The 136797-nt window shown below is 44.3% G+C and overlaps 1 protein-coding gene across 1 annotated transcript; it reads left to right on the forward strand.

Annotated features, from left to right (window-relative positions):
• Positions 1 to 65711: 65711 nt before the first annotated feature.
• On the forward strand, positions 65712 to 121458 carry LOC149434892 (NXPE family member 3-like). Its single transcript, XM_089663231.1, has 6 exons — positions 65712 to 65842; positions 74740 to 75249; positions 82391 to 82611; positions 107036 to 107106; positions 114084 to 114299; positions 120580 to 121458. The coding sequence occupies exons 1-6, from the start codon at positions 65780 to 65782 to the stop codon at positions 121110 to 121112; spliced, it is 1614 nt and encodes a 537-aa protein (XP_089519357.1). The 5' UTR covers positions 65712 to 65779; the 3' UTR covers positions 121113 to 121458.
• The last annotated feature ends 15339 nt before the right edge of the window (positions 121459 to 136797 follow it).

Consider the following 136797-nt stretch of genomic DNA (forward strand, 5'->3'; position numbering starts at 1 on the left):
ATGGTGGGGTATGAGTGCCTGTGATCAGTCCATTAGTAACTGGTAGGCAGGTGATCTGCAGAGCAGGCTAAAGGCAGGGAGCAGGATCCGGATGCAGCCGTGCTAAATAGATGGATCACTGAGGAGCAGGGGCGGACTGACAACTCATGGGGCCCCCGGGCAATAGGGGATCATGGGGCCCCTGCGCCCTCACCCACACTGAAACCACACCCAAAAAAGCCTATGAAAGGTACCAGGGGCAACTCATGGGGCCCCTCACTGACCCTGCCCGAGAGCCCAAATGGTCAGTCCGCCCCTGCTGAGGAGTGCATTTTGAGGATGCAGTTGTAAGCCGTGTACCGGGTTGGGCTCCCCAGGATACAGTGAAGTCACAAACGAGGAAAGCAGCCCCAACACCAGCTTTTGCCACAACAGAATTTTACTTAGATGTGGCAAATAAACACAACCACAAATGCTGGAAACATACAATAAATTTACATACACCCAGCCCAAAGGCTGAGACCCTTGTGCTGCACAGCACGGCGCCTCCTGATGGATGAAGGTAGAAAGTGAAGTAATTTACCTACTGGCGGGCACAAATAAGCTGCCACACCTTACCTGTTATTACCCTAAAAGAGCAGGAATCAGTGTATGGGTGTACGGTATGGGCTAGCCTGCGGTGCAGCACAACAGCTTACAATCTTACACAAATCTACAGTATTCCCCCTCCCATAACTGGTCCTGTAGCACGTGCCTGAGTATTCCTTCTGAGCAAAATGCCAGTCTGGCTTGAGTTTGTAGGATTTTATCAGCTCTCCAATGTGAAATGTCGCTTTAAGTTATGAAGTCCTTCCAATGATCAGTAATAACACTTGTGGCCTGACACAAACAGAGACCCTAACTAACTAACTATAGGCCTGGACTCAGTCTCAAGGCGCCAACACTGAAATGAGGTGCGTGCACGATCTTACCGACCCAGGTCTGCTTTTCATCCGCTGGTGACTCTGAACAGAACAAATGTCTCTCCAACAAGCATGCGTTCTTGCCGTATATGTTTCTTAGTTCCTCTGCTCTTATCAGTTTCCTGGCAGCAATCTCATCAGGATTCCTGGCAGCAATCTCATCAGCTTCCTGGGAGTAATCTCATCAGCTCACACGGCCCCTTCATTCAGCATCGTCCGAAACATGGCTGCAGTCTCCTCTTCCTATTCACTAAACTCCAACTCTGAGTGCAAAACCCCACCTCTTCATGAATATACAGATATCTATGCAGTCTGAGCCTGTGTTAGAAAAACAGTGACATCTTGTGGCTAAACCGCAGAATGTCAGTCAAAACATTAATTTACTTCCACACAAACAGTGTTCAAACAATGAGAGCTGTTTCCCTGTCTCACACAGGGTCAGACGAGGTTCGGTAGCGGTCAGGTAGATCAGGCATAAATGGCAGGAGGAAGAGTAGTTGGGTCACAGGCCAGGTCAGCAGTGGAAGATCAATCAGACAGGAGTGGGAAACAGAAGGGTAATCCAAGACAAGCCAGAGGTCAGGGCAGGTAGCGGTCAAGCGGAGGTCAGGAACACACTGGTTCGGTATCAGGGGTCAGTCACAGGAATCAGGGAACACAAGCAGGGATAAGACCAAACGGCAATGAGACATTTACTGCAGCCAGTTTAAATAGCCCCTTTGGCACCAGCATTAATGACAGGAGCACGCCCGGATGCAAGAGTGCGCATGTGTGCGCCTATGCCCAAGCACCTGCCCATCTGCCCGGTTCGCTATAACTCTGCGCATGCGCATATTTGTGCTCCGTGGATCTTTGCCTGCACTGTGAGCAGGCCTTTCCTGACAGTTTCATTCAGATGACGACATGTGATGCGATAGGATTTCGGGAAACTAATTTAATTTTCAAATTCATTTGATATTTCAGATGAGAAAAGTCAGGGCCTGGACTGAGCAAAGCTGAAAGGGAGGGCCAGCATGTTTGTTGCGCAATCTGACCTTATTGGAGCTTTTCCCGATCGTTTTGGCCCTTTCTTTGTGGGATGCCGTTTTTTCGGAATAAACGGATTCATTTTCGTTGTGGTAATTTGAGTGTGGTCCATGCCATTAACAGTGTTTTGGCCTCCTCTAGGCCTGTGGTTCGTTTGCTTCAGCATTTGGTTCTGGACTGTTTACGTCTTAATTGTTTTGCTACGGCTGTTCCGGGTGTGGATAACTCAGTTGCCGATGCTCTGTCTCGTTTTCAGTGGGACAGATTCCGTTGGCTGGCACTGGACACGCAAAGGGGTACCGCAAAGGCCGTTCAATTCCTGATTCTAGGCGGCCAGTTTCTTTTGAGGTTCTCCATGCGGTGGTGGGCCAGTTGGATGGTCTTTGTTCCTCGTTGTATGAGGCGACTTTGTTCCGGGCGGCATTTGTGCTAGCATTTTTTTGGTGCTTTTCGAGTTGGGGAGTTGGTTAGTCGGAACAAGTGGGGTGAAGGTGGTTTGGCAGTGGATAAGGTGGTCTTGCGGGGTGGTGGGTTTGCTTATTTTTCTGCGCAGGACAAAAACGGATCGCTTGGGTCAGGGCACCTGGGTTGAGGTGTCCGAGATTCCACTGTCCCGGATTTGTCCTGTTCAGGCTGTTGAGGAATTTCTCGACTTGAGACCTGATCTTCCTGGGGTTTTCTTTATGCATGCGAATGGGACGGCACTGTCTCGTTTCCAATTTGGGGTGGTGTTTAAACGGTGTTTGCAGTCTGCAGGGTTGGGTGCGGAGCAATACTCGTCCCATTCTTTCGCATTGGGGCGGCTACGGGGGCCGCCCGGTGGGGTTTGGGTGATCACGTCATTCGACGTATTGATCGTTGGGATTCGGCTAGGTTCCGGTTATCATCTCTTATGAAGGGTGGGGTGCTCTTTTGGTGGTGTTGTTTTTGTCTTGAAGGTACTTGTTACTGTCCATTCTTGTGTTTTGTTTTGTGTTGTGGGGGCATTGTTGAGGGTGTTCTACCTCCTCCATCCCTTCTTTGTTTTTCTTTGTTGGTTCTGATGTCTGTTTGGTGTGATCCTGGGCCATTCTTATGTATTTTGGGGGGCTAAGCAGGTGGATGTTCGGCCAGAGGGTCGGCAATTGGGTTTTGATAGGGGGGAGGCCAGGCTTCGTTGGCTTGGTGTGCCGGGGATGTTGTGGCCCAGGGTAGTACCTGAGATTAATCGTTATTCCCGCTTAGACCGACCTCCGGACGTTTTGATGTTACATGTGGGCTGCAATGACCTCGGGTTACGCTCTATGCGGGAGTTGATCCGAGACATTAAATTTGATTTTTTTGCGCCTTCGGTCCTTTTTCCCACAGACTGTTATGGTCTGGTCTGACATGGTGGCCCGTGCTTCTTGGCGCCTGGCCCGTTCGGTCGATAAACTTAACCGGGCCTGGATAAGGTGAATAGGGAGGTGGCGTGGTTTTTTTGTGCGGAATGATGGCCTAGCAGTCCGTATTCGTGAGTTGGAGGTGGAGTCCTGGCAGTATTTGCATGCCGATGGTGTGCATCTCAATGCTGTTGGCATTGACTTGTGGTCATTAGGCCTCCAGATGGTATACAGTGGGTGTTACGGGTTTGGCGGGCTACACGAGTGTAAGGATTCACACTCGTGTGCTGTGGCAGGGGTCGCTGGGTCTTTGAAGGCGGTGCTGGAGTGACAATTTGGTGGATTATGGGTTGGGCCCATCGTAGGTATGGGTGTCCCTTCCCAATTATAAGGTCATGTTGGTAATGTGGGAGTTCATTGGCTGTGTCTGGGAGTACGTAACTGTAGTATTGTCCACGAGGCGGTGTAGTAGCTGCTGGGGGCCTTTTCATTGGGTGTCAGATACAGCAGAGTTTTTGATGTGAGTAATGGTGCCTTCGAAGACCTTGGACCTGGTTGGGATCATTACTGTCAGTTAATTTTTTGAGTGTACTGTAAGAAGTGTTATGTTAGAGTTAAGTTAAATAAATGGCTGCTATGGCCGGTTTTACACCAAGAAAATCGCATGGTTATTTAGTTGGGGAAGGTTGAAGGGTGATGGTGGTTTTTTTGGATTAGGGGTAAGTATTAACCTCGATATTCTGCTTGTCCATCAGTCATGGATCTGAATTCACTAATTCAGATGTACAGTACATGATGCCAGTTGATATTGTCCAATGAGCTCCTGCCATTGCTCTTGGTGGGTTTGACTAGCGTATGATAATATAGAATTCTTCCCATTTGAATCTATCTGGTTATTTAGTTGGGGAAGGTTGAAAGGTGGTGGTTTTTATGGATTAGGGGTAAGTGTTAGCATCAATATTCTGCAAGTCCATCAGTCAAGTCAAGGCCTGGACTGAGCAAAGCTGAAAGTGAGGGCCAGCATGACTGGGGCGTGCAGACGAGGCGGAGCGTGTATTTGGGTGGGAGTATATGCAGGAGGTAAGGGGGTGGTTACTCACCTGATTGGTGTACGCAACCTTGAGGGGTGGTCTTGCCAGGATTAGGAGGGGGCAGGGGCGGACTGACCATTCAAGCACTCGGGCACTGCCCGAGGGCCTGGGGTCAGTAGAGGGCCCCATGAAATGCCCCTGGTACCTTTTATAGGATTTTTTGGGTGTGCTTTGAGTGTGGGCAAGGACACAGGGGCCCCATGATCCCCTATTGCCCCCTATGAAATGCCCCTGGTACCTTTTATAGGCTTTTTTGGGTGTGCTTTGAGTGTGGGCAAGGACACAGGGGCCCCATGATCCCCTATTGCCCGGGGGCCCCATGAGTTGTCAGTCCGCCCCTGGGAGGGGGGTTGGGTTTTGTCGGAGGTCAGTCGGAGCTTGTGCCAGCACGGGGGTGAATATTGAATATATAGCAATCTCACAGAAAAACTGCAATATTTTTCAAATCCACCCAAACCAATGAATACACAAAATTAATTGTTTCAAGATAACGAATATGATGAAACAAATTCTTCAATTAACAAATGCATCCAAAACTAAATTAAAATTTCTGGAGTACACATTTCTAATTGTAACCAGCTGAGCTAAACAGCCAAGAGTTGCTTCAATTCCTGTGAATGTCTAAAATGTCTTTATCTGAGAGCATCTGTTCCAGGAGCCCTGTGAAAAAAATAATTTCAGGTGTGGAGCTACTGAGGTTCAAGTCAATGACCCTCTTTTACAATGGTGGAGAAAACCCCCTGGTTGCTGTCACTTAGGGGATATTGGTGGTTGGGGGTCCGCATGGCACCATGTCTAGACTAAGGACCAAAAAGGTAGAGTAAGCCTTTAAAACAAACTTAGAACTCCCCACACTCACACAGACTCCATTAGGTTCGTCCCCTGCCGAGAACAGAAGTGATGTAATACGCGTCACTTCTAAGTTCTTACTAGGTAGAGAAGGTTAACAAATATATGATTCCTGGTCTCCCTCCCATCTACCCACCAACACCAGACATGCAGGTCAAGGACCATAGGAGGGACAGTATAGCCCAGGATGCATTGCAGAAGGAATCACGATGGAGGCAGACTTCCAGGGGTCCATGAAAGCGATCAGGTGGCAGTAGAGCCACCAGATTGCTTTAATATGACAGCCAACAGTCAGTTTGTGACCAGGGGCGGACTGACAACTCATGGGGCCCCCGGGCAATAGGGGATCATGGGGCCCCTGTGTCCTTGCCCAAACTCACAAAAGCCTATGAAAAAGGTACCAGGGGCATCTCATGGGGCCTCCTACTGACCCCGGGCCCTCTGGCAGTGCCCGAGTTTCCAAATGGTCAGTCCACCCCTGTTTGTGACATGCAATATATGCACACTATGGGGTTGATTTACTAAAGTAAAAATAGGTTGTGCACTGCAAGTGCAGTTGCTCTAGATCTAAGGGATACCTGCAAGCAAAAATAAATACATAAAAAATATCAAAACATCACTTGCAGTGCACAGTATATTTACCTTTAGTAAATCAACCCCACTGTGTAAGTGTGTATACCTCCCCCCACAGCCACCAATGTATGCCATATGTCAGTGGCAGTAAAAGGCATGAGACAGGGTGACAACGTAGAAGTAATTGGGAGTACAGTACAGAGCAGTGACACTCCACAGGGCAGAATTATCAGGCATTATCCAATGAGATTTGCAGAGATTAAAAATTGACTTGAAATTACAATACCTTGGTAAAGCTTATACTGTATATGATTTAGATTTCCTGTTGCTCATACTGGCAGTGGCGTCCCGAGGCAGGTGGGGGGTGCGCGCCGCATAAGGTGACACCAACCGCACGAGGTGACACCGGATGCGCTCCACGAAAAGGTAAGTTTTTAAGCAAGCCGAGGATCCCGATCCATCCTGCGGGGATCGTCGACTTTCTTTACAACTTACCTTTTTCGTGGAGCTGGTCCGGTGTCACCCCGTATAGGTTGCATGCCGACGATCCCCGCAGGATTGATCGGATCTACGGATTGGGGAGCAGAATGGTTCGGAATACGATCCATCATACTCAATCCGCAGATCCGAACCATCCTGCGGGGATCGCATGCAACCTATACGGGGTGACACCTGACCAGCACCACGAAAAGGTAAGTTGTAAAGAAAGCCGACGATCCCCGCAGGATGGATCGGATCTACGGATTGGGGAGCAGAATGGTTCGGAGTCTGATCCATTATGCTCAATCCGCAGATCCGAACCATCCTGCGGGGATCGCATGCAACCTATGTGGGGTGACACCTGACCCGCTCCACGAAAAGGTAAGTTGTAAAGAAAGCCGACGATCCCCGCAGGATGGATCGGATCTACGGATTGGGGAGCAGAATGGTTCGGAATACGATCCATTATGCTCAATCCGCAGATCCGAACCATCCTGTGGGGATCGCATGCAACCTATACGGGGTGACACCGGACCCGCTCCACGAAAAGGTAAGTTGTAAAGAAAGTCGACGATCCACGCAGGATGGATCGGATCCATCCTGCGGGGATCCTCGGCTTGCTTAAAAACTTACCTTTTCGTGGAGCGGGTCCGGTGTCACCTCATGCGGTAGGTGTTACCCGATGCGGCGCGCACCCCCCACACCTGCTTCGGGATGCCACTGCCAGTATGAGCAACAGGATATCTAAATCATATACAGTAAGGTAAGTTGTAAAGAAAGCCGATGATCCCCGCAGGATGGATCGGATCTGCGGATTGGGGAGCATAATGGATCGGAGTCCGATCCATTATGCTCAATCCGCATATCCGATCCATTCTGCGGGGATCGTCGGAGGGGGTGTCACCAAGTGTTATCGCCCCGGGTGACACCAACCCTAGGGAAGCCCTTGCATACAGGTAAACTAACATTTCCAGGAGTGTTGATCTCCTCTTTTCAGGTAAGAATTTCCTTTTATTTTGCAGGTATTCTTGATTTGTAAAATGTATAATATGACAGGGTCACTTTACGGCCATTTACATATGTGTTAACATGTTATGACATCACACAACAACCAAACATCCCAAAATGTTCTGCCGCAACCCAACACAACACACTATGCTGCATTGCCATGCATTGCTATTTAAAAAATTAAAATGCAGTTCCTCCCTCAGAGTCATTTCTTATGTAATTTGCATAATTTCCATGCTTGCTCAGAGAAAAAATAGACTTGTTAGACTTGCGAAGTGATAGAACAAGTATCAAAGTTGTTTTGTCTTATTAAAGCTCTGTTTCTTATATAGACATCACATGGACAGGAAATGGTGGAAAATCTCCCTGTTGGGGTCACAGACACAAATACAATATTCAGTTGGAATTATTTGCTACTTTTTCAGAACGAAAAATAAAACCCATGGTGTGCACGGTACCGTGTGTATTGCATTGTTTTAACATGACCTTACAATGGCACCCTAAAACACTTGTACCGTCGGTGTTTGCGGACCCGCACTGCAGTGTACCACAATGCACATCCACTTAGAATGGTACCCAATGCACTAGTACAGTAGGTGCTAACAGACCTGCAGCACAACTCAGTGCACATGCTGTGTGTTGTAGAGCTGACCTTCCATAGCTGTGTGCTCACATCTCATTTTAAATGGATGGATTGCTTTAACACAATGCATGTTCACATGCCAAATACCACAATGGAATGACGAGGTTAGAGGAGGTCCTAAAGCCCAACTCCAGTTTATGCAGAAATACCATATTTTTCGCTCCATAAGACGCACCTAGATTTTAGAGGAGGAAAACAAGAAAAAAAAATATTCTGAACCAATGGACTGCAGACATAGTACAGGAGATGACCAGAGACTGCAGACACAGTACAGGGGATGACCAGAGACTGCGGACACAGTACAGGAGATGACCAGAGACTGCGGACACAGTACAGGGGATGACCAGAGACTGAGGACACAGTACAGGGGATGACCAGAGACTGAGGACACAGTACAGGGGATGACCAGAGACTGAGGACACAGTACAGGGGATGACCAGAGACTGAGGACACAGTACAGGGGATGACCAGAGACTGCGGACACAGTACAGGGGATGACCAGAGACTGCGGACACAGTACAGGGGATGACCAGAGACTGCGGACACAGTACAGGGGATGACCAGAGACTGCGGACACAGTACAGGGGATGACCAGAGACTGCGGACACAGTACAGGGGATGACCAGAGACTGCGGACACAGTAGAGGAGATGACCAGAGACCGCGGACACAGTACAGGAGATGACCAGAGACCGCGGACACAGTACAGGAGATGACCAGAGACTGCGGACACAGTACAGGAGATGACCGGAGACCGCGGACACAGTACAGGAGATGACCAGAGACTGCGGACAGTACAGGAGATGACCAGAGATTGTGGACACAGTACAGGAGATGACCAGAGACTGCGGACATAGTACAGGAGATGACCAGAGACTGCGGACAGTACAGGAGATGACCAGAGACTGCGGACAGTACAGGAGATGACCAGAGACTGCGGACAGTACAGGAGATGACCAGAGACTGCGGACAGTACAGGAGATGACCAGAGACTGCGGACACAGTACAGGAGATGACCAGAGACTGCGGACAGTACAGGAGATGACCAGAGACTGCGGACAGTACAGGAGATGACCAGAGACTGCGGACACAGTACAGGAGATGACCAGAGACTGCGGACACAGTACAGGAGATGACCAGAGACTGCGGACACAGTACAGGGGATGACCAGAGACTGCGGACACAGTACAGGGGATGACCAGAGACTGCGGACACAGTACAGGAGATGACCAGAGACTGCGGACACAGTACAGGAGATGACCAGAGACTGCTGACATAGTACAGCGGATGACCAGAGACTGCGGACACAGTACAGGGGATGACCAGAGACTGCGGACACAGTACAGGGGATGACCAGAGACTGCGGACACAGTACAGGGGATGACCAGAGACTGCGGACATAGTACAGGAGATGACCAGAGACTGCGGACACAGTACAGGAGATGACCAGAGACTGCAGACATAGTACAGGGGATGACCAGAGACTGCGGACACAGTACAGGAGATGACCAGAGACTGCTGACATAGTACAGGGGATGACCAGAGACTGCGGACACAGTACAGGGGATGACCAGAGACTGCGGACACAGTACAGGGGATGACCAGAGACTGCGGACATAGTACAGGAGATGACCAGAGACTGCGGACACAGTACAGGAGATGACCAGAGACTGTGGACATAGTACAGGGGATGACCAGAGACTGCAGACATAGTAGAGGAGATGACCAGAGACTGCGGACACAGTACAGGGGATGACCAGAGACTGCGGACACAGTGCAGGAGATGACCAGAGACTGCGGACATAGTAGAGGAGATGACCAGAGACTGCGGACACAGTACAGGGGATGACCAGAGACTGCGGACATAGTACAGGAGATGACCAGAGACTGCGGACACAGTACAGGAGATGACCAGAGACTGCGGACATAGTACAGGAGATGACCAGAGACTGCGGATATAGTACAGGGGATGACCAGAGACTGCAGACATAGTAGAGGAGATGACCAGAGACTGCGGACACAGTACAGGGGATGACCAGAGACTGCGGACACAGTGCAGGAGATGACCAGAGACTGCAGACATAGTAGAGGAGATGACCAGAGACTGCGGACACAGTACAGGAGATGACCAGGGACTGCGGACACAGTACAGGAGATGACCAGAGACTGCAGACATAGTAGAGGAGATGACCAGAGACTGCGGACACAGTACAGGAGATGACCAGAGACTGCGGACACAGTACAGGAGATGACCAGAGACTGCGGACACAGTACAGGGGATGACCAGAGACTGCGGACACAGTACAGGAGATGACCAGGGACTGCGGACACAGTACAGGAGATGACCAGAGACTGCAGACATAGTAGAGGAGATGACCAGAGACTGCGGACACAGTACAGGAGATGACCAGAGACTGCGGACACAGTACAGGAGATGACCAGAGACTGCGGACACAGTACAGGGGATGACCAGAGACTGCGGACACAGTACAGGGGATGACCAGAGACTGCGGACATGGTACATAACAATTCAAATAACATTAAATTAGAATGTCAGTACAGTAAGGAAGAAACACGTTTTTTGGATTTGAATATTTTCAGATGAGGTGATGCTTTACTTACTAAAACATTCTTTAAACCTACCCGTCACAGTAGTTATTTTCCATGGTACAGTGGACATCACCCCTCTTGACTCAAAAATATTCCTAAGGGCCAACTAATGAGAGTTAGGCTACGTTCACACTAGGTTTGTCAGCCGGCATCAGACAGGCTTGGGGAAGCATTTTTAACGCTTCTCAAATGCAAATGAAAATTCTGCACATGGCAGCACACAGTGCTGTTCACACTGAAGCGTTAGATTCGCGTCGCATTGTGTCACGGCAAAACTGACGTCTCATGTAGAGTCAGGAGGAGTTGAAGTCTCCCATTCCAGTCTATAGTGCCGCTCCTCAAACGCCTGGCAGGCATTTGCGAGGTGGTTGTGAGGCGTTTGGGGAGCGTTAATACCATGCTGCCATGACTGTGATTTTTTTGGCCCAACCTAAATGGAAGAAAAATATATTTTAAATACTACAATTTTGGCCATATTCAATATAAAAGAGTTTTCAATGAGGCCAGTAACAATCTACAATGGGGATTCATATTGTATGTCCACACCCAGCATAAGGAGCAGGGGCGAACTGACCATTTGGAAACTCAAGCACTGCCCGAGGGCCCGGGGTCAGTAAGGGGCCCCATGAGATGCCCCTGGTACCTTTTTCATAGGCTTTTTTGAGTTTGGGCAAGGACACAGGGGCTCCATGATCCCCTATTGCCCGGGGGCCCCATGAGTTGTCAGTCCACCCCTGATAAAGAGGTAGAGAAAATATTTGCTAGGCACTGGAACATATTACAAATGGATAGATTATTGGGACCAGTACTACCTGCTAAACCGGTATTTATTTAACCCCTTCCAGTCCGGACACTTTCCCCCCCTTCCAGTCCGGACACTTTCCCCCCCTTCCAGTCCGGACACTTTCACCCCCTTCCAGTCCGGACACTTTCACCCCCTTCCAGTCCGGACACTTTCACCCCCTTCCAGTCCAGGCCAATTTTCAGCTTTCAGCGCTGTCACACTTTGAATGACAATTGCGCGGTCATGCAACACTGTACCCATATGAATTTTTTAGCATTTTTTTGAGACAGATAAAGCTTTATTTTGGTGGTATTTATTCACCGCTGGGATTTTTATTTTTTTTTGCTATATAAATGAAAAAGTTCATAAATTTTGCAAAAAAGTGTTTTTCTTATAAAATTTAGCAAATAAATAATATATCATCATAAATCTTGGACAAAATTTATTCCGTTATCTTTTTAGTAAAAAAAAAAATGACCCAAATTAGTTTATAACCAAAAATTATAAGTTTAAAAAAATTTTTTTACATTTTTATTTTTTTTTTATATTATTATTTATATATATTTTTTTTAACATACTGTTTCCCTAGCAGTACAGTGTCACCATGGTGACAGCTACATCCCACTAAATAGCTGCCACCACCCAAATTGGCTAGAAAACATTCCAAAAGGCCAATTTATACAAATAAGACGCAACTGTACTGAACTTGAAACATATTTGTCTCAGGCTAATATATTGAAAGGCAGATTCCTTGAAAAAGGCTACAATGTAACCAGATTGGACAACACCATACATGAAGTGGCCGAATTAGACAGAAATGAAATACTCGCATACAAACCCAAAGGATTACAAACGAAAGTATGTCCTTTCGTAACCACCTTTTCTGTACAATATAGACAAGTGGGAAGAATAATTAACCACCTCCCGTCCGGCCGTTGTATATAAACGGCCGGACGGTGGCACTGCAGGATCGGGTGGCTGTCTATAAACGGCCTCCCCGCACCCTGCTTGTGCGCGCTCCCTGGGAGCGCGCGGCAACGCGATCCGGTGCCCGCTGTGTCCTCCGGACACAGTGAAACACCGATCGTCGGACGGGACCTCTGTACGAGGTCCCGATCATGTGATCACTGATTGGCCAATCAGTGATCACATGCAAAGTAGTAAGCAAGATGTCACTTCTGACATCATTGCTTACTACGTGTGAAATCTGTGAATGATCACAGAGGTCACATGGTACAAGGCTATTCACAACATGTGACAAGCTGTGACCAATCACAGCTCACTCAGTACTTCTCAATGAGTGCAAGAATGCAGACAGAGAGAAAGAGAAATGATTGCTTTTATATCCTATATGGGTGTAAAAGCATTCAGTGTAAAAAAAAAAAAATCTTCATCACCCCCCACAAGTAGTACAGTGTCACCATGGTGACACTGTACTGCTAGGGTGACAGTATGTAAAAAAAAAAATAATAAAATAATAATAATTATTATTATTATTATCTGGGCTCCCTCTTCAGCCCTCCTTTTTAATTCTTCGATTGTGCCAAGCAGCGCCATGACGTCAATACACACCTCATCATCAAACCATTCCTGTCTCACAGGAGGACACTGCAAGGATCAGAGTAATTACATTAGTGATGCTGTCGTCATCATTCTGGGTAAGGTGTCAGAGAACTTGGCTTCTATCAGCAAGTCTTTAATTATTATATTATCTACAGTAAGCCAATCTAGTTCATGTGTTTAATGAAACATTCAACAGATGATACAGTAAATTCCTTTTAATTACTCATTTGGAGGTTGCTACAGCTGGCAGTGAGATGCAGTACACAGGTGGAGCTGAGGTGTGCACCATATACAGAGATATTCAACAGAGAGCAGCAGGTGACATTGACTACAAGGATGGTGATTTGGAGACAACGCTCGCTCCTCTTCTGCTGTCTTCTCTGCATTGTTGGGGTGAGTACAATTGCTATGGATGTTAAAGAGGTCTTTCCAATGGCTGTGCATTGAAGGGAAATACTGTAGGTCGGCAAAGACACAGTAGAAGAATTTTCTTTAACCTCCCTGGCGGTCTGATTATTTCAGATTTTTGGTGCTGAAAGCGGTACCATTATTTTGCATGGAAATATGTAGTTTTTTATTGTAGGCTGTAATTTTTAGGAATAACTCACTGAAATCTGTCCGAACAAGAGTCTAGTAAACATCCCGGGTATGATAAAATTTGAAACACGAAATCATAAATTATAATTTAATAATCATAAAAAATAATATAATAATAATACATTTAATTCAATAATATAATCAAACCGAAAACACTGAAATTTGAAATATAGCGCCAAGTTCGCACATTGCTGAGCAAAGTCGCAGAATCGTTTTCAGTGTCTGATGATGAATTTCCCCCACGAATCATTATCACTCAATTCTGCAAGTGGTTCTGATTTACTATCGCTGTTCTCTAGCCGGTCTAAAACCGCTTTTGACCTAAAGGGACGCTTTTTGGACGCCATGGACGTTTCTCAGTTTCCAGGCAGAAAGAACAGTCAAAATGCAGGCAGGGCGCCGGACAAAGCACTCGGGACAAAATGTATGTGAAATGGTTTGAAACAGCAATGTTTTACTATGAAAAATGTGTTTTGAAAAAATGACATTTTTTAAAATTTTCAAATTTCCCATCGCCAGCGGCGGCGGCGGCGCCCGTACGTCCCAACGTCACAGGGACTGGAACACAGGAGCCGGATGCCGGCATCGGCCGGAGGAGATGGCCGGGGATGCTGCAGGGGACACATCGCGGGAGCGAAGGACAAGGTAAGCTCTGCAGGGAATCCCTATGCAGCGCCGCATGGTAAGCCCGAGTGTAGCTCGGGGTTACCGCTTTTGGCACTGACATTTTACCCCGAGCTACACTCGGGAATACCACTAGGGAGGTTAAAGCAAAAATTCAGGGGAAGTGACACTTGCTTCTGGGTTCAGTCTAAACCTAAATTTTGACCAAAACCCATGCTCATCCCTAATTGTCATCACCTGATTTTTACATATACTGTTTTTCAAAGTATTTCAAAGTACTAGCTTTCCAAAAGACGTCAGAAGAGTGGAATGCGTACTTGTTTTGCCTCAAAACAAAGTGTTTTTAACACTACTACAATCGCTCACTAATACACGGATTAGGCTTAATAAATATTAAAGCAAAACATGATTTATTGAATAAGTTCTGTTAATATAATAACATAAGAATTGTCAGAATTGCAAATCATATTTAGATCATATTATAGCAAGAATAAAGCATCAATACATCACCGGATTTTGTAGCATCACTCGTTGCTCAACGACTGGGGGACTCCAACAATCAACAAGGGGGAATCCGGGAAATCACCTCAAGACACGTCTGCCGCATATTTAATGAGTCCCAAATTCCCCTAGAATCCCCCGTCTTTTATATACACAATTTGCAGTGTCCTTGTTTACTGCCATGCAGTAGACTCTGTTTGTGTAACTATTGTGACTATTAACCTTGACTTGTTTGACTATAGATCTTGTAACTGTAAATCCTTGACTGATTGCAACTGTACATCTGGTAACTATGAATCATAGATCTAGCCTTGATAGATCTTAACAATGTCCTTGTCTTATTATTCTAAACCAGGGGTGGGCAAACTTTTTGACTTGAGGGCCGCAATGGGTTCATATATTGGACCCGGGGGCCGGACCAAGAGTAGATGAATGATGTGTATGTGTCATCCATAGTAAGTATAGTAATATTCCCCCATAGTAAGCATAGTAATTAATCCCCCATATAGTAATTCATCCCCCATAGTAATTCATCCCCCATAGTAATTCATCCCCCATATAGTAATTCATCCCCCATAGTAATTAATCCCCCATATAGTAATTCATCCCCCATAGTAATTAATCCCCCATATAGTAATTCATCCCCCATAGTAATTCATCCCCCATAGTAATTAATCCCCCATATAGTAATTCATCCCCCATAGTAATTCATCCCCCATAGTAATTAATCCCCCATATAGTAATTCATCTCCCATAGTAATTCATCCCCCATAGTAATTCATCCCCCATATAGTAATTCATCCTCCATAGTAATTCATCTCCCATAGTAATTCATCCCCCATAGTAATTCATCCCCCATATAGTAATTCATCCCCCCTATAGTAATTCATTCCCCATATTAATTCATCCCCCATATTAAGTCCCCAAGTCCCCCCTGTGTCAATTTACTTACCTTTGCTCCGCGCGTTCCTCTCGCCGTGTTCCCGCACCGTTCCGGTCTTCAGGGCGGACTGTGAGAGGAGCCTAGCTCCCCTCACGTTCATCACGCTGCCCCGCCTACACACATCCTGACAGCCATCCTGACAGTTTCACGCTCTGCGGGCCGTAGTTTGCCCATTGCTGTTCTAAACTCTAGTTACCCCTCCACTGATATATCCTACTAAAATTATGGCAATTGAGTGTCAATCATCCTTCACACATGCATTCTATACACCCATGTCACATATGTATCACAGTACTTCAGTAGAAAAAGAAAAAACAGTTTTTATTTGCAATTTTTCCTGAAATCCTGAGTCCTGAATAGATTTGTTTGACATGACCATCTTTACTGTCTGAAGGCCTTCCCTTCTAAGGACCACTGTCCAAAATTTACGAGCATGTCAGATAAGTCATGTCAGCCAAGGTTATCCTCTGCAATCATTTGTGGATCTGAAGCTGGCTATACACTAGTAGATTTCTGAATGAACAGAAACTTATATGTACAGTTGTACTCAAAAGTTTGCATACCCTGGCAGAAATTGTGAAATTTTGGCATTGATATTGAAAATATGACTGATCATGCCATAAAATGCTCTTTTATTGAAAGATGATGATCATATGAAGCCATTTATTATCAAAGAGTTGTTTAAATCATAATGATAACAGAAATCACCCAAATGGCCCAAATCAAAAGTTTCCCTCCCCCGGAATGTTTGGCCTTGGTACAGACACACAAGGTGACACACACGGGTTACAATGCCAATTACAGGTTAATGTCCCACATCTGTGGCTCTTTAAATTACAATTAGTGTCAGTGTATAAATAATCAATGAGTTTGTTAGTGTTGGAGATACAACAGCATGTACTATATAGTATTGTGTGTTAATATCACTTGACCAGCAGATGGCACTGTACACTAAGGTTTCCAGTTGTGCATATGTGTAAAACTTGTTGGTTCTCTCTCTTTTTTTCTCTCTTCTCTCTCTTCAAAAGCAAGATGTCTGCTGAAATGTGTTCTGTATGTTTGCAACTTAAGCCACACAAGTAAAACAGTGTTCTGCCTCATCACAACCTACCGGTATCTTCTCTAACACATAACCAACAGGTTATGGGCCCAGCTCCAGACACTGGAAAAAGGAGAACTACAAGCAAGTGCTGTATTTACAATCCTACCAAATCCTGTGTGGGGAAACAAGAGCTGTATCCAATTCACTGAAAGATGGCAAGTGCTTCACATATGAAGTTTACAATAGCAAAGCTCAACAATACCAACTACCAGCTATGGAAGTTTAAGCTTGAAATGCTGTTATCCAAAGATGACTTGTGGCAGGTACTAGATACACACAGACCCAATGGGACAGGAAAAACAGGCAAGCAAAAGCAGTCATAAGCCTGTTAGTGGAGGACGATCAACTCATTCATATAAGGAAATAAAGCACAGTTAAAGGTATATGGACTGCATTACAAAAACTGCATGAACGTGCAAACCTAAACAGTAAACTATATCTGCTGCGCAAACTGTATAAGATGAGGCTGGAAAAAGGGCAGGAAATGGGTGAACATGTAAATGCTATGCTAGAAATTGTGGACCAGCTGGGTGCAATAGGTGAAGAAATGAAAGACAATCATGTAGTAGCACTACTGCTATGCAGCCTTCCAGAATCATACAGTGCCCTTATAAATGCTCTAGAAACTAGACCGGAAACTGAACTGACGCTAGAATATGTTAAGGGAAAATTAATTGAATACAGCAGAAGAAAGGAAAATTTGCATAGTGAAGAGAACGAGAGACCAGAGGCAGCTCTGAAGGTGCATGAAGGCATAAGACAAAGCAAAGAAACCAGGGTATGTTTTTGCTGCAAAAGGGATGGTCACCTGAAAAAGAACTGTTCAATCTGGAAAGCTGAGCAGCAAAAGCGGGAGCTACCCACAAGAGAAAGAGGTCATGAAAGAAAATGAAAGTGCATCATGGAGTGGTACTTTTAAAATGACTCAGAATAGTACTCCACACGGATGGTACATTGATTCAGGGGCAACACGTCACATGACTAGTGCACCCGAGATAGGTTCATCCAGACCCCACTACACCACCGTTACCCTTTACCCTTCCATACCAATCCCCTTTACTTACTATACTTACAGAAAACACAACACCAATTTTGGAGTAAAATGGCCAGCACGGCCTTTTATTAACAAATCAAGTTTAAACACATCAACCATTCCTTATAACAGAAAACATAAAGAGTTGTCGTTGGTTTTTGAAGGCACCCCCAAAACGATCCGAAATGCACCTGCGGACAACCATATTCTACTAGGCCTCCAGCCGCAACCAACCAGCTCGGAGACAACCATACCGTCCGCAGTGCAGCACCACCACCTTCCAGTTAAACCTCGGTTAACTGGGAATATTCCCTGGCATCCCATACCACCGATGGGTCCCACACCATTTTGTACCTCCAAGATAAGAACCGCCTCCAAAGACCAACCACCGCCCAGGAACCAAATTAACCCCCTCCCCCCCAGGAGGAACACAACATTCACCAAACAGGGCGGGCGGGAAGCTCTCTCTCCCACGTCCAGCTCCCAACTGACGCCCCTCCCCAGAACACCCACCCTAAAGTGCAGGAGACCCCACCTACACTCTCCTCTACCAACCAGATCCCCCAGCTATCCTTTACCATCTCTAAACAATCATTAACCCTCACACGTCTTCCTTCCCACTCTGGGCCTAGTCATGCCTGCCCTTTGCTAATTCTTTTCTTCTTTTATCGCTGCGGGCATTTCTTGACAAGCGACGAGACATTCTTCACAGAAATTGATTTTAGTGTAAAAGATAAAGTCTTCCTAGCAAATGGGAAAAGTATTACAGCGGAAGGTAATGGTCACAGATTTCTGAACTGCAAAACGCCATCAGGGGGCAAGCAGAGCATCCTTGTAAAGAATGTTCTATATGTTTCAAGCCTAGAAGGAAGCCTCCTATCAGTTAAAACCCTTGCAAGCAATGGACTCACTGTCCAGTTCAGAGGTAATGAATGCACAATTCAAAATGGAAAGCAAATTTTAGCAAGAGGAAGGTTAAATGAACATCTGTACAAAATCATCACTGAAAGTGAGAAGGCTAATGCGACAACTCATAACCCACATGACAAGTGCATCCACCTGTGGCATAGAAGATTGGGGCATCGAAACCCAGAAGCTATAAAGGACTTTGCAAAGAGAGGTCTATCAGAAGACATGAAAATATTGCCTTGCCACACACTCAGCAAGTGCACGTGTTGCATCAAAGCAAAGGCCACCCGAACCCCTCTTCCACAGACCAGTCAGAGTAAAACCATTAAACCCATGGAACTGATACACAGTGATGTGTGCGGACCAATGAAAACCATCACACCTGGCGGGAACAGATATTTACTGACTTTCATCGACAATTATTCCAGGTACACAATAACGTATCTAATGAAGCACAAAAGTGAGACATTAGAAAAACTTCAAGAGTTTGTAGCTATGACAAGCAACAAGTTTCAAAGGAAACCCGATATAATATGCACTGACAATGGAGGGTAATATATGAATAAAGAGATGGAATCATACTTAAAGAAACAAGGTATTATACACCAAACAACCGTACCATACACTCCTGAGCAAAACGGTGTAGCGGAAAGAAAGAATCGCACTCTTGTAGCAATGACCAGATGTATGATTTCGGACGCTGCCTTACCTAACAAATACTGGGGAGAAGCAATAATGACTGCAACATACCTACAAAACAGGCTCCCATCAAAAGCTATTGAGAGTACACCATATGAAATGTGGAATGGATCAAAACCTAACGTAGGACACATCAGAGTGTTTGGCTGTAAAGCATATGTCCACATTCCAAGTCAGAAACGCTCCAAGTTGGAGAACAAAGCCACAGAAGGCATTCTGGTGGGCTACAGTGAGCAGAGTAAGGGATATAGAATCCTTTGTCCAAAGACCAACAAGGTCACAGTAAGCCGCAGTGTTTATTTTGATGAAAGTGAAGCACCAGATAATACAATTCTTGAAAAATGTGGAGAGGATTTACATGCTGAATCGGCAAGAGACACTGACCCATGCGAAGCAGGACAAGAGCCAGAACAAGAAGTGGAACTTACAATGAATGAGCCAATAGAACCCACTGAACAACAAGAAATCAGAAGATCCTCTCGAATGACAAAAGGGATACCACCCCGCAGGTTATCATACGCTGCTAAAACACATCAAACACAGGAGCCAACATCCTGGGAAGACATAGAAACTTTGCCGAGAAGGGAAGCCGATCAGTGGAGAAATGCAGCTGAAGAAGAAATAAAATCACTTAAAGAAAATAAAACTTGGTCACTAACAGAACTCCCTCCTGGTCGCAAAACCATCGGAAGCAGATGGACTTTTAAAGTGAAATATGATACAGAAGGAAACATCTATAGATACAAAGCAAGATTAGTTGCCAAGGGATACTCCCAGAAATTTGGAGAAGATTACGATGAGACATTTGCTCCAGTTGTGAAACATTCCACCATAAGGACACTCGTTAGTATTGCTGCCGGAAAGGGAATGCAAGTAAAGCACCTAGATGTCAAAATTGCCTTTTTGTATGGAGACATCAAGGAGGATCTGTACATGGAAGAGCCACCAGGATTTGAGAAAGAAAAGAACCTTGTATGCAAACTGCAAAAGAGCATCTATGGGCTGAAGCAAGCAGCGAGGGCATGGAGTGAAAAAGTGAACGAAATACTCAGAAAGGAAGGGTTCTCAAAAAGTAAAGCAGATCCATGTCTGTATTCAAAGAATCAAGAGAACAAGTGGACATACATCCTAATATACGTCGATGACATCTTGACGTGTTTTGAACAAGAAGGGGACTATGACCAAATAGTTCACAAACTGAAACAAAATTTTGAAATTAAAGAGTTGGGGAACATTACTCACTACCTAGGAATTCAAATAGAGCGGGAAGAGGATGGAAGCTATCTTCTTAACCAAAGTCAGAAAATTACAGAAATGTTAGAACAGTTTCACATGCAAGATGCAAAGGAAGCGAAAACACCAATGGAACCAGATTATCCAAAAAACAATGGAACAGAAAACTTGTTACCTAACAATGATTATTACCGCAGGGCAATCGGAAAATTGCTATACATCGCCACCGTGACAAGACCAGACATCGCCCTAGCAGTGGGAATACTTTGCAGGAAAGTCGCAACACCGTGTCAACGCGACTGGAATGCAGTAAAGAGGGTAATGCAGTACCTAAAGGGAACAAATCAGATGAAGCTGCAACTTCCAGCATTGTCAAACCCAAAACTGATTGGATATGTGGACGCCGATTGGGCTGGAGACACCACTGACCGCAAATCTACAAGTGGTTACATCTTACAGTATGGACAAGGAACCATAAGCTGGTCTAGTCGGAAACAAGTGACTGTTGCACTCTCTTCAACTGAAGCGGAATACATAGCAGCAGCACATGCATGTCAAGAAGCCATTTGGATTCGTCAACTTCTACTAGACATAAGACTGAATATATCACAACCCACACCCATCTTTGAAGACAATCAGGGATGCATAAAGCTTACACACTCTGAGAAGATTAACCCAAGAACCAAGCACATTGATGTAAGATATCATCTGCTCAGAGACATGCAAGAACAAGGGGTTATTGACATCCAGTACTGCCCATCAGATGAGATGACTGCAGACGCACTCACCAAACCTTTGCCAAGGGAACGTCATTGTTTTCTACAAAAGAGACTAAATGTCATATAATTATGCACATGCCATTGAGAAGGGGTGTTGGGGATGCAACAGCATGTACTATATACAGTATTGTGTGTTAATATCACTTGACCAGTAGATGGCACTGTACACTAAGGTTACCAGTTGTGCATATCTGTAAAACTTGTTGGTTCTTTACTTTTCTCTCTCTCTTTATAACCAAGATGTCTGCCGTTACAGTTTGCTGAAATGTTTTGTATGTTTGCAACTTAAGACACACAAGTAAACCATGTTCTGCCTCATCACAAGCTACTAGTGTCTTCTCTAACACGTAACCAACACTACCCACCGCCATACACTCTGCACTTCTCTCCTGTACATACTACCCACCGCCATACACTCCGCACTTCTCTCCTGTACATACTACCCACCACCATACACTCCACACTCCTCTGCTACACATACTACCCACCGCCATACACTCCGCACTTCTCTCCTGTACATACTACCCACCGCCATACACTCCACACTTCTCTCCTGTACATACTACCCACCGCCATACACTCCGCACTTCTCTCCTGTACATACTACCCACCGCCATACACTCCGCACTTCTCTCCTGTACATACTACCCACCACCATACACTCCGCACTCCTCTGCTACACATACTACCCACCGCCATACACTCCGCACTTCTCTCCTGTACATACTACCCACCGCCATACACTCCACACTTCTCTCCTGTACATACTACCCACCGCCATACACTCCGCACTTCTCTCCTGTACATACTACCCACCGCCATACACTCCGCACTTCTCTCCTGTACATACTACCCACCGCCATACACTCCGCACTTCTCTCCTGTACATACTACCCACCGCCATACACTCCGCACTTCTCTCCTGTACATACTACCCACCCCCATACACTCCGCACTCCTCTGCTACACATACTACCCACCACCATACACTCCGCACTCCTCTCCTGTACATACTACCCACCACCATACACTCCTCACTCCTCTGCTACACATACTACCCACCGCCATACACTCCGCACTCCTCTCCTGTACATACTACCCACCGCCATACACTCCGCACTCCTCTCCTGTACATACTACCCACCATCATACACTCCGCACTCCTCTCCTGTACATACTACCCACCGCCATACACTCCGCACTCCTCTCCTGTACATACTACCCACCGCCATACACTCCGCACTTCTCTGCTACACATACTACCCACCGCCATACACTCCGCACTCCTCTCCTGTACATACTACCCACCACCATACACTCCGCACTCCTCTCCTGTACATACTACCCACCACCATACACTCCGCACTCCTCTCCTGTACATACTACCCACCGCCATACACTCCGCACTCCTCTCCTGTACATACTACCCACCACCATACACTCCGCACTCCTCTCCTGTACATACTACCCACCACCATACACTCCGCACTCCTCTGCTACACATACTACTTACTGCCGTACACTCTGTACCCCTCTCCTGCACATACTACCCACCGCCGTACACTATGCACTATACATTCCCTATTTAAGATTACCACATTCTGCACTATGTAAGTCATCTCAGACTCTATTAAACCACACCCCTTTTAAAGCATAACTTCACTCTTTCAAACAACATGAAATATTTGTAATCCTTTTATATTAGTTAATAGATAGAAAAGTATATCATATTTTCCTATTTTAAACTTTTTTTTTTACATTTCTTCAGTTACTTCCTGGTTTCCATGCCTAGCCAAATGCTGTCATAATTCCCAGCAGTCTTCAGGAGGGGAGGGAGGGCTCTCAGCTCAGCCTATGCCTAAGTTAAGGGCAGATGGATTTCAGGAAGTTAACGCTACATAAATCATCTTCCCTTACTCAAGATGGCCACTGCCAGACAGGCCAGGCTGTGTTTTTCAAAATGATTTCTCACAAAATAAAGCTTGGAGACATGGCTGGATGAGTGAGTTTGCTTTGAATGCTAAAAATAAATAGAATTTTTGTTTGCGGTACTCAGATGTAGCGCAGTTCCACTTTGAGCCACGCCCAAAATTTTACGCAATTTAAACCACACATGCATTGGACCACTGGACATAAACCATTCTTTTTGATGTTCGGACTCAGTGGCTGGCTACCAGTGGATTTACTGTTGGACTCCACGTGCGCCACGTCCCGCACACCCAATGAGTGGGTACAGGAACAATAGGATAGATTGAGGAAAGCCAAACAGATAGTACTGGAAAGGCATCAGGACTTGGCAGAGGATGCCACTATAAAAATGCTATTGCTGTGACTGGGGTATAGAGTGTTGGTGAAAAACTCAAAGTGTGAAAGAGATAGTAAGCCGGAGCCCAAGTACTGGGTGGAGAAACAACCATTCACCCTGTACTGGGTGGAGAAACAACCATTCCCACCAACCCTGATATAAGAGATGTTAAGACTTAACCGCTTAAGCTCCACCCCATAGCAGAAATACTGCTACAGGGCGACAGCTGTGTGCAAAAGTTTGTATATATATACGTGATTTTGCACTTTGAGGTAGGGGGCGCACACGAGCCCTACCCGCTCCGCAATTACTCGCCGGTGTCCGGTGATTGCTGAGGAATTCCGACGGGGAGGAGAACTGTTAGTAAACAAAACAGTTCTCCTCCCTGTCAGCTCCTGCAGCACAGCCATGCAAAGCAGTGTGCTTACAGTGAAGCACAAACACAGAACATGATGTAAAATGGCACACAGTTAACCCTTTGATCGCCCCAGATTTTAACCCCTTCCTGCCCAGTGCCATTAGTACAGTGTCAGTGCTTTTTATTAGCATTGATCACTGTATTGGTGTCACTGGGGATGTCAGTGACACCAAGTCAGTTCCCCCCCCCCAGTGTCAGAATGCCCGCTGCAGTCCCACTATAAGTCACTGATCTCCACCGGTAAAAAAAAAAAGCCCAGTGCATATACCGCCATTTGTAAATGCTATAACTTTCATGTAAACCAATTAATTTACGCGTATTGGGATTTTTTTTTTTTTGTAGCAAAGACATGCAGCAGAATACATTTTGGCCTAAATTTATGATGAAATTTGATTTTGACATTTTTTTACTGGATATGTTTAATAGCAAAAATATTGTTTTTTTCTCAAAATTGTTGGTCTTTTTTTTATAGCAAAAAAAATTAAAAAGCGCACAGGCGATCAAATACCACTGAAATAATGCTCTACTCACAGGAAAAAAATGACCTAAATTTCATTTGGGTGCAGCATTGCATGTCCGCGCAATTGTCAGTTAAATTAACACAACGCCGTAACGCAAAAAATGGCCTGGTTATGAAGGGGGGTAAATCCTCAGGAGGGCAAGTGGTTTGTTACTGTTTATGATGCACAAAGACCATCACATCTCTCTTTTGCTCTTTTCACAACTACTTCTATCCCACCATACAAGGTGTTTAAAAACCTGCATATACAAGGATTTAAATGATACACAGAGGTCTATGTACAGAAGGTACAACGAATCTTCACCGTACTTTGTAAGGGTAATACTACCATATTTTTCGCTCCATAAGACGCACCTAGGTTTTAGAGGAGAAAAACAAGAAAAAAAATATTCTGAACCAATGGACTGCAGACACATGTAGCAATATGTTATATGCTGTGTATGGCCTCTAGGGGTCTCACTACTTAGATACTGGTACAACTGTGTTATTGCCTCTCTTTGGTTGTAGTTCTAGGCAGACACATGTTTAATGGCAGCTATGAGCACCTAATAAAAATGACTGCTACTAACTACAGTGTGTGAGCATCTGAGCAGGATCGACTAACAGAACATGGTGGCAGCTGGGCACTGGACCTCTGAATAGCAAGTCTTCTGTCTACAAATACAGATTGTGTGACACTAGAACTGTACAGAGAATCAGCAACTGTAAGTACAGAGTCCCTATCAGACTGCACTATGGAGAGTGGCCTGAAACCCCCTCAGGGACAGTGTGGACAGATATGTGACAGAGCTGAGGAGACTGGCTGCAACCTGTGGATTTGGGGACATCAGGGACTCCCTTATCCGAGAAAGGATAGTGTGTGGCATCAGAGACTCTCGCCTCAGAGAAAGATTACTGAGGGAGGAAGAGCTGGCTTTGGAGAAATGTATACAAATCTGCAGGGCTGCTGAGCTGACTAAAGACAGGCTGAAGATGATGGAGGGCACCAGTGAGGCCTCAGTACATGCAGTATCTGTGAAAGGCAGAGCAAGGTCCAGGCTCCCTGTGAGCTCAGTCCAGTGTAAATACTGTGGCAAAAGACATGAAAGAGACAAAGAGAAATGTCCAGCGTATGGGGAGTCCTGCAGGACTTGTGGCAAGATGAACCACTTTTCAGCTGTGTGCAGATTCAAAACCAGCAAACAGTACAGACAAGTCCACACAGTGACCCAGGACACAGACGAGGACAGCACAGAGGGCATCACATGGCTGCAGCTGCAGTCTGCAACAGAGAACGTCAATGTAGTCAAACAGCCAGTAGCCAATGATGCAAAGCAGCTCTTTGCCATATTTATGGTGGATGAACAGCCCATAAGATTTCAGCTGGATTGTGGAGCAAGTTGCAATGTCATTCCATTTACTCTGCTTAACAAACAGGTTCCCATTGAGCCCATTGATAAGGTACTGGTCATGTACAACAAAAGTGTTCTGAAACCCATGGGAACATGCAAGCTAAAATTAAGAAATCCACGTAACAGAAAGAGCTACAGAGTGGAGTTTACTGTGTTCCAGGAGGACGATTACATTCCTTTGCTGGGAGTTAAAGCAGTTCAGGCTATGGACTTAATAAAGGTGCAGTCCCATAACATCATGGCTCTGGAAGTTTCTGACAATACTCAAAATCCTAAACAACAGGCAGAATACATTTTGGATTTTCACCACATAAAAACAGAGTATGCTGATTTATTTGAAGGTGATGGGTGCCTGGAAGGTAAATACAAACTAGAAATTGATCACACAATACAGCCTACCAGACGGCCTACAAGAAGAGTACCTGTAGCCTTAATGCAACCGCTTAAAGAGGAACTGCAGGATTTGCACAGCAGAGGTATGATAGCACCAGTACAGGAAAGCACAGACTGGATAAGCAGTTTGGTGATAGTGAAAAAACCATCAGGCAAGTTAAGAATATGCATTGATCCTAAGCCACTGAACAAGGCCCTGAAAAGAAATCACTATCCAATGCCAATAATAGAAGATATTCTACCAGATCTATCAAAGGCTAAAATATTTTCGGTATGTGATGTGAAAAATGGGTTCTGGCACGTGGAACTGGATAAAGAATCAAGTTTATTAACAGCATTTTCTTCCCCATTTGGACGCTATAAGTGGCTGAGAATACCAATGGGATTAAGCCCGGCTCCAGAAGTGTTCCAACAAAAATTGATGCAAGCTTTGGAAGGACTGTCTGGAGTAAAAATAATAGCAGACGATATACTAATAGTTGGGGAAGGTGATGATCTAGAATCCGCAACAAAGGATCACGATAAAAAGATGATACAATTCTTAGACAGATGCAGAAATAAACAAATCAAACTGAACCTGGCAAAATTCAAACTAAAAGTGACAGAAGTACCATATATTGGACATCTTCTTACCTCAAATGGTGTTAAAGTCGATCCAGAGAAGGTGAGGGCAATACAGGACATGCCGACACCTACAGATATACGTGGAGTACAACGATTCCTGGGCATGGTGAATTATCTTTCCAAATTTTGCAAGCATTTATCAGACATGTGTGAGCCACTGAGACAGCTAACTCACAAAGACGTACTCTGGGAATGGGCAGAAAGCCATGAAACTGCTTTTCAGTCAATGAAAAATGCTATTGCAGACGCAGCAACGCTAAAATATTTTGATCCAGATCAAGCAGTGGTAGTACAATGTGATGCCTCAGAAACCAGCCTTGGAGCCACACTAATGCAGGATAAACAGCCAATCACATATGCAAGCAGAGCGTTAACTCTAACAGAGCAAGGATATGCTCAAATCGAGAAGGAACAACTAGCGGTAGTATTTGGGTTAGAGAAATTTCACCAGTACACCTACGGTCCACAAGTGGTGGTGCATTCAGATCACAAGCCTTTAGAAAGTATTACAAAGAAGCCACTACTGAATGCCCCGAAAAGACTGCAGCGTATGCTGTTAAGGCTTCAGAAATATGATTTTAACATTTGTTACTGTCCAGGGAAGGATTTACTGATTGCAGATGCCCTAAGCAGAGCTTACTTACCCATCACAAATGAAGAAGAAAAAGACATTGAAAGCATCAATATGTGTGAATATCTGTCTGTCTCAAAAGACAGACTGAAACAAATGCAGACCTGCACAGCGGAAGATAAAACTCTACAGATCCTATCGACTGTCATCTTGAAGGGATGGCCAAAACACAAGCAGCATGCTCCAATGGAGGTTTCTCCATTTTTTCACATAAGAGATGAACTCTCTGTGCAGCATGGAATCATCTTTAAAGGAGAAAGAGCTGTCATACCAACATCCCTTAGAAGAGACATTATAGAAAGATTGCACTCGACTCACTTAGGTGTAGAAGGATGTCTACGTCGTGCACGAGAATATGTTTATTGGCCTGGAATGAATGACCACATAAAAAACTTTATAGTACAGTGTGAAATATGTGCATCGTGCAATGATAAGCAACCGAAAGAGACATTGCAACCACATACAATTCCAAACAGACCATGGTCAAAAGTAGGAACAGATCTGTTCACATGGAACGACAAGGAATATCTGGTAACTGTGGACTATTTTTCCAACTTCTGGGAGATAGACTACTTACAGGACACAAGGGCCAAAACAGTAATTAAAAAACTCAAGGCCCATTTTGCCAGATATGGCATTCCGGATATTGTGCTCTCTGACAACGCTGCTCAATTTACATCAGAAGAATTCAAAAAATTCAGGGAGAGGTGGGAATTTGAGCACCAGACATCATCTCCTGGATATCCACAGAGTAATGGTAAAGCGGAGTCAGCAGTAAAAACAGCCAAAAGACTCATGCAAAAGGCAAAACAGGCAGGTACAGAGATATACCTGTCTATACTGGACCACAGAAACACACCCACACAAGGCCTAGACACCAGTCCAGCACAGCGGCTTATGAGTAGACGTACAAGGACTCTCCTACCAACTGCAGGTCAACTACTAAAGCCAAAGCTTGTGGGCAATGTTAAAGCCAAACTAACGAAGAAACAAGATAGGCAAGCTTTCTTTTATAATAAATCTGCAAAAGATCTACCTGTTCTCCAGAGCAATGAAAATGTACGGATTCAGCCAATAGGCAAATATGACAAACACTGGAAAAAAGCAAAGGTTGTACAGAAATTGGGACCACGGTCCTATGAAATTATAACAGAGGAAGGAAGAAGATGGAGGAGAAATCGGAGACATCTGAGAAAAACACAAGAAGGAGATGATACAGGGCCCTGGGAACAGTATATGGACACTCAAAGCGATGAGACTATGAATACCAGCAACAAAGAAACAGGGACTGCTGAGGAGCATAGGGAGGTCTCTAGGCAGAGAGAGACAGTCCCAGAAAATAGACTGCCAGAATCAGAAGAACACCAAGATTTCTGTGAAGAAACCTCATATGTTACGTGAGCTGGCAGAACAATCAGAAAGCCGGCTCACCTCAAGGATTATATCTAACTTATAGCTATGTTCTACTTCACCATGTTGTGTTTGTTATATTTCATTGTTCTTTTATTTAAAAGAGAAAGGATGTAGCAATATGTTATATGCTGTGTATGGCCTCTAGGGGTCTCACTACTTAGATACTGGTACAACTGTGTTATTGCCTCTCTTTGGTTGTAGTTCTAGGCAGACACATGTATAATGGCAGCTATGAGCGCCTAATAAAAATAACTGCTACTAACTACAGTGTGTGAGCATCTGAGCAGGATCGACTAACAGAACAACACAGTACAGGGGATGACCAGAGACTGCGGACACAGTACAGGAGATGACCAGAGACTGCGGACACAGTACAGGAGATGACCAGAAACTGCAGACACAGTACAGGAGATGACCAGAGACTGCAGACAGTACAGGAGATGACCAGAGACTGCGGACACAGTACAGGAGATGACCAGAGACTGCGGACATAGTACAGGGAATGACCAGAGACTGCAGACAGTACAGGAGATGACCAGAGACTGCGGACACAGTACAGGAGATGACCAGAGACTGCGGACACAGTACAGGAGATGACCAGAGACTGCGGATACAGTACAGGAGATGATCAGAGACTGCGGACATAGTATAGGAGATGACCAGAGACTGCAGACAGTACAGGAGATGACCAGAGACTGCAGACATAGTACAGGAGATGACCAGAGACTGCAGACACAGTACAGGAGATGAACAGAGACTGCGGACATAGTACAGGAGATGACCAGAGACTGCGGACATACTATAGGAGATGGACTAGAGATGCGGACACAGTACAGGAAGTGACCAGACACTACGGACATAGTATAGGAGATGACCAGAGACTGCGGACACAGTACAGGGGATGACCAGAGACTGCGGACACAGTACAGGAGATGACCAGAGACTGCGGACACAGTACAGGAGATGACCAGAGACTGCGGACATAGTACAGGAGATGACCAGAGACTGCGGACACAGTACAGGAGATGACCAGAGACTGCGGATATAGTACAGGAAATGACCAGAGACTGCGGACACAGTACAGGAGATGACCAGAGACTGCGGACATAGTACAGGAGATGACCAGAGACTGCAGACAGTACAAGAGATGACCAGAGACTGCGGACACAGTACAGGAGATGGACCAGAGACTGCGGACACAGTACAGGAGATGACCAGAGACTGCAGGCAGTACAGGAGATGACCAGAGACTGCAGACAGTACAGGAGATGACCAGAGACTGCGGACAGTACAGGAGATGACCAGAGACTGCGGACAGTACAGATGACCAGAGACTGCGGACACAGTACAGATGACCAGAGACTGTGGACAGTACAGATGACCAGAGACTGCAGACAGTCCAGGGTATGACCAGAGACTGCAGACAGTACAGGGCATGACCAGAGACTGCGGACAGTACAGGAGATGACCAGAGACTGAGGACACAGTACAGGAGATGACCAGAGACTGCGGACAGTACAGATGACCAGAGACTGCGGACAGTACAGGGGATGACCAGAGATTGCAGACAGTACAGGGCATGACCAGACACTGCAGACCTTTAGGGGGGGATGGGGAGCGGGTACCTGAATTTAACACTTCCACTTCCGTGGAGCTCTCATTCCTATGCTTCCCACTGCACATGCACGAGAAGCGCTGCGCTTTGTGAATTGCCCCATCGTCTCCTGGGACCTGTCATGTGTCCCAGAAGATGCCGGACCATTCACAAAGTGCAGCGCTTCTCGTGCATGTGCAGTGGGCACCCAGCTGTCACAGATGTCGGGGCGGGAAGAAGCCGGCGCGGGAAGACTACAACGCTGGACCAAGGAACAGGTGAGTTCCTGCCGCAGAGAACAGCTGAGCGGCCGGCCTGGTATTCTGACATGGTGGCGGCGGAAATACCGGACCGGCCGCTTTATATTCGCTCCATAAGACGCACTGACATTTTCCCCCCTTTTTTTGGGGGAAAAAAGTGCGTCTTATGGAGCGTAAAATACGGTACTTTTGTGGGGGTAAAAACTAGCAAATAAAAAATAAAACATATATCATATACAATAGCTACATAAGTCATATTGTAAAGAAAAATTAGTAAGACCGCGCTACCTATTACCGATAGATAGTTACAGCATGTGCATCAAATATAATTCATAAATTATAAAGTACATCAATAAAATGAACTAGTAACAATTCCAAAATGTGTTTTTGTAATCAATAACTAATGCAAAAGAAGCAATTCTGAGAAGTAGTAGTCAGGGTGCCATTGTCTAGCCTGTAGAAGTCCATTTGTCTCTCCATGGATATGCCTCCCCAGACCATCACTGACCCACCACCAAACAGGTCGTGCTGAACGATATTACAGGCAGCAGAATGTTCTCCACGGCTTCTCCAGACCCTTTTACGTCTGTCACATGTGCTCAGGGTGAACCTGCACTCACCTGTGAAAAGCACAGGGCGCCAGTGGTGGACCTGTCAGTTCTGGTGTTCAATGGCAAATGCCAATTGAGCTCTGTGGTGCCGGGCAGTGAGCACAGGGCCCACTAGAGGACATCAGGCCCTCAGGCCACCCTCATGAAGTCTGTTGTTGATTGTTTGCTTTTTTTGTAGGGCTCTGGCAGGGCTCATCCCGTTCCTCCTTGCACAAAGGAGCAGATATGGGTCCTGCTGATGGGTTAAGGACCTTCTATAGCCCTCTCTAGCTGTCCTAGAGTAACTGCTTGTCTCCTGGAATCTCCTCCATGCTCTTGAGACTATACTGGGAGACACAGAAAACCTTCTGGCAATGGCACATATTGATTTGCCATACTGGAGGACTTGGATTGCCTGTGCAACCTCTGTAGGGTCCAGGTATGGCCTCATGCTACCAATAGTGACACTGACCTTAGCCAAATGCAAAACTAGTGAAAAACAGAAAAGATGAGTAAGGAAAAAAAGGTCAGTGGCCTCCACCTGGAAAAATATTCCTGTTTTGGGTGTCGTCTCATTGTTGCCCCTCTAGTGCACCTGTTGTTAATTTCATTAACGCCAAAGCAGCTGAAACTGATTAACAACCCCCTCTGCTACTTACCTGACCAGATCAATATCCCAGGAGTTTCATTGACTTGTTGCTATACTCTGATTAAAAAGTGTTCCTATAATTTTTTTGAGCCGTGTATAATAGCCCACAGAAACAAGTGAATCAATAAACCACAAAGCTCCGAAATGCATTGCACATTTCCTCATTGGCAGTGGTGTATTTAGGTTTTGTGCTGACCTAGGCAACACAAAAATTGGCGCCACCCCCCCGCCAAAGAAAGAGCCTGACATTGACCAAGAACACCCCTGCCCTCTACCCAAGCCTTCCACTACCACTGCCCCCCATACACCAACCACCAGCCACCATGGCGAGAGAGAGAAAGACACTCACCTTCACAGCTCCGGACATCCCCGGGAACGAGAGTCGGGCTGTGCATACACCGTCATGAAACCCACAGCATCTCTCGGAACCCACCAGGTCCCCATGCCACGTGTGTCCCTTCTTCCGTCCCAAGAGGCAGTGCTCCCCGCCCCAGGCAAATGCCTTGTTTGCCTTGTGGTAAATACACCCCTGCTCATTGGTGACGTCATCCTAGAACTGAGTGGATGGCTTTCCCTTCTTAGGCACCTTCCAGAGTTGATGTAGCGGATTCCAAGCATGGTTCCCTTAGGATATTTACAACACTGATGAGCCGGACTAAATTGTAACAATGTGATTGGCCCATTCGGATTATTAATAAACCATTATTTTATTATTATACTTAGAGGTGCATTGCCCTTTTGCCTTTGTGGGGAAGAGGCCCCGTGTCCCCATCAACATGCAAAAGCACCCCCCCATGTTGAGGGCATGTGACTTGGTATGGTTCAGGATGGGGGCAGCTCGCTCGTACCCTGGCTACATGCTCAGGTAAGGGTCTAGTATGGATTTTGGTGGGGACTCCACGGCATGGGGTTCCTCTCAAAATTCATACCAGGCCCGAATTCCTGATATGGATGGAGGGGGAGGGGGGGCACGCTGTTTAAATATTTTTTTTATAAATGCCGGCAATTATTTTGTTTGCTTTGTGCTGACAGCAGATGAGTCATGGATACGGCGGCCAACCGCTCCTTAACAACCATGATGTTTACTGTTTGTTAAGGATGTCGGCTATCACAGGCTTTACAATACCGCTAGCTTTCACTACTAAAATACCGCATCACTTCAGAAAATAGTTCATGCTTTATTTTAGTAGTGTTTTTTTTAGGGAATTGCAGAAAAAGTGTGAAAAACGCTAAGCAGTTCTTAAAGCAGTATATACCGCTTTGTGAATCGAGCCCGTAAATGCTAATGCTCATAAACTTTATTACAATTTATAAAACTCAATAAAAAGACAAAGAAGAAAGAATATGTAAAACCATATATTACAGTATGCATGGACAGCACAGTGGCTAAATGGTTAGCACTTCCGCCTGGCAGTACTAGGGTCGTTGGTTTGAATCCCAAACACGGCACCACCTGCCTGGAGTTTGCATGTTTTCCCTGTGCCTGTGTGTGTTTCCTCTGGGTACTCCGGTTTCTTCCCACACTCCAAGGACATGCAGGTAGGTAAATTGGATCCTGTCTAAATTGTCCCTAGTATGTGTATGTATGAATGTGAGTTAGGGACCTTAGATTGTACACCCCTTGAGGGTTAGGGACTGATGTGAATGTACAATATATATGTAATGCGCTGCATAAATTGATGGCACTATATAAGTACCTGAAATAAATAAATAAGTATGCTTACTGTTGTGGCAGCCCATAATGAGACCTGCACAGCCCCCTAGTAGATGCTAATAACAAGACCCTTATTTTTCTAAAACCAGATGGGGACTATAATTTAAATAAACCAGTACTAGAAATGGGAAATAAAACTATCTATTTCACTATTTAAACCTTTTTGGGTTAGTGTCCCCAGTTGATAAATCCACTTTGTTTTGTTTCGTAAAACAGCCTTTCAAGTCGTCCATCTCCAATGCCTTTCTATCATGTCTGTGCCACAGAACATTAGAAAGGCTAACATATTTATTATTTTTATTTATTTCAGGCACTTATATAGCACCATCAATTTACGCAGCACTTTACATATATATTGTACATTCACATCAGTCCCTAACCCTCAAGGGGCGTACAATCTAAGGTCCCTAACTCACATTCATACATACACATACTAGGGACAATTTAGACAGGATCCATTTAACCTATCAGCATGTCTTTGGAATGTGGGAGGAAACCACCTCCCACGGCACCACCTGCCTGGAGTTTGCATGTTCTCCCTGTGTCTGTGTGGGTTTTCTCCAGGTCCTCCAGTTTCCTCCCACACTCCAAAGACATGCTGGTAGGTAAATTGGCTCCTGTCTAAATTGTCCCTAGTATGTGTATATATGAATGTGAGTTAGAGACCTTAGATTGTACGCCCCTTGAGGGTTAGGGACTGATGTGAATGTACAATATATATGTAAAGCGCTGCGTAAATTGATGGAGCTATATAAGTACCTGAAATAAATAAATACATTTTTGTGACAGTTATTGGAGAATCAAAATAGCTAAAAGTAGAGCTCCATATATATATATTTTTTTCATACTGTCACCAGTCAGTGTCCCTGATCACCGCCATGCCAGTTATATGATGACGATGTACTGCACTGGTGACAGTATGTAAAAAAAAAGTGAAACTAATTTTTTTAATTTTTTAATTTTCCGAAAAATGATGACAAAAAAAATACAACTTCAAAAAACTCGCCATGACTCTTATGAAGTACGTCGGACTGTCTACTTTGCAAAAAGGGGTCATTTGGGGGATATCTGTACTGTTCTGACATTTGGGGGATATCTGTACTGTTCTGACATTTGGGGGATATCTGTCCTGTCCTGACATTTGGGGGATATCTGTACTGTTCTGACATTTGGGGGATATCTGTACTGTTCTGACATTTGGGGGATATCTGTACTGTTCTGACATTTGGGAGATATCTGTACTGTTCTGACATTGGGGAGATATCTGTACTGTTCTGACATTTGGGGGATATCTGTACTGTTCTGACATTTGGGAGATATCTGTACTGTTCTGACATTTGGGGGATATCTGTACTGTTCTGACATTTGGGGGATATCTGTACTGTCCTGACATTTGGGGGATATCTGTACTGTCCTGACATTTGGGGGATATCTGTACTGTCCTGACATTTGGGGGATATCTGTCCTGTTCTGACATTTGGGGGATATCTGTACTGTCCTGACATTTGGGGGATATCTGTACTGTTCTGATATTTGGGGGATATCTGTACCGTTCTGACATTTGGGGGATATCTGTCGTGTCCTGATATTTGGGGGATATCTGTACTGTTCTGACATTTGGGGGATATCTGTACTGTCCTGACATTTGGGGGATATCTGTACTGTTCTGACTAGAGATGAGCGAATCGAACATGACGTAGTGGAATTCGTTCCGAAGATTTGGAAAAATTCTATTCGCGACGAATCCGAAGATTAGCAAACTTCGGATGCACGAATCTAATTTTCCCAAAAATGGCGGCGACATGTGTGGCGACGGAGAAAATGGACAGAGAAGATGGGGCGGGGATCTCTGGGAAGGCGCGCAGACAAGGCGCGCTGACCCATAATGCATTCATGACATGTGATCGCATTAGCCAATCAGCAGCCAGCCAGCACTGTGTAATGGTGGAGCTATAAATCGCGGCCATCTTAGAATTCTCCATTAGGCTCCGGTCATTCAAGAGAGACAGACCTGTGTGTATTAAGGGACAGAGTTAGGGCCACAGAGACTTTAGGGCCACAGAATCGTTACTCAGGGACACAGAATCGTTACTCAGGGACACAGAATCATTACTCAGGGACACAGAATCGTTACTTAGGGCAACAGCTATCAAAGAATCGAAAATTTTAAGTGACATACACCCTTTTTTTTTTTGGTGGCTGTCGTGCACAGTTGGTGCTGCAGTTTGCCGATTGTGCAAAATAAACTGACTTTCTGCTTCACAACCACTATTGTACGTTCAAATAGTTAAATCCATTTACACGCCGGCTGGCGGTAATATTTTTTGGGTGATTAGTGCATTCCAGTGACAGAAACGTACAGTTTCCAGCCAACGGCAAGCTGCAATTGACCGATTGTGTACAATAAACTGACTTTCTGCTTCACAACCACTATTGTACGTTCAAAGAGTTAGATCCATTTACACGCCGGGTGGCGGTAATATTTTTTGGGTGATTAGTGCATTCCAGTGACATAAACGTACAGTTTCCAGCCAACGGCAAGCTGCAATTGACCGATTGTGCTAAATAAACTGACTTTCTGCTTCACAACCACTATTGTACGTTCAAAGAGTTAAATCCATATACACGCCGGGTGGCGGTAATATTTTTTGGGTGATTAGTGCATTCCAGTGACATAAACGTACAGTTTCCAGCCAACGGCAAGCTGCAATTGACCGATTGTGCTAAATAAACTGACTTTCTGCTTCACAACCACTATTGTACGTTCAAAGAGTTAGATCCATTTACACGCCGGGTGGTGGTAATATTTTTTGGGTGATTAGTGCATTCCAGTGACATAAACGTACAGTTTCCAGCCAACGGCAAGCTGCAATTGACCGATTGTGCTAAATAAACTGACTTTCTGCTTCACAACCACTATTGTACGTTCAAAGAGTTAAATCCATTTACACGCCGGCTGGCGGTAATATTTTTTGGGTGATTAGTGCATTCCAGTGACAGAAACGTACAGTTTCCAGCCAACGGCAAGCTGCAATTGACCGATTGTGTACAATAAACTGACTTTCTGCTTCACAACCACTATTGTACGTTCAAAGAGTTAAATCCATTTACACGCCGGCTGGCGGTAATATTTTTTGGGTGATTAGTGCATTCCAGTGACCTAAACGTACAGTTTCCAGCCAACGGCAAGCTGCAATTGACCGATTGTGTACAATAAACTGACTTTCTGCTTCACAACCACTATTGTACGTTCAAAGAGTTAAATCCATATACACGCCGGGTGGCGGTAATATTTTTTGGGTGATTAGTGCATTCCAGTGACATAAACGTACAGATTACAGCCAACGGCAAGCTGCAATTGACCGATTGTGCTAAATAAACTGACTTTCTGCTTCACAACCACTATTGTACGTTCAAAGAGTTAAATCCGGTTTTATTTTTGGGGTGCTTATTGAATTAAAGAGTATGTCAGACAACACGCAGAGGAGTGGCAGAGGAGGCAATGTTTCAGGAGCGAGCAGACGTGGCAGCAGAGGAAGGGGTCGAGGCAGCACTAGTCGCAGCCAGAGGCCAGTGCTCCCGGTGTCATCCAGCGGTCGTGTCTCCACCGACAACCCTGCCGTCATCGATTGGTTGACTCGGTCGTCTTCCTCTTCCCAGGTCACCTCTGACACCTACAGCCAACGGTCGGTGGGTACGTCAGACACAACCGTTAGTTGGCATGGCCTGGGAGCAAGCCCACTGAAATCACGTGTCCTCGACCTGCCCCTGTCCTTTGGTGTTCCCTCACCAAGCGAAGTATCGCATGCTGTGGGCTCAGCCCCACTGTACAGTGAGGAAGAGTTAACAGAGGGCGGTCAGGAACGGGGGGAGACATCCGCCTCTTCAGCAGCCAGGCGAAGAAGTACTGGCGAGGAGAGTGGCTCGGTAGCCGGTCTAGAGACAGGTCTGTCTCCTGACCCACACGCAGCCGAGGGGGCTAGTAGTGACGCGGAGACCCTAATTGATGATGATGAGGCTGATCGCACTTGGCAGCCTCGTCGTCATCAGGCTATTGCTTCCGCATCATCAGGAGAAGAGGGTGCCAGCTTGCCAGCGAGCAAAACAGTCGGTGGGTTGCCCAGGAGGCAGCAGGGTCGCAGCAGTGTCAGTGGAGCCAAACGGCCACGGAGTAGAGCACCAGCTCCACTGCAGCCTACCACCACGGCCAGTAGTGGTGCCGGTGTGCACGGAGGAAGTAGCAGTCAGCCAGTGAGGAGTAGCGGGGGCAAAGTTTCCTACTCGGCGGTGTGGCAATTTTTCGTCAAGCCGCCCGAGGAAGTAAACGTAGCCGTATGTCGACTATGTGGCCAGAAAGTCAAGCGTGGCCAGGGGGCCAATGTTGGGACTACAGCGTTGCGGCAGCATATGCAGCGTCGCCATTCGGTGGCCTGGGAAAACCGTGATAAAGATACGGCGGTTCTGCCTGCCCCAGCCCCCACTCCATCACCCGCTCCGTTACTTGCTCCGTCACCCGACGTCAATCGCCCTCTATCAGCCAGTCAAGGCTCCAACACCTCTGCTGAGGGGAGTTGTCGCTCGTTGGCATCTTCCGCTCGTTCAGATGCTCCTTCTCCTGCTACTCCTCTTCACGGATTCCGTCAGCAGTCTTTCTTGGAATCCGTTTCCAAGAGACAACAGTTTGCAAGCACGCACCCGACGGTGCAGAAGCTGAACGTCCTCCTGTCCAAGTTGCTGGTGCTGCAGTCCCTCCCTTTCCAAGTGGTGGACTCAGCACCTTTCCGAGAAATGATGGCTTGTGCCGAGCCGCGGTGGAGAGTGCCAAGCCGGCATTTCTTCGCCAAAAAGGCAGTGCCAGCCCTGCATTCACATGTAGAAGAGAGGGTGGGCCAGTCTTTGAGCATGTCGGTCTCTGCCAAAGTGCACGGCAGCGCCGACGTGTGGAGCTGTAACTACGGTCAGGGACAGTACATGTCATTTACGGCCCACTGGGTGAACGTGGTGCCGGCACAGCCGCACCAGCAACTTGGACAGGTCACGCCGCTTTTGCCTCCACGTTTGCACGTCCTTGGTCCAGCAAAGATGTCCGCCTCTACCACCTCTTCTTCCGCCGTGTCCTCAGCCGCCACCCCCGTGCCAAGTCCCATTACCCGACCGGCATATCACATGTGCAGGGCGCAACGGTGTCACGCTGTGCTGCACCTGGTATGCCTTGGCGAACGTAGTCACACAGGGGAGGAACTTCTGAGTGTAATGAACAGAGAAATCGACAGATGGCTGTCTCCGCGCAAACTGAAAATCGGAACCATGTTGACCGACAACGGAAAGAACATGGTGTCTGCTCTGCGTCAAGGAAGGTTGTGCCATGCGCCATGCATGGCTCACGTGTTCAATCTGGTTGTCAAGCGGTTCCTAAAATCCACCATCCCACTGCAAGACATCCTTAAAATGTCACGTAAACTTTGCATGCATTTCAGCCATTCCTACACCGCAAAGCACACCCTCCTTGAGCTGCAGCGGCAGAACGGAATTCCACAGCATCGCCTGATCTGCGACGTTGCAACAAGGTGGAATTCAACCCTACATATGTTAGACCGCCTTTACGAACAGCAAAAGGCCATCACCGATTTCCTGATGTTACAAGCGGATAAAGGTACTCCCCTGTGTAACTTAGATGTCAGCCATTGGCAGCTCATGCGTGACACCTGCTGCTTGCTCAGGCCCTTTGAGGAGGCCACGCTATTCGTGAGTCGGCAGGACTATGGGATGAACGACGTCATTCCTCTGTTGCACGTCCTGGAACAAATGCTGTTAACAATGGCTGGTCAGGGTGCGGTAGACGTGGCGCACAGATCTCAACGCCACATGACCCCTGTGGGGGCAGGACAGGAAGAAGAGGAGGAGGTAGAGGAGGACATTGGTGCTCAGGAATTATTGAGTGAAAATGGGTGGTTTTTCCACTCAGCGGACAGGAGTGGAGGAGCAGGAGCATCTGGTAGAGGAGGAGGAGGAGACAGAGGACCCAGACGCACCGTGACAGTATGCTGTGGAGATGGAGGCAGGGAGTCCCTCGCATTCCTTGGCACAAATGGCCCATAGCATGCTCGGTTGCTTGCGTAGCGACATCCGAATAATAACCATCAGACAGAGGGATGACTTTTGGCTGTCCACCTTGTTGGACCCTCGCTACCGTTCAAAAATGGTGGCCTTTTTCACACCTGCTGAGAGGGAGGCCAAAATAAAGTACTATAAAAACCACCTATGTAGTCAGTTGGTCTCTGCCTTTCTGCGCCAACGTCCATCCTCAGACACTGTGGGCCCTGTGCGCTCGCGTTCCGCTGCCATGGCAGCAGGGGAGGGGTGGGGTGGTAGGAGCAGTGGCAGCTCCACCAGCAGCGTCTGCCACAGTCTGCAGTCGATGATGAGTAGCTTTCTTCACCAGCGCAGTGAGGAAACTACTAACCAGCCGCAGCAGCAGCAGCATCAGGTGGACCTGGAGCAGGACCTCAAACAACAGGCTTGGGCCTACTTGGACAGCACCCTGCCAACCGAGGTAGACAATCCCCTTGACTACTGGGCAACGAAACTTGACCTTTGGCCCCAACTAGCTGAATTTGCCCTTGAAAGGCTGTCATGCCCGGCCAGTAGCGTGGCATCGGAGCGCGTGTTTAGTGCGGCAGGAGGTATTGTAACTCCGCGGAGGACACGACTGTCCACCCAAAGTGTGGAGAGACTCATGTTTGTGAAAATGAATCAGGCGTGGATTAGTCTGGATTTCAAACCACCAGTTCCTGACACAACTGACTAAATCCGCCATGAATCATGCCCCAAACATGTTATTAGGGACAAATGGAAGACCTCCACCTGATCCGTACATTTGTATATATATTTTATTGAGAGGCTGCTGGTCGGCCGACTCATGTTTTGCACATTTTTAATGACTTATACTCTGCAGGTCGGGCCCCTCATGAATTGGGGTTTTTAAATTATTTATTCTTCGCTGGACGACCGTCACATGAATTGAACCTTTTTAATGACTTATACTCTGCTGGTCGGGCCCCTCATGAATTGGTGTTTTTAAATTATTTATACGTCGCTGGACGACTGTCACATGAATTTAAACTTTTTAATTATTTATAGTCGACCAGTTCCAGACCGATGGAATAGCAATTTTTTAAAATATTTATTTGACACGTGTTGTCCATCTCATCAATGAGGTGGACTGTTTATTTATTAGCCACGGTTTGGCCCCCTCCTGTTTCTTACATTGTTAACTTGTTGTATCGGTCACGGTTTGGCCACATGTTTGGTTGTCTTGTTAAGATTTTCTGTAATGTACACAGTTACGCTTGACTTGTCGACTTTCCACAATCTACTAAGGTATAGCATCGCATCAAAGTTTTTTTTTTTTTTTTTGGTCTAAACCATTTCTTATAATGTCAATTTGTAGGATACGCCGCTGTAAGGCGACCTACTTTTTTGTCACTGTGTAGACATCTATTTATAGGCCGATGTTTGGCCAGAAAGATATATTTAGTAATAACCTAGCCGTTCAAGCCGCTCACTGAACACCTCGGGAATTGCTTTGTATATCTGTCGCCTTAGGGGCCGCTGTCTGGCGACATAATTTTTTGTCACTGTGTAGACATCTATTTATAGGCCGATGTTTGGCCACAAAAATATATTTAGTAATAACCTAGCCGTTCAGGCCGCTCCCTGAACACCTCGGGAATTGCTTTGTATATCTGTCGCCTTAGAGGCCGCTGTCTGAACAGCTCATGAATTGCTTTCTATATGTGTCGCCTTTGAGGCCGCTGGCTGGACAGCTGATGAATTGATTTGTATATATGTACTTATTGTCCGCTGTCCGGACAGCTCATGAATTACTTTTTGTATATAGCCTTCCAAACCACTCTCAGAATAAGTCATGATATTCATGCTGTGTATAGCCTTATAGGCCAATGGTCAATCAAGTCATGATTGTTATAGTGTGTATAGCCTTATAGGCCGCTGTCTTTACAACTTTATAATTCCATGCAGTATATAGCCCTATCGGCCACTTTCTGGCATCCAGTTGCTGTAGCCCCCATCACCACACTGTGCCACGGGCCCCTGTACCGCCTTCTCATACTGCTGCCAGATCCATCCTCTGCCATGTGCGTCTTTGTCGTCTGCTCACGCTGCTGGGTTCCAGTTTTAAACCTAGGCCTGTGTATGGCTTCCGAATACTGCTGCCTCCACCGCCACCCTGCGCCATGTGCCTCTGTCGTCTGCTCACGCTGCTGACGGCTTCCGCTTTTTAAACTAGTCCTGTGTATGTCTTCCGAATACTTCTGCCTCCACCGCCACCCTGCGCCATGTGCCACTTTTGGGTCTCCTCACACTGCTGCCAGGTCCATACTGATTCATGGCCCCCTGTACCGGCTCCTCATGAACGTGGTTCAGCGGGTTTGCATCACTTAACGGCAAATCGTTGACAAACGCTGGGACGTCCAGTGTTGTGCGCATTAAGCCAGACACCAAAGGGCAGCACAGACCTGTTATTACTCGCTCAAGCATGGCTGAACAAAACCAGTCTCTACCACAAATTGGACCCAGACCTGCCCAGGGTCTCGTAACTAGATTGCACGGAGGAGTAGAGTCCGTTATCGGAATTAAATAGACAAAACGCCACACCAAAAAGAGTGGCCATTTCCAACACTTATTCCAGAAAGAGGAACAACCCGTTTCATATACGGCCCGTAGACGTTTCACGTCTGCCACATTCAGTCGATTTAAGACGCAAGCTCCACTTCCTGTGGTCTCTGACCGTCGATATACCTTTAAGTGTCAGCTTTGAAGCTATATTCCCTCCGGAGCACTGACACTGGTGCCCTTCCGTCAACATGCCTTTAAGTTTCAGTTTTTAGCCATATTCCCCACAGAAGCCAAACTCTTGGGTATCCCAGAAGCTGCTCAGCGGGTCAGGGCAATAAAGCTCCCGGTTCACAGGTTGTTCCGTCTTATGGATGGAAGTACGACGGTATATGATCTTCTTCGCACCCACGGCATTACCTCATAGAATCTCTGCATTGCATCTGCAATCATATTGCTGACTTCCCGGATCGCCACTCAGCCATTGGACTCTTGATAGTCGTCTCCCCACACTGCTGCTGGGGGGACTTTTTAACCTAGGCCTGTGTATGGCCTTCAATTGAAGCTGCTTCTGCTCCGCCACTCTGCCATTGGACTCTTGATAGTCGTCTCCCCACGCTGCTGCTGGGGGGACTTTTTAACATAGGCCTCTGTATGGCCTTTAATTGAAGCTGCTTACACTCCGCCACTCTGCCATGGGCCTCTTGGGTATCCCAGAAGCTGCTCAGCGGGTCAGGGCAATAAAGCTCCCGGTTCGCAGGTTGTTCCGTCTTATGGATGGAAGTACGACGGTATATGATCTTCTTCGCACCCACGGCATTACTTCGTAGAATTTCTGCATTGCATCTGCAATCACAACGCTGACTTCCCGGATCGCCACTCAGCCATTGGACTCTTGATAGTCGTCTCCCCACACTGCTGCTGGGGGGACTTTTTAACCTAGGCCTGTGTATGGCCTTCAATTGAAGCTGCTTCCGCTCCGCCACTCTGCCATTGGACTCTTGATAGTCATCTCCCCACGCTGCTGCTGGGGGGACTTTTTAACCTAGGCCTGTGTATGGCCTTCAATTGAAGCTGCTTCTGCTCCGCCACTCTGCCATTGGACTCTTGATAGTCGTCTCCCCACACTGCTGCTGGGGGGACTTTTTAACATAGGCCTCTGTATGGCCTTCAATTTAAGCTGCTTACGCTTCGCCACTCTGCCATGGGCCCCTGTACCGCCTCCTCTTGCTGCTGCCAGGTCCAGAGTGTGTCATGGGTCCCTGTACGGCCTCCCATTGCTGCTGACTTCATCGCCAGACTCTGCCATGTGCCACTTTCAGGTCTCCTTACACTGTTGGTGGGTTACATTTTGTGATAGGGTGCTGTATGGCCTTCCATTGCTGCTGCCTCCACCGCCACCCTGCGCCATGTGCCTCTGTCGTCTGCTCACGCTGCTGACGGCTTCCGCTTTTTAACCGAGGCCTGTGTTTGGCTTCCGAATACTGCTGCATCCACCGCCACCCTGCGCCATGTGCCTCTGTCGTCTGCTCACGCTGCTGACGGCTTCCGCTTTTTAACCTAGGCCTGTGTATGGCTTCAGAATAATGCTGCCTACACCGCCACCCTGCGCCATGTGCCTCTGTCGTCTGCTCACGCTGCTGCCAGGTCCATACTGATTCATGGCCCCCTGTACCGGCTCATCATGAACGTGGTTCAGCGGGTTTGCATCACTTAACGGCAAATCGTTGACAAACGCTGGGACGTTCAGTGTTGTGCGCATTAAGCCAGACACCAAAGGGCAGCACAGACCTGTTATTACTCGCTCAAGCATGGCTGAACAAAACCAGTCTCTACCACAAATTGGACCCAGACCTGCCCAGGGTCTCGTAAGTAGATTGCACGGAGGAGTAGAGTTCGTTATTGGAATTAACTGTGAGGGACTTTTAAACCTAGGCCTGTGTATGGCCTTCAATTGAAGCTGCTTCTGCTCCGCCACTCTGCCATTGGACTCTTGATAGTCGTCTCCCCACGCTGCTGCTGGGGGGACTTTTTAACATAGGCCTCTGTATGGCCTTCAATTTTAGCTGCTTACGCTCCGCCACTCTGCCATGGGCCCCTGTACCGCCTCCTCATGCTGCTGCCAGGCCCGTAATCTGCCATGGGCCCCCGTACCGACTCCTCATGCTGCTGCCAGGCCCGTAATCTGTCATGGGCCCCTGTACCGCCTCCTCATGCTGCTGCCAGGTCCAGAGTGTGTCATGGGTCCCTGTACGGCCTCCCATTGCTGCTGTCTCCATCGCCACACTCTGCCATGTGCCACTTTCAGGTCTCCTCACACTGCTGGTGGGTTCCATTTTCTCATAGGGTGCTGTATGGCCTCCCATTGCTGCTGCCTCCACCGCCACACTGTGGCTCCACACTCTGGTTTTGGCCCCGTGACTGCCCAAATGAGTGAAGTGTGCGGTGATTCTAAGATCGACGGCACTCATCTGCATGTCATACTGACTGACAGTATTATTTCTCTTCCCCAGCAGACTCCAAGGGCATTTAAATTAAAGGTATAGTGTTCTGCACTAATATAAAGGCTCTCTGAAGCCTAGAAACACCCTTTTTATAAGTTAAATTCGCAGCGAATATATTCGGCTCGAAGCGAATTTATTCGGCGAATTCGGCGAATCAGCCGAACCGAATTTTTGAATAATTCGCTCATCTCTAGTTCTGACATTTGGGGGATATCTGTACTGTCCTGACATTTGGGGGATATCTGTACTGTGCTGACATTCTTGGACCTCAAGAAATTAGATTGGCTGTTAGTACTTCAGGACTGATCAATATTCAGATCTATACCATAGTTTGTGAACTCTATAACTTTCCTACAAACTAAAAAATACATCCTAATTTGGGTTATTCTCACCAAAGACATGTAGCAGAATACATCTTGGTCTAAATTTATGAAGAACAATTATTTATTTGTAAACTTTTATAACAGAAACAAAGAAAAACTTTTTTTTTTTTTCCAAATTTTTGGTCTTTTTTTGTTAATTTAGCAAAACATAAAACCCCCAGCAGTGATTAAATACCACCAAAAGAAAGCTCTAGTTGTGTGAAGAAAATGATAAAAGTTTAGTTTGGGTACAATGTTGTATGACCGCGCAATTGTCATTCAAAGTGTGAGAGCGCTGAAACCTGAAAAATGGCCTGGGCAGGAAGGGGGAAAATTGCCCGGTATTGAAATGGTTAAATGAGGAAGTAGATGTTAGTATTCCTCACATATAACCTCTTTGTCCTTAGCATTGACGTATTAAGGTTAATCACTGTATAGCGCTGTGCACTGAACATTTATCACAGTAATATATTATCCCTTAAAGTTTACAATGCTTACTTTCATAACTGAGTAACTGCATTTTAGTGTGCAGAATTGTCTACCATAAAGTATTCCTTGGAGCAATTGCTGTGTGCTGATAAGCCTGACTATTTGTTCTATGTATTCATTTTTTTTTAAGTTTTATTTCCTGTTTATTTTTTACTGTTACATATTGTACTGTGTGGTGTTTTCATGATGTATCTACACAAAGTCTTTCTAGTTACCGATTTACACTTTGCCTCCCCTTCTTTTTATTGCTGACTTTTGAATATATCTTTTTACATATTCTTACATTTTATTGCGGCCACATACAGTGGTTATAAAAAGTCTACAAAGCTGTTAAAATGTCAGGATTCTGTGATGTATAAAAATGAGACAACGATGAACCATTTCAGAACTTTTTCCACCTTTAATGTGACCTATAAACTGTACAACTCAATTGAAAAACAAACAAACGTTTTTTCACTTGTTCTGTACTTGGGGGCTAAGAATATGCATGCATCATACATACTGGGGGAGGGGGTACAACTGGGGGAATCAATGATGGAGAAGGATTTGGGGGAATCAATGGTGGAGAAGGATCTGGGGGAATCAATGGTGGAGAAGGATCTGGGGGTTCTGGTAGATCACAAGCTTAATAATGGCATGCAATGCCAAGCTGCAGGTTCTAAAGTGACCAAAATCCTCTCTTGTATTAAAAGAGGTATAGACTCCAGAGAGAGAGATATCATATTCCCCGGTACAAATCATTAGTAACACCTCATCTGGAATATGCAGTTCAGTTTTGGGCACCAATTCACAAAAAGAACATTGGGAAACTGGAGAAAGTACAGAGAAGGGCAACCAAACTGATAAGAGGAATGGAGGAGCTCAGCTATGAGGAAAGATTAGAGGAACTGAATGTATTCTTTACTGAGAAGAGGAGATTAAGGGGGATATGATCTCCATGTATAATACATAAGGGGGGATATGATCTCCATGTATAATACATAAGGGGGGTATATGATCTCCATGTATAATACATAAGGGGGGATATGATCTCCATGTATAATACATAAGGGGGGATATGATCTCCGTGTATAATACATAAGGGGGATATGATCTCCATGTATAATATATAAGGGGGGATATGATCACCATGTATAATACATAAGGGGGATATGATCTCCATGTATAACACATAAGGGGGGATATGATCACCATGTATAATACATAAGGGGGATATGATCTCCATGTATAATACATAAGGGGGGATATGATCTCCATGTATAATACATAAGGGGGATATGATCTCCATGTATAATACATAAGGGGGGATATGATCTCCATGTATAATACATAAGGGGGGATATGATCACCATGTATAATACATAAGGGGGGATATGATCTCCATGTATAATACATAAGGGGGGATATGATATCCATGTATAATACATAAGGGGGGATATTATCTCCATGTATAATACATAAGGGGGGATATGATCTCCATGTATAATAAATAAGGGGGGGATATGATCTCCATGTATAATACATAAGGGGGGATATGATCACCATGTATAATACATAAGGAGGGATATGATCTCCATGTATAATACATAAGGGGGGATATGATCTCCATGTATAATACATAAGGGGGGATATGATCTCCATGTATAATACATAAGGGGGGATATGATCTCCATGTATAATACATAAGGGGGGGATATGATCTCCATGTATAATACATAAGGGGGGATATGATCTCCATGTATAATACATATGGGGGGATATGATCTCCATGTATAATACATATGGGGGGATATGATCTCCATGTATAATACATAAGGGGGGATATGATCACCATGTATAATACATAAGGGGGATATGATCTCCATGTATAATACATAAGGGGGGTGTGATCTCCATGTATAATACATAAGGGGGATATGATCTCCATGTATAATACATAAGGGGGGATATGATCTCCATGTATAATACATAAGGGGGTTATGATCTCCATGTATAATACATAAGGGGGGATATGATCTCCATGTATAATACATAAGGGGGGATATGATCTCCATGTATAATACATAAGGGGGATATGATCTCCATGTATAATACATAAGGGGGGATATGATCACCATGTATAATACATAAGGGGGGATATGATCACCATGTATAATACATAAGGGGGGGGATATGATCTCCATGTATAATACATAAGGGGGGATATGATCACCATGTATAATACATAAGGGGGGATATGATCTCCATGTATAATACATAAGGGGGGATATGATCTCCATGTATAATACATAAGGGGGGATATGATCTCCATGTATAATACATAAGGGGGGATATGATCTCCATGTATAATACATAAGGGGGATATGATCTCCATGTATAATACATAAGGGGGGATATGATCACCATGTATAATACATAAGGGGGGGGGATATGATCTCCATGTATAATACATAAGGGGGGATATGATCACCATGTATAATACATAAGGGGGGGATATGATCTCCATGTATAATACATAAGGGGGGATATGATCTCCATGTGTAATACATAAGGGGGGATATGATCTCCATGTATAATACATAAGGGGGATATGATCTCCATGTATAATACATAAGGGGGGATATGATCTCCATGTATAATACATAAGGGGGGATATGATCTCCATGTATAATACATAAGGGGGGATATGATCTCCATGTATAAATACATCAGTGGTTCATATAGTGAACTCAGTGTAGAGCTATTCCCCCTGAGGTCATCACAGAGGACAAGGGGGCTTTTTACGTCTGGAGGAAAAGAGATTGAATCTCCAAACACAGAAAGGTTTCTTCACAGTAAGAGCTGTGAGAATGTGGAATAGACTCCTTCAAGAGTTGGTTCTGGCCAGCTCAGTGGATTGCTTTAAAAAAAGTCCTGGATTCTTTCTTGGATACACAGAATATAACTGGATATAACATTTATAGGTAACGTTGATCCAGGGAATATCCGATTGCCTCTCGGGGGATCAGGAAGGATTTTTTCCCCCTGCAGGAGCAAATTGGATCATCCTTTGCTGTTTTTTTTGCCTTCCTCTGGATCAACTGTGGCTATGGGATTATAACTTTTTTTTATGGTTGAACTTTTGTCTTTTTTCAGCCAGACTAACTATGTAACTACTGTATTTTCCGGCGTATAAGATGACTTTTTGACCCTTGAAAATCTTCTCAAAAGTCGGGGGTCGTCTTATACGCCGGTATACGTCAGGGCGGCACTTTCTAGGGGGGCGGCACGGTGCCGCCGCCATCCCCTCCGACGGAAGGGACACTAAGTACAGGGGTTGGCAGAGGGCTGCTGTCTCTTACCTGGCTCCGACGAGTCCAGGAAGCGCTGCTCCTTCAGTCACTCCGGCCACTCCCTCACTCCTGCCGCTCGGCTCCGTCTCCTCACCGGTGATTGGATGCCAGAATTGTAGCTCAGGAAAGGCACACAGGCGGCCAATCATGGGCGAGGAGGCGGAGCCGAGTGGACCCGCGAAAATCGAGTGAGGGAGAAGCCGGTAAATGTGCAGTGCAGAGGTGCTGCTGCAACCACATATGCTGGCTGCAGCAGCAGCACCATACTGGAACAGGAGTCAGCAAGTGTAATTGGTGTCAGTGGGAGGAATAGTGCCCCATCATTGGTGTCACTGATACTAATGATGGGGCATTATTCCTCCCACTGACACCAATGATGGGGCACTATTCCTCCCACTGATACCAATGATGGGGCACTATTCCTCCCACTGATACCAATGATGGGGCACTATTCCTCCCACTGATACCAATGATGGGGCACTATTCCTCTCCCTGACACCAATGATGGGGTACTATTCCTTCCACTGATACCAATGATGGGGAACTATTCCTCCTCCTGATACCAATGATGGGGCACTATTCCTCCCACTGACACCAATGATGGGGCACTATTCCTCCCACTGACACCAATGATGGGACACTATTCCTCCCACTGACACTAATGATGGGACACTATTCCTCCCAGTGACACCAATGATGGGGCACTATTCCTCCCACTGATACCAATGATGGGGCACTATTCCTCCCACTGACACCAATGATGGGGCACTATTCCTCCCACTGACACCAATGATGGGGCACTATTCCTCCCACTGATACCAATGATGGGGCACTATTCCTCCCCCTGACACCAATGATGGGGTACTATTCCTTCCACTGATACCAATGATGGGGAACTATTTCTCCCCCTGATACCAATGATGGGGCACTATTCCTCCCCCTGACACCAATGATGGGGTACTATTTCTTCCACTGATACCAATGATGGGGAACTATTCCTCTCCCTGATACCAATGATGGGGCACTATTCCTCCCACTGACACCAATGATGGAGCACTATTCCTCACACTGACACCAATGATGGGACACTATTCCTCCCCCTGATACCAATGATGGGGCACTATTCCTCCCACTGATACCAATGATGGGGCACTATTCCTCCCACTGATACCAATGATGGGGCACTATTCCTCCCACTGATACCAATGATGGGGCACTATTCCTCCCACTGATACCAATGATGGGGCACTATTCCTCCCACTGACACTAATGATGGGACACTATTCCTCACACTGACACTAATGATGGGACACTATTCCTCCCACTGACACCAATGATGGGACACTATTCCTCCCACTGACACTAATGATGGGACACTATTCCTCACACTGACACTAATGATGGGACACTATTCCTCACTATTCCTCACACTGACACCAATGTTGGTGCTATATAAATCCTGAATAATAATAATTTGTTTATTAAAATGAACACAGCCTCACCTTACTCATTTATCTCTTTCCGCCTAGTCCTGGCAAGCTCTTGGCACAAAAATCTTGGGATCTTATGGATACATATGTGCTACATGTGGACGTTAAAAACCGACCTTCTTTGCATAGACGTGTTACATGGGTGGCAAGAAGCTTCATTAACAGCAAAGTGTGCAGCCTCTATTCCTTTAGTAAATCATTGTATTACACATCTGGCTTAATGTATTAAAGGAATACAAACTTCCCTTCTCTGTTCTTTTTAAAGAGTAAGTTTACCTTTACACACATTTCCCAAAAAGATCCCCATACACTATAGTGTCCCCAATATTTTAATAAACGTTGTGCTCTGTTCCCCAAATGTCCACCTTTTTATTTGCTTCCACCATTGTCCTCCCCAATCTGTCCTGCAGATGACAAGGCACACTTGTAGCCACAGTTTATCCTCTATTCTGAAGGTGACGATGTGTTGCTGTGCTGCTGTGCAGATGGAGTGGAAGCTCGGAGAAAGTTTGTTCCTTTGCAGACTCCGTAGGGGTCACCAGGAAAGCAGTGGTCCAATGGGACACTGCAACACACTGAGTGACCTTTGTTGGCCATCTTTAGCATGGGCAGCAGCAATATATACCAATGCCCTGCTGAGTTTGGCAAGTGGCTAGGGTAGGGGAAGGAACCATGCTTGCTGGTGTAGCACTCTCTAATGTGTTGCTAGAATAGTGTAGGCAAATCTATTGTGTAGGACTCATGGTAAATGTGTGTGTCTGTGATTAAGGTCAGGTTACTGTAAGTCAAGTTGGCTGGATTAACAAGTTGGAACTCTATAGCCTCCTCCTGGTTCTGGAGGACCATTGGAACTTTCTAGAAGCCAACGGGTGGAAGAGGTGGAGACTTAATCTGCATGTTTTAATGAGAGCCTATACAATCCCAGGTTTGGAGGCCCTGGTAGAGTGGTGAGACCAGCCCATAAATATGAGATAGACTGGCATGGGAGTTGGTTGGAAGATGCAGTGTTGAGAAGACTGTCAGTGACTTGGGAACGGTCCCCTAAGTCTAGGGGGGGCAGGCAGGCTCCTAGCTCAGGAGGGTCCATTCAGCAGTATGGCATGAACAAGATCAAGGTCTGGCAGCAGTGGGAGCAAGGAGGACAGAATGAGTACATCAGCACACCCAGGGAGAGACTGCCACATGTATCAAGCTTTCAAAGGACATTGTTGTGCTTAATCCATTATCCTTGTCCTGGGAGATCTTAATAGCAGCCAGGAGGGCTGGTAGTGTCTGCAGGCTGTGGAGATGGGAGAAGTTCTACAAGGGAGAGGAGACATTTCATGTAGTTGCAACAAGCTAAGATAACTTTCAGGGGGCTGCAAGTCCCTAGACCATAAGGAGCAGTTGCCACAAGTTAGCCTGCAGTTTCTTGTTTGCGTTCTTACCTCCTTGCTGCAGTGCTGTTCTTGATCCCTTCATATGTGTGTCTGTGCTCACCTATGGGCGTTGTCTGCTGTTCTCTGGGTTTTATTTCCTTCCCTACCATCACTTCCTGGCCCGCCTCCTTGTTTGCCTGCCTATATAAGACATGCTCAGACTAGGCCACTTTGCCTGAGCAACTTCCTAGTTGTCGGAGCTCCTTTGTGTTGCTATTACCTGTATCCTGCATTGACTACTTGTGTACCGACCCCAGCTTCGTTCTCTGACTGTGCTTGTTTTCTACCTGTCCTGACCTCGGCTAGTCTATTGGATTTCCGTTTGTCTCCTCCCATTGTACTCTGCTCCCGCGAGCGGTCTCCTCATCCTCAGCTGAGCCTACCTGGCGGCCGCGACCTGGTCCCAGCTTGCTGCAAGTCCATCCCCACCATCAGGGGCTCTGGTGAAGAAGCAGGCTGGGGTTTAGACTTTGCACCCTGGGGAACCCCAAGTTGAGTATCTACAAGGGCTCACTACCGCAGGTGCTGACAGCAGTTGCTACTGATTGACAAAGACTAACTGCTTTCAAGGAGAACAGTCCAGGATGTTTTTCTGTAAATAGGAAGAAAGTTGTCCCTGTGCATTGATTCAGTAAAATTGGGCATCCTATAATCCCTATTACGCTATCCAAGTTATTTCCCCAAATAAAAGTGTGGAAAATGCGTGTTGCCAGGCTGTGCGGAGCTTGGGACCTTAAAACACAACAGCCCTCACAAGGGACAGTGAATTATCTTTAGGGAAAACTTCCTATTTGAGGAGGGACAGATTGAGGACACCGCTCTTCTATTCTCCAGACATCTGTACCTCACCATAGGACTTGCACCTCTCTTCTCAGTGCCACTTGTGCCGCCACTCTGCCTGTCAGCCACCCCTACATAGATGCTGCTTCAGTAATGTAGGCTGATAACCGTAATGCTGAAAATATCCCACTGTACTGCTAGTATAGCTAGGATCACCCCTACAGGCATTACTGCATTTGTTTGGTAATATAGTCATGCCTGGAATTGTTAAATAAAAGTGATACTAAATATATTTTTTTTAAAATAACAAACATGTCTATACTTACCTGCTGTGTGCGGGTTTTGTACAGAGCAGCCCGGATCCTCCTTTTATCGGGTCCCCCGTCAACGCTCCTGGCCCCTCCCTCCTGTTGGATGCCCCCACAGCAAACAGCTTGCTATGGGGGCACCCGAGCAGGCACGTTCCCAACTGCTGCTCCTTGTGTCCATTCACAGACAAAGCTACTTCTCAGCCCTGTCCCCTCTCTCTTTTCATTTGCTCACTGGATGTGAATGATAGCAGCAGGCCAATGGCTCCCGTTGCTGTCTCAGCCAATGAGGAGAGGGAGTCCCAAGATAGCCAAAACTCAAGTGCAGATCACTGGATAGAGAGGGGGTTTAGGTGAGTATTTTGGGGACTGGGGGGATGTTGCACAGAAGACGTTTTTTATCTTCATGCATAGAATGCATGAAGAGAAAAAACCTTGAGCCTTTACAACCACTTTAAGCCAAGTATTCTGCCCCAGCCCCTTCCAAGTGCTAACGATTGCGATTGTGTGCAATTTGTTATCTGTTATACTTACTACTTAACCCAATAATAATTGTTCAGTCTTTCTCTGGACTCTGTGTGCAATTCTTCCAAATTGGGTATGTGAGATGGGGAAAACAGCTCTCATTGTTTAAATACTGTTTGTGTGCAGTAAATTATGGTGTGGAGTAAATTGATGTTTTGACTGACATTCTGCGGTTTAGCCACAAGATGTCACTGTTTTTCTTACACAGGCTCAGACTGCATAGATATTTGTATATTCATGAAGAGGTGGGGTTTTCACACAGAGTTGGGGTTTTTAGTGAACAAGAAGAGGAGACTGCAGCCATGTTTTGGACAATGTTGAATGCAGGAGCCATGTTTTGGACAATGCTGAATGCAGGGGCCGTGTGAGCTGAGAATCCGATGACATCCAGGTGTGAAAGCGTCCCTCACTAACCAGAGATTGCTGCCAGGAAGGCTGATGAGAAGCAACATTTGTTCTGTTCAGAGTCACCAGCGGATGCAAAGCAGACCCGGGTCGGTAAGATCGTGCACACACCTCATTTCAGTGTTGGCGCCCAGAGACTGAGTCCAGGCCTATAGTTAGTTAGTTAGGGTCTCTGTTTGTCAGGCCACAAGTGTTGTTACTGATCATTGGAAGGACTCCACCACTTAAAGTGACATTTCACATTCGAGAGCTGATAAAATCCTACAAACTCAAGCCAGACTGGCTTTTTGCTCAGAAGGAATACTCAGGCACGTGCTACAGGACCAGTTATGGGAGGGGGAATACTGTAGATTTGTGTAAGATTGTAAGCTGTTGTGCTGCACCGCAGGCTAGCCCATACCGTACACCCATACACTGATTCCTGCTCTTTTAGGGTAATAACAGGTAAGGTGTGGCAGCTTAGTTGTGCCCCCCAGTAGGTAAATGACTTCACTTTCTACCTTCATCCATCAGAAGGCGCCATGCTGTGCAGCACAAGGGTCTCAGCCATTGGGCTGGGTGTATGTGAATTTATTGTATGTTCCCAGTATTTGTGGTTGTGTTTATTTGTCACATCTAAGTAAAATTCTGTTGTGACAAAAGCTGGTGTTGGGGTTGCTTTCCTCGTTTGTGACTTCACTGTATCCTGGGGAGCCCACCCCGGTACACGGCTTACAGGTACCAACCACCTGGCCTCATCCACACACTCAGCTGCAGATGTGCAGCCCCAGAAATCTACAACTGAGTGCTCCCAACCTCTTCCCCCCCACCTCCACTTGCACAGTTTGCTAAGCTGCGAGAGAGAGCAGACACTAGACAGACTCCCTGAGTGGCATAATATGCCCATGCTATGAGCGTCAGCATACCTGCTCATAGCCTCCACTTGAAATGCATAAAAGAGGCTGACAACACAGGAGAGTAATTAGGACAAAGCAGATGGTGTTGTCCAGGAACGGACTGAAAACTCATGGGACCCCCGGCCAATAGGGGATCATGGGGCCCCTGTGTCCTTGCCCAAACTCAAAAAAGCCTATGAAAAAGGTACCAGGGGCATCTCTCTCATGGGGCCCCTACTGACCCCAGGCCCTCGGGCAGTGCCCAAGTTTCTAAATGGTCAGCCTGCCCCTGCTGTTGTCACTTCATAACCAGAAGTACTTGAACCTGGACTTGCATGAAAGGACTACCAGGTATTATTGTATTGGACCTTATAGACTTGTAAAAAGTACTGTAAATTTAAAAGTCAATTAAAATTACAGTACAATAAAAATCCTCCTGTGATATCTACAGGGTAACTGTCCCTTCCAGAAGTGTCCATCTCCTGGGGAAATGTAAGGGCTCATGTACACAAGGCATTTGGAAAACTCTTCTGAACGATGGAAACTGCTGGAAAATGTAGATTAAAAAAAACATCAGTTTAGCCGCGTTTTCATACTGCATTTATATGTGTTTGCAATTAGAAGCGTTTTTAAAAGATAACTTCAGGAGACCCTCCAAAATGCCCAGAATGCACTGAAAAATAGTAAATAATTAACTTTCAGTTATTTTGAGAGAAATAGAGAGCAAAAGCAGAGAGAGCAGTATGTGTGGAGATGACCTGTCTTTTCTGGTTGTATTCACTATGGATCCCATCATGAGCGTAATGCGGCACATTCTACTGTAGCCCTGTTTTGGGGGGGGGGTTATGTGAAATGGCCCACACCTAACAAGCTATGGCGCTAACCTGTATATGAGTAGGCAATCCTGAGCCTTCGCTATATGGAAGAGGGGGTTGTGATAATACAAATGGCAGTGCCTCCACCTAGAATAGGGATCCTGCAATTGAGGAGACTCCCCCCTTTCTAGGAATGTAACAGGTAGACAACTTAAAGTAACTATACATAGCAGTATTAATGCACCCAGCTTATATTTCTAACATGAAAACATGTCACCACACCTGTATGAGATTAATGCAAAGTTTATATAAAGCAGCCACATAAAACAGGATGCATAAGAATAATATTCAGGAATTACAATTTAGCATAAATTGGGAGGTTGCAATTATACCCGGGTATATGTGCATGTAGTATACAGAATACCTCCAACCATGGGTTATAGCGCTGTCCGGTTGCAGGGGCCCCTGGAGAGGTGAGAGTCAATAAGATGCACGCTTCCACTTTAGATGCTGTGATGGCGTCCAAGTAACATGCGGATGATTGCACGGCTTGTCTGAAGATCAGCGATGCATCACCTAAAAGGATAAAATGCTCTATCTATCCTCACTCTTAGTCCCTATCCCTAAACTGGGCTGTCACTGCAACCGGGCCTCTATCTGTCTAAGTGGCCGTCGGATGCCTAACCTACTTCTAGCCTAATCTATCCAACGCTCCCTATGCTAATCCTAGCTAAAGAGAGATCCAGACCAATAAGGCTCTTCAAGCAAAGAGGCTGCAAAGATACACTGCAATTAACAGAAAGTTCACCTGACAGTCTTATGCAGGTGAAAACACTGATCTATATATATAGATAGACAACTATAAGGATTCTGCAGTGTAAATAGAATAATGATAATGAACCACAACTCTCTCTCTTACAGAGATATTAGGGTTCCTATACAGAAGTTGAAATATAACAGAGGCAGACCTAATCTGCTTCAGTAACAACTACATAGATAGCAGCCTTGTTAATCTGGATCATTACTCACAGAATGCCCATACAGTTCTCCCCAGATACACAGCACATGGCAGGCTGGCACCCTCTGCCTGATACTTTCTGGAAAACAAAACTATATAACATCCTGAGGTTTCTTGACCTCCTTGTAGGGGCAGGAAGCACACCTAGGGACTTGTCTGTAATGGGACCTCTATGGTAGTGGCTGTATATGGATGTAAACAAACCACAACTAGTGTATAAAATAACAGTTCCCTACACTACCATTTTATCCTTCACGCCAAACCAGGAACTGACTGCACTGGTGTACCGGGTCCATTTGAATACATGGAAAACGCTTTGCATGCATTTCTGATGATGAAAAAAGTCTCTGGACAGCATCTGGATATGGAACAGTTAAAAAACGCTTCTAAACGCAAACGCTTATAAACGCGGTTAACCACATGTACAAGCGTTTGGCGTTTGAAACGCCGGTAAAATCTACTCCTGAACGCAAGTTTGGTGCATTAAAAAACGACTGTAAACTCAACTGCCTGTAAAGGACGATGTGTACATGGACACATAGGAAAACATTAGGGAGAGTTCAGGGGCTGCTGAAAAAACGCTGAACAGCTCCTAAACGTGAGATTATCAGCTGCAGTGTACATGAGATCTAAGAATTCCCTCTCTTACAGTATTTTGAAAGTATGTTATGTTATGACAGGGTCACTTTAGGGCTCATTAACATTTATGTGGTGTGTTATTGCACAATAATGTGTGCAGCAATAAATTGCCAATAAACCCAAATCATTATCAATTGTCAATGCATGCTAAAATTAATTTTCTTTCTTTTATTATATCTTTTATTAAATTTTCTTTTAGACAACAGATAAAAAGAATAAATAATTTGCAAAACCATCATAAATTCATATTATTCATACACATTTACACAATCCCTGTCCCTCCCCCAAACCCCCCCCCCCACACACACACACTAAAATTACCGTCCAATTTCATCATTAACCTCACTTTCCCTTCCTATTGATCTGGTCTTATAACTACTGTATTTTTCGCTCCATAAGACGCACCTAGGTTTTAGAGGAGAAAAACAAGGAAAAAAATATTCTGAACCAATGGACTGCAGACATAGTACAGGAGATGACCAGAGACTGCGGACATAGTACAGGAGATGAACAGAGACTGCGGACATAGTACAGGAGATGACCAGAGACTGCGGACACAGTACAGGAGATGACCAGAGACTGCAGACAGTACAGGAGATGACCAGAGACTGCGGACATAGTACAGGAGATGACCAGAGACTGCGGACATAGTACAGGGGATGACCAGAGACTGCAGACATAGTACAGAAGATGACCAGAGACTGCGGACACAGTACAGGGGATGACCAGAGACTGCGGACACAGTACAGAAGATGACCAGAGACTGCGGACATAGTACAGGAGATGACCAGAGACTGTGGACACAGTACAGGGGATGACCAGAGACTGCTGACATAGTACAGGGGATGACCAGAGACTGCAGACACAGTACAGGGGATGACCAGAGACTGCTGACATAGTACAGGGGATGACCAGAGACTGCAGACACAGTACAGGAGATGACCAGAGACTGCGGACATAGTACAGGGGATGACCAGAGACTGCGGACACAGTACAGGAGATGACCAGAGACTGCGGACATAGTACAGGGGATGACCAGAGACTGCGGACACAGTACAGGGGATGACCAGAGACTGCGGACATAGTACAGGGGATGACCAGAGACTGCGGACACAGGGGTGTGATACATCCTGTGACTGGCAGAACCTCCTCCAGATATCTTTAAAGTTTGAACAAAGTGAAAACTATTGTCATTCAACTCCTCCTAAACCGTGTTATTGCAGAAAAATAGTAAACATTTGCTTGGAAATATAGATTTTTATACAGCTTTAAAACACTTTACTGTTATTAAATATTAATTTTGATTCGTTTTTCTGAAAGCTTTTCTTTTTTCTGACTGCAGTGCACCACAGTTCACTTCACTTAGAATGGCACCTAAATGCAGTAGCACAGCAGGTGTCAATGGACGTGAACTGCAGCACACCACAATGCACATTCACTTAAAATAGAACATTACTACACTAGTAACGTAGATACTAACTGACCAGCACTGCAGCGCACCATAACACATATTAATTGAGAATGGTACCCCAATGCACTAGTATAGAAGGTGCCAATTGACCAGCACTGCAGCGCACCATAACACATATTAATTGAGAATGGTACCCCAATGCACTAGTATAGTAGGCGCCAATTGATCAGTACTGCAGCGTACCATAACACATATTAATTGAGAATGGTACCCCAATGCACTAGTATAGTAGGTGCCAATTGACCAGCACTGCAGCGCACCATAACACACATTGAGAATGGTACCCCAATGCACTAGTATAGAAGGTGCCAATTGACCAGCACTGCAGCGTACCATAACACATATTAATTGAGAATGGTACCCCAATGCACTAGTATAGTAGGTGCCAATTGACCAGCACTGCAGCGCACCACAATACATATTCACTTAGAATGGCAACTCAATACAATGGTACAATAAATGCTAATGGATCCATACTGATTGAAGCACAACACACACATTCACTTGGAATGGTATCCAAAAGCACTAGTACTGTAGGTGTTAACAGACCTGAACTGCAGCACACCACATTGCACATACACTTAGAATGGTACCCCAATGGAACAGTACAATAAGTGCTAACAGACCCGCACTACAGTGATCCAACAACACACATTCACTAGAAATAGCACCTAAATGTGCTAGTACAGTAGGTTCTAATGAACCTTCACTTCAGCACATCACAATGCACATTCACTTGGAATGGTACCCAAATACATTGGTACAGCAGGTGCTAACGGACCCAGGATGCATTACACCACAGCTCGCAGTCACTTAGATTGGCATCCCAATGCACTAGTACATTAGGTGCTAACAGACCAGCATTGCAGCACACTAAAAACACATTGGTACACACATGGTACTCTAGTGCACTAGTAAAGTTGTAGTTGCGTATTGACCCACACTGCAGTGCACCACAATACATACACAAAAATTGGTGCAGCGCTGAAAAAATTAATATATAAAAGTTCACTATTAAAGATATTATTGCTATAAAAAAAATATAAAAATATTAAACACAAGTGATAACATGGGAGTGAATGAAGCGCTACAATGAGCGCAAACAAACAAGTGTGGCTGTGAAAGTCATAAAACAAAGAAAGTGTTCATATGATGGTGAGGGTCTGACAAACACCAGTCAGAAAACTGTGCCGCATACAGATCCTGTTGCACAGGTGGTATCAAGATATTCCATGTGACTTTAATCCGTACAGGGAATTTGATAAAAATGCGCACTCACCAGATGCACATAGTAAAAGCGCAATGTGTTGAATCATATAATGACCAAAGATCTGCAGGAAGCCCCCTTTAGGTGCACCAGACAGACATCATAGGAAGAGACTCCCTCCTCTGGATCTGAGACTGCTCTGCAACTGTTCTCCGGCTGGAGTCCTGGAAATGGTTTAGCTCAATTCAGAGCCAAAAAAGAAGGTGCTCATAGTGTAGTAATTTTATCAGATTTATTTCGGTATAAAAGTAGTACATCATCCATGTGGAAATAACGCCAAAAACACAGTTTAAAAGTAGTGAAACTGACCAGCCACTCTCTAAGATGGCCACCGGACCTTTGTGAGGCTCTGGCGGCGTGACGTCACGGCGTGCGGCTCCTCCTTGACGCGTTTCGTGCACACACATGTTATCAAAAGGGGTGTGCCTGGAATGCCGGACATCAGTAGAGGGTCTTAAATAGCCGGAGAGGCGCGCGCACAGATGCGGGCACCATTTTGTTGAAGGTAAAATGTAGAGGACTAATCATATCTTCACACTCAATGGATCTACCTCGTTGACCGTCCCGAAAGCATGTCTCTCCACCAGAACAAGACAGGAGAGAAACAGTGTATTAAGGGGAAAAAAATGGCAAAAAAGGGATAAGAAAAATTAGTAATAATAACCAAACAACTACCGGTGTTTTGACCATTAGTAATGTCACAAGTTCCAACATAACATGGCAGTCCCCAAGGTGATATAAAAATACAACAGATATAAAGAATTACCATGTCTACAAATTAGTAATCTTAAGAAAAATGACTTAAAACTACGTTCAGAGGCCATTCATAATATATAAATCTAAAGCCCCATATGAATCGATGTCATAAAACTGACCTCACAAAAATTTAAATTTAAAGAGGGAGAGCAGAAAAAAGAGAGAAAGCGTCTCCCAATAATTAATGCCCTATAGATCCAAAAAGGAAAAATAACGTTTGACGGTCAATGATGGTGGTCCATCTCTACAGAATAAGAAAATAAGAAAAAATACACTATTCTACATACATAAATCATATTGTTGATATTCAGTTAAAATACCGAAATTGAATGATTCATGTCAAAATATACCATAATAAAAGTGGCAACAATATATAAAAGTTGTTTCAAGAAATATATGCAAATAAAATTAAAATAAGAAAAAAGGAAAATATAAAATAGGATAATCATGAATATAGACCACAAAAACCATGTCTATTCAAAATACAGGGAAGGATCACCTTATACACTATAAAAATAATTGAGTATTAATCCTACCAGGAGATAAAAAATATGAATATAGAGAATATAATAGATATCAATGCAAACCCTAGTATATGGAAAAAAAGACAATATACAGGATAGGATCATCCCATACAGCTTTAAAATAATAACTGAGCAGGAACAGAAACAGGACTAACTATTGTAAATAAAACAGTTTACATCAATATCTATATTATGTCCCAAAGGGGCCAATGTGCGCAGTTCAAAAACCCACTTGGTTTCCAATTGAGAAACCATTCTACGCTTGTTGCTTCCCCTCCAATGAGGGTGGATTATATCAATGCCCATACATTTCAAAGATGAAGGATCCCTACTATGATGAAACCTATAGTGTTTGGAGAGGGAGTGTTCCTTAAGACCTTTTCTAATATTATAGACATGCTCCCTGGGCCTATCTCTAAGTCTCCTAGTAGTGCGACCTATGTACTGTTTATGATATGGACATTCTAACAGATAAACAACAAAATGACTGTTGCATGATATGACGGTGGGAATGTCATATTGATTGCCTGTAGAGGATGACGTAAAAGAATCAGATTTCCTCCTTTATGGTCCATTACACTGGCAGATAACACACATATTACAGGGGAAGAAACCTTTCATGTTGGAAAAAAAGGATGCAGCAACAGGAGGGTCCAAGATATTGGGGGCTATTCTCTTCCTAAGTGAAGTGGCTCTCTGAAAGGTGATTTCCGGTTTCTCTGGAAGTAGTTTGGATATAACAGGATCAGTCAATTAAAACTCCCCAATTTTTGTTTATAATCTTACCTCTCTATGTTGTATCGAAAAATTTGTAATAAAAAAGGGCAGAATCTAGTTGGTTTATCATTCTTGGATTCATTCAACATCAACTCCCTATCCATATTTGCAACTTGCTCCATAGTACGATTAGGCACCGTATTGTCATAACCCTTTTCTAGAATTCTACATTTTAAAACTGTGGCCTGAGTATAAAATTTATTCAAATCAGCACAATTTCTCTATAATATTAGAAAAGGTCTTAAGGAACACTCCCTCTCCAAACACTATAGGTATCATCATAGTAGGGATCCTTCATCTTTGAAATGTATGGGCATTGATATAATCCACCCTCATTGGAGGGGAACCAACAAGCGTAGAATGGTTTCTCAATAGGAAAGCAAGTGGATTTTTAAAATGCAAACATTGGCCCCTTTGGGACATAATATAGACATTGATGTAAACTGTTTTATTGACAATAGTTAGTGCGGTTTCTGTTCCTGCTCAGTTATTATTTTAAAGCTGTATGGGATGATCCTATCCTGTATATTGTCTATACAAGGGTTTTTTTCCATTTACTGGGGATTGCATTCATATCTATTCTATTCTATTCTATTCTATATATACACATATTTTTTATCTCCTGGTAGGAATAATACTTAATTATTTTTATAATGTATAAGGTGATCCTTTCCTGTATTTTGATTAGACATAGTTTTTTTTACCCATACATTGTGGTCTATATTCATGGTTATTCTATTCTATATTTTCCTTTTTCTTATTTTAATTTTAAGTGCATGTAATTCTTGAAACATATTTATATATTGTTGCCACTTTTATTATAGTATCTTTTGACATGAATCATTCAATTTTGGTATTTTAACTGAATAACAACAATATGATTTATGTATGCAGAATAGTGTATTTTTTATTATTTTCTTATTCTGTAGAGATGGACCACCATCCTTGACCGTCATAAGTTATTTTTCCTTTTTGGATCTATAGGGCATTAATTATTGGGAGACACTTTCTCTCTTTTTTTCTGCTCTGCCTCTTTAAATTAAACTTCTTTGTGAGGTCAGGTTTATGACATCGATTCATATGGGGCTTTAGATTAATATATTATGAACGGCCTCTGAACGTAGTTTTAAGTCATTTTTCTTAAGATTACTAATTTGTAGACATGGTAATTCTTTATATCTGTTGTATTTTTATATCACCTTGGGGACTGCCATGTTATGTTGGAACTTGTGACATTACTAATGGTCAAAACACCGGTAGTTGTTTGGTTATTATTATTAATTTTTCTTATCCCTTTTTTGGCATTTTTTTCCCCTTAATACATTATTTTCCCCTTAATACACTGTTTCTCCCGTCTTGTTCTGGTGCAAAGACATGCTTTTGGGACGGTCAACGATGTAGATCCATTGAGTGTGAAGATATGATTAGTCCTCTACATTTTACCTTCAACAAAATGGCACGCGCACCTCATTTAAGGCCCTCTACTGACGTCCGGCATTACAGGCACACCCCTTTTGATAATGTGCGTGCGCACAAAACGCGTTGAGGAGCCGTACGCCGTGACGTCACGCAGCCGCAGCCTCACGAAGGTCTGGCGGTCATCTTAGAGAGTGGCTGGTCAGTTTCACTACTTTTAAACTGTGTTTTTGGCGCTATTTCCACGTGGATGATGTATTACTTTTATACCGAAATAAATCTGATAAAATTGCTACACTATGAGCACCTTCTTTTTTGGCTCTGAATTGAGCTAAACCAGATCCAGAGGAGGGAGTCTCTTCCTATGCTGTCTGTCTGGTCCACCTAAAGGGGGCTTCCTGCAGATCTTTGGTCATTATATAATTCAACACATTGCGCTTTTACTATGCGCATCTGGTGAGTGCGCATTTTATCGAATTCCCTGCACGGTTTAAAGTCACATGGAATGTCTTGACACCACATGTGCAACAGGATCTATATGCGGCACAATTTTCTGACCGGTGTTTGTCAGACCCTCACCATCATATGAACACTTTCTTTGTTTTATGACTTTCACAGCCGCACTTGTTTATTTGCGCTCATTGTAGCGCTTTATTCACTCCCATGTTATCACTTGTGTTTAAGATATTTATATTTTTTTTATATCAATAATATCTTTAATAGTGCACTTTTATATATTCATTTCTTCAGCACTGCACCAATTTTTGTGTATGTTTTATATAAGGTTTTGGGTTCCTTTTTAGTGCATTTGCTGCTGATCTTATCAGAGTCTTGAGCGCTCACTGATCTTGTATCCAACATTTAATGCACCACAATAAACTGCTGTATTTAGCACCTACTGTACTAGTGCTTTTCAGTACCAATCCAAGTGCACCCCCCTCCTGAACCATACCAGATCATATGCCTTCAACATCGGGGGTTTCCCCATGTTAAAGGAAGACAAGGGCCTCTTTCCCAAAACTCTGGCCCAATGGATATGGGTTCTCAGGGTGGGGTTCTTATTGGAATCTGGAATTCCATTTTAACACTACAGGGGCACCCAGATATTGCCCCCATCATGTGAATGAGTACCCCTACTCATTTACAAAATATATGTACAGTAAAAAAGAATGCAAATGTAGCAGCGACGTAGATCAATTCAAATCATGATGCTTGATGCCTTGTGGCACACCAAGAGAATGAGAAATGATACAAACAGATCCCCTATTGCCCGGGGGCCCCATGAGTTGTCAGTCCGCCCCTGGCTCTGTCCTATGGTGGTCAGTAGATGCTTTGCTTATTCTTCACTCCAATGGTGTGCTGGTGATACCTGTGTCTGATCAAGCCACCATGGGCTAACAAGAGAGTGCTGCAGATCGGTAATATGTTATGTATTCTCAGCATTGTTCTGAACCTTCCCACCACCAGAAAAGACCAAGAGAAAGAAGATCTGAGATATCATATTAAAGGCTAGAAGACAACCCAGAATGGCATGTGTATGTTAAAAAGGTGGATGGGCTGAGCGAGGAAAAGGGTGTCAGAGAACTAGGGAGTCCTAGTGCTGAGCCTGCCTGGGAAAAGGGTCCTTAGTGGCCCTGAAACATCGCTCTGTCCTATGGTGGTCAGTAGATGTTTTGCTTAATCTTCACTCCAATGGTGTGCTGGTGATACCTGTGTCTGACCAAGCCACCATGGGCTCACAAGAGAGTGCTGCAGATCGGTAATATGTTATTATGCATTCTCAGCATTGTTCTGAACCTTCCCACCACCAGAAAAGACCAAGAGAAAGAAGATCTGAGATATCATAATAAAGGCTAGAAGACAACCCAAAAGGTGGATGGGCTGAGCGAGGAAAAGGTGCCAGAGAACTGGGGAGTCCTTGGTGAGCCTTTATTGATAATATAGATTACATTATGCAAATCTCACATCTTTATCTAGTAAAACCTTCAACAGAACATCCATTCCCTTTAAGCACTCAGTGGGAGTTTGTTACATGTTAACAAGAGCTGGGAGTGAGAAGCAGTACACAGGTGAAGCTCATGGTGCAATGTACAATCCAACAGAGAGCAGCAGTTGACAATAACCATGAGGATGATCACTTGGAGACAGTACTCCTTCTTCTTCTGCTGTCTTGTCTGCATTGCTGGGGTGAGTACAATCGTTTGATTGGGCACCTTAAGAAGGACTCTTTTCAATGGCTGTGTATTGGTGGGGTAAAGGTGGGCAAAGGGAAATGTATTTTTACTATATGCTGTAATGAAACTGTTAGCAATGTACAGTATGTTACATGTCTGTCATATAACCTTAACCTCCTTAGCGGTATTCCCGAGTGTAGCTCGGGGTAAAATTTCTATACCAAAAGCGGTAACCCCGAGCTACACTCGGGCTTACCATGCGGCGCTGCTCTGGGGGTCCCTGCAGCACTTACCTTGTCCTTTGCTCCCACGATGTATCCCCTGCAGCGTCCCCAGCCATCTCCTCCGGCCGATGCCGGCATCCGGCTTCTGTGTTCCGGTCTCTGTGACGGCGGGAAATTTAAATTTTTAAAAAAATTTCATTTTTGCTGTCATTGCTATTTCAATGCATTTCACATATATTTTGTCCCTACTGCTTTGTCTTGTGCCCTGCCTGCATTTTGACTGTTCTGTCTGCCTGGAAACTTAGAAAAGTCCATGGCATTCAAAAAGCGTCCCTTTAGGTCAAAAGCGGTTTTAGACCGGCTAGAGAACAGCGATAGTAAATCAGAACCACTTGCAGAATTGAGTGATAATGATTCGTGGGGGAAATTCCTCATCAGACACTGAAAACGATTTTGCGACTTTTCTCAGCGATGTGCGAATTTGCCTCTGTATTTCAAATTTCAGTGTTTTTGGTTTGATTATATTATTGAATTAAATTTATTATATTATTATTTTTTATGATTATTTATTAAATTATAATTTTTGATTTCGTGTTTCAAATTTTATCATACCCAGGATGTTTACTAGACTCTTGTTCAGACAGATTTCAGTGAGTTATTCCTAAAAATTACAGCCTACAATAAAAAGACGACATATTTCCATGCATAAAAATGGTACCGCTTTCAGCACAAAAAATCGGAAAGACTCATACCGCCAAGGAGGTTAATGCATACAATCTGTACTGTCTTTGTCTCTTGAATAAAGACTTTATAAATGCAGTGCTAACTTGGTGAGGGCCACTGTTTAGTGGGTACCCATAAGCTTCTCTCAGCACAGCCAGGCGACAGGTATTTCTCACACAAAGACTTTCATCCAAGTGACAATGACCAGTCCGTGGCTTGCTTTTGATGTTTTATTAAGGGAAACCAACTTACCAACTTGGATAGGGAAATAGGAATTATGGGATGCCCAGTTGGCTTGAATCAATGAAACGGGGACACTTCCATCCTATGTACAAAGACATATCCTGGACTGTTCTTTTCTTGAAAACCACCAGTCGTAGCTAATCAGCAGCAACAGCCCTTTATGGGTGAGGAACTAGCAGCTCCTCAAAAATCGGTTTCACTTCTCTTGACTCCATGCAAGGATGTCTCTCCTCCCCTGTAGAGCTACTCCCAGCTCTACGTATGCAGAAACTACCAGTCTTCCTGGTTTCTCGGAATTCCCAGAAGATCTCTCAGGGCAAGGGTAAAGGATTAAGCCCAGCGTTGTCCTTAGAAAGCTTGCTACATGTGGCAGTCTCCTTGTGAATCCCAGGGTTTTCTTTGTTTCTATTTTAAAATTTTGCAAATAAGTAATTTTTCTTCATAAATTTAGGCAAAAATGTATACAGCTACATAACTTTGGTGAAAATAACCCAAATCAGTGTATATTATTTAGTCTGTGTGAAAGTTATAGAGTCTACAAGCTATGGCACCTATCATTGAAAATTAATCACACCTCATCACACCTGAAGCACTGAGGGCCTATTTCATCTCTTGAGGCCCTAACATGCTAGGAAAGTACAAATAGCCCCCAAAGCAGGGGCAGACTGACAACTCATGGGGCCCCTGGGCAATAGGGGATCATGGGGCCCCTGTGTCCTTGCCCAAACTCAAAAAAAGCCTATGAAAAAGGTACCGGGGCATCTCATGGGGCCCTCTACTGACCCCGGCCCTCAGGCAGTGCCCGAATTTCCAAATGGTCAGTCCACCCCTGCTCAAAAGGACCCCTTTTTGGAAAATAGACAGTCCAAGGTATTTAGTAAAAGACATAGTGAGTTTTTTGAAGTTGTATTTTTTTCCCACAATTCTTTGGAAAATGAAGAAATAATTTTTTTCACACATCTTTGTCAAAGTAAGCTATTTCTCACACCTGGCATACACATACATACCCCAAAACACATTCTGCTACACCTCCTGAGTATTGTTATACCACCAGGGGCAGACTGACAACTCATGGGGCCCCCGGGCAATAGGGGATCATGGGGCCCCTGTGTCCTTGCCCAAACTCAAAAAAGCCTATGAAAAAGGTACCAGGGGCATCTCATGGGGCCCCCTACTGACCCCAGGCCCTCGGGTAGTGCCTGAGTTTTCAAATGGTCAGTCCGCCCCTGGATACCACATATGTGAGACATTTCCACAACCTGGCCACATACAGAGACCTAACTTCCAAGTAGCACCTAGCACGTTCTAGGAGCATAAATTACACATTTAAGTTCCTGACTACGTATCACATTTTTGAAGGCCCTGGAGCACCAGGATGGTGGAAGCACTCATAAAATGACCCCATTTTGGAAAGCAAACATCCCAAGGTATATTTTATCAGGCATAATGAGTCTTTTGAACATGTTATTTTTTTCCAAAAGTTTAGAAAATGTGGAAAAATGAAAATTTGTTTTTACACAAAGTTGTCAATTTATAAGATATTTCTAACACAGCATGTACATACCAATAATTATGCCCCAAAATACATTCTGCTCCTGAGTATGGCAATACCACATGTGTGAGACTTTTCCACAGCCTGGCCACATACAGAGACCCAACATCCAAGTAGAACCTTCACACATTCTAGGAGCATAAAAGGTTCATAAATTACACATCTAATTTCCTGGCTACCTATCACAGTTTTGAAGGTCCCAGGCACCAGGACAATGGAAAAGCAAACAAAATTACCACATTTTGGAAAGAAAACACTCCAACGTATATTCTATGAGGCATAATGAGTCTTTTGAACATGTTATTTTTTTCCACAAGTTTTTGGAAAATGTGGAGAGAAAATGAAAAAGTATTTTTTTTTTTTACACAAAGTTGTCAATTTATAGGATATTTCTTTTATACTCAAAAATACATTTTGCTACTCCTACTGAACATAACAATACCACACGTGAGACTTTTTCACAGCGTAGCTGAAGAAAGGATAAACAAAAGATTACCTGTGGTTTTAGGAGAGCATTGGACCAGGAAGAAGGCAACAGCCACAGGAATCGCCCAGGCAGCAGGCAGGAATTTGGTGGATAAACAAGCCAGGGTCAGAACAGGCAGCAGGCTGAGATCCAGGCAGAAGGCAGAAACATGGTCCATAAAAAGTCCTGGGGCAGTACAGGCAGCAAGCAGAGATATGGTCAGCACAGCCAAAGTACTGGACCAGGCAGCAGGCTGGATCATGGTCCAAAAAAGTCTTGGGCAAGTACAGCCAGCAGGCATAGATATGGTCAGCACAGCCAAAGTATTGGTCCAGGCAACAGACAGGAACATGGTCCATAAAAAGTCCTGGGTCAGTACAGGCAGAAGGTAGAGATATGATTAGCATAGCCAAAGTATTGGTCCAGGCAGCAAGCAGGAACAACAGGCTTAGGGCCTTGGTCAGGTAGGACTGGGGCACAGGGGTAGAGGCTTCATCCTACCCAATCTCTTTCAAAGCCTCCAGACAAACAGACCCTGTTCCGTGAATTACAAAACCTGGAGAAAAACCAAAAACAGTTTTTTCTCTGCTTTGAATCCCCTCACATATGTGAGACCCCTGTGTTATCTTGAATCCCACTACTGCAGTAGCAGGGCAAAAGATCAATCCAAGCAGCAGGAAAAAAACATTGTCGATTTAACAGGCCGAGGTCAGTAAAGGAAGAAGGCATAAACGTGGTTGATAATCCAGACAGCAGGCAGAAGCATAGTCAATAAACAGGCCACAGTCAGTTCCGGTGGAAGGCAGAAATGTGGTTTAGAAACAATTCAGATGGCAAGCAGAGGCAATGTCGGTAAACAGGCCAGGGTCAGTTAAGGTGGAAAGCAGAGGCATGGTCAATCAATGCAGCAGGCAAAAGATCAGCACAGACAATAAAAACAGGGAAATTGCAGGCTGTTAAAATTATGGGGAACTAATATTTTACTAACGTGTGATAACGTCAGAAATAGCCTCTGACGCATAGGCCTGGTTGGGACGAACATTGGGGACAATGAAAACTGGTGTCTCTCCTAACTCCCCCTCTGTTGCATACCCTACATTTTTTTCGGCGTCTTCTTCCTGTTTCTGATGGTGGAATGTTCTCAGGGAAATGACGTTCATGAGGTCTGCTGACACAATCGGAGCGAATGCTTTGTGATGGAGATCCTTGCTGATAGATTAGGGCAGTGAGGACATCTTCTATACATTTAAGGAAGGTGGTAGGTCTTTTTATTTACTTTTGATAGGTGATGTATGCATTAAAAATGACATGTGTGGAAAAAGTATATCGCAACTTTTTTGCACGAGAAGAGGGACTTCTTTGTTGATAAATAGGGATGCAACATCTGATCGTTTAAATACCCCCCCCCCATGAATTGATAAAAATTGTGGATACACTCCGGCTTTCGGATGGGACCTCATCTTCCATGAATTTCCACCATGGTGTCATTAAGGATGGTGAACAGGGCATAAACATCTCTCCTATCACTCCACTTCACGGCCAACACATCCTCATTCCTCAGACTTGCAGATTCCCCCTTTGTAGCCTTGTGTTCACTAAATTTTGTGGGAAGCCCGTTTTTCTTGTTGGGGTGGTGCCGCAGGCCATTGTTTTCTCAAGCTACAGGTGGCAGATAAAGGGAAGACTTGTGTAATAATTGTCTAGGTAGATGCGATACCCCTTTTGGAGAAGTGGAAAGGCCAGGTCCCAGACAATTTTTCCACTTGTGCCAATATAGGTTGGGCGCCCAGGGGGCTGGAGCTGGGAGTCTTTGAATTCATACATGTGGAAGGCATGCACATATCCTATGGCACTTTCACAGAGCTTGTTGAGCTTCAGTTCATACCCGGCCCTTTTACTGGGAATGTATTGCTTGATTCCCAGATGGTCAGTAAAGTGGACAAGAGATTCGTCCACAGATATTTTGGTCAGGGACATGAAGTTCAGAAAATATTTTAGAAAAAAAAGTAATTAGCGGGCGAATTTTATATGTGTTCCAGTGCATTTTTTATGCATTCCAGTTAATTTTTTCCCCACTCTTTTTCTTCAATTTAATTAGGGACATTCCAGGGCGTTTTACCGCGTTCCATTACAGTTCTATGCATAAACAATGCAGCCTGTTCGACTTTTTTGGCAGCACCTGCAACGCACTGGAACTGCAAGCGCTGATGTGAACTATGACATTGACAACCATATAACCTTCTTTCTGTGCGTTTTGGATGCAGAAAAAGCTACTGAAACACATGTAGTGTGAACTGGCCCTAAAGGTTATTATAGGTAAGGGAACGGGACTGACCAGGAATTGTGAATTCAATTAGATTAGTGGTGAGATACAATCAGGAATCATATAATAATGCGAGATCTGAGCTGGAGGTGACAGGAAATGAGACACATTAACTTGGTCAGTAAATAAATAGTTAAATAAAAAGAATGGGGCGGGGATACACAGATTTGCAGATGGAACAGATGATGACAGGGGGGGGTGGGAGTCAAGTTGTATAAGGAGAGAGATTTAAGGGCTCGTTCACACTTGACTTTATTTCTCACTCTTGCCAAACGGCCCTATAGTGTTTGACAGGCATTTGGGAAGCGTTTTTAATGCTCCTCAAATGCTCCCCAAATGCCCTATGCGCGGTTTTGAGGCATTTGCTAGGCGTTTGCCAAGCGTTAAAACTGCACCACAAATGCCTATAATGAAGTTAAATGGTATTAACAATCCGCAAACCAGGCATTTGAGGAGCGGCACCATAGACTTGAATGGGAGGCTTCAACTCCTCCTGACTCAACATGAGGAGCCAGTTTTGCCACGACGCAGCACTAACGCTTCAGTGTAAACAGCACTGTGTGCTGCCATGTGCAGAATTTTCATAGGCATTTGAGAAGCATTAAAAATGCTTCCCAAACGCCTGTCTGTCGCCTGCTGACAAAGCTAGTGTGAACGTAGAGAAGAGAAACAAAGTTGTAATGAAATATAAACAGAAGGAAAATTGAAAGTTTCAAACTTGTCAGAAGAACAGTACACAGGTAAGATTCACTCCCTTTCCACTTTCTAGTCAGTAGCCAAAATCTTAATTGATTTATCAATATTCCTGGCACTGACAGAACCCTGGAAATTGACCTCCATATTTTGGGCCTTCACAATAGTCTGTAATGTCAAGGAGCTTACAATCTAAGGCCAGAAACTCAGACATATACTAGGCCCAATGAACCTAACAGCATGCCTTTGGAATGTTAGCAGAAACACACCCAAATAGAGAAAGCATGCAAACTCCAGACAGGTGCAGGCATGACTGGGATTAGAACCCATGACCCATGTGCTGTAAGTTCTGAGTACTACTAATCACTAAGCCACTGTAACAGACAAAGTTTGAGCTGCAATGTAGAATAGTTACATGATTAAAGAGAATGAAGATATATCATTATACTGGCACATAAAACCACTAACGGGACAAAGCTCGTGCTTGTGCGCCACCTAGCGACCATATCCAGCATTGCTCCTAGAAATGTGTCTAACCTGACTGTGTATTTACTAAGGGGATTGTGCCTAGAAAGTAGACTCTTTTCCATTCAGCTTGCTAGACTCTTTTCTGAAGACTGACAGGTCTTAATTGATTGAATTGAATCTGCCTGAATGTTCAGCGTCTGCCGGTAGACTCGATTCTTAGTAAATCAGGGCCATAGTGTCAGTGACAGCAGAATTGAGAGGGAGAAGCCATGGAAAGTTTTGACTGCTTGCTCCCAAAGGAGAGCACGCTTATTAATGATTCCTGCTATCATTAGTTTACAGACTGCGTGTGGAAAGGGCTTCATAATTGCATATAATAAGCCTGCACCCCTAGTGATAAATGTATCATGCAGATAGTATTCTATTTGTCAAGTGTATTCTGAATATAATGTTTAGATACTTTCAGATAAGCAGGTGAGGACTGAATCGATAAATAATCAAAATGCAGCGTTCCAATAGATATTATAGTGAAATTGTGATATAGATTGCGCAAAATTATGCGTGGCAAGTGAAACATATGTGGTGTCTTAATGAAGACGGTAATTAATAAAAAGTGACATCAATAATCATCTCATAATAACACTTTAAAACACATAAAATGAATGTATAAATATATAAAAGTCCATAAATAACCAAAAGGTGCGTCAATTTTCCCAAGTTTGGAAGTTATCAATCATTCCCATTAAACTTGCATCAGTGGTAATAAAGTGCTCGTGACTTCTGTGATATGGAAAAAGAGGAGTGCTTGCACTCACCAGACGTATAATAATATTACGCATGTAATATAAAGGGCGCTAGTAGACGGGTTCCAGATGACTACTAGTGCCCTTTATATGTGTAATATTATTATACTTTAAAACTGAATGGTACTAAAAATTTTGTTTCTTAATCACTCCAAATTACAGATCTCTGGAGTTTCATTATCAACCCTCTCAATTATTACTCCCCCACCCTTATGTGCTGGCCCAATTACTACATTCTTCTGTCCTAATTGTTTTATCTCTTTTATGTATAAACTATTTTCAGTTTTAACCTCCCTGGCGGTATTCCCGAGTGTAGCTCGGGGTAAACTTTCAGTACCGGAAGCGGTAACCCCGAGCTACACTCGGGAATACACTGCAGCGTTGTTCTGGGATCCCTTCTGCACTTACCTTGTCCTGCGCTCCCGCGATGTCCCCCCTGCAGTGTCCCCGGCCATCTCCTCCGGCCGATGCCAGCATCTGTCTTCCGGGTTCCATTCCCTGCAACGTCGGGACGTACGGGGGACGGAACCGGCGGGAAATTCAAAAATGTGAAAAAGAGACATTCACTAAATACACTAAAATCTGATAGTATTCCATTACTGTATCAAACCATTTCACATACATTTTGTCCCGAGTGCTTTGTCCGGCGCCCTGCCTGCATTTTTACTGTTCTTTCTGCCTGGAAACTGAGAAACGTCCATGGCGTCCAAAAAGCGTCCCTTTAGGTCAAAAGCGGTTTTAGACCGGCTAGAGAACAGCGATAGTAAATCAGAACCACTTGCAGAATTGAGTGATAATGATTCGTGGGGGAAATTTGTCAGACACTGAAAACGTTTCTGCGACTTTGCTTAGTGACATGCGAACTTGGCGCTATATTTCAAATTTCAGCATTTTTGGTTTGATTATATTATTTAATTACATTTTGTATTATTATATTATTTTTTATGATTATTTATTAAATTATAATTTATGATTTCGTGTTTCAAATTTTATCCTACCCGGGATGTTTACTAGACTCTTGTTCGGACAGATTTCAGTAAGTTATTCCTAAAAATTACAGCCTACAATAAAAAAAATACATATTTCTATGCAAAAAAAAGTACCGCTTTGAGCACAGAAATACTGACATAATCAAACCGCTAGGGAGGTTAATTTATTTTGGATAATCGAATACAGAAAGAATGTCCAATAAAAATTAGGAAGCCATCCTAAGGATGACTAAAAATAATCAAAGGTCAAGAACAAATCACAGGTTTACTGTAAAGGCAAAAGTCCCATCCTATCAATAGCACCTCCTAATACAATATTCTGAATTCCACTAATTTTGTACTCTGCAATTTCTTTTTAAAATATTTGCTTTACTGTCTTTTACGCAATTGCCTTGCCTTATGTTCTAAAGTTCATCTTTATTTTAGTTCTTCTATAGATTTCTATCAAAGGATACTTTGGATGAGCTCATACTTCCCACCCTCAATACATCCAGACTTCCTGCTGACATTAGCCAACCAACTTCGGTTCCTCCCATGGAACCAAAACTGATGGATCTTTTAAAATATATCAGTTGGCCAGAACCTCCACTGACTTTGCAGAATTTTACATTGTCGACGAGTGCCCAGAATTGTGACTACCAGCTGTGGAATCCACGGGACACTTACAGGATTAAAGAGACTTTGGAGGTGGTCATCACGGCTCGTGATCACAATGGCAGACTAAAGGAATATGGCGGAGACTTTTTTCAGGCCAAGCTGCACTCCAAAGAATTAAAGGCTGGAGTCACTGGTCATGTAAAGGACTATGGCAATGGCAGCTATCTAGCCACCTTCCTGCTCCCTTGGCCAGGGAAAGTCGAGGTCCACATCCGACTCATCCACTCTAGTGAGGCTGTAGATGTCCTGAAGAAGAAAAGGGAAAGCAACCCGGGAAAGGTAATTCTATTCCTCTCACAGAGCATTTTTTTGCTAGAAAAGGTCTTAAAATCCTCAAACAATTATATATTTTCTGAAAACGGGCCCTGTAGAAAAAAAACTAAATTTATGTTGGTGGTCGCAATTTTTTATGTTGCCCCATATTTGCACAACTATAGAAAAAAAATTATGGTGTCGCTTGCAATTTTTTATGTTGCACCATATTGGCACAACTGTAGAAAAAAAAAAATGATGGTGGTGGTTGCAATTTTTTATGTTGCCCCATATTTGCACAACTATAGAAAAAAAAATTGGTGGTGCTTGCAATTTTTTATGTTGCACCATATTGGCACAACTGTAGAAAAAAAAAAATGATGGTGGTGGTTGCAATTTTTTATGTTGCACCATATTTGCACAACTGTTTATCAAATCTATATTTTTTTAGATTCAAAAATACTTTAAAATTATTTTTATAATAAACAAACAATATAATACCAATTTTCCCACCCATGGATTACTTTTCATAGGGATGGTAATAATATATGTAATAATAATAATAATAATAAAAAACAATATAATAATAAAACACGTGACCAAACCCTTAGGCCTTCAATTATCACCTACTTGAACTTCAATAATTTGTATGTGTTTTGACAATCACATTAGCCAAATTGGACTGTGCAGTTTCATCCAAAGCAAACCTATATCCGCTCTGGAAAATTTGACCCCCTACATGACCAGGTCATTTTTTTGCTATTCAGCACAGAGCTACTTTAACTGGCAATTGCACGGTCATGCAACTCTGTACTCGAATAAAATGTATGTTATATTTTTTTTTTTCACACAAATGAAGCTTTCTTTTGTAGTTATTTGATCACTATAGTTTTGTTTTTTTTATACTGTATAAACAAAAAAATACCAAAAATTAAAAAAAAAATTATATATATATATATATATATATACATATACACATATATATATACATATACACATATATATATATATATATATATATATATATATATATATATATATACACACACATATATATACACACACACATATATATATATACATATATATACACACACACACACATATATATATATACATATATATATATATATACACACATATATATACACACACACACACATATATATATATACATATATATATATATATATACACACATATATATACACACACACACACATACATATATATATATATATATATATATATATATATATATATATATATATATATTCCATTTTCTTTTACACCCCCGATCACATCAAACCCTACTTTGAAATCGTATGACTTACAGTTAAGTCGCACGATTTCAAAGTCGGGGGACATGCCGATTTCAGGTGCGATTTGCAAGACATCTGATACAGATTTCTATGCAAATCGCACCAAAAGTAGTGCATGTACTACTTTAGAAATCGCAATATATAATGATTAACCCGCACCTAGGACAACCAAATCATCAACATACACCCAATGCTAAATGTAATCAAGTGATAAACCTGTTAATGTGCTGCTGCTATTCAGGTGGACAAAATGCTACATACAGACAACGCACATAAAGAGCTGCCCAGAAGTATAGAAGCATGGTGCAACACAGCAAAAATACAACTCAAGTAGCAAAAAAATAAATATATAACGAATCACCAAAAATACTAAAAACTGTAAAGTGCAGATACTAGTGTTCACAATCTACATCAGTGATATAAAAATAAATGAACCTATTAGTAGGCTGCTGCTTCCATGCAGGTAAGACCAGCTACATATGATACATATACTTAAATGCAACTCAGCAAAAAAATTAAGAATAGAACTTCAAAGTGAAAAATAATGTCCTTGGTGCCAGTAACCAGTGCAAGTGCTTCTGTTTCACCCCCGGTTCACATCTATGCGGCCGTGTGGGCTGCGTTTTGCACGGGCACGAGAGACCAGTCATTTTAATGGACTCCCGTTCCCGTGACAAGCAGGGAAAGAAGTCCCTGCACTTCTTCAGAAAATGAAGCCCGCACGGGAATCTTGGTTCCCAGTACGGTTGCGTTTTCCAGTGCGGGCGGCGTGCCATTAGAACTAATGGCACCCGCCCGCGGGTCCGCATTTTTCTGTGCGGGTGGTGCGGCTGCATGGACTTTCGAGCGGATCCGCAGCGGCACCGCCAGCACAGATGTGAACCTAGGGTCAAAAAGAATATGTGATTCATGCTCTGTGCTCCCCTCCTGTGTGCCCACTGACTCACCAGATATATTGGACTCTTATGATGAAATAAGAGTCATGCACACTTTGGTGGGGCATGTGGAGTTCCTGCTGGGTCTTGTAGTCCTCAGGGGCAGACTGACCATTTGTAAACTCGGGCACTGCCCGAGGGCCCGGGGTCAGTAGGGGGCCCCATGAGATGCTCCTGGTACCTTTTTCATAGGCATTTTTGAGTTTGGGCAAGGACACAGGGGCCCCATGATCCCTATTGCCCAGGGGCCCCATGAGTTGTCAATCCACCCCTAGTAGACCTCCAGCTATATTGGACTCTTATGATGAAATAAGTGTCATGCACGCTTTGGTGGGGCATGTAGAGTTCCTGCTGGGTCTTGTAGTCTTCCAGCTATATTGGACTATTATGATTAATTTTTTTTTACCCTTTGATTGCTGTTACAATGAATATTATTGTACCGACAATGCTTTGAATTTCATTCATGACAGTTATGATTACTACTGATCTTTGATGGGCTACAGCTAATCACATTGTACAGGAGGGTGCTGTCATTGACCTAGGTACCGTGTGATAGCTGTGGGCCAATCCCAGCTCACTGGTATAGGAGCAGAGCTGTCATGAATGAGATTAATTCATAACAGTTTTGTTGACATTGTGATCATGTGTTTGTATAGCCACAGACTGCTGTGTCTGTGGTCGGTAAGTAGGTGTTTATGACATTGCATAGAATCCTATAATTATATCCTTATGTAGCACCCTCTTAGTAAAGCTAGGGGGGCTAGTTAATTATTTTTTAGTTAGAAGGCTTAGTAGCAGCCAGGGAGAAATAGCCAGAGGGGGCAAATTTTTGTCAGGGCCGAGAGGCTCTGCAGATCATCTCTCTGATACTGCCCCCTGATCTGGAGACTTGGTGAAGTCTCTAGAACTCAGTGGGTGGGGGTGAGGAGTGGCTTACCCCAAACTTTAGCAACTCCTAAGGGGGTAGTGCTACACTTAGTACATAATATTTTTATTGTTTTGTAAAGAAACATCAATGCAACTTTCACATTTCTGATAATAACTGGAAGAAAGAAGAGATCACTGTACTGGTAATGCCTACTAAAGTGATTTCCAACTTCCACAGGGATCCCAAAAATATGGAATATACATACTTAGATTTGTCCAAACTGAGCCAATGTAACTATGTAAAAATTACCATACCTGTAGTTCTTTGTTAAATGAAGATTTGGCGAGTGGACTGTCCCCTCAAAAGCTCTTTATTTGAAGCTAAATCTCACAATGTCCACAATAAAGTGTCATTTTTATTTTTTTCTTATTTTGCTTGAGAATTCACTTTACAGATGCAATGGCAACAGCTTGAAGCTGCTCAATCTTTTTTAAACCAGTGAAAAGTAGATTTGATACAATATAAGTTTCTACATGCTCATACAGTAAGAAACAGAAGTATTTGAACACCCTGCGATTTTGCAAGTTTTCCCACTTAGAAATCATGGAGGGGTCTGACATTCACATTGTAGGTGCATTCCCACTCTGAGAGACAGAATTTAAAAATAATTCAGGAAATCACATTGTATGATTTTTAAAGAATTTATTTGTCTTGCACTGCTGAACAGAAGTATTTGAACACCTGAGAAAATCAGTGTTAATATTTGGTACAGAAGCCTTTGTTTGCAATTACAGAGGTCAGACGTTTCCTGTAGTCCTTGGTCAGGTTTGCACTGCAACAGGGATTTTGGCCGACTCCTCCACACAGATGTCCTCTAGATCTGTCAGGTTTCGGGGCTGTCGCTGAGCAACACGGAGTTTCAGTGCCCTCCAAAGATGTTCTATTGGATTTAGGTCTGGAGACTGGCTAGGCCACTCCAGAACCTTGATATGCTTCTTACGGAGCCACTCCTTGGTTATCCTGGCTGTGTGCTTCGGGTCGTTGTCATGTTGGAAGACCCAGCCACGACCCATCTTCAATGCTCTGACTGAGGGAAGGAGTTTGTTGCTCAAAATCTCACAATAAATGGCCCCATTCATCCTTTCCTTAATACAGTGCAGTCGTCCTGTCCCCTTCACAGAAAAGCACCCCCAAAGCATGATGTTACCACCCCCATGCTTCTCAGTAGGGATGGTGTTCTTCGGATGCAACTCATCCTTCTTTTTCCTCCAAAGACGACGAGTGAAGTTTAGACCAAAAAGTTCTACTTTGGTCTCATCTGACCACATGACTTTCTCCCATGCCTCCTCTGGATCATCCAGATGGTCATTGGCAAACTTCAGACGGCCCTGGACATGTGATGACTTGAAAAGGGGAACCTTCCGTGCAATGCATGATTTGAAACCATGACGGTGTAGTGTTCTACTGACAGTGACCTTTGAATCTGTGGTCCCAGCTCTCTTCATGTCATTGACCAGCTCCTCCCTTGTAGTTCTGGGCTGATTCCTCACCTTTCTTATCATCAGTGGTACCCCACAAGGTGACATCTTGCATGGAGCCCCAGTCCGAGGGAGACTGACAGTCGTCTTTAGCCTCTTCCATTTTCTAATAATATCTCCAACAGTTGATCTATTTTCACCAAGCTGCTTGGCAATTGCCCCGTAGCCCTTTCCAGCCTTGTGGAGGTCCACAATTTAGTCTCTGGTGTCTTTTGACAGCTCTTTGGTCTTGCCCATGGTAGTAGTTGGCGTCTGACTGACTGTGGGGTGGACAGGTGTCTTTGAAGAGCTCAGACCGGTGCTACTAAGTTAGATTAATGAGTGGAGTAGAGGTGGACTTTTTAAAGGCACAGTAACAGGTCTTTGAGATCCAGAATTCTTGCTGTTTCTTAGGTGTTCAAATACTTCTGTTTAGCCGTGCAAGACAAATACATTCTTTAAAAATCATACAATGTGATTTCCTGAATTTTTTTTTTAAATTCTGTCTCTCAGAGTGGGAATGCACCTACAATGTGAATTTCAGACCTCTCCAGTGGGAGAACTTGCAAAATCGCAGGGTGTTCAAATACGTGTGTTCCTCACTGTATGTGCAGCACATTGGAAATGACAGCATGCAAGAATCAATATTTTACCCTTTCTATATTAATCCTTAGAGCCTCTTCACACTTGTCTACTTTCCCTGTAATCTATTTTGCTAGGCTACAGTGGGGCAAAAAAGTATTTAGTCAGCCACCAATTGTGCAAGTTCTCCCACTTAAAAAGATGAGAGAGGCCTGTAATTGGCATCATAGATAGACCTCAACTATGAGAGACAAAATGAGAAAACAAATCCAGACAATCACATTGGCTGATTTGGAAAGAATTTATTTGCAAATTATGGTGGAAAATAAGTATTTGGTCACCTACAAACAAGCAAGATTTCTGGCTCTCACAGACCTGTACCTTCTTCTTTAAGAGGCTCCTCTGTCCTGCACTCATTACCTGTATCAATGGCACCTGTTTGAACTTGTTATCAGTATAAAAGACACCTGTCCACAACCTCAAACAGTCACACTCCAAACTCCACTATGGTGAAGACCAAAGAGCTGTCGAAGGACACCAGGAACAAAATTGTAGACCTGCACCAGGCTGGGAAGACTGAATCTGCAATAGGCAAGCACCTTGGTGTGAACAAATCAACTGTGGGAGCAATAATTAGAAAATGGAAGACATACAAGACCACTGATAATCTTCCTCAATCTGTGGCTTCACGCAAGATCTCACCCCGTGGGGTCAAAATGATCACAAGAATGGTGAGCAAAAATCACAGGACCACACGGGGGGACCTAGTGAATGACCTGCAGAGAGCTGGGACCAATGTAACAAAGGCTACCATCAGTAACACACTACGCCGCCAGGGACTCAGATCCTGCAGTGCCAGACGTGTCCCCCTGCTTAAGCCAGTACATGTCCGGGCCCGTCTGAAGTTTGCTAGAGAGCATTTGGATGATCCAGAAGAGGATTGGGAGAATGTCATATGGTCAGATGAAACCAAAATAGAACTGTTTGCTAGAAACACAACTCGTCGTGTTTGGAGGAGAGAGAATGCTGAGTTGCATCCAAAGAACACCATACCTACTGTGAAGCATGGGGGTGGCAACATCATGCTTTGGGGCTGTTTCTCCGCAAAGGGACCAGGACGACTGATCCATGTACAGGACAGAATGAATGGGGCCATGTATCGTGAGATTTTGAGTGCAAACCTCCTTCCATCAGCAAGGGCATTGAAGATGAAACATGGCTGGGTCTTCCAACATGACAATGATCCCAAATATACCGCCCGGGCAACAAAGGAGTGGCTTCGTAAGAAGCATTTCAAGGTCCTGGAGTGGCCTAGTCAGTCTCCAGATCTCAAACCCATAGAAAACCTTTGAGGGAGTTGAAAGTCTGCGTTGTCCAGCGACAGCCCCAAAACATCACTGCTCTAGAGGAGATCTGCATGGAGGATGGGCCAACATACCAGCAACAGTGTGTGCCAACCTTGTGAAGACTTACAGGAAACGTCTGGCCTCTGTCATTGCCAACAAAGGATATATAACAAAGTAATGAGATGAACTTTTGATATTGACCAAATACTTATTTTCCACCATAATGTGCAAATAAATTCTTTCCAAATCAGCCAATGTGATTGTCTTGATTTGTTTTCTCGTTTTGTCTCTCATAGTTGAGGTCTACCTATGATGCCAATTACAGGCCTCTCTCATCTTTTTAAGTGCACAATTGGTGGCTGACTAAATACTTTTTTGCCCCACTGTATATGGTAATCTAGGTATGTAACCCAAGTTTAACAGATATCTATATGAAGAATGGAGGGAATGGGGACATGGGTCTTACGAATTGCTTAGAAATATATAGGACAACATAGGGTCACTTCCTAAGTGATGACTGGAGGACCTGGGTGGATGTGGTTGAGGAGGTAGTGAAAGGTAACACCACTCTTTTCTTTTTAATCGGTCTACTTCATAGGTATATTTCAGTGGATATTTTCACTTTAATGGGAGCAGCAAAGTGGTGGAGTGTAACTTGGAGATGAAAGGTCAAGACATTTGCGAGTACAAAGACCCTTACACTGGTGAGATATGGCAGTGTGTTAGACCGCAGAAATTCCCCTGCCATTCGTTGATTTATCACTCCATGGGCGGATACCGCAAAGTAACCAATAGCCTGGAGGACGCTCTGCTAAGTGGGTGAGTAAACCAGTCTACAAACATTAGAGGGTGCTTGATGTAAGAAAATGCTGATGTAGCAATTGTCTTGGCTGGCTGTGAAAGGTTGAGATAAATTCAACGATCAGTGGTCTTCTTAAAGGATTTCAGGCCTAATGTGCTTGCCCCTGCCACCTGCTAGACAACATTTAACACTGTTGTGTAGGCATACTTCAGCTGCACACCTTGCCTCTATCAGTTGTGTTTAAAGTTTAGTATGATGTACACATATAATGCCTTCCCTTGCACCCCCCAGCTCCAATAAACGTAATTAAAATTTTGTTTCAAGGAAGACCTTTTTGAGACTCAGGTCTTTCAGCCTGTCTTTGCTAGTAGGCTCCTGTAAATGTCACAGTACTCTGACAAGGATCTTCTTTCAAGAGTGTTGTATGAAGGAAAACACGTATGTAGATATGTTGAGGCTATCGTCCAACCTGAAGGTGACAATATGCCATTTCTTCTAACTGGCAGGAGCCCATTGAAGACTGATTGTCTTCTGCTTTTGGCTCCAGGCAGCTATCATGGGGAATACAGCAATACTACTGGACTGCAAAGTCCCACGAGGTTTGGGCAGCCACCTTGACTAGGGATCCTATAAATAATACGATATAGCATTATTCAGTGTGACTGCAGTTTGGAAGTAAGATAGGGACAGAGACGCTAGTGGTTAGGGAAAGAAAAGGAATAGTGTTAGGGAGAAGTACCAGTCGAGGTGGGAAGAAGTATGTTTACTATTATAGGGTGTCTCGTCTGTCAGTTTCCTGGAGCAATCTTTGACTGGTAAGAACATCTGCATGAACATTATAATTATTATTATACAGGATTTATATAGCACCAGCAGTTTGTGCAGCGCTTTACAAAATGTAGGCAGACATTACATTTACAATACAATTTGGTACAAGAGGAATCAGAGGGACCGCCATGTTAGAGCTTACAATCTAAAAGGGAGGGGCAAGTGATACAAAAGGTAATAACTGATGGGGGATGAGCTGATGGAGAAAGTAAAAAACACAGTGTATTAGATAGAAGCAGGATAGGCTTCTTTAAAGTGTTACTAAACCCTGGGCCCTGCATTCACTATATCTGGTCTCCCCGGACCCTGCATTCACTATATCTGGTCTCCCCGGACCCTGCATTCACTATATCTGGTCTCCCCGAACCCTGCATTCACTATATCTGGTCTCCCCGGACCCTGCATTCACTATATCTGGTCTCCCAGGACTCTGCATTCACTATATCTGGTCTCCCCAGACCCTGCATTCACTATATCCGCTCTCCCCGGACCCTGCATTCACAATATCTGGTCTCCCCAGACCCTGCATTCACTATATCCGCTCTCCCCAGACCCTGCATTCACTATATCCACTCTCCCTGGACCCTGCATTCACTATATTCGCTCTCCCCGGACCCTGCATTCACTATATCCGGTCTCCCTGGACCCTGCATTCACTATGTCCGCTCTCCCCAGAACCTGCATTCACTATATCTGGTCTCCCCAGACCCTGTATTCACTATATCCAGTCTCCCAGGACCCTACATTCACTATATCCACTCTCCCTGGACCCTGCATTCACTATATCCGCTCTCCCCGGACCCTGCATTCACTATATCCGCGCTCCCTGGATCCTGCATTCACTATATCCGCTCTCCCCGGACCCTGCATTCACTATATCCGCTCTCCCTGGACCCTGCATTTCCTATATCTGGTCTCCCAGAACCCTGCATTCATTATATCTGGTCTCCCTGGACCCTGCATTCACTATATCTGGTCTTCCCGGACCCTGCATTCACTATATCTGGTCTCCCCGGACCCTGCATTCACTATATCCAGTCTCCCCGGACCCTGCATTCACTATATCTGGTCTCCCCGGACCCTGCATTCACTATATTCGCTCTCCCTAGACCCTGCATTCACTATATCTGGTCTCCCCAGACCCTGCATTCACTATATCTGGTCTCCCCAGACCCTGCATTCACTATATCTGGTCTCCCCAGACCCTGCATTCACTATATCTGGTCTCCCCAGACCCTGCATTCACTATATCTGGTCTCCCCAGACCCTACATGCACTATATCCGGTCTCCCCGGACCCTGCATTCACTATATTCGCTCTCCCTGGACCCTGCATTCACTATATCTGGTCTCCCCAGACCCTGCATTCACTATATCTGGTCTTCCCAGACCTGCATTCACTATATCTGGTCTCCCCGGACCCTGCATTCACTATATCTGGTCTCCTCGGACCCTGCATTCACTATATCCGCTCTCCCCGGACCCTGCATTCACTATATCTGGTCTCCCCGGACCCTGCATTCACTATATCCGGTCTCCCCAGACCCTGCATTCACTATATCCGGTCTCCCACAGTACACACAACATGAAAATACTATTATTTTAGTAAATATATACTGCTAAATAACTTTTCTCATCATCAGTTGCAGCAGTCTTGTAACCTCTATCTGTGTCCAGCAGAGCACTGGTTAAAGCTTGTAGGAGGAGTTTTCATTTTGCTCTAGGATGATTCAGAACCCCTGACCTTGGGCTGGACAATGCTGATTGGCCCTGTCCTGATCACATGCACTCTTTCAAGAAAAAAGAAACCTCTCTAGCAATACACACCAAACTAAGCATGTGCAGAGTGACTCCACACGATATGTCTTATCAGGAGATAAAAAAAAGACACTGGAAGAAGGGGAGGATCAGAGTAGACAGGATCAAACAGCCTTTTTACACAATGCAGAGGATTAACCTCCCTGGTGGTATTCCCAAGTGTAACTCAGACTTACCATGCGGCATTGCTCCTCGATCCCTCGATCACTTACCTTGTCCTGCGCTCCCGCGATGTCCCTCCTGCAGTGTCCCCGGCCATCTCCTCCGGCGGATGCCGGCATCTGTCATCTGGGTTCTGTCCCCTGTGAGCGTCGGGACGTACGGGGGACGGAACGGCGGGAAATTTGAAAATGACAAAAAGTGACATTCACTAAAATCACATAGTATAACATTACTGTATCAACCCATTTCACATACATTTTGTCCCGAGTGCTTTGTCCGGCGCCCTGCCTGCATTTTTACTGTTCTTTCTGCCTGGAAACTGAGAAACGTCCATGGCGTTTGTAATGTACAGCGCTGAGTGAACTATTGGCGCTTTATAAATACTGTATAATAATAATAATAATGGCGTCCAAAAAGCGTCCCTTTAGGTCAAAAGCGGTTTTAGACCGGCTAGAGAACAGCGATAGTAAATCAGAACCACTTGCAGAATTGAGTGATAATGATTCGTGGGGGAAATTCGTCATCAGACACTGAAATGCGATTCTGCGACTTTGCTCAGCGATGTGTGAACTTGGCGCTCTATTTCAAATTTCAGTGTTTTTGGTTTGATTATATTATTGAATTACATTTATTATTATATTAATATTTTTTATGATCATTTATTAAATTATAATTTATGATTTTGTGTTTCAAATTTTATCATACCCGGGATGTTTACTAGACTCTTGTTCGGACAGATTTCAGTGAGTTATTCCTACAAATTACAAGCCTACAATAAAAAAAAATACATATTTCCATGCAAAAAAATGTACCGCTTTGAGCACAGAAATATGGACATAATCAGACCACTGCTAGGGAGGTTAAGCCCTTTGTTCCACAGTGAGTATAACAAGTATGCTTTACTGCTTATAAACTGACTGATTTTACTGTTGTGGGTTTAGTAACACTTTAAAGAGAAGGGTTTTCAGGGATCATCTAAAGATTAGGAGCTAATTGGACAGATTGGGGTAAGGAGTTCTACAGGATGAGAAAAGATTGGGAGAAGTCCTGGAGACGAGCATGAGAGGAGGTGACAAGGGAGCTGGAGAGCAGGAAGTCTTGGGAGGAATGAAGAGAATGATTTGGTTGGTAAAACATCTGTCTTTCATAAATCCATGCTGTCTGTTGCTTAAAATATATTTTGTCCAGCAAGAACTCATCTATGTGGTCTTTTATTAAACTCTCCAGTATCTTCCCAACTATAGAAGTTACACTAACAGGTCTAGAATTACTTGGTAAAGATTTTGACCACTTTTTAAATATTGGCACCACATTGGCCTTATGCCAATCCAGTGGCACTATGCCAGTCATTAAAGAGTTCCTAAAAATGAGAAACAATGGCTTTGAAATGACAGAACTCAATTCTTTAAGGCCCCGTGGGTGTATGCCATCCGGTCCAGGGGCTTTATTCACCTTTATTCTGTCTATATATTTCTAGATCATATCAGTTGTGAGCCAATGTGGATCATCTGGAGCTGTGTCATTACCATGCCCATTATGGACAAGACCTCCCCCATACTTCATTGTATACACAGAGATGAAGAAGGTATTTAATAAATTTGCCTTCTCTTTGTCCCCAGTCACCCACTCTAGATTATTTTGTAAAGGGCCTACATGCTCGGACCGAACCTTTTTACTATTAATACATTTGAAGAATCTTTTGGGGTTTGTCCTGCTATCTTTTGCAATCTGTCAGATGAGAGATAACCAGGGGTGAATTAGAAGCTTTGTGGTGTCATTGGTTAGGATTGCGGAGGTTGAGGCAGCCTGATTTGGACAGTGATTAGATGTGGGGCCGAAAGGAGAGTCCAGGACTACACCTAGCACCTCGGTATGTGGCCACAGACTGATAGTTGTGCCATCAATCTTGACAGAAATCAGGGGAAGAGGCACATGGGGGAGGAAATATTATGAGCTCAGTTTTGGATAGATTGAGCTTGAGGAAATGGTGTGACATCCAATCTGATATGTCTGTTAGTAAATCAGTGATACATGAGAAAACTGGGGGGAGCTGAGGGGTAGAGAAAGAAATTTGGGTGTCATCGTCATAGAAAGTAGTTTTTCTAAAGAGGAGGGGGTTTTTCTAAAGAGGAGGGGGTTTTTCTAAAGAGGAGGGGGTGGTCAACTGTATCAAAGGCAGCAGAGAGGTCCAAGAGTAAGAGTACGGAATAGTGACCGTTGGTTTGTCCTCGAAGTTGTTTCTGTGGAGTGTTGCGGGAGAAATCCAGACTAAAGGGGATCAAGAAGGTTATTTTCAATGAGGTGGCAGCTCAGCCGAACATATGGGGATTGCAGTGTGAACAAACAATATCATAGCCCCCCTCCTAGGGAAGTGCTCTGCTGGCATTATGTGGTTTAAAAAAAATGTCTGTAATATTACTATTGGAAAAAGCTTTGTTGATAAACAAGTACCCTCTACTGTCTGAAGAAGTGTATGACCTGCAACATATGTAGAGCTATAGTTGTAATATTATTATTGGAAACTGCCTTGTGGATAAACAGCGCCCTCCTCTGCCTGAAGAAGTGTATGACCTGCAAAATATGCTCCATTGCTGTACATTGCCCTTTTTCTATGAACAGTCAGTTTCTACAATACAGACAAATTTTAACCACTTCCATAACGGGCACTTTTACCCCCTTCCTGCCCAGGCCAATTTTCAGGTTTCAGCGCTGTCACACTTTAAATGACAATTGCGCGAGCATAGAATACTGTATCCAAACTAAAATTTTATCATTTTCTCCACACAACTAAAGCTTTCTTTTGGTTGTATTTAATCACCGCTGGGGTTTTTATTTTTTGCTAAATTAACAAAAAAAAAGACTGAAATTTAAAAAAAAACAAAAACCTGTTTTTCTTTGTTTCTGTTATAAAAGTTTGCAAATAAATAAATGTTCTTCATAAATTTAGGCCGAGATGTATTCTGCTACATGTCTTTGGTGAAAATAACCCAAATTAGTATTTATTATTAAGTCTGTAGGAAAGTTATAGAGTTCACAAACTATGGTATAGATCTGATAATTGATCAATCCTGAAGTACTGACGGCCAATCTAATTTCTTGAGGTCCAAAAATGTCAGAACAGTACAGATATCCCCCAAATGTCAGGACAGTACAGATATCCCCCAAATGTCAGGACAGTACAGATATCCCCCAAATGTCAGAACAGTACAGATATCCCCCAAATGTCAGAACGGTACAGATATACCCCCAAATGTCAGAACGGTACAGATATACCCCAAATGTCAGAACAGTACAGATATCCCCCAAATGTCAGGACAGTACAGATATCCCCCAAATGTCAGAACAGTACAGATATCCCCCAAATGTCAGAACAGTACAGATATCCTCCAAATGTCAGAACAGTACAGATATCCCCCAAATGTCAGAACAGTACAGATATCCCCCAAATGTCAGGACAGTACAGATATCCCCCAAATGTCAGGACAGTACAGATATCCCCCAAATGTCAGGACAGTACAGATATCCCCCAAATGTCAGAACAGTACAGATATCCCCCAAATGACTCCTTTTTGAAAAGAAAACAGTCCGACGTGTTTCATAAGAGGCATGGCAAGTTTTTTGAAGTTGTCATTTTTTTGTCATAATTTTTCGTAAAATGAAGAAATTAAAAAAATGAATTTCACTATTTTTTTTACATATTGTCACCAGTGCAGTACAGCGTCATCATATAACTGGCATGGCAGTGATCAGGGACACTGACTGTTGACTGTACAAAAAAAAAATATAATTTTTAAAAAATATTTTTTTAAAAAATGTAATTTTAATTTTTTTATTAATTTTTTTTTCATATTTCACTATGACCAAAGTAGTATAATGTTACCATAGTAACATTGTACTACTTTGGGGAAGTGATCAGAATTTGTTTTTTTTTTTTACACAAATTTGCTTATAGCAAAGAATTTATTTGCTATAAGCAAGCATTTACCTGAATGACATCGATTCATTCAGGGTTTTTTGTTTGTGCTTAGCTGTGATTTGGCCACGGCTAATCACATGACACAGCTGGGCTGTGATTGGCCCAGCTTGTGCATGTGATCGCTATGACCAGTCACAGCTAGACACACTTGTATGTGGGCATGCGCAATGTGCGTTCCTGAAAGGACGCCATATGTCGTCCACCTGGAGGGACGAGCTGTTCGCTCGGCTGCCATCTAGCTATAGGCCGGGCGGCAAGTGGTTAAGCATCCACGTGTGCTTAACCCCTTAGTGACCGAGAGTAAAACAAATGTTAATGCCAAACACAATTTTGCAACTTTGAAATGTGTTAGTAAAACCGTACATATCATTGCAACTACTTTGTGTATCCAAATGGATTATATCTTGGTTTTTTTTCAGGACAAATTGGACTTTCTTTTGGTGGTAAATGGTAATAGTGATATCCAGATTTTTTTTTATTACCAAAAGGAAAACTGGCCCAAATATACTGACCATGACCTTTGACCCAAACACTAATCCTGGCACGGACCTAGATTAAACCTTTTTTTTTTTTTTTTAACACAAATTTGTTTATTTACATCTTTCTCCCTCCAAGAGAGAAAGAAAACACAATCAGAGGCTATCACAGCGATCAGGCGACCCGGATCCAGGACTCCCGGGCCATGATCGTCAATACTCGCGCTCTTCCTTGCACAAAGACAGATACCACTAAACAGCTCATCCACTCCCTCATCATATCACGACTCGACTACTGCAACTCCCTCCTCACTGGCCTGCCTCGCCGCTGGCTATCCCCGCTTCAGTCCATCCTAAATACGGCTGCCAGACTCATTCGCCTTTCCAACCGCTCCGTTTCCGCCACCCCCCTCTGCCAATCCCTCCACTGGCTTCCGATTGCGCAACGGATCAAATTCAAAATCCTAACATTGACGTACAAAGCCGTCCACCATACTGCCCCGAACTACATCACCGACCTAATATCCAAGTACCACCCAACACGCACACTCCGCTCCTCACAAGACCTTCTTCTCTCTAGTTCCCTGGTCTCCTCCTCCCATGCCCGCCTCCAGGACTTCTCCAGGGTGTCACCCATCCTCTGGAACTCCCTGCCCCAACCCATCAGACTATCACCTACTCTCCTCTCCTTTAGGCGCACCCTGAAAACCCATCTCTTCAGGGAAGCCTACCCCACCCCCTGCTAATTCCAGACCTCCTCCACTCTTCCTACCACTCCATCCCCCACAGCTATCTCCTCCTGTACCACCATCCCCTCCCTCCTAGATTGTAAGCTCGAAAGAGCAGGGCCCTCGATCCCCTCATGTTTTGCATTGTATTGGTATTGTTCTGTCACATGTTCTGTCCCCCTTTGTAATGTACAGCGCTGAGCGAACTATTGGCGCTTTATAAATACTGTATAATAATAATAATAATAATAATATATGCCGCCCCATGGATGAAGGCGAAATTCAGTGAGGCTGCATATATGTGTACTGGCGGCAGGAAGGGGTTAATGAATTCTTAAGTACACTCATTAGACCCTGCTTACACATCCTTTGAATCTCATAAGATGTGTCTTCCTGCTAGCCACTGGATGCTGAAGACTTAAGCTGTGCAATCTGCTGATAAGTTGATTGAGCATGCACGTCTAAAGAGGTGCCGAGGATGTGTTATCATGTAATGCTCGGGAACAAAACTAATAATGGCAGAAAAGCCAATAGTTATGAGGTGGACAACGACAGTACAGATCAGGAAAAGAGGGGATTTAATTATGACTTAAGTCATTAAGACAGGACATGGAGGTGGGTTCAGGATAGCTGTTGCAGCTACAAAGGGTTATATTGTGGAGTGATAAGCTTGCAGGGAATTGAGAGCAATTAGTGTCAACACAGTTGAAGACTTGCTACAAGACTGGTCGCAGGATGGGGCCATAAGCAATGTATCCACCTCAGCCCCCCCCCCAATCCCTTTAAATTATATTTAAAAGGATCACTGAAGGCACAGAGAAGTACCCCTGTTGTATTGTATACACTGGCATTGCCCTTTCACATCAGTTAACAACTGCCTACAAGTGCGTCCTCCTTCCAGCATTACCCAATCACACTATCCCCCCCCCGGCTTTATTGCAGGAGAATTAATTTTGTAGGTGGTGCCACCAGACATCCACTCGGCCCTAGGCTTCTGTTGAGGTTGTGTAGCACTACCTCCACAGGGGCCGCTTGGTAGATTGGATTCTCTGTTCTTTTCCTTGACTCTGAACAACCTTGGCTGCCTTGACACACCAGATTAAGCAAATGGATACTGCAGTAATACTGGGAGCACAAATATAAATATCCTGCACACAACTATGTCTCAGTATCAGAAAGCAAACACTAGACTGGTCAGTGTGAAAAGAAACTCAAGATATGGTCAGTAAATAAATGGCAGTATATGCCTAAATAGGCAAATAGAGAAATAGTTTAATCAAAGCTCACTACACCATGTAATCACTATAATAACGTGGTGTACAGCTCTGTTAAACCTAGTAGCCCACAAAATCATCAGTAAGCAGTAGAACTGGTAAACAGTAACAACCAGGGACGGACTGACCATTTGGGTACGAGGGCCCAGAGTCAGTAGGGGGCCCCATGAGATGCCCCTGATAACTTTCATAGGCTTTTTTTAGGTGTGGTTTGAGTGTTGGCGAGGACACAGGGGCCCCATGATTTCCTATTGCCCGGGGGCCCCATGAGTTGTCAGTCCACCCCTGGTAACAACAATGGTGATCAATACTACTATAACGCCTCTGTAACCAGCAGGCTATAACTGCTTTATAATGTACTCTATATGAAAGGCTACAATGGAATATAATTCTCCCTAAAGCGGTACCTCTTACTATGAACAATGGGCAAAATTGTTGTAAAGCAGCTATCTGGATGAGCTGTCCTTAGCACTAATTCTTCAGTTGGCTAGTGTTGAGGCCCAGTCTTTTTGGTGGTGCACATAAATACAGTCCCAATAAAGTCTGCATGCAGTGAATAAGGCTTCCAGTTAGATGGCCTGCCGCTATGTACTAAGTCTCTGCTATCAACAATAGATGAATAGCAGCAACGCCCTCTCACCAGTCCCAGTGATACGGCAACTGTGGTCTTAGATGCCAGTTCAATTCTGGATCTGCCAAGAGCAACTCCAATCCTCTCTAAAGTCCAGGAGAAAAACTGATCCTTTCCCCTCCTGTTTAGAATGCGTACCTAGTTGTACTCTAGACTCCATCTACTCCCGTGCATCAAAGATCCTCTTCCCAGACTAAATTTCCCAGCCTTCAGTGCAACCTGCATCAAAGTCTCTCAAGTCCTTCATGCCCATGACTTCCTCTGCTAGAGGATACCGAAAGCCAGCTTAACCCCTGAGTGTAGCTCTGGGTTAAGTTTCAGTACTAGAAGTGGTAACTAGAGATGAGCGAATTATTCAAAAATTCGGTTTGGCTGATTCGCCGAATTCGCCGATTAAATTCGCTTCGTGCCGAATATATTCGCTGCCAATTTAACTTATAAAAAGGGTGTTTCTAGGCTTCAGAGAGCCTTTATATTAGTGCAGAACACTGTACCTTTAATTTAAATGCCCTTGGAGTCTGCTGGGGAAGAGAAATAATACTGTCAGTCAGTATGACATGCAGATGAGTGCCGTCGATCTTAGAATCACCGCACACTTCACTCATTTGGGCAGTCACGGGGCCAAAACCAGAGTGTGGAGCCACAGTGTGGCGGTGGAGGCAGCAGCAATGGGAGGCCATACAGCACCCTATGACAAAAATGGAAACCACCAGCAGTGTGAGGAGACCTGAAAGTGGCACATGGCAGAGTGTGGCGATGGAGACAGCAGCAATGGAAGGCCGTACAGGGACCCATGACACACTCTGGACCTGGCAGCAGCATGAGGAGGCGGTACAGGGGCCCATGACAGATTACGGGCCTGGCAGCAGCATGAGGAGTCGGTACGGGGGCCCATGGCAGATTACGGGCCTGGCAGCAGCATGAGGAGGCGGTACTGGGGCCCATGGCAGAGTGGCGGAGCGTAAGCAGCTAAAATTGAAGGCCATACAGAGGCCTATGTTAAAAAGTCCCCCCAGCAGCAGCGTGGGGAGACGACTATCAAGAGTCCAATGGCAGAGTGGCGGAGCAGAAGCAGCTTCAATTGAAGGCCATACACAGGCCTAGGTTAAAAAGCGGAAGCCGTCAGCAGCATGAGCAGACGACAGAGACACATGGCGCAGGGTGGCGGTGGATGCAGCAGTATTCGGAAGCCAAACACAGGCCTCGGTTAAAAAGCGGAAGCCGTCAGCAGCGTGAGCAGATGACAGAGGCACATGGCGCAGGGTGGCGGTGGAGGCAGCAGCAATGGAAGGCCATACAGCACCCTATCACAAAATGGAACCCACCAACAGTGTAAGGAGACCTGAAAGTGGCACATGGCACAGGGTGGCGGTGGAGGCAGCAGTATTCTGGAGACATACACAGGACTAGGTTAAAAAGCGGAAGCCGTCAGCAGCGTGAGCAGACGACAGAGACACATGGCGCAGGGTGGCGGTGGAGGCAGCAGTATTTGGAAGCCAAACACAGGCCTCGGTTAAAAAGCGGAAGCCGTCAGCAGCGTGAGCAGACGACAGAGGCACATGGCGCAGGGTGGCGGTGGAGGCAGCAGCAATGGAAGGCCATACAGCACCCTATCACAAAATGGAACCCACCAACAGTGTAAGGAGACCTGAAAGTGGCACATGGCGCAGGGTGGCGGTGGAGGCAGCAGTATTCGGAAGACATACACAGGACTAGTTTAAAAAGCGGAAGCCGTCAGCAGCGTGAGCAGACGACAGAGGCACATGGCGCAGGGTGGCGGTGGAGGCAGCAGTATTCGGAAGCCATACACAGGCCTAGGTTAAAAAGCGGAAGCCGTCAGCAGCGTGAGCAGACGACAGAGGCACATGGCGCAGGGTGGCAGTGGAGGCAGCAGTATTCGGAAGCCATACACAGGCCTAGGTTTAAAACTGGAACCCAGCAGCGTGAGCAGACGACAAAGACGCACATGGCAGAGGATGGATCTGGCAGCAGTATGAGAAGGCGGTACAGGGGCCTGTGGCACAGTGTGGTGATGGGGGCTACAGCAACTGGATGCCAGAAAGTGGCCGATAGGGCTATATACTGCATGACTACATAGGTGGTTTTTATAGTACTTTATTTTGGCCTCCCTCTCAGCAGGTGTGAAAAAGGCCACCATTTTTGAACGGTAGCGAGGGTCCAACAAGGTGGACAGCCAAAAGTCATCCCTCTGTCTGATGGTTATTATTCGGCTGTCGCTACGCAAGCAACCGAGCATGCTATGGGCCATTTGTGCCAAGGAATGCGAGGGACTCCCTGCCTCCATCTCCACAGCATACTGCCACGGTGCGTCTGGGTCCTCTGTCTCCTCCTCCTCCTCTACCAGATGCTCCTGCTCCTCCACTCCTGTCCGCTGAGTGGAAAAACCACCCATTTCACTCAATAATTCCTGAGCACCAATGTCCTCCTCTACCTCCTCCTCTTCTTCCTGTCCTGCCCCCACAGGGGTCATGTGGCGACCGCACCCTGACCAGCCATTGTTAACAGCATTTGTTCCAGGACGTGCAACAGAGGAATGACGTCGTTCATCCCATAGTCCTGCCGACTCACGAATAGCGTGGCCTCCTCAAAGGGCCTGAGCAAGCGGCAGGTGTCACGCATGAGCTGCCAATGGCTGACATCTAAGTTACACAGGGGAGTACCTTTATCCGCTTGTAACATCAGGAAATCGGTGATGGCCTTTCACTGTTCGTAAAGGCGGTCTAACATATGTAGGGTTGAATTCCACCTTGTTGCAACGTCGCAGATCAGGCGATGCTGTGGAATTCCGTTCTGCCGCTGCAGCTCAAGGAGGGTGTGCTTTGCGGTGTAGGAATGGCTGAAATGCATGCAAAGTTTACGTGACATTTTAAGGATGTCTTGCAGTGGGATGGTGGATTTTAGGAACCGCTTGACAACCAGATTGAACATGTGAGCCATGCATGGCGCATGGCACAACCTTCCTTGACGCAGAGCAGACACCATGTTCTTTCCGTTGTCGGTCAACATGGTTCCGATTTTCAGTTTGCACGGAGACAGCCATCTGTCGATTTCTCTGTTCATTACACTCAGAAGTTCCTCCCCTGTGTGACTACGTTCGCCAAGGCATACCAGGTGCAGCACAGCGTGACACCGTTGCGCCCTGCACATGTGATATGCCGGTCGGGTAATGGGACTTGGCACGGGGGTGGCGGCTGAGGACACGGCGGAAGAAGAGGTGGTAGAGGCGGACATCTTTGCTGGACCAAGGACGTGCAAACGTGGAGGCAAAAGCGGCGTGACCTGTCCAAGTTGCTGGTGCGGCTGTGCCGGCACCACGTTCACCCAGTGGGCCGTAAATGACATGTACTGTCCCTGACCGTAGTTACAGCTCCACACGTCGGCGCTGCCGTGCACTTTGGCAGAGACCGACATGCTCAAAGACTGGCCCACCATCTCTTCTACATGTGAATGCAGGGCTGGCACTGCCTTTTTGGCGAAGAAATGCCGGCTTGGCACTCTCCACCGCGGCTCTGCACAAGCCATCATTTCTCGGAAAGGTGCTGAGTCCACCACTTGGAAAGGGAGGGACTGCAGCACCAGCAACTTGGACAGGAGGACGTTCAGCTTCTGCACCGTCGGGTGCGTGCTCGCAAACTGTTGTCTCTTGGAAACGGATTCCAAGAAAGACTGCTGACGGAATCCGTGAAGAGGAGTAGCAGGAGAAGGAGCATCTGAACGAGCGGAAGATGCCAACGAGCGACAACTCCCCTCAGCAGAGGTGTTGGAGCCTTGACTGGCTGATAGAGGGTGATTGACGTCGGGTGACGGAGCAAGTAACGGAGCGGGTGATGGAGCGGGGGCTGGGGCAGGCAGAACCGCCGTATCTTTATCACGGTTTTCCCAGGCCACCGAATGGCGACGCTGCATATGCTGACGCAACGCTGTAGTCCCAACATTGGCCCCCTGGCCACGCTTGACTTTCTGGCCACATAGTCGACATACGGCTACGTTTACTTCCTCGGGCGGCTTGACGAAAAATTGCCACACCGCCGAGTAGGAAACTTTGCCCCCGCTACTCCTCACTGGCTGACTGCTACTTCCTCCGTGCACACCGGCACCACTACTGGCCGTGGTGGTAGGCTGCAGTGGAGCTGGTGCTCTACTCCGTGGCCGTTTGGCTCCACTGACACTGCTGCGACCCTGCTGCCTCCTGGGCAACCCACCGACTGTTTTGCTCGCTGCCAAGCTGGCACCCTCTTCTCCTGATGATGCGGAAGCAATAGCCTGATGACGACGAGGCTGCCAAGTGCGATCAGCCTCATCATCATCAATTAGGGTCTCCGCGTCACTACTAGCCCCCTCGGCTGCGTGTGGGTCAGGAGACAGACCTGTCTCTAGACCGGCTACCGAGCCACTCTCCTCGCCAGTACTTCTTCGCCTGGCTGCTGAAGAGGCGGTTGTCTCCCCCCGTTCCTGACCGCCCTCTGTTAGCTCTTCCTCACTGTACAGTGGGGCTGAGCCCACAGCATGCGATACTTCGCTTGGTGAGGGAACAGCAAAGGACAGGGGCAGGTCGAGGACACGTGATTTCAGTGGGCTTGCTCCCGGGCCATGCCAACTAACGGTTGTGTCTGACGTACCCACCGACCGTTGGCTGTAGGTGTCAGAGGTGACCTGGGAAGAGGAAGACGACCGAGTCAACCAATCGGTGACGGCAGGGTTGTCGGTGGAGACACGACCGCTGGATGACACCGGAGCACTGGCCTCTGGCTGCGACTAGTGCTGCCTCGACCCCTTCCTCTGCTGCCACGTCTGCTCGCTCCTGAAACATTGCCTCCTCTGCCACTCCTCTGCGTGTTGTCTGACATACTCTTTAATTCAATAAGCACCCCAAAAATAAAACCGGATTTAACTCTTTGAACGTACAATAGTGGTTGTGAAGCAGAAAGTCAGTTTATTTAGCACAATCGGTCAATTGCAGCTTGCCATTGGCTGTAAACTGTACGTTTATGTCACTGGAATGCACTAATCACCCAAAAAATATTACCGCCACCCGGCGTGTATATGGATTTAACTCTTTGAACGTACAATAGTGGTTGTGAAGCAGAAAGTCAGTTTATTGTACACAATCGGTCAATTGCAGCTTGCCGTTGGCTGGAAACTGTACGTTTCTGTCACTGGAATGCACTAATCACCCAAAAAATATTACCGCCAGCCGGCGTGTAAATGGATTTAACTCTTTGAACGTACAATAGTGGTTGTGAAGCAGAAAGTCAGTTTATTTAGCACAATCGGTCAATTGCAGCTTGCCGTTGGCTGGAAACTGTACGTTTATGTCACTGGAATGCACTAATCACCCAAAAAATATTACCGCCACCCGGCGTGTAAATGGATTTAACTCTTTGAACGTACAATAGTGGTTGTGAAGCAGAAAGTCAGTTTATTTAGCACAATCGGTCAATTGCAGCTTGCCGTTGGCTGGAAACTGTACGTTTATGTCACTGGAATGCACTAATCACCCAAAAAATATTACCGCCAGCCGGCGTGTAAATGGATTTAACTCTTTGAACGTACAATAGTGGTTGTGAAGCAGAAAGTCAGTTTATTTAGCACAATCGGTCAACTGCAGCTTGCCGTTGGCTGGAAACTGTACGTTTCTGTCACTGGAATGCACTAATCACCCAAAAAATATTACCGCCACCCGGCATGTAAATGGATCTAACTCTTTGAACGTACAATAGTGGTTGTGAAGCAGAAAGTCAGTTTATTGTACACAATCGGTCAATTGCAGCTTGCCGTTGGCTGGAAACTGTACGTTTATGTCACTGGAATGCACTAATCACCCAAAAAATATTACCGCCACCCGGCGTGTAAATGGATCTAACTCTTTGAACGTACAATGGTGGTTGTGAAGCAGAAAGTCAGTTTATTGTACACAATCGGTCAATTGCAGCTTGCCGTTGGCTGGAAACTGTACGTTTCTGTCACTGGAATGCACTAATCACCCAAAAAATATTACCGCCAGCCGGCGTGTAAATGGATTTAACTCTTTGAACGTACAATAGTGGTTGTGAAGCAGAAAGTCAGTTTATTTAGCACAATCGGTCAATTGAAGCTTGCCGTTGGCTGGAAACTGTACGTTTCTGTCACTGGAATGCACTAATCACCCAAAAAATATTACCGCCACCCGGCGTGTAAATGGATCTAACTCTTTGAACGTACAATGGTGGTTGTGAAGCAGAAAGTCAGTTTATTTAGCACAATTGGTCAATTGCAGCTTGCCGTTGGCTGGAAACTGTACGTTTATGTCACTGAAATGCACTAATCACCCAAAAAATATTACCGCCACCCGGCGTGTAAATGGATCTAACTCTTTGAACGTACAATGGTGGTTGTGAAGCAGAAAGTCAGTTTATTGTACACAATCGGTCAATTGCAGCTTGCCGTTGGCTGGAAACTGTACGTTTCTGTCACTGGAATGCACTAATCACCCAAAAAATATTACCGCCAGCCGGCGTGTAAATGGATTTAACTCTTTGAACGTACAATAGTGGTTGTGAAGCAGAAAGTCAGTTTATTTAGCACAATCGGTCAATTGCAGCTTGCCGCTGGCTGGAAACTGTACGTTTATGTCACTGGAATGCACTAATCACCCAAAAAATATTACCGCCACCCGGCGTGTAAATGGATCTAACTCTTTGAACGTACAATAGTGGTTGTGAAGCAGAAAGTCAGTTTATTTAGCACAATCGGTCAATTGCAGCTTGCCGTTGGCTGGAAACTGTACGTTTATGTCACTGGAATGCACTAATCACCCAAAAAATATTACTGCCACCCGGCGTGTAAATGGATCTAACTCTTTGAACGTACAATAGTGGTTGTGAAGCAGAAAGTCAGTTTATTGTACACAATCGGTCAATTGCAGCTTGCCGTTGGCTGGAAACTGTACGTTTGTGTCACTGGAATGCACTAATCACCCAAAAAATATTACCGCCAGCCGGCGTGCAAATGGATTTAACTCTTTGAACGTACAATAGTGGTTGTGAAGCAGAAAGTCAGTTTATTTTGCACAATCGGCAAACTGCAGCACCAACTGTGCACGACAGCCACCAAAAAAAAAAGGGTGTATGTCACTTTAAATTTTCGATTCTTTGATAGCTGTGGCCCTGAGTAACGATTCTGTGTCCCTGAGTAACGATTCTGTGTCCCTGAGTAACGATTCTGTGTCCCTGAGTAACAATTCTTTGTCCCTGAGTAACGATTCTGTGTCCCTGAGTAACGATTCTGTGGCCCTGAGTAACGATTCTGTGGCCCTAAAGTCTCTGTGGCCCTAACTCTGTCCCTTAATACAGACAGGTCTGTCTCTCTTGAATGACCGGAGGCTAATGGAGAATTCTAAGATGGCCGCGATTTATAGCTCCACCATTACACAGTGCTGACTGGCTGCTGATTGGCTAATGCGATCACATGTCATGATTCATGACTCATGAATGCATTATGGGTCAGAGTGCCTTGTCTGCGCGCCTTCCCAGAGATCCCCGCCCCATCTTCTCTGTCCATTTTCTCCTGTCGCCACACATGTCGCCGCCATTTTTGGGAAAATTCGATTCGTGCATCCGAAGTTTGCTAATCTTCGGATTCGTCGCGAATCAAATTTTTCCAAATCTTCGGAACGAATTCCACTTCGTCATGTTCGATTCGCTCATCTCTAGTGGTAACCTTGAGCTACACTCTGGATTACACTACAGTGTTGCTGTGGGATCCCTGGATCACTGAACTTGTCCCATGGTTCCGCACTGTCCTCCTGCTGCGTCCCCGGTCATGTCCTCAGGCCGATGCCAGTATCTGTCTTCCGCGTTCCGTTCCGTGTGAGCGTCAGGACGTATGGGGGACGGAAATGGCGGGACATTCAAAAATGTAAAAATTTTACATACACATAATACACTAAAATCTGGCTAGATAGGAAGAGCAGTGGGGGCGACTTCATACAGAGGAACTGTTTTCTCCATGATCCTCCTTCAGCCGCTGCATGCCTGTGGGAGGGAGAGGAGGAGAAGGAGGCATTCATCTGATGCAGGAAGAATATAAAGAGATGGATTCCTTTGTGTGCCCCTGCACATGAACTTTAATGGTCTCCCAGTCTTAGACATTAGGGTTCAATATTGAGTTGGCCCCGCCCTTTGCAGCTATAACAGCTTCAACTTCTGGGAAGGCCGTCCACAAGGTTTAAGAATGTGTCTATGGGAATGTTTGACCGTTCTTCCAGAAGCACATTTGTGAAGTCAGCATGGCCACTGTTAGAAATCATGGGGCCCCGTACAGCCTATTGGATGGGGCCCCGAACCCTGCCGCTGATTCCACCACCTGCCCATGCGCCTAACTCCAATCTGATCTGCTAAAAAAAAATGTAAGGGGATCCGTCCTCCTCTGTCTAGGCAGATCGGAGAGTAGTTGGGTGTAAACAGACATTTACACCCGATCACCCATAGAGCAGAGGGGGCTTAGTCCACATCCTCTCTGCATAAACTGAATGGACACAGACCTGTCATCCATCCACTCCGTTCTGATCAGTGGGGGGGGGGGATCAGTGGACAGATGCCACACTGAGCAAAGTGGAATCCGCCCCATGTGTGACAGGAGCCTAAGGATGCATTTCACTGTCCTTCCCTTCAATGACCATCATCATGATAATCACTGTGGACTGTGCGGGGGCGGATCAGGGGGCCCCTGTGTCCTCGCCCATGCTCAAACCACACCCAAAAAAGCCTATGAAAGGTACCAGGGGCATCTCATGGGGTCCCCTACTGACCCCAGGGCCTCGGGCAGTGCCAGAGTTCCCAAATGGTCAGTCCGCCCCTGGTACTATGTGACTATCATTATGATGATGATCACATTTGGCTGCTGTATAATTCAACATAGGGAACAGTCAGGGCATGGGGAATGGTGTGTGCGTCCACTAAAGATCTTCCAGCACCCGGGGCTCAGATGGCAATCTGCACCCCTTCCTTCCCTTCCCTAGGAGTAGATGGTTCTAATAATGGTGTAATGTTTGTGATATTTTATCACATGCTGAAATAACAATAGTTGTTGTACACTGCAATGAACTGAGCTGTTTAAAATTGGTGCATAAATATGGGGTTAACAGTGGCAAAGGAAAATGCCCCTATGTTAGTGGTGTCACTGGATGGAAAAGAAAAGCCCCCACATCAGTTCCATCATATGAAGGAAAAAATGCTACTGTGTCCCTGATGTCAGTCTGAGGAGGACTGATTGGCATCTTCTGCAGGTCAGTGGGATGAAAGAGGAGAACTTGGTTCTGTTGGGGTGTATGGAACTAAAGGGCTCTAGGGGAAGTTGAAGGGAGAAATGGGGACTAAAAGGACTTTAAGGGCTGATTTTGATGGGCGACTATCATTGTTGGCATTTGACAAGCAGTGAAGAGGCAATTTGTCACTTCCTTATGGCCTGTTTTAACCTGACCTACAACGCCTCAACCGTGTTCATTGCATGCACTTGGTGCATCCCATTCATGGTGACATGCCATTAAATTTTTAGCACTTAGTTGTCTGTGTCTCCTTGTTCAGGTAGGGGTCAGGGGTGGTAAAAAATCAGCTCAACTGCTCATCTTTGTGAATGAGTCCCTAAGGGGCTAAGTGACATACTGACTGTCTGCCTGCCTGCCACCCTTTCCATCCCAGCTTACTTTTTCTCTCTTCCAACTGCCCAGCAGCTCAGTACATTCACTGCCGTGCTTTAACAATAAATGAAATCATGTTATGGTCACTGCTACCCAGATGTTCTTTTATATGGACATTAGTAATAAGCTCTGCATAAACACATTTTCTCATCAGCAGTTAGAGCAGTCTTGTGACTTCTATCAGTGTTCAGCAGAGCACATGTTAAAGCTTGTATGAGGAGTTTTCTTTCTGCTCTAGGAGGATGCAGAATCCCTGAACTCTGTCTGGACAGCGCTAATTGGCCCTGTGGTGATCACATGCACTCTCCAAGGAAAAAAAAAATCCTCTCTAGCAATACACACCAAACGGAGCATGTGCAGAGTGTCTCCACACAATATGTCTTATCAGGAGATAAGAGGGGAGCACTGGAAGAAGGGGAGGTTCAGTGAAGACAGGATCAAACAGCATTTTTACACAATGCAGACGATTACTGCCTTAGGTTTCTAAGTGAGTATAACAAGCACGCTTTACTGCATATACAGACTGATTTTACTGTTGTGGGTTTAGTTCACACTTTAAGTGTGCTAAATATGCAAAAAATAGAAATTCAAATGCAAAACAAACTAAACTACAAAAAGTCTAAAGTGTGAAGGGACAAACTGATTTTTCTTCTCAGGTAATGAATATGTTTTTCAATCCAAAAGTTGCACCTCATCTTTGCAGGCGTGTTGATTAGGAAGCTAAGAGTCACATGAAAAATGACAGAAATTTCTTTATTCACCTTGACCATGGTAAAACAGAAAAAGCACCACAACTAATGGGCAAATGATGGAATCAGAAGGAATAGGAGACAGTTTTCTTTACTGCCCTACAGTATTTCCCAGAGTGTTACCAGAAAGATACCTGTTAAATATGTCCTGTATGTCCCTGCTCTTGAAACGAATCATTTGTTAGTGAGGAAGCTCACAAAACAAGGCAATGTAGTGATCTTCCAGGGTTACAGTTGTGCCATCACAAAAAGAGATATCTTACTTGCAAAGGCTAAAATTGCAGATGAACTGTATCAGCTGAACTGCAATGAGACGATTAATACCACCAAGGAGGAAAAACATTCAAAATGCATTCACACATGGCACAGAAGTCCTGACATAATAGAGAAACTAGCTGATAATGACTAAGCCCATAGAATAAACATTAGTCCATGTGATCAAATAATGAAATGCACCAGCTGTATAAAAGGAAACATGACAAGAAAAGTCTTTCCAGAGTAACAGCACAGCTAAAAAAAACCCTGGACCTAATTCATTCAGATCTTCAATGTTCAATGGAAAATTTGACTCCAGGAAAGAAGATGTATTTTCTCACTTTTATGGATGATTACTCCAGGTATACTACACAATGGGGGTTATTTACTAAAACTGCATGGTGCACAATCCGGTGCAGCTCTGTATAGAAACCAATCAGCTTCCAGGTTTTATTGTCAAAACGTCATTGAACAAGCTGAGGATAGAAGCTAATTGGCTACCATGCACAGCTGCACCACATTTTGAGTGCTCCAGTTTTAGCAAATCTCCCCCTATATCTGTTACACAACAAAAGTGAAGTTACGTAGTTAATCTGGTTATAAAAAGGTCCATCCAGTTCAATCAGCGATTGTAAAAGAGAAACTTGAACAGTATTTGGCTTCACTAAGTGTAGCACCCTTTTAGTGCAGCTAGGGGGAGCTAGACCCTAATGGTTAGTCAGGAGCTGGTTAGTGGCTCAGGTGGGATAGCCAGAGGGTCAAATTGTGGTCAGGGCTTAGAGACCCTGCAGGCCAGCTCCTCTAGAATTTCCCCCTGCTCTGAGGTTTTCAGAAGAGGACTTTGGAGGCAGTGGGTGGATCTGAGGAGTGGCTGGCTGCACTCTTGAGGGACCTCATCCAATTCCCCATAGGCTTGGCAAGGGGCTGGCACTCTCTTAAAAATGTTGGAGTCTGCTCAGTAGAAGCAGTGTGGTGGAGAGTCGGGTGGAAGAAGTTGTAAGAAGATGTGAGGCTGAGGGAGGAAGGCTGCCAGGAGGCTTAGTGAGATGGGGCCTGCCTGCAATCCTGGAGCTGGAAAGGAGTAAAACTCAGGACTCATTGGCCCCCTGAGAGAGGACCATCTGTATGGCAGGGATGGAGCAGCTCAGCTGATGGGACTGGCAGCAACAGCCAAGCTGCAAATGGTACAGAAGAGGATCTGAGCACTCTGTTGGGAAACCAGATTAGCCCCCTACTAGTGATTGTTCACCTCAATTAAAGGAACAGGAGTCAGATCCCCTGCTCAGGAAGAAAGTCTCCAGATTGCTGGGCGAAGAAGAGTTCATCTAGGTTGGTACAACTAGGAGCTGCTAGCTAGCACTCCAACAGAGACTGCAATCCTGTACCCCCCTTACCCTATCCAAGTTTAATTCCCTCAATAAATAACAAAACCAAAGCTCAAGGACCGATTTCTGTCTCCGGATGAGATTTTGTGTGGAAAATGTTGAATGACTGGCTGCAGGACTATAGGGGACCCAATTCATCAGCAATCCCTAAGGGGGTAGTGCTACAGAAGCAACACATTTTGGCAAAATGCTGGGTGTATTGCTCACAGACAATGGAACTCAATATAGAAGTGACAGCACACAGGCGATTCTCAGAAAGCATGGCATAATATTTCAAACTACTGTACCATACAACCCAGAACAAAACTGAGTTGCAGAAAGAATGAACCGTACCCTATGTGAGAATGGAACAACCATGCTGTATGATGCAGATATGCCAACCACATACTTGGGGGAGGCAATCATGACCAAAATTGACTACCAGGAAAATCAACTGTGACTGTGTGTGTGTGTGTATGGGGCTCTGTTTGGAGCTGGGGGGAATCTCCCACCTGAGAGCTCTGCACACTTCTTGGCTTGTCTTGCTTCTGCCTGGTCCATGGACCATGGATGGTCCATCCCGAAGGCCACAGGCAGTGGGTGGTCTGTCAGTCACACTCAGAACTGAAACTGCTGTCACTCACATCATGTAAAACTGGGGGCTGTCTGGACTGGAAGGGAGCAGTGACAGTCACAGGTTTGGGGCTCTGTCTGGGACTGGGGAGGAATCTCCTACCTGAAAGTTCAGAGTCCACAGGCTTCTTGGCTCATCTTGCTGCTTTTGGCCTTGTTGTGCCTGGTCCATGGACGGCCCCGTCCTGCAGTCTGTGTCAGTCGCAATCACTCACACGAGGCTCCGGCTTTACTCCGGCTATTTCGGTTTAATTGGGAGGCTCTGGATTCCGGAACTGCGTATGCACAGTTCCAAGCTGAGCCATCACAGCCATTTTTCACTGCCACTTTTCTCCTCCTGCGGGCAGGCTTTACAGGCTGGAGAAAAAAGTGACGTTTTTTACTGGCTGTCTGTAAAAACAGACTTGATTGGCAACACTGGCTGTGGGCAGGGGCAGACTGACAACTCATGGGGTCCCCAGGCAATAGGGGATCATGGGGCCACTGTGTCCTTGCCCAAATTCAAAAAAGCCTATGAAAAAGGTACCAGGGGCATCTCATGGGGACCCATACTGACCCTGGGCCCTCGGGCAGTGCCCGAGTTTCCAAATGGTCAGTCCACCCCTGGCTGTGGGTGAATCCAGGAACCAGCACATTCCATTAATCTTGATGGTTTGACTCTTTGCTCTTTTCAAATTTTTTTTTATATTTATGTTGTAAAGCGCTGAGCAAACTGTTGGCACTATATACATCCTGTATTATAATAATAATAATAATATATACATCCTGTATTATAATAATAATAATAATAATAATAATAATATATAAATCCTGTATTATAATAATAATAATATATACATCCTGTATAATAATAAAAAAGTATAAATAAAGACTAATCTTTTTTTTTAGTTTTGCATAGACCGGTAATGGATTTGAACATCTGTCAGGTTTTTATTGCCATTTGTGCCCCATTAGAGGAATGTACCCTCTCTATTTGTCCTGTTTACCATTATCAACAAAAGTGAAAGTAAAGAAGAAAAAAAATCCCAAATTTGTGGTTGTCCTCAGAACAGTAATAGAGGGAAAATCTTACAGGTACACTAGTTCTGGTGAGCCTGGTGACAGCCAGGAACTCTGCCAGTTTGGAGGGATTTCCTCTCGCTTGGTTTGGCTATGGGACAGGAAGTTAAGAGAAATTTCCCTAATGGGGCACAGATGGAAAAAAAAAGTCTGACAGGGATTGAAGATATACGCTTTTAGTTCTACTTTAAAGTGTTACTAAACCCATGAGTCTCTTTTACTAAATATAAACTGCTAAATATCTTTTCTCATTAGCAGTATATAGCAGTCTTGTGACTTTTATCAGGGTCCAGCTGAGCACTGGTTAAAGCTTGTAGGAGGAATTTTTTTCTGCTTTGACTGTCCTATGAGGCTGCATAACCTCTGACCCTCTATCTGGACAGTGCTGATTGGCCCTGTGCTGATCACATGCACCCTCCCAAAGAAAAAAAAACTCTGTAGCCATACACACCAAACTGAGCATGTGCAGAGTGCCTCCTAGAGCTCTGTACTATCAGCAGATGGATTGGGAACAGTAGAAGAAGGGGAGGATCACAGAAGAGAGGATCAAACAACCTTTTTACACAATGCGGAGGATTAACCCCTTAGATTCCACAGTGAGTATAACAACCATGCTTTCCTGCGTATACAGACTGATTGTACTGTTGTGGGTTTATTTTTTCTGTTAGCTATCAAGTTGCAAACCATTCAAAAGGCAACAGTTTCCCTGCTGACCCTAATATTTGCATGTAACACTTTCAGTTTGGTTACTGGCACAGCTAAGGCTGCTAATAAAATGTTCGCTCTCCACAGCTCTGTGACTGACAAGACGATACCAGGTTCTATTCCACCAATCAATGTCACGGCAGCTAATTCTTCATTGGGTAAGCCTTCCATTATATTTGATATAAAGAATTTTTCTTGTTAGTGTGGATTAACCCGATGTGTCAGAAACGCGTAAAGAAGGCAAAGAGCTAAATGATAAAAGTAAGCCTTCATATTCGTACCAGGGTTCTGGAATGGGAACATTCAACACTTGCACTGTGTTTTTCTATTTACTTAGGGTTCCAGATGCAAGATATTCCCACATCCAACCTTCACTGCAACCATAAAGTCAAGATGTAGCTTCAAACCCTTCAATCCATCAGACTCTTCATAGTGTAACATAAAATAATAGAAAATCTGTGATCTTAGAAGACACCAGCAATTACAATCTATCACGTACCTGGTGATGGAGGCCAAAGGAGAGAGGGCTTCCCTTGCGGCTAAGTTCCGGACTCCCCTGAGAGTGGGACAGCGGGAGTCAGGCCCAAAGTTGCACAGGTCACCTGTAGGAGTGCTTGTTGGTGGTCCACTCAAAAGCACAGCGGGTGCACAGAGATAGGTCTGCAGACAGGAGGCGCCTGTGCGCGGTATGCAAGCCCTTCCGGGATTTAGATGTTTACTGGGTAGTCGGTTCAAGCCAAGGTCAGGTACTAGGTGGGAATCAGAGCAGACGTAGTCAGATGGGATAGCCGAGGTCATACACAGATTAGCGAGAGAGAGAGTATCCATAAGCCAAGCCAAGGTCAGATCAGGGGTAAAGCAGAGTAGACAGGTCCAGGAGCAAGCCAAGTTGGTATCAGGAAATCGAGGAAACAGGAACAAGGTACGGGGAGCTAGAGATCATCCAGCAACTTGAGGAAGTGATGAGCCTCCTTATAAAGGCCGTCTGGCACTAAACTGAGGCTGGTGCGTGCTTCTGCAGGGTACTGGCAGAAATGCCAGATCTTCCAGAACTTCTGCCGTGGACAGGACCCTGACACAATCCAAAGCCTCACCATTGTGCTTTAAAATGCCATTTCAAAAATCACTTTCATTAAACTGATACCTGGTAATCCTGCCATCAAGCATTGTTGTAGAGTGGCCCGTTCCTGTCTACCAGCTGCGCTCCTGTGCTGTCACCCTGCACATGGTGTTCTAATGTAGACTATAATGGCCAGTTCATTACACATTATTCAGATATGGTCCACTGTTGCCACCATCTGTAAACCCACCCTGAGAAGTGTCAAGCAGCTAGCACTAGAGTCAGGGCTGGTGGTAGCTAATCAAGACCAGCTACTTGCACCCCCCCACACCAAAAAAAAAATAAAAAAGTCAAATAAAACTGCAAAATAATACTCTACACGGATCTAATCCTTGCCAACATTAGCTCCATGTGGAGACTGACTTCCGAGCTGTGAGAAAGTGATGTTGCATGCAGCACGGTTTGCGCGGCAGTTCAATGGCTGGATACCTCTTCTTCATGGATTGGCTAAAGTTTTCTGAAGCTTCATATCCAGCTAGCATCATCCAATCCTGTCTGGGGACAGTGAGACCAGGACCCAGAAGTGACATTTTACATGTTGCTTCCGGGTCATTAACAGTAGGAGAGATCAGTGAACAGGTGTTCGCTGATCTTCCTCCCTTCCATCGTTGGCACCCACCATGCAGGTCCCAGGTGTGCTGATGGAAGTGCGGAGCCTGGGAAGCATGGCAGGGCACATAGGGGGTGTGGAAGCAATCTGGAGGCTACAGCCTCACCTTCCGCCCTCCGCAGCGGAGGAAGGGATAATCACTTTGCCAGTGAAAGAATCACTCTACCAGTGAAAGGTTGTGAACAACTGTGGACGGCTGCCACTGATCCAAAAAAAGAGCCCCACTCTGCTCCACGCCTCCTGGGCCCCTCTGGTGAACTGATGGGGCCCAGGGAAAATATAAATAATGTTACAGCAGAGCTGGCTGTGGCTCTGGCCATGGCTTCACCCTAGATGGCTGTCTAGGCTGCACAAGCTCAGCAACACTAAGATACAACAAATCATAAAAAAGGTGAAAAAACATTTTATTTAAAAAGTTGCAATTGATTATGTAGAGCTTACCCCCCAAAGAGCCTTTTAATGTGTTAGGCCTTCTTTTTTTGTGTCTATGACTCTTCTAAAAGCTCTGTACTCTCATTAAAAAAAAAAAAAAAAAACACCTTTTTTCCCTTTTTGTTTTTTTGTCTGACAAAACACAGTAATATCAATGCACCAGAAAAGTGATACCAAACCATTTAAATAGCAAAGTGTATTGCCGCAGATGAGTATGAAAGAGAACTATGCAATGATGAATCAATCAGAAAAAATATCATACTAAGTTGGTTAACAGTTGGAAGATAAACCGCAGTGTTTTAAACCATTAGAAGAATAAAATACACAGTAAAACAGCATTAAATAGTGATAATGCAACAGCTGAATAGTTTACTTAACAGGCAGCAAACAGTAAATGTCCAAGGGTACACCTCTGTCTTACACAAGCTATGGACAACCGCTAACTAGTGACAAGACCTGTAGCTGATCACCTCAGCAACAGTCAGCAATGAATAGTACATCTTCTCTAAACCTTCTGCTGGCCAGCGAGTTGGGGTCCAGGACCTTGCGTTGGAGTGCTCAGAGTACTGTCTCTTTAAAAGTCTATGAATGCAATAGTCAACTGTTCCCAAACACAAAATCTGTTCCTCTGCTAGTAGCTGCAGTGTATGGGTGGCCAGTGGCCACTCACCAGTCTTGTGTGCACAGAAGCTTTCAGTCCATATGCCTGGCAAAAGGGCTTTCCTCTTTCATTCCCTGATGGTATCTTCACTGTGTGGCTCTCTGCTGCACAGTAGGCTCCCCCACTGTCCAGGTCACCGACCAAGGCTCAAAGGTAGCATCTGCTCTGCTTCCAGATAAGGATGTCCCACTCACCATTCTCACTGTACTCAGGTGGGCTACAGTATTTATCAGCCAGGCCTCTCCCACAGATAAAGTTTTTCCTTCTTCCAACAGGAAAAAAAACTTGCCCTTCCATCTGCATGTAGTGCATTTTTAATGCGGTTTTGATGCTTTTTGCATTTTAATCTGCCCAACAGCAAGTTGGAAAAAAAACGTAAAACACGTCAAAATGACACCACAAAAACTGGTTGGCCCTCCTTTGGCAGCAATAACCTCAACCAAACGTTTCCTGTAGTTGCAGATCAGACCTGCACAACGATCTGGAGTCATTTTGGACCACTCCTCTTCACAAAACTGTTTCAGTGTAGCAATATTCTTGGGATGTCTGGTGTGAATCGCTCTTTTAAGGTCATGCCACAGCATTTCAATCGGGTTGAGGTCAGGACGTAATCCCAAGGGGTTCACATACTTTTTCTTGCAACTGTACATAAATAGTGATACATAAAATATAATCTGCAGAATTCTGCTTTCATGATCTCATTGGGCCAATCTACGTTTAACATTTGGATTTTTCATTCGTGTTTATGAAGATTCCTTGGACATAAACATCCGGGTCATCTTCTGTTTCCGCTCATGCGTGATAGCGCTTGATAGATTTTTTTCGTACAACCGTGATACCAACGCATAGAAAATCGGTCGTTCGTAGGCAAAACGGCTAAACTTTTCACTGTTGTTCACAATATCGTTATCGGTTAAAACATCCTGCTCATCAACTAAGAGAAAATTGTTCGATCAGGGGTTCTGATTTTTCGGACGATTTTCTTATCGTGTGTACGGGGCATTAGGCCTCATGTACACAAGATGTTTTTTTTTCCTCACGTGGACACCTTTCTGCTTGGCAGAAAATAAGCAGTTTAGCCTAAAGCCACGCTTTGCAAACACGTTTAGACACGTTAAGGAGTATATTAATAAAAATGAATTCTGACCGATGGAATGAATAAATGCTCAAGTACTAAATGTACTTAGTGTTTAGGCACATTTAGGCACATTTACAGGCGTTTAGGCATGTCACACATTTTTTTCCTGCTCAATTGCTCCTCTGCTGAATGTGCAAGTGTTTTTTTTTTCAGCCTCTAAATGCTCCTCTTCTAATACGCTTGTAAAGACCTACGTAGGCATGGCCACATGGGCTAACATAGAGGTACATTTAGAGGTTAAAAAAAAAGTAAAACACCTGAAAAGTGGCTTTTTACATCATGTGTACGTAATGCTTTATGATACACTTTGCAGAAAAAAAAAAATATTTCCTACCTTTTCTTTAACCATTTCCCGCCTGACCTTTTGTAATATGACAGCTGTGCGGGACTTTCGTTGTTACAGGTGGACGTCACATGATGGCGCGATCTGTCACCATCTGATCACTGTACCAGCCCGCTGCTGGTACCATGTGATTGCTGTTACCAATTATAGCAGATCACATGACAATTGTAAATAATGAATGGCTTCCGTTCATGCCATTCATTGTTTAAAATTGTATTGCTACCTGTGATAGGTCACAGTGATCACACGGTAGTGAGAGGGCCAATCACAGCTCATCTATAACATATGATTGATTGTGGCCAATCACAGCTAATTACAACAATACATACTGAATGAATCAGTTTCATTCAGTAAAAATGGTTATTATTATTTATAAAATTCACTAGTATAAGCAATCATAATGCGATCATGTGATCACTGTTACCAATTATACCAATTATAGCAGATCACATGACAATTGTAAATGATGAATGCCATTCATTGTTTAAAATTGTATTGCTACCTGTGATAGGTCACAGTGATCACACGGTAGAGAGAGGGCCAATCACAGCCCATCTATAACATGTGATTGATTGTGGCCAATCACAACTAATTACAATACATACTGAATGAATCAGTTTCATTCAGTAAAAATGGTTATTATTATTTATGAAATTTACTAGCATAAGCAATCATAATGTGATCATGTGATCTCTGTTACCAATTATAGCAGATCACATGACAATTGGAAATAATGAACGCCATTCATTGTTTAAAATTGTATTGCTACCTGTGATAGGTCACAGTGATCACACGGTAGAGAGCGGGCCAATCACAGCCCATCTATAACGTGATTAACTGTGGCCAATCACAACTAATTACAACAATACATACTGAATGAATCAGTTTCATTCAGTAAAAATGGTTATTATTATTTATGAAATTCACTAGCATAAGCAATCATAATGTGATCATGTGATCTCTGTTACCAATTATAGCAGATCACATGACAATTGGAAATAATGAATGCCATTCATTGTTTAAAATTGTATTGCTACCTGTGATAGGTCACAGTGATCACATGGTAGAGAGCGGGACAATCACAGCCCATCTATAACATATGATTGACTGTGGCCAATCTCAACTAATTACAACAATACATACTGAATGAATCAGTTTCATTCAGTAAAAATGGTTACTATCAGGGGTGGACTGACAACTCCTGGGGCCCCGGGCAATAGGGGATCATGGGGCCCCTGTGTCCTTGCCCAAACTCAAAAAAGCCTATGAAAAGGTACCAGGGGCATCTCATGGGGCCCCCTACTGAACCCGGGCCCTCGGGCAGTGCCCGAGTTTCCAAATGGTCAGTCCGCCCCTGGTTATTATTATTTATGAAATTCACTAGTATAAGCAATCATAATGTGTAATTAAAAAAAAATCCTGATCACTTGCCCAGAGTAGTACACAGTTACTATAATAACACTGTATTGCTCTGATCACAGGGGTAAAAAAAAATAAAAAATAAAAAAATTCATAAAACAATTTAAAAAAATCTAAAAATTATTTTATTTTATTTTTTCACGTACTGTCACCAGTCAGTGTCCCTGTTCACCGCCACTCCAGTTACTGTATATGATGATGCTGTACTGCATTGGTGATAGCATGTAAGAGACGCATATTGTGAACATTTTTTTTAATTCTTCATTTTCAAAAAAATTATGACAACAGATTACAACTTCACAAAACTCTCCATGCCTCTTACTAAATGCCTCAGACTGTGTACTTTCCAAAAAGGGCTCATTTGGGGGGGGGGGGGGGGGGGGGGTATTTCTGCTGTCCTGACATTTTAGGCAACTACACAAAAAAAAACCCAAAACAAACAAAGGATTTCCCAGCAACACTTACCAGCCAGCCTGCAAAACAACCAATCTAGCCCTATCTAACAGTTTGCATTAAAAACAGAGGGTTATGTTTGCACACATTTGCAAACACATGCGTAAGCCACAGTCCCATGTCAAGGGTCCTCTGTATACTGCGGACCTAACTAAAATTTCCAGAGCCTCCACAGTGGGAGCACATATATCAATGGATAGGTTAAGGGCAGGCGTGCCTGGAGGAGCCCATCCCTCCTTAAAGATACAGGGACGCATGTGACACCGCCCAGCTATACTAAAATGATAGCAAAGGCATCCAGTGCGTCCCTGCATCAACATTTTACGGTCCCAAGAAATGAGACAGGCCATCAGTACATCAGGACCGATTGATTTCCAGATATATAACCCATAGTTTGTGGACTCTATAGCTTTCCTACCAACTAGATAATAAACACTGATTTGGGTTATTTTCACCAAAGAAATGTAGCAGAATACATCTCGGCCTAAATTTTTAAAGAAGGTTATTTATTTGCAAAATGTTATAACAGAATAAAGAAAAACACTTTTTTTCCCAAAATGTTCAGTCCTTTTTAGTGTATTAAGCAAAATACAAAATAAACCCATTGGTGATTAAATATCACTAAATGAAGGCTGTCTTTGTGTGATAGAAAAATGCTAAAAATTTCTCATGGGTACAGTGTTGCATGACCGTGCAATTGTCATTCAAAGCGTCAGAGAGCTAAAAGCTGAAAATTGGCCTGAGCAGGAAGGAGGGTAAAAGTGCCTGTTATTGAAGCGGATAAAGTAGCACAAACAGCTGTGGTGGGTCTAGGAGAAGTAACTGGATGCTGCTAATGAAATGAATATGTTTCATGCACTTTATTCATTTTTGTTAATAAAAATGGTAAACCTTGGCAAAAGCCCATTTTATGGACCTCCAGCAAACCGTATGATCTCTCACACCTCACCCTCTTACAGACCTCACTTCTACACTCCCAGCCTGTAGACCTGGCCAGGAATCTCCACAACCTTCTGGGTATTACTACAATGACATCTGGACGTCCCTGACCTGCAAGTCACGACATTTTCCTATGCCCAAGGATGCCTTAGAGTGTCTTAAAGGGAAAGATATTCACATGTTTGGAGATTCAACTCTACGCCAATGGTTCGAGTACCTGGTGAAGTTCATACCAAGTAAGATATGATGTTGTTTTCATTTGACCTTCTTATAAAAGTGATAATAATTGGTTTGTACTCATCAAGGTGGTTTCTTCAGTCCATAAATTTGATTATTATTATTATACAGTATTTATATAGCACCAAAAGGTTTGCTCAGCGCTGTACAATATAGTGGGGGACAGTACATGAGACAATACAGTAACAATACAATACACGAGGGGTTCGAGGGCCCTGCTCTTTCAAGCTTACAATCTAGGAGGGAGGGGATAGTGGTACAGAAGGAAGTGGCTGTGGGAGATGGAGCGAAGTTCCAGAGGATGGGGGAAGTCCTGGAGAAGTCCTGCAATCGGGCGTGGGAGGAGGAGACCAGGGAGCTAGAAAGTAGGAGGTCTTGTGAGGAGCAAAGATTATGGGTTGGGTGGTACTTGGGTATCAGGCCGGTAAGGTAGTTTGGGGCAGCGTTATGAACAGCTTTGTACGTCTGTGTTAGTAGTTTGAATTTAATGCGTTGGGTAATGGGAAGCCAGTGGAGGGAATGACAGAGGGGGGTGGCAGATGTGGAGCGGTTGGTAAGGTGGATGAGTCTGGCCGCTGAGTTCAGGATAGACTGAAGCGGGGATAGTCTGTGATGAGGTTGGCCAGTGAGGAGGGAGTTGCAGTAGTCGAGTCAGATTACATTTTAATAGATGGAGACTATGAAGAAGCCAGGTCAACAGGGAATATGCAGGGACCCAATCCGAAGCAGGAGTATCCCTATTCTAAATGTAGTGCTGATGGGTTGTAGTCAGCCTAGGCTTGAACTGAGAGTTCTCTTGGTTTCCCCAATTCCTCCTTATATCTGCCTGGCCATCCACTAGGAGGTTTATTGCCAGGGATGTATGCTGAGGAAAGGTTTTTCAGGTTTTTAAAAATTTATCAGGGATGTTCTGGAAGCTTTCTTACCTCCAGGCTTTGCCTGTGGAAGACGTGTGTGTAGCTGTTGTGCAGTTGTTCTCTGACCTCCCAGGTCTTCTGCCTGGGGAGGACATGTGCTTGAAAAAAGAAGGCCTGGGTATGAAGCCTGCTTGCACTACCTAGCAGGTGGATCTAGTGAAGCTGAAGTTGAAGCCAGAACCTTGATATGAGCACCAGGAGCAGGGGCGGACTGACCATTTGGAAACTCGGGCACTGCCCGAGGGCCCAGGGTCAGTAGGGGGCCCCATGAGATGCCCCTGGTACCTTTTTCATAGGCTTTTTTGAGTTTGGGCAAAGACAAAGGGGCCCCATGATCCCCTATTGCCCGGGGGCCCCATGAGTTGTCAGTCCGCCCTTGACCAGGAGTTAACCTTGGCTGCAGAAAGAGTGTCCAGGGAAGCTGGGTACAAACTTTTGACATTGTGTGTTGCTACTGCTTCACAGTCAGAAGAATACAGAATGCCAGGTTTCCTTAAAGGTCCCTTTTCTGTATCAACTGTAAGTACTGTTCTTCTGGGTATCCTGTGCCCTATTCCCTCTCTCCTTGGGATTGCAGGTTTCAATAATCTGTATTAACCCCTTGGTGCCGGCGCCTCCCAGCCCTTTAAGGGTTTCAGAAGCGGGGTTTAGGGCCATGTGACCGCCGTGAACCGCCGTCCCAATCAAAAGAGGAGATTGGGACCTTTCCGTGAGTACCGGACATGTGTGCTGGGAGTGCGCAGGGCGCTTGCTCTCAGCACGTATGTTCTTTTTTAATAGAATGCAAATGTGCACACAGGCCTAAACGCCGGAAGGCCGCACATTTGCGTTCGGCCGGCGTGAAGAGGTTAAAGTGGTAGTAAACTCCATTTTTTACATATACTTACTTATAATAAAGCTTACCTCTAGGTAAAATTAATATCTGCTAAATGTTCTAGCACATTATGACATTACCCTGCAGGGGACTATTTTTTTTTTCCTGAGATTTACTACCACTTTAACATTTCAAAAAGTGACTAGCACCCACTCACGCCTTATGCAATCTCATGGATCCAACTCTGATGTGAATTGTCAGCGACTTGACTGTCCTTAGCCACCTCTAGGAGGTGAGGGGGTTCTATGTATATATTTTATACTATCGAAGGAATGTAATGATGAAAGCTATTGTCTCACATTTCCTTTAGACCAGGACTTGACAAATCCTAGGAGCCAGATCACCATGGTGACTAAAAATTGCGTCCTGGAGCCTGAGTTCACGCACTGCCTCCCATTGACTTCAATGCAAAATTGAGTCCCATTGACTTCAATTTAAAAATGCCTCCCATTTACTTGAATGCAAAATCATGTCCAATTGACTTCAATGTAAAAATGCCTCCCATTTACGTCAATGCAAAATCAGTTCCCATTTACTTCAATGCAAAATCAGTTCCCAATCAGTTCCCATTGAAAATGCCTCCCATTTACTTCAATGCAAAATCATGTCCCTTTGACATCAATGCAAAAATGCCTCCCATTTACATCAATGCAAAATCAGTTCCCATTTACTTCAATGCCAAATCAGTTCCCATTGACTTCAATGCAAGAACACCTCCCATTGACTTCAATGGAAAAATGGCTCCTGTTTACTTCAATTTAAAAACGCTTCCCATTGACTTCAATGCAAAAACATTTCCCATTGACTTCAGCGCAAAAACGCCTTCCAATGACTTCAATGCAAAAACACTTCCCGTTGACTTCAATGCAAAAACATCTCCCATTGACTTCAGCGCAAAAAAGCCTTCCAATGACTTCAATGTAAAAACACTTCCCATTGACTTCAATGCAAAAACGCCTTCCAATGACTTCAATGCAAAACATGTTCCACTGACTTCAATGCAAAAACATCTCCCATTGACTTCAACACAAAAACGCCTTCCAATGACTTCAGTGCAAATCGCCTCCCATTGACTTTGATGCAATAACACCTCCCATTGACTTCAATGCAAAAACACCTGCCATTGACTTCAATGCAAAAACTCCTGTCAATAGCAATCCGATTTGAACACTTCTCCACACGCCACTCTATTCTATCACTTGTGAGTCTAGAATACACCACTACGAAATCGCCTGGGACCCTTTTTGTAATGGCACTCAAAGCACAATGCACGTGGATCACAACTGTGTGAACCACCCCAATAGGAGCACATGATATCTAGCCTGTCACGCGAATCTGTGAGCTTGAAAATGCATCCAGTTTCAACACCACTCAAAGGGGAATCTTTCTGTCGCTATACCATCTTGAGGAAAGCTTGCTCTTATACAAGCAGGGGTCTTAACCTTAATGTGCACCAACTAGGGCCCATCAAGCGCGCAGAAGATTTTTTTTACCATTCTTTTGATGAGACACACAGTTGCCAGATATTGAGATCCCAAAAGTGAGTTAGCCTAGCATCTTGATAGTCCACTTCAGTTCATATATTTACCACTGCTCAAGGTAGAGAGGCTCCCAGTCTCTTCCTATAGGTGCTGGCCCAGCTCGTGTGCTGCACTCCAAACAATCCAAGTTATTGAACTTGGATAATGCCATTAGGGACAGTGGGAACACAGTGGGGGACTGGCAGGTAAGCACGTTTCCTGCTAAGAACAGCGATCATTCATTACCCAGTGGACTCGTGTACAAAGTATTGATTTTAAACATTGACAACAGCTGTTCCCCCTAATCAAGGGAGGACTACTATTCCTAACCACTTCAGCCCGCTTGGGGAGAGATACTGTATCTCATAAGCTGGAACTGATGTTAACCCCTTGACGCCGACGTCACACAAATATGCGGCCTCACAGAACTGGGCTTTTTTCCGTGGGGCCGCATATTTGTGTACCTGTTTTTGTGCTGGGAGCGCACCGCACTGCACACTCCCAGCACAAAGACTGCAGTGTCACTGAGAGCACCGGGTCCCGTTCTAACAATCGGGACCCGGGACTCCCGATTCCGGGTCACATGATCGCTGGGATAGCCTCAGTCACTGTGCAGCCCGGCCCCCTTGTTTTTTTATCTCTCTATGAATGGAGGAGAGAGATACATTGTATCTCTCTAACTCCTGGCATAGAGAGAAAGAAAAAATGTTTGTAAAAACAAAAAAAAGAAAAGATAAATAAATATTAAAAATAAATTTTTTTTATACTAGTAATGGCAGCGATCAGCGACTTATAGCGACTTATGGCAGCGATCAGCAACTTATGGCGGGATTGCGGGACTGTGATGGACATTCTAACACTGAGGGGGGAACTGACTTGAGGTCACTGACATCCGCAGTGACACCAATACAGCGATCAGTGAAAAAATAAAACACTGACACTGTACTAATGGCACTGGGGAGAAAGGGGTTAACTTTTGGAGGCAATCAAAGGGTTAACTGTGTGATGGGAGTGTTTTACTAGGGGGCGGGGGGGGGGTGCTCCACGGTAAGCACACTGATCGAGGTGGCTGTGCTCAGCCATCCCGATCAGTGTGCCCAAACTGACAGAGAGGAGAGCTGCATTGTAAACAATGCAGCCCTCCTCCCTGTCTGTGTTTACCGGTAATCACTGGGCTCCAGCTGGTAATCACCGTCCGGGACCCGGTGATTGACACCCACGGCCGCGATCGGCGGTGTGGGTAGGGCGGTTGTGCGCCTCACGTACCCCCTACCCGGAAATGCAAAACCACATATATATATATATATATATATATATACGTGATTTTGCGCAGTGGTGCCGCCCTGCCACAGTAAAAGTACTGTGGCTGGTTGGCAACCAGTTAATTTGCATTATCCCTTCTCTTTACTGTATGTATATGGATGATGGCAATGGCTTTATTTTAATGAAAAGTAAATCTTTATCTCTTTTCCTAATTGATATATAGCTCTCATGTGACTGGCCCATCTGCAGGGAAACATCAGTGGGAGGAGTTTCTAGTCCTCTGCTGCCAGTCACATGTTAGAAAAAAAAACAACCTTCAAAATACAGAGGAAAATTACAAAATAAAATCAAACAAATGTTTTAAACCTGCATACAAATAGGTATTTGAACTCAAATCTTTATTTATTTTGTGCAAAAACATGGTGTGTGCTGTCTAGGGTGAGGTTCTGCCAATAATTGCCTGTTTCACGACCCTCCAGAAATGCCCGTAGCAAAAAGAAAGAAGAAATAGCGCAGGGCATGCATGACTAGGCCCAGAGTGGGGAAGGAGGAACAGAAAGGGTTAAGGTCAGCTCCAAGGGGTTTGTTTTGATAGTGGGGGGGGGGGGGTATCTGGTTGGTGGAAGGTTGAGGGTAGGTGGGGTTTGCTGCACCTTAGGGTGGGGGATTTCAGTGAGGGGGTGTCAGTTGGAGCTGGACGTCAGGAGTGAGAGCTTCCCTCCCGCCCTCCCTGTTTTTGGTGAGTATTGGGTCCCTCCAGGAAAAGGGGGGATTATGTTGGTTCATGGGTGGTTGTTGGTCTTTGGAGGCAGTTCTTATCTTGGAAGGTAAAAACAATGGTGTGGGACCCATCGGTGGTATGGGATGCCCGGGGACATTCCCAGTTAACCAAAGTTTAACTGGAAGGTGGTGGTGCTGCACTGCGGACGGTATGGTTGTCTCCAAACTGGTTGGTTGCGGCTGGAGGCCTAGTGTATATGGTTGTCTGCAGGTGCATTTCGGATTGTTTGGGGGTGCCTTTGAAGACCAACAACAATTCTTTGGGTTTCTGTTATAAGGAATGGTTGGTGTTTTTAAACTTGAGTTGTTAATAAAAGGCCATGTTGGTCATTTACTCCAAAATTGGTGTCATGTCTTTTGTAAGTATAATTGGTTAAGGGGAAGGGGGGGGGGGGGTGGTTGGTACGGAACGGTAATGGTGGTAATGGGGAGTGGACAAGCCTATCTCTGGTGCAATAGTCATGAGTCTATGGAGGTATGAGCTTAGAATTAAAGAGAAGTGATGGCTTTATCAATCAACACGTAATATCGCGCCCCCATTGTTTAGTTGTTTAGTGTGCATGGAGGGAGGGAGTGGGCTGTTTTCCTAGAGGGGTATAAGTCCATATGTGACTCTATGTCATGTGGGCTGCGCAGATAAGAAAAAGGAAGAAATGAACAGCTTAGAAGGGATCTGAAATTAGAGCATGCTCAGTAGATGTGGCAACAGCTGGTCCACACAATCTCAGGCTGCAGTGGGGACACAGACAAGGAAGGAGAGGCAGTGAACTGCAGGAACAACCAGTTTTTATTTGCAGAATAAAAAAAACGAATCCCATAGTGACTGAATGGGTATGAATAGCATGTAATAGATTATGTACTGCCAATTTTTACTGATGTGGGTTTAATGACACTTTTAGTAACCATGTTTTTGTCTTTCACCTAGGTATCAAGATGATCGATTTGCACGTTACCTACCAATCGGGTCCACTACTTGCTGTAGATGCCGACGCTGGATTGGCTTTACGATGGCGTGCTCATGGTTTTCCCTTGAGGACCACAAAGACCATGATGGCTGACTTACACTATGAGGCAGCCCATTTAGCTGGGATTGGTGGTGGACCTCATACTGTTATTGTGTTGACCCTGTGGGCTCACTTTACCACTTACCCTGTCAGAGTTTATTTGGAGAGGCTGGAGAGAGTTCGTCAAGCAATTTCATCTCTGCTTTTCCGTAGTCCCAAGACGACTGTGATCATTAAATCAGCCAACACTGGTTATAAGTCAATATATGGCAGTGACTGGTTGTCTCTTCAGTTGGACATTCTACTGAGGGCTGCCTTTAAAGGAATGGATGTCACTATTATAGATGCCTGGGACATGTCGTCTTGTCACTACCTGCCCGACAACATTCATCCAGGTCCGCCAGTCATCAGGAATGAGGTGGACCTTATGTTGTCCTATATTTGCCCTAAATGATTCACAGGATTACTTAGCCAGATTACTACAGCCACGCATCAAGGCATTTTTTTTTAATATTATTTTAATATCCCTAGCGGTCTGATTATGTCAGTATTTCTGTGCTCAAAGCGGTACATTTTTTTAATAAACCGGTTGTTTCTCTGAAGATGTGCACGTAACGCGCAAGGAGGAGCCTACGCACGCCTTGACGTCACGCCGTCGGAGCATCGTGGAGCTCCGGCGGCCACTACATCTGACAGGACGGTTAGTCCTGTCTGTCTTTTCGTATGCCATTTTTTGCAATTTTACTGGATGCATCCTGCCTACCTATTAAATACCTTTTAATAAATATTCTTTAACTATACTTCACTATGGGCATTTTTTCTTGATCCCTTGTGGGGAGCATCTTTTCCCTCAGATATCATTGGTGTACAGTGGAGGAGCAGTTTTTCCTTTGGTGGAGCCGTGATCATCTTCTGCCATCTAGTGGATTTCTTCTGCCTAGCTTTATATCACCATGTGGACCTTTATTGATCAAGGGAATACTTCTACCCTCTCCAAGTTGATGACATCTTTATGAACTCCATCCTTTCTACACTGCACTATTTATGTGCACTTCTGGTTAGTGTGCATTGTTACCCTAGGTCACCATAATTGGGACTTTTTATGATCGTTTTTATTGTGTCACATTTAATTTTTTAGCGCTGCACTTTTATTTTATTTTCATGTGAGGATTTTTTTGGTTATCCTGTGTGCTTCAGCTGCTTGTCTATTGAAAGCGCTCATTTTTTTGCTCTCGGTACATTTTCTCGGCCAAGTTCGCACATCACTGAGCTCAGTCACAGAATCGTTTTCAGTGTCTGATGAGGAATTTCCCCCACGAATCATTATCACTCAATTCTGCAAGTGGTTCTGATTTACTATCGCTGTTCTCTAGCCGGTCTAAAACCGCTTTTGACCTAAAGGGATGCTTTTTGGACGCCATGGACGTTTCTCAGTTTCCAGGCAGAAAGAACAGTAAAAATGCAGGCAGGGCGCAGGACAAAGCACTCGGGACAAAATGTATGTGAAATGCTTTGAAATAGTAATGTTATACTAGCAGATTTTAGTGAATTTAGTGAATGTCACTTTTTGACATTTTCAAATTTCCCGCTGTTCCGTCCCCCGTACGTCCCGACAGAACGGAACCCGGAAGACAGATGCCGGCATCGGCCGGAGGAGATGGCCGGGGACGCTGCAGGAGGGACATCGCAGGAGCGCAGGACAAGGTAAGTGTTGGAGGGAATCCCAGAGCAGCGCTGCAGTGTATTCCCGAGTGTAGCTCGGGGTTACCGCTTGTGGTGCTGAAACTTTACCCCGAACTACACTTTAGAATACTGCCAGGGAGGTTAAAGTGTGTATTTCATCTTTACATGGTTGCTGGCAAGTTACAAACATACAATAGTTACATACATAGTTGGTAAGATTGAATAAAGAAACCAGTCTGTACAGTTCAACACACATGCGCACGCGTGTGCAGAGCAATAGGTCTAACCCAGCAGAGAGTGTCAGACCTCTGCAGACAGGCCACTGCTTCCACACAGGGAGTCTTTCTCTGCTGGCAGGGTGCAGACTATTTTACTAAGACAATGGTTACTTTCCAGGGGCAGACTGACCATTTGGAAACTCGGGCACTGCCCGAGGTCCCGGGGTCAGTAGGGGGCCCCATGAGATGCCCCGGTACCTTTTTTCATAGGCTTTTTTGAGTTTGGGCAAGGACACAGGGGCCCCATGATCCCCTATTGCCCGGGGGCCCCATGAGTTTTCAGTCCGCCCCTGTTACTTTCCATTGTGAACTGTTCAGCTGGTCATACTTTATACAATTTTCTTGTTCAATTTCCTTTAGATTTACCTTCAACTATGTAGTGCAAGGGCCTGGCTGACTGCATGTGAATTGAAAGTGTTTAGGTTTGACGTCATATTATACGGCATTGGTAAATCTAAAGGAAAATTGTACAAGAAATTTGTATAATGTATGGCCAGCCAGGGGTGTATTTACCACAAGGCAAACACGGCATTTGCCTAGGGTGGCATTTTTCAGGGGGGCAGCACTGCCCATTGGAAGAAGGGACGGAAGAAGGGACACAAGCGGCATGGGGACCTGGTGGGTTCCGAGAGATGCTTTGGGTTTCATTACCAGGGGCGGACTGACCATTTGGAAACTTGGGCACTGCCCGAGGGCCCGGGGTCAGTAGGGGGCCCCATGAGATGCCCCTCATACCTTTTTCATAGGCTTTTTTGAGTTTGGGCAAAGACACAGGGGCCCCATGATCCCCTATTGCCTGGGGGCCCCATGAGTTGTCAGTCCGCCCCTGTTCATGACGGTGTATGCACAGCCCGACAGTATTTAAAAGTACTGTATCTACAGTGTCTAGTTTTTTTTTTTCTATAACTTTTTCGAGTAAAAAGGGGTACTATGTACCATTAACATGTTGGCAAGGGCCTTATCCCACACCCATGGTCTACTGAATATGGAGGTTTTGGAATCTGGAAGCCGCCTTTAAAATAATAGAGCCCCCGGATATTCTGCCCCTCCTACTTGAATAAGTAAGAGTACCTCTTGTTACTAAATAATATTTGGTATTTGCACTCAGAATAGCAGCTCCCAATTTTTCTATATATTGGCATTATTTATTTTCTCATACACTTGTTGGTAGCAGCTATGGAAGTTTTTTTCATATTTACAGGTGAAACTCCAAAAATTAGAATATCGTGCAAAAGTTCATTTATTTCAGTAATGCAACTTAAAAGGTGAAACTAATATATGAGATAAACTCATTACATGCAAAGCAAGATAGTTCAAGCCGTGATTTGTCATCATTGTGATGATTATGGCTTACAGCTTATGAAAAGCCCAAATCCACAATCTCAGAAAATGAGAATATTGTGAAAAGGTGCAATATTCTCGGCTCAAAGTGTCCCACTCTAATCAGATAATTAAGCCATAACACCTGCAAAGGGTTCCTGAGCCTTTAAATGGTCTCTCAGTCTGGTTCAGTAGGAATCAGTAATTCAGTCTGGTTCAGTAGGAATTGTGATTCCTACTGAACCAGACTGAGAGACCATTTAAAGGCTCAGGAACCCTTTGCAGGTGTTATGGCTTAATTATCTGATTAATAATTATCATGGGAAAGACTGCTGACCTGACAGTTGTGCAGAAAACCATCACTGACACCCTCCATAAGGAGGGAAAGCCTCAAAAGGGAATTGTAAAAGAAGTTAGATGTTCCCAAAGTGCTGTATCAAAGCACATTAATAGAAAGTTATGTGGAAGAGAAAAGTGTGGAAGCAAAAGGTGCACAAGCAGCAGGGATGACCGCAGCCTGGAGAGGATTGTCAGGAAAAGGCCATTCAAAAGTGTGGACTGAGGCTGGAGTCAGTGCATCAAGAGCCACCACACACAGACGGATCCTGGACATGGGCTTCAAATGTCATATTCCTTTTAGCAAGCAGCTCCTGAACAACAAACAACGTCAGAAGCGTCTTACCTGGGCTAAAGAAAAACAGACCTGGTCTGTTGCTCAGTGGTCCAAAGTCTTCTTTTCTGATGAGAGCAACGTTTGCATCTCATTTGGAAACCAAGGACCCCGAATATGGAGGAAGAATGGAGAGGCACACACTGCAAGATGCTTGAAGTCCAGTGTGAAATCTCTGGGGAGCCATATCATCTGCTGGTGTTGGTCCACTGTGCTTCATTAAGTCCAGGGTCAACGCAGCCATCTACCAGGAAATTTTGGAGCACTTCATGCTTCCTTCCGCAGCCGAGCTTTATGGGGATGCTGACTTCATTTTCCAGCAGGACTTGGCACCTGCCCACACTGCCAAAAGCACCAAAACCTGGTTCAATGACCGTGGGATTACTGTGCTTGATTGGCCAGCAAACTCGCCTGACCTGAACCCCATAGAGAATCTATGGCGGATTGCCAAGAGAAAGATGAGAGACATGAGACCGAACAATGCAGAAGAGCTGAAGGCCGCTATTGAAGCATCCTGGTTTTCCATAACACCTCAGCAGTGCCACAGGCTGATAGCTTCCATGCCACGCCGCATTGAGGCAGTAATTGCTGCAAAAGGGGCCCAAACCAAGTACTGAGTACATATGCATGCTTCTACTTTTCAGAGGTCCGATATTGTTCTATGTACAATCCTTGTTTTATTGATTGCATGTAATATTCTCATTTTCTGAGATTGTGGATTTGAGATTTTCATGAGCTGTAAGCCATAATCATCACAATGATGACAAATCACGGCTTGAACTATCTTGCTTTGCATGTAATGAGTCTATCTCATATATTAGTTACACCTTTTAAGTTGCATTACTGAAATAAATAAACTTTTGCACCATATTCTAATTTTTCGAGTTTCACCTGTAGATAAAAGGGAAATTAATATAGAGGACATATTTAGTGGTGAGGATGATAAAAACACTAATATCACTAGTATATTTAGGAAACTTGGTCACGTTTTGGATAAAAAAAATCAATATATGGTGGGATATGGTCACCATTGGAAAAATACATTAAAGATAAAATGATCCCTAGAACGTTGAGATGGGAAGTACCTATTAATGATGGTTTTTGGAAGAAGAAGACATACAGGAATGGTATAATTTTTTTCAATTAAAAGGGTATGGAGATCTTACACTTCCTTGTAAGAAGAAAATAAAGGAAAACGAAAAAAATGGACACTTATTAATGAATTTAAAGAGAAAATAGAACCACTAAAAGATAAAGCTGAATTTGGAAGATTAACAAATGAATTGAATAAAAATATGCAGAAAAAGGATTTAGAGAATAAAAAATAAGTAAAAGAAAAAATACCTTAGAGTATTACACGATTGCCAACAGAAGCAGGTATTTAAATGGCAAGTAAACTTAGCCAACAATGAATTACACTCAGCCGATTAAACACTAGAGAGAGAAACACTCAGAGTCACTGCAAAAGAAAAAAAAATACAAAATAGGGTAACAATCATTGGAGACCACCTCAAGTTCCATATAGAACACCACCACATAATCAGCCATATGGTGTAAGACCACAACAGGAGAACTTATATAGAGGAAACCCATACAAAACACATCAAGGGTACTATAATAATAATAATAATATAATTATGTACCGTATAATAACAATCACCAAAACCACAGAGACCCAATTAAAAAAAAAAACCTTATAGACCATATCAAATCCCCACACATAATAGGTATTTACCTTTAGCACATAAGGAATCGGAATTTCCCACTCCAACTCCTTTTTTAGGATCGAACCAATCTCAAAGAAAGGGGGAACACAGAGAAAGATCAGAAAGAGGTTGCAGGGGAGGAAGAAGAACTGTCACGTACCGGATGGGAGACTGAATTGACGAGGTCGGCCTCACTTGTGTCACTAGCCCTGACCTCGGTGAGGTTGGAACAGAGGGAGTCTAGGGACCATGGGGACAAGAGTGCCAGTGGTTTGCTTGCGGCTCTTGCAGATGAAGACCTTGGTAGGCAGGATATCCTCTGATTTGGGTATTGTAGAAATAGACCAGGCAGGTTCAGTGGATTGCCAGATGCACAGCAGAGCAAGGTATGTAGCCAGGACACAGGACTGGAGCGGAGTCGTAGGATAGCCGGGGTCATAACAGTCGGGCAGCGCGGTATAGGATCAGAAGGAAAAGCCAAAGTCAGGATCAGAGCCGAAGTCAGGAACCAGGAGCAGGACAGTAAGCAGAGTTGGGTCAGGAACAAGCCGGGTCAGCAACAAAGGAAATGAACAGGAGTAAGCAGGACACGGGGGGAGCTGAAGACCAGGCAGCACTGAATCTGAGCAGAGGCGCTCCTTAAATGTCCCGTCTGGCGCCAATCTTTGCTGTGCGTGTGCATGTGCGCGATCGTGCATTCCTAAATCTGACCCTGATCTGAATAAAATTTTGGGAGACTATCCAAAATTTATATATAGGAAGGCGCCCTCTCTTAGGACGAGACTTGTAAAGAATGTATTAGATCCGCCCGTTAAAAAGAAGAGTATCACATTTCTTGACCAAGTCGGTTTTTTTCCGTGCCGACACTGTTATGCATGTAGAGAAACAAAGGGTAAGAATGGTAAACGTAAAACTTTTATGGCCAATTATGATGGAACAATATATAATATTAAGGATTTTATTTCATGTCACACAGAGGGAGTAGTATATGGCCTTGAATGTGAGTGCGGTTACCAATACATAGGAAGAACAAAAAGGCCTTTGTGGAAACGCATGAGGGAACACGTGCAAAATATTAAAAAAGGATTCCCCAAACATAGCGTTTCCAGGCACTTCCTTAAACAGCATAATAAAGACCCTTCAGGCCTGAAGTTCTGGGGTATACAGAAGTACGTAAGACATTGGAGAGGGAGTAATAAAATTAAATCCCTGAGTCAGGCAGAGTCCAGATGGATGTATATCATGGATACGCAGGCACCGCATGGTCTCAATGTTGAGTTTGACCTCAACTGTTTTATTAGCAATTTTTGAGGTTGTTATGCAATTGTTGGCTTATCTGGTTATATATATAATTTTTTAAATATTTTAAAATATTTATAATATATAGACTTTATTAATATAAAGCTTGGCTAAAGTTAGATTGGATGGTATATGAAGTTTTTTGTAAACCCAAGCTATGGATATTTATGCATGTCACATTTAATTTTAATTAAATATTATTTTAAAGATTTTTTTAATATTTTTTAATAATTTTATTATATCTTAGACTATTCATTTAAATTATTTTTTGTCGCTTTGCAGGTAATATCCCTTTATCCCAGGGTTTTCTTTCTTCTTTTTTATTGTATTTTTTATCCATTTTTTTTTATATTAGTTTTTTTATATTATTTTATTAGTATTTTATTCGTTTATATATTTTTTGGATAAAAAATATATTTTTTTAATAGGTTAGTCTGCAATAGGATTTATCAAATAAAAATATATGTTCATATTTTTAGTTTCTATATTTTAATATTCATTTTTATTAAAGGCTCAGGAGTTATATTAATATATCATTAAACTGATTTTTTCCCTTTTTTATAAACATTGGAGGATTTTATAATTTATGTAGTAGTATATATAAGAGTTAAGGAAGGATATTGCAATAAGAACGTCTTTTTCCAACATTAGTATTCACCTATGGGATAGGATAATAGAGTCTCCATGTATGCGAGCGCTGGACCTCAATAAGATGTCCGCTGTAAGCCCGCCCATACTATAGAATCCAATGGAGCCTCTTCCCTATAAATACAATAGAGTCACCAGGGGGCGGTAACCCTGATGAAGTCACGACGCACGTGACGCACGTGACGCAATGCGTCGGTTCGTCACTTCCGGTTGACGCACGTCCGGACGCCGCGGCCATATTGGATTCCCCAGTACATGCAGATATACCCATAGGTTGTGGTAAAAAAGCCTGTTACAAGAGAATGATAATGTGACTGCAATATTTTATTGATTTACCTTCCTAAATAAAATATGCTACACTATGGAAAGCTCTATGTTTTTTTATGAGTTTGGAGTGGAGAACTAAGAGAGGAGAAGGAATAAGCAGTTTGCCAGGAGGGATATACCACTGAGGTGGAAACAGCTCTGCGGCCCTGTGAGGGTCAAGGAGGGGAGGTGAGCAGGCATTGCTGCCATTCGGAGGATTTATTTTTCACCTAGAAGTGGAGAACATGAGTGGTTTTAAAAGCACAGAGTCACATGCATGGACAATTTTTTTCACCTATGATGTATATATAATGTGTGCAAATTAGGCACAAAATTTTAGTGGTTAATTGATATATTATATGAGTTTTTGTTCACTTGTATATTCACTCTTAATTTTATTTGTGGCCTTTTTTTTGATTATATGCACTGCTAAATAGTATTTTTCACAGTATGTGTTAATTCACTATTTTAAATAAGTTTGGTTGCACCATTTTTCTTCCTCCATTAGTGGGAGACATTAGTGTATATTATACAGAGTTGTCACATATTATTATGATATTTATTATAATTTTTGAAGGCACTTTTTATTTTATATTAATTTTTATGTAATGTAAGCGCTTCACTATTTTTCTTTATATATTATCAAATGAATACTATGAACAGGAAATGAGTAAAATGTTGAGTGATATTAACACATATGCTATTTTGAAAGAAAACCCTACCAACCTATACAAAAAAGAACTGGAAAAAATAGTGAAATATGGTAGTAAGAAGGGTATATTAAATAAAAAAGAAGAAAAATATTTGATTCCATCTACATGTAAATTACCCTATTATATACATGGTCCCAAAAATTAATAAAAATAGTAAACGACTCCCCGGAAGACCCATGGGACAGATTCCCTTTCAGCAAGAATGGGGGAGTATGTGGATTATTTTTACAGCCACTAGTAACACAAACCCCAGTGCATCTTAAGGATACAAAACACATTATACAACTAATTCAGAATATAGAATCAACACAACAGACTGTTCTCAGTACAGCTGATGTATCAGCATTATATACAAATATAGATCATGAAGGGGCAATTCAGGCAGCTAAATGGGCTTTAAAAAAATATTCCACATTAAGGGCATAAACATCAAATGTTTATTATCAAATGTTTAACATTCTGTCTTAAACACAATTATTTCTGGAACAAAGGAGAATATTACTTGCAAATAGCGGGAGTAGCTATGGGAACAAAGTTTGCTCCCAGTATTGCAGATTTATATATGGCTAAATGGGAATATGAAACCATTTTTGAAAATGTTAAGGAAAAAATTACCCTATACAGGAGATTCATAGACGATCTCATTATAGTATGGCAGGGAGAACAAAAATCCCTACATGAATTTCTGGAAAATCTTTATAATGATAAAAATATAAAATTAAGTAGGGAAATGAGTCCTTGTCAGGGAGCTGATCCTTCCTTCCCCATCCTCCAGGCTTGCTGCCTGCCACCCCCCACTCCTCAGCAGCTCCTCACTCTTCTGTCCCGTCCATGCTGGGACTTCTAGTCTTCTGTGTCCCTGACACAGGCAGCCCTCAGCAGCCCCTCACCCCCCTGGCTTGCAGTCTGGCCTCCTGCTGAAGGAATCCACAAACAGGCCCCCTGTCAAGGTCCTACCTTTTCCCATAGGTTGTGCTGCTCCATGTGCTGGCATCCATCTTGGGTTTCTGCAAAGAGCATGGTGGGAGTCTTTTATGCCTTCAGGCCTCTGAGGTCTATCCCCCAGAGGGGTGTGGTTGATTACATATAAGTCTGTTGTCCGCACATGCCCTTTGCATTCGTGTCTTGTGTGTTAGTGTTGCAACAGCTCTGTGTATACTCTCGTGACTCTCCTGGAATCTGACTCGGCTTGTGACTAGACCATTCTCTGCATTTTCCTTTGATCTGACCTCCCGTTGCTGAACCCGGCCTGAGACCTGTGATTCTTGTCTACTGTTCTGTACCGTTTGTCCCGTTGTTGTTGACCCGGCCTGCCCGACTACGCTATTGTCTGATTCCTACCAGCTACACGCCATTGGCAGCAGCCATTACCGCAGCTGGGGTGTCTCGGGGGCCGCGACCTGGTTCCTGGCTGCGTCAAATCCATCCCCACCATCAGGGGCCCTGGAGAAAGGCAGCCTGAGACTTAGACTCCACGCCCTGAGGGACGCCGGTCTGTGGGTGGTGGTTGTCGTCAGTCAGTGCGTGACCCTGCCTCTAGGCCTGCCTGTCTGTTCCACAGCTCCGGCCCTGACACCCCCTCCTCCCTTCTCCTTCATGCACAAATTCCTGAGCTCCCTGGGCAGTTCTGGAGACCTGGGAGACAGGGCCCGTTGCCATGGTAACCTGACAGGAAGTATCCGGTTACCAGCTCTATACTTAAGGATGAGCAGGAAACCCCCCCCTTCCCCCTGTTTATGGCTTGGGGCCTAAACACTGCAACGTGGGTGTAATGGGAGGACTGCCTGCAGATGTGCTTCTTGGGAATGATGTGGGTGATCTTCAATGCCACTTTGTGGGAGCCGTCACACAAAGTCAGGCCTGCCGGGAAACTGCTGAGAGGAAGGAGTCACCCCAGCATGTGGATGGACCTCCGCTGTCCGCGCACGATTGCGAAGCCCCTCACGGATCTCACCAAGAAGACTATGCCCCGGATGGTATCTGGACCCCAGCCTGCCAGACCGCATTTGATTGGCTGAAGGAAGCCCTTTCCCATGACCCCGTCCTAGCAACACCCAACTACCAGTGAAGGTTCCTTGTGCAGACGGACGCCTCCACTTATGGGCTGGGGGCCGTCCTCAACCAGGTAAATGAGGAGGGGGAGGAGCACCCTATGGCCTACCTTAGCACAAAACTATTAGACCAGGAGGTTGCCTATGCCACCATAGAGAAGGAGTGCCTGGCCATAGTGTGGGCGTTGAAGAAACTTCATCCCTATTTGTATGGCCGGGAGTTCACCATCCTCATGGACCATAACCCCCTCACCTGGCTGAATCGGGTCTCCGGGGATAATGGCCGCCTCTTACGATGGAGCCTGGCCTTACAACCCTATAATTTCACTATCCAATACCGACGGGGAAGCCAGCACCACAATGCAGATGGGCTGTCCCGTCAGCAAGACCCCCAGTAAATGCAGTCCACAAGTGCCTCTACAGGAACCTGTTGAGGTTCCCCTGGCGGCACTTGTAGAATGGAGGGGTTGTCACGGAGCTGATCCTTCCTTCCCCATCCTCTAGGCTTGCTGCCTGCTATACTTAAGGGTGAGCAGGAAAACCCCCATTGTGTCCTCCTGGCTGAGTGTGTGAGGGAAGGCTGTGCTGAGGGCCAGCTTCTCTCATCCGACCATCCCCCGTCCTCCTCCTCAGTTCTCCTCAGACTGTCTGTGCTGCCTGGAATCCCTGCACTGTGGAGGAATCTTCTGCTGTCCTCGTGAATCTGCCTGGCTGGATCTATCCCCTGCCTGGACTTAACCCCTTGCTCTCCGTGAACCTGCCTGGACTTAACCCCTTGCTCTCTGTGAACCCTTCCCAGTCTGGAGCCTCCTGTGTGGATTAACCCTGTGGATTACCATACCCCTGTTGTTCCATATTGCCTTCCAGAGAAATGTACTGTGTTGCTGTGTCTGGTATGGACCTATGGACTAAAGGAACTGTTGTCTGTGCCCCAAAAACCTCCCCAATAAAAGCCGAGTTCCGTGCAATCTGTCTGTGTGCTCTCTGGTTCTCTTGACAGTCCTCATAATATACCTTACCTGGATATAGAAATTATTAAAGATGAGAATGCAATTTACACAAAAACATATTTTAAAAATACTGATAGAAATGCCTACATCCCTATTAACAGCTGCCATTTCAAACCATGGCTTACAAATATACCTAGGGGACAATTCATGCGCATCAAAAGAAATTGTAGTAAATCTCGAGATTATGAAGCACAAAGTCAAACCATAGCGGATAGATTTATACAGAAAGGTTGCCAATAAAAAGAGATTGAGAAGGAAAAAAATAAAGTAAGGAAGCTTAATAGAAATATAATATTATCAGATAATAAACCTACAGATAAGGGGGAGATGAAAATACCGCTAGTCTTGGAATATAATAACCTCTTCCATACCGGGCACTTTTACCCCCTTCCTGCCCAGGCCAATTTTCAGGTTTCAGCGCTCTCACACTTTGACAATTGCGCAGTCATACAACATTGTACCCAAACAAAAATTTTATCATTTTCTTCACACAACTAGAGCTTTCTTTTGGTGGTATTTATTCACCACTGGGGTTTTTATTTTTTGCTAAATTAACAAAAAAAGACCGAAAATTTTGAAAAAAAAACACGTTTTTCTTTGTTTCGGTTATAAAAGTTTGCAAATAAATAATTGTTCTTCATAAATTTAGGCCGAGATGTATTCTGCTACATGTCTTTGGTGAAAATAACCCAAATTAGGATGTATTATTTAGTTTGTAGGAAAGTTATAGAGTTCACAAACTATGGTATAGATCTGAATATTGATCAATCCTGAAGTACTGACAGCCAATCTAATTTTTTGAGGTCCAAGAATGTCAGAACAGTACAGATATCCCCAAATGACCCCTTTTTGCAGAGTAGACAGTCCGACGTACTTCATAAGAGGCATGGCGAGTTTTTTGAAGTTGTATTTTTTTTGTCATAATTTTGTGGAAAATGTAAAAAATTATTTTCACTATTTTTTTTTAAAATACTGTCACCAGTGCAGTACAGCGTCATCATATAACTGGCATGGCGGTGATCAGGGACACTGACTGGTGACAGTATGAAAAAAAAATTATAATTTTTTTTAATTTTTTTAAAATTTTTTTATTATTTTTAATTTTTATTACATTTTTTTCCTTTTTTAAGATTTTTTTTTCATATTTCACTATAACCAAAGTAGCAACATTGTACTACTTTGGGGAAGTTATCAGTATTTGTTTTTACACAATTTGCTTATAGCAAAGAATTACTTTGCTATAAGCAAGCATTTAACTGAATGACATCGATTCATTCAGGGTTTTTTTTTTTTTTTTGTGCTTAGCTGTGATTTGGCCACGGTTAATCACATGACACAGCTGGGCTGTGATTGGCCCAGCTTGTGCATGTGATCGCTGTGACCATTCACAGCTAGACACACTAGTATACAATGGATGGCATGACTGAAGCCATCCATTGTATACAACTGTCATGTGACCTGCTGTGATTGGTCTCAGCAGGTCACATGGTACCGGCAACGGGGCCGGCACTCAGATCTGCCATCGGCCGTGTCCAAGGTACATGTTTGGTGACAGATCGCGCCGCTGCGCGGCTCTGCAGGCGCGCAAACTGCGCATGCCCGAAAGGACGCCATATGGCGTCCTCCCGGAAAGGTGAGGGTTTTGCCGGCTGCCATTCGGCCATAGGCTGGGAGGGAAGAGGTTAAACAGCATAAAATGATAGAGCGTATTATTCGTAGACATTGGAATGTATTAAAACAAGCTAAGCATCTGAAGAATATTACACCAAGACAAGCCAGATTCATATATAAAAAAGCCCCTAATTTAAGAGATAAACTGGTCAGGAATGTAATTGAACCCCCTAATAGCAAAACCCTAAGTCAGTTTCTTCAAGGGTATAGGTTTCTATGCTTGTGGAAGATACTACAGCTGTAGTAGGGTTAATAATAATTTAACCGCCTCCCACCCGCCATATAGTCCAATGACGGGCGCAAGGTGGTTCTCTCATTCTGGGAGGACTCATATGACGTCCTCCCATTCTCAGCGCGCAGTGTGGCGATCAGCACTGTGCTGTGTCCCTCGGACACAGCGGATCACTGATCCACAGAAAGAGCCGAAGATCCACCAAGGCTCAGTGTGGATAGAAAGGAGTGAGGGAGACCCCTGGTGGGAGAAAGTTGGTAGCACAAGCCTATCCATTTGAATTTGGGAACAAGCACTCAGCATGGAAAACACCACTCAGTCCTGATGGGACAAAAGCGTTATTAGCCACTTAGTTTGGCTAATTGGTAAGGTGAGCGTACACCTATTCTCTAGCACCGGGAGTGTTGCACGGCACTTTTTATAGTCACTAGAAAGATTGGAAGCACAAAGTGGACTTTATATTTATATTAATTTTATGATTGTATATTTTTATATATTTATATGCTTTTTTGCACAAGATATGGCACTGTTTGAAGCACACAGATTTTGTCATGATTATATTATTGTGTGTTATATGTTTACAATTGATTTAATATATATTGTGAAGCGCGACACATTTAGATATTATCTTAAAATGCATCAGAGAGATAGCAAAAACATTAGGCGTGGCCAAAACAACTGTGTGGAACATTCTTAAAAAGAAGGAACGCACCGGTGAGCTCAGCAACACCAAAAGACCCGGAAGACCACGGAAAACAACTGTGGTGGATGACCGAAGATTTCATTCCTTGGTGAAGAAAACACCCTTCACAACAGTTGGCCAGACCAAGAACACTCTCCAGGAGGTAGGTGTATGTGTGTCAAAGTCAACAATCAAGAGAAGACTTCACCAGAGTGAATACAGAGGGTTCACCACAAGATGGAAACCATTGGTGAGCCTCAAAAACAGGAAGGCCAGATTAGAGTTTGCCAAACGACATCTAAAAAAGCCTTCACAGTTCTGGAACAACATCCTATGGACAGATAAGACCAAGATCAACTTGTACCAGAGTGATGGGAAGAGAAGAGTATGGAGAAGGAAAGGAACTGCTCATGATCCTAAGCATACCACCTCATCAGTGAAGCATGGTGGTGGTAGTGTCATGGCGTGGGCATGTATGGCTGCCAATGGAACTGGTTCTCTTGTATTTATTGATGATGTGACTGCTGACAAAAGCAGCCGGATGAATTCTGAAGTGTTTCGGGCAATATTATCTGCTCATATTCAGCCAAATGCTTCACAACTCATTGGACGCCGCTTCACAGTTCAGATGGACAATGACCCAAAGCATACTGCAAAAGCAACCAAAGAGTTTTTTAAGGGAAAGAAGTGGAATGTTATGCAATGGCCAAGTCAATCACCTGACCTGAATCCGATTGAGCATGCATTTCACTTGCTGAAGACAAAACTGAAGGGAAAATGCCCCAAGAACAAGCAGGAACTGAAGACAGTTGCAGTAGAGGCCTGGCAGAGCATCACCAGGGATGAAACCCAGCTCCTGGTGATGTCTATGCGTTCCACACTTCAGGCTGTAATTGACTGCAAAGGATTTGCAACCAAGTATTAAAAAGTGAAAGTTTGTTGTATGATTATTATTCTGTCCCATTACTTTTGGTCCCTTAACAAGTGGGAGGCACACATGCAAACTGTTGTAATTCCTACACCGTTCACCTGATTTGGATGTAAATACCCTCACATTAAAGCTGACAGTCTGCAGTTAAAGCACATCTTGTTTGTTTCATTTCAAATCCATTGTGGTGGTGTATAGAGCCAAAAATGTTAGAATTGTGTCCATGTCCAAATATTTATGGACCTGACCGTATTTACAAAATTTTATAACAAAAACTAAGAAAAAAATTTTTTTTTCAAAATTTGCAGTGGTTTTTGGTTTGTTTAAGAAAAAAATTAAAAACCCAGAGGTGATTAAATACCACCAAAATAAAGCTCTATCTGTCACAAAAAAATGGTAAAAATTTCTGTGCAATTGTCATTCAAAGTGTGACAGCGCTGAAAGCTGGAAATTGGCCTGGGCAGGAAGGGTGTATAAGTGCCCGGTAGGCGAGGGGTTAAAAAGTAGATTTATATTTTCAAACCGTTACAGGTAAAGAATTTAAAATACAACAATTTACATTATGTAATACCAAAGGGTAGTGTATGTCCCAAAATGTTCGTGTGATCTCATTTATAGATGTAGGACCAAAAGAGCTTTCAAGGATAGAATAAAGGAACAAGTATTGTATATACTGTAATATAAATAGAGGTTATAAACATCATTATCTATCACGGCATGTCTGCATAGCACATAACAGAGATGCCAGACACCTACAATTTTGGGGTATAGAGAAATATATTAGCCACTGGAGGGGAGATAAAATTAGAGAACTCTGCAAAAAAAAATTAATCCTGCTGAATGATAGGGGATCAAATACTTATTTCCCTCATGAACATGCAGATCAGTCATCATTTGTTAGACATGCATTTCTTTTGAATTTGTTGTTGATATTCTGTCTCT

This window comes from Staurois parvus, unplaced genomic scaffold (assembly GCF_062004578.1).
Source record: "Staurois parvus isolate SC_StPar_1 unplaced genomic scaffold, SC_StPar_1.0 ptg001642l, whole genome shotgun sequence".
NCBI classification, from domain to species: Eukaryota; Metazoa; Chordata; class Amphibia; order Anura; family Ranidae; genus Staurois; species Staurois parvus.

What these genes read in the sequence shown, in the direction of transcription:
- LOC149434892 (XM_089663231.1), top strand. Translation starts at nt 65,780, where the DNA reads ATGAGGATGATCACTTGGAGACAGTACTCCTTCTTCTTCTGCTGTCTT. An exon ending in GGGAAAGCAACCCGGGAAAG is followed by an intron (nt 75,250 to 82,390) that starts GTAATTCTATTC and finishes TCTACTTCATAG; the next exon opens with GTATATTTCAGTGGATATTT. An exon ending in GGCAGCTAATTCTTCATTGG is followed by an intron (nt 107,107 to 114,083) that starts GTAAGCCTTCCA and finishes ACCCTCTTACAG; the next exon opens with ACCTCACTTCTACACTCCCA.